Here is a 144,179-nt window from a genome sequence, read left to right on the forward strand (position 1 = left end):
GTACATCAGGATACGCAGTGCAGTGTGTTTGTATGAAGTCTGACAATTTGACTTCCTAATGACAAAGTCTTCATTAAACTAATATTAAAACACACCGCCTCTCATCACCGTATCATTGTGCTACAACTGTAGATTACGAGCTAACAAGTAGCACAAGGAACACTTTGGAGGCATCCATGTAAGACCATTATATCAATCAGCAATTAGCATCCAAGCTGTTAAAATCATAACAAGAAAAAAATCCCCTTAATATTTACTTTAATTATACAATTGATCATACACTTTATCTATCCTCATATCAAATGAAAGCTGAAAGAAACATTACCAGGCTTGTTTGCATTTTATTATGGAGTATTAGAGCTGTTGCACAACAGTGGTCCTAAATGAGCACAACATGGTGTGAAAATAGATTTGAATTTCAAACTAATGACTTGCTGATTCATAACTCGGCTCGTGCGTAATTTCCATGACTCTGTAACCAGCACAAATAGGTAATGAGCAAGCGCAGATATTATATACCAAACACTGTCGATGGGTGTAACAACGTATAGCACTCAAACAAAGACTGAAACTCTGCTTCCAACAAAACAATTGGAAACACAAAAACAGCATTGTTGCTGTTTAATTCGACCCCACAAGCCTCGGAAATGAAGACCAAAAAGCAGAATTTCATCCTGCATCTACTTGTACTTGTCAGACCGTATTACACATAGAGCCCATTTGTGAATGCATTGTGTTTGGCTTGGATTAATTAACACTTATAATGTAGTGGGGGGAATCAGGCGAGTCAGGCTTGTGTTATAATAGGGGAGCATTTTGGCTTGCAATACTGGACAAAGAGTTTACCTCCGAGGTGTGTGTGTGTGTGTGTGTGTGTGTGTGTGTGTGTGTGTGTGTGTGTGTGTGTGTGTGTGTGTGAAAGAGAGCGAGGGAGAACAAGAAACGCCATCCTACTGCACTACATTGTATGCTATCATGCTGAAACATATGGACAGACAGGTCCTTTGTCACTGTGAGGGCACATTTGACATGGTTTGATATAGAGAGGCAAACAAACACAAAAGCACTATCCTACTTCCTCAATGCCAACCTGCCACTCTGTCAAGGCAGTGTGTGTGTGTGTGTGTGTGTGTGTGTGTGTGTGTGTGTGTGTGTGTGTGTGTGTGTGTGTGTGTGTGTGAGTATAAATCTGTTTGTGAGAAAAGAAGTGCAGACTCTGGCTATGCAAAAGTACAACACAGTGGAAGTTTGCCAGTGTGTGTGATACCTTCGCTATATGGTTCAATGCTGGGAAATAGTACACAATTTGCTTCATGCTGAATATTTACACTAACATAAAATAAATCCAAAATTGAGAATGTGTGGTTGGTTATACAATGCATTCAGAACCCAATGGCAGTCATGCTGATCATGCTGCAGTGTGTTTGAATGTGTTCAAATCAAACATCCCATTTCACCGGTTAAATTATTATAATTTTTTTGAAATATTTGAACAGAACAGAAAAAAGGGATGACATTGTTGTAAAACTCATGTTGTTTGTCATATTTGTCTGACTCGGTCACCAACTGCATGTTCAACCAGGAGGAGAAGCGTTTGCAGTACCTCAACAGCACCCGTGGGTGTCCCTCTTTTTCTTCACAAGTCATCTTGCTCTACTGTCGTGGTGGCAAGAATGAGTGTGTGTGTGTCTTTGTGCGTGTGTGCGTGTTCAAGACAAAGGCACCTGTGAAGCATAACATAAATATAAATAATATATTACAACAACAAAATACAATTTTTGACATTTATATTTATTTTGTGAAACAATTTAACATTTTATAATTTTTCCTTTATTATTATTTTCATTATTATTATTATTTTCATTATTATTATTATTATTAGTAGCTATACAAAAAGACCTAGCAGAAACAATGTTTTTTTATGCTGATAAACACAAGCAAATCTAAGTGTCTAGTCAGATATATGCAATTTCTGGTATTCATACACTGGCTTAAGTGGGCCAATTATTACTTTAAATGCTGGACCTATATTCTTGTTCACTCTTTAAGTTGTTATTGCAATTAGTTTCTCCTAATTGTGGCCGAATAAATCAGGATTATGGGGTTCACCGCTCCATGGTAATTTAATCCAAGATCCCGGCAGCATCCTGTTGCATCCTGCTTTTCTTTCCCACCTCATCTATCATTTAGCACACTAAACATGGACCTATATGTGTATGTTTGGACTCTATTCACCTGATATTATCATTCTGTTTCTTTACATTTTTAAATGGACTCGTACAGTGCTTTTCTAGTCTTTCGACCACTCAAAGCTTTTCAACACTACATGACATCGTTCACCCACATCAGATTATCAACCATATACATTTAGGGTTAAGTGTCTTGCTCAAGGACACATGGACATGGGCTAGCGGAGCCGGGGATCGAACCACCGATCCTCTGATTGAAGGACGGCCCTGCTCACCACCAGGATGACGGTACTGAAACAAGTTAGATATGTCCACATGGGAACAACTCAACAGCACTTTATAAACTTTCAAATTAAAGTGAAATCTGGACACTTCTTCAACAGACAATTACAACAGTTTGATATATGTTTTGTATATGTTGCTTGTTTTTGTTAAAAGTGCTTCAGGTCTCTTTAAAGCAGTATTGCTACTGAGTGGATCGTTTTTACATATTAAATTAAGGACAGGAAGTAGTTTGGTTGGCTGGTATTGATTATTGCTGTACATTTTCTAAGAAAAACATACAGAACCATTTTGAATATTCAGTTTTTAAGTTTTGGGAAGGAATATTCAGGTGACAGTTGCTTCCTTATGATTATAATCTTTCCATTCCAAAATATATGATTCATTGCATCATATACCATACCATGTTGTGTATGTATGTATGTATGTATGTATGTATGTATGTATGTATGTATGTATGTATGTATGTATGTATGTATGAATTAGATAATTACAGACATTTATTGAAAGAGGTAACCAGCAAAAGAAACATGAGGTATTTAGTTGTAACAATAACATTTTGATAATTATTTTAATTCCTAGTATTTGTTAAAGCTATGCTTTCTGATTGTGCATCGGTTTGGTTAATAAAGATGGAATAGAGAGAAAGTAGAAAATAAATGATAGGAGGAGACGGAAGGGAACAATCTGGCACAGCTGTTTGCTTATAAAGTACAGGTATTAATCTACTCCTGAAAAACAAAGGTAATAGCTAACATTGTCAATATATATTATACAACACCAAAAGGGTTTCTCAAATACTCACCTTTTTCGATTTGTATCTAAAATTGAAAGATTTAAATCCATTCTTCAGCCCTGTGCTGCATGTCTCTCCCATATCACTCTATCCTATACAATAAAGGCAAAATAATGTGTGGAACTGGGATTCAAGATCAGACAGTGAATGGAAAGTCTAGTTTGTAATATGGACATAATTATCAGTTACCTTTATTTCAATAGGTGAGTCATCATTATTTCTCCTTTTGTCCTTCCTTTTAAAAAGATGGCAGCACTGAAATCCACCAGCTTCAACGTGGAACATGGAATATTGTGGAAGGGCACATCAGACCGAAGTTGATTGGGAACCTAACCCTAACCCTATGCCAGAACCTTGAGGTCAGAGCATAGAACCCTGAGGTCAGAGCATAGAACCCTGAGGTCAGAGCATAGAACCCTGAGGTCAGAGCATAGAACCCTGAGGTCAGAGCATAGAACCCTGAGGTCAGAGCATAGAACCCTGAGGTCAGAGCATAGAACCCTGAGGACTGGGACAGACTTCTGTCACTCTGAAATATTGTCACATCTAAGACCTGCATGATCTCTCTCCCACGCTCTTGGTCTGGTCATATTTACAAGAATGACGTGTGTATGGATGACTGTGACCCAGAGGGGAGGAATGCATGATGGAGCGTGGTGGTGTGTTATGACTGTCATCCACATCAAGACAGAGACGGGAGCTTGTAAGTAAGACAGAGCTTGGAGAGTGTGGGGTCCATCCCACCTCCTTTTAATGGATAGAAGCATTCACAGGAAATAAACTGTGTTCAGCGACACAGGGGAGGGTGAACCTTCTGATGTTAAATACTGTTTACAGCATGATGAGTATGATTAGTTAAAATCAGGTCTTTTAAAGGGCACACATACAATATGTATTGTGAGTTTTTTATTGTTTATGTATCTTAAGATGATGATAGAGCTCAGAGTGTAACAGCTGCACTGTTCACTGTACGTCATGTAAATACTCTTTGAAGGATAAAAGTGAAATCTTTGCGCATGTAGTGCATACCCTTTTGGTGGACAGGTATTGGAAGTTGGAAAACAAAAAAAAGGTTCAGTTATCTTTTTTTTATGTGGAGAATAAAAAGCTTCATGTGGGGCTTTAATGATCACTGCTGATGATAGTGTTAGTGAGAGCTGGTGCATTTGTTCCAAGGTAGACTCCTTCAGTGGAGATACTATTAAGGTTATAAAAACCCTTCATGCAAATTACAGTATACTTAAGATAATAGCTAAAACCACATAAGCTATTACCACATTTTAACTCTTTTTTTTTCCATTACCTGTTTTTTTTTATTTAGGAAAGACATCTCCAGGAGTTTTCATGTTGTGCCTATTATATAACAGCAGCCTTCTGGGTAAATGTCGGAGAGGTCAGTCTACGCACGAGTCCCCAATATTAGCCGACCTACTCAACATAATACATAGGAAAAAAAGAAAGGTATTTTTGCAAATTTGCACAAAAACAATACCTTTTAAATATAAACACAAAGACTTTTTCTGTGCGCACAAAAGGTAACAAACGTATTAATTCTTTGTCAGTGAGAAACAGTTTTGAGGGAGTTTGCCTTGGCCTTGAGTGCGAGACTGTTGACTGGTCCGAGACCAGCCACCTGGACAGCTGACACAACAGTGGGTTGGCACCAGCCAGCCCACTGTCCCTTTCTGCTCTGGTGGACGGTCCTGCAGGCAGCATGGCGGTGGCACACGCATGCATCGAACATGAACGTCCTGATTCCCAGAGACCTGTTATTCATTGTAATGTATTTACTTGTTTACTGTGTATAGAACTGCATTGGAATGCTGCCAGTTACTTAGAAAAGCTCTGTGTTGTGTCATCAATTAGAAGGGCGTCCCAAATCCTGAACCGCTCTGCTAAGGAGCCTCATGACTTAACCAGGCGTGAAAAAGGAAGCGCCTGAATATACTGTATCTGTTCCTCCGCCTGAAATGTGGAGTCCACCACTGTCTTATTGAAGCAGTTGTGCTCGCCGTGACTTATTGTACAGGCCAAGACTGACTGAGAGAGGGAATGGAGGGAGTTAAAAATAGAAGAAAGGAAAAGAGGGGTATGTAGGCAGAGAGAAAGAGAGAGAGAGAGAAATAGAAGGAGAGATATAGATGGACGAGCCCAGCACAAAGCACATAGCTGCAGGAGAGGCTTATGCTTTAGACGGCCATGTCAAAATGCAATGCACTCTTTGCTGCTGCCTTTATCTCTCATGCCTCTTCCTCTGCTCTCCTGCATTCCCGTCCTCCTCTCTATCTCCCGTCCCTTCCTCATCCACTGCCTCGACTCTCTTTGTTTTCTGCCTCTTTCTCCGACAATGCCTTATGTTCACACCAGTATGAAGACAGCAAGCATATTGGTACTGCTCTCTGTCCTCATATCTATGTCTCTCTACCTCACACACACACACACACACACACACACACACACACACACACACACACACACACACACACACACACACACACACACACACACAAAACACCTCAGCATGGAAATTGAAATAATGATAATGTATCCCTCAGTCTGCATCAAAGTATTGCCACTTCAAAAAAATGCCGGCAGGCATGAAATGCAAACATGAAGCAGATGGATTGAGAAGGAGGAAGGAGAAAGACTGTGTGTGTCTGTGCGTGCGCATGTGTGCGTGTGCTTGTGTGCGCGTGTGTGTTCCGTTTTACCATCCTGCCTTTACTTTGTGCATTGGCTGTAGCTTTAAGGCAGGAGACAGCGTGTGCCTGTGAGGAGCGCTGCTGTGTGGTGTGTATTGTCAGTCAGGGTTGATAGTGATGTGTTTGTAGGGGTACACCTCTAGGTGTGTTTGTCTGTGTGTGTGTGTGTGTGTGTGTGTGTGTGTGTGTGTGTGTGTGTGTTTGTGTAGTGAGAGTTGGCTATATCGTCTTTTGACAGCCTATTTTGTTCAGTTTGTGTGTGTTGTGGTCAAGGATGTGTTTGCGAGGCATTTTGTTGCAGTGGTTACCCTTTCTGTCACGCGCATGTGTATAATACATTATACTCATACGTATAATGAAATATTATCTTTTTATAGTCCTGTATAGTTACAGTTATAAGTATCAACAATCATAGCACTTTTAAAGTAAAGTATTATAATGCTTTTTATCATAGTTGTAATACATTGTAATATTTTTTTAATGCATTAGAATCACTGTTATTATGCATTATATTACCATTATAAGTTAATATCATTGTTTGCTTTCAGCAAAGTTCAAGTAAATATGACATTTTTTCACTTAACTTAAATCAAACAATGACCACTTACAGTAACTTATAATCACATTATAATGCATCACAAAAATAATATACCACATTACAACTTTCAAAATTATAATACAATATGATTCTTGCAATGTTTTGTAATTATGACGTATTAAGATTCTAAACTTTATAAGTCATCAGAAAATCCATATATTGTGCTGTGATTGTTCAGGTATTATGAATGTTCATTAATGCTTATATCTATAATTATACAGTGCTATAATCATATTACACATGCACATACACAGTATGTTCATAATGCATTATAGACGTGGGTGTCATAGAAAGTGTTGCGCTTCCTTTACTACACACTGAAGCACAATCTCATGACTTCCACAGCAGGTCAGTTGAAGCTGCTCACATTCTTTAACCGCTCCCTCAAACAGTGCAATGTGTTGCAATACATTGTTTTTATCCATGATGAATGCCTTGACCAAGCAAAAGTGACTGAAATAATTTCCTTGAGATAATGGTTGTGTGTGTAGACTTAGTACAATTATAGTTAGTTATGGTTGTGTAGTCTAGGCCATATATTAAAAGACCATTCAATAATTTTGAAACAAGTTCCAGTCCTGTGCTTTTATTTTGGTAACGTGGCTACATTTAGGTTGGATGACAGATGGTGTTTTTTTGTATTTACTTTCTCTCTGCATTTTGCAGCACCTACATGCAAATCCTGTGTTTATTTAACCATAAACAGACACATATGGAGGAATACTAGCTGTTGAAATAGATCATAACACAGATTAATTTGCGCTTCTGTTGTCAGAGTAAATTTATTTGATCTGGATTCGGAGTCGCCTAATTGATTGAAAGCCTAAAGTATCTTTGGCCTTTATGGTCATAATCCACCGGCCTTCTGCCCTATTAAGTGCTCATTTAAGGCCCTTTGTGTGTGGTGTGTGTGTGTGTGTGTGTGCGTGTCTGTGCACAATGTGTTTGTGGTTCAATATAATGGAATAATCAATTAATTTGTTGTGGTTTTGTTGTTGTTAAGAAGTGTCGAGGCAGCCCAGGTCTCTTTGTTTCACCAAAACATACGCAAACACATTTCTGTGGTTTTGGGTGTCGGCAGGTCAGTTAGCGCCATATGGCAGCAACGTAATTAGCGTCTAATCGGCTCGATGTTTTGACTGCAGTTGTTTCACAGTTCACTAGCTGTTTGGGTTAGCAGTGCTGCTAGCTAGTGACTCCCCGCAGGGCAGCAGGTGAGTCAGACGGCAGGGTGCCATCTGCACAGATGGAACACACACACACACACACACACACACACACACACACACACACACCAGAGCTACCAACTCTCACGGTTTCGCTGTGTGACACACGCTTTTGCATGTTTTCACACGCACTCACGCCACACAACCAATTTCTCACGGCAAAAAAAAATTTCTGATTTTAGGCCGAGGCGCGTTCGTTCCTTTTCAAACTCCCCGACGATAGATGGCGCTAAGGAGCGCATCTGTAAACCTATTCGCTGCATAGACATCCTATTTACCCCAAAGAGTCCCGAAGTTAGCGACAGAAGAAGATTTTCAAACGAACACAACCGCGGGAGAAACTCAGGAGGAGCAGAGACTAAGGCAGACCTGGGCATCTTACGGCCCGCGGCTCTCCCAGTCTGGCCCGCGTGAGGTCAATCAGAAATGAAAAATAAATAAATAAGGTGCACGCCATGAATGCAATACAAACTGCACTGCTTTTAATTTGAAGGCGATTTATTCATGTGTGCGCGCACGCGCGCTTATGCAGCCGCACTACGGGCAGTGTTGCCGACTTGGAGACTGAAGTGAAAGCGTATTGTTCTGCAGTTTCTGTCGCGAGACCCCGCCTCCCAAGGAGCCTCGCTCTGCAGTCTCCGCCTCCAGATTGAAAATTAATCGCGCAAAGCCACCGCTGATCTGACCTGCGGTCTGATCCACTATGGCAGAGCACTTTAAGTCAGGATCTTCACTCTTCTCTCAAAGAGGAGAACGTTCCTCACATGAGGAAAGATGCTCAGAAGATGTTGGTTCTCTTTGGATCTACCTACATGAGAACAAACATTCTAGTGATGAAGTTCAACAGATCAGATCCTCTCTCTGATACCTGTCAGCTGTCCTTCATCTCCACCTCATTCAACCAGACTTCATGCTCTTGTTCAAGCAACACAGACTGGACTAAGTAAGAACAACTGAACTGGAAAACATCAAAAGCACTTATTGCTTTTGTTTAAAGTTAATAAATTGCTGGTCTTTAACATACATATTTAAGGTACGGTTTACATTTTTGTTAACTTATTTTCATAGCCTTATTGTAACATGTATTCTTACCAGTAGCAGCTCAAAACAATATAATTTACAGTTTTTTAATAAAGTAATAACATTCATATTGAGTTAATTGAATGAAGTTCAGACTTGGTTCGGCCCTCCACAACGGTCCAAATTTCTCATGTGGCCCCTTGGGAAAATGAATTGCCCACCCCTGGACTACGGTATGTTAATGACATGTGGTTCCCAAGCGCTCTTTGGTGACGTGGTTGATTACGTTGCTGTCATCTGTCCGTCATCGTATAAAGCCCGCCCTGACAATTTGATTGGTCCGAACAATTTTTCATTTTGGATAATTTCTCCCCAACGGAGCAGTGCCAGACCGAACTTCCAGACCTCAAATGTGGTGGGCGGGGCTAAATTCGGCTGGTACCAAGCTACATCTTTAGCGTTCCACCCAAAAATCCACTAGAATGCATGAAATAACATCAACTTAAACCAAAATGTCCTGGGGGTGGACCATCAGCTATGTCTTTGCTTCACAGAAAGTAACCAATGTTGTCCATCTCCAGTAGGCCGCCCCTATCAACGACTTTAGGCCCCACAAACCACCAGAATGCAGGGAACAACATGGGTACAACATGGGTACAACATGGGGTCAACATGGGTACAACATGGGGACAACATGGGGACAACATGGGTACAACATGGGTACAACATGGGGACAACATGGGTACAACATGGGTACAACGCCAAAATAATTCAAATTTCCTGATATTTGAGCCACCAACGTGTGTGGCTGCGTGCGCGGCTAAATTTTGGTCACCCCCGACAAAATCTCACTCCAACACACACACACACACACACACACACACGTAACCTTTACCTTAACGTAACCACAGTTTAAACATGCTGAATACATGTCTGCAGTTTTTTTCTTCTTCAAATATGAGAGTAATGCATTGCTACTGCATACAGAATTAATTTCTTTCCAAAGATTCCTTTTAGTTTTATAATAGAAATTGTGAATTTTGTACAATATAATAGTTAACAGTTATACGATATCTACCTTCTCAATAAGAGAACACAACCTAAAGTGCTGTTTACATTTTAATGATGATTTATATTATACGTTTATGATGTACTGTATATGTATATTACTTCATTACAGTGTTGGTTTCATCCAGAATCATCCAATAATAAAGTTCTGGAAAAATATAAGAGATAAAATGAGAGGTTAGGAGGGGAGGAGGGTAAATGATGAATTGAGGACAGCTGAGGGAAATATTTTACTCTTCACGTCTGTGTGGGAATCTACAAATTCTGTAACGGAAAACCTGCAAGGACCCATGAATTAGTAGTGAGAGGCTGTAGCACAGGAAAGGCATTGCAGCTTATCTTCATAAATCCAATATAAATAGACATATTTATAGGTATATTGGAAATGTCCAATGTAAATGTGCCATATACGTTTTCGTAAAAAAAGGCCATAAAACAGCCAGACCTCTGGAGAAGAGACAGAGCAGCTGCATGCTTCAGAAATGCTGCCATTTATCAATATTCATTATTTGACATTGTCTGCTGATGGAAATATGGTAAATCCAGGTCTATTTGAATATGAGTGGAATTTGCACTCTAAATTTCACACTTCCATTTCAATGGGGAGCTACTTGTTTACACAGGACATATGCACTCCTTGCAAAATTAAATCTACATTATTTTCATTCATGAAGTGATAGTAAAATAAAATATAAAAAATAAAAAGGGGAAGAAAGAAAGAAAGAAAGAAAAAAAGGAGGGAATAAAAAAAATGTATTAAATATAATTTATATTATACATTAATTGGTCCCTCAAATACATTCATAACATAGAAAAGCACTCATCAGGTGGACACAAACACAATTTGAATGGGATGATAATGTTGTTTTAACTCCTGCTGGATGTGTAAGTAAGCAATTAGTTTGCCATCATGCTGCTATCAACTACTTCAGAAGGTGGTATGTCAAGACCGGGTTCTTTTCAGCCAGGAGACTTTGACATTTAATCATCAGTCATTGGTCACGTGAGTAGCCTGTCATAGTTTGACTCTTAGGACCACGAACCAGGCTTGCTCCAACTCACAGGGATTTCTTTCTCCTTCACCACTCGGAAGGAACATCTTTACGACCAATTAAATACACCAGACATCTCTGGTCAGTAGTTGTGACAGCAGGAGACGTCGGAGATCCTATCAGAAGGCAAGTTGTCTCAAGTTCTTACCAAAACAAGGCCAGCAGCCAGCAGCTCTGGTGATGTGCAGTGACGTTAGTCAGAAGGACAGACCGCACAGCCAACAGAGGGAATTGTAGGTGAGTGAACTTAAATCGCAGCTGACTTCAGGTAAAGCGATTTATTTACCGCTGTGTCTCCCCCGGGCCACACAAGAGACACCATCGGTGGCCAATGTCGGACGCAAATATCCAACATTTTATTTTGGCACAAACGGTCACCATGGCGTTCCATTTCACGGCATCAGGGCAAAGTGTGTAAAACAGTGGCACCAACAGTGTGAATACGGTTGTATATTCATGCATCCGCTTCTCATTGTGTTCCATTTGCAGCAGACTGCAGCAGTAGAGGGCCCCAGTACGTAAATCCTGGGGTGTGTGTGGAGAGATGGACTGGTCCTGATAGTGTTGTAAGTGCTATACAGTTAAACAATAGTGCGTGGTGAGGAAGCACCCATGCTGAGGGTGTCATATATTACAAGGAAGGCAGACTCCAAACAAATTATGGCTGTGTCTTTGTGTTGTTCTTAGCTCTCCATCTTTCCCTCTCTCGCCCTCTCTCTCTTTCCTAGTGTTATATATTTTCACACCTCGGTGAGTCCATTGCGCGCACACACACACACACACACACACACACACACACACACACACACACACACACACACTGCTTGTCTGACTGTCTCCTCCTCCTCCTCCTGTCGTTCCTTCTCTCCCTCTTCCTCCTCTACTGCATTTTCCATCTTATTTCTCGTTCTCACTTCGCATCACCCTTCCTCCCTCTCCCTCCCTCCTGCTCCTTCCCCGTCTCCCTCCTCCCTCCCCCACTCTCTTGGGTCATGTTGCAGCAGCTCCAGCAGAAATAATAGGAGCAAAGGCGTGAGGTTGTTATTTGCATAGAAATAGCATGACGCCCCAGGCAGCTTCAGGAGAAGGACACAGAGATCATTTGTCTCCAAATTTTAATGAAAACTTTTGCTGAGACAGAGATTTCTTTCCCTCCATAACCCCCTCCCCCACTCCTCCTCCTTTCCTTCTCCTTCCCCAATTTCCATTCTTCCTCTGTACCTTCCATTCCCGTCCGATCCTGGTGCTCCCGCCTCTCTTCTTCCCTTTCTGAAGTAGCACAGTGTGATTTGAAATGAGATGACACATAAGTATTGTGCCGCTGTGCACCACCAGCATGTCCGTCTTACTGGCGGCGAGTCAAACATTGTAGGAGATACGGAGGACTCGAGATGTCACTGTGGCGGGGAGGGTTTGTGGACATCTGAAGCTGGTTACATGTCCGGTATAGTGGCTGAAATAAACTGATCTAGATAAATGTGCTTTCGCAACATCACCTCTTCTTTCAGACGGACTCAACACACACACACACACACACACACACACACACACACACACACACACACACACACACACACACACACACACACACACACAAAATGTGCTATTGAACAGTTAAAATGCTGAATATTTTGGACAGAAAGTGTTCCTTGTACTGACTGCAAAAATATTTTTGGGTCTGTTTTTGTTCAACTTCAAACTGTATATATGACTGTTAGTATGGTAACAAAATATCTGAAATATTTCATTAAATATATAAATCCTGTTAACAAGATAAGTATATTTGTTATATGTAAGTTTTTTTAAAATAACAATTCAAATTCTATTTAAGTCAATGATATTTGACCATAAATAAAAATAATTTTGCCTCAGGTTCTGGTGATGTCCTGACGGAGAGGATAAAAAGTTGACATCGGCGCAGCGCTCCCCGGTCCCTCCTCTCTTGCCCTTGGTAAGGCTGGTGTGACTCTGCTGCTGGGTCGTGTGGCCCGGCCCAGGCAGGGAGGCTGGCTGTTGGCTCGGTGCAGGGTGTTTGACTGGCCACTCCGCTGATGTGCTCAGACAAGTCGTGGGGCTTAGTGGCAGGCTGGGTGCCAACTAGGGCTGCACCGACAGACCAGGCCGATGTTAGTGCATGGTGGATACTGGCCATGTAATCCACGTAGACGTAAAAAGTGTCTATAAAACCTCCTTGTTTTTGCATATTTGAGGCATTTTTTTTATTATTGAGTAATTAACTTGTTATGTGAGGTAACACTGGTTTGAATATTGTGATTGCCGAGTCTGGCCAAATGCAACAAGGATGCAACTAGGTCTACTAGTATCAAAGAAAACATATTACATGGTATGATTGTCCTCATTCCTGACATGAAACTGTCTTGTTGTGAAAAACATTTTGTTATAACATGAGAACAATCCAGTGTGCGGAAATCTCTCTGTTAATCAATGGCGATGCGGGAAATATAAATAAATCTGTGAATTAAAAAGGTTCTACGGCAATGTACATTTTAGGTGGTTGATGGTTCGATCCACAGTCTCCCCATAGTTTGCATGTCAAAGTGTCCTTGAGCAAGACACTGAGACCCCAGTGCTTCACATCAGCTCACTGCTCCTAAATTGCTACGGATGGGTTAAATGCAGGGACCAAATTTCATGTGTGTAAAAATATGTAATATGACAAACGTAGTAAAGTTTAGTTTAAAGTTCCACTCTGTCACATTACAATAGTTAGTGTCCTGCATTCGGAGCAGAAACGAAGCGCTTAGCTTTCACTTCAGCCGGCGTGCTCTCTCACTGTACTGTCGCGGTCTGGACTCCTCACATGTGCCATCTGTTGGTGGTGGTGGGCACTGCAGCTGCTGCTGGAGTCAGCTCGGTATTCTAGAAGCCCCCCCCCACCCCACCCTTCAACCACAGCGGGGCACCTTTACCGCCACGGCAATCACGTCAAATAAAACAAGTGTCATCTGTAATATCCATTAATTTTGTTATCTATCTGTTATCTCTGGCTCAGTGGGTAGAGTGGGTCGTTCTTTAATCACAATGTTGGCGGTTTGATCCTCAGCTCCTCCTGTCCACATGTTGAAGTGTCCTTGAGGGAGACAACGAACCGTGAGCTCTTTACAGCAGCCCACTTCTCCCAGTGCCGAGGATGACAATAAGTCAAGTTTTTCTTGTTTTTAAGCAGGTATGACGTCAGGTCTCTGACATCTGATAATCAAACCGATGCAGCAGGTGCTTCCTTCTACGCTGGATTCAACCTCTATCAGCAATGTGCAATTTGTTTATTATTCTGTATTGTCGCGATGCTGTTGGTACAAGTGGTATTTCTTTCCTGTTGGACGGAAACCGTGTCCAATTGGTTCAAACTGGCACTATGCCGGTCGGGTTTTGGACTGCAGCCTAGTTCTCACACACTCCCATCCTCAGTATGCGGGGTGCAGGTGGTTCACCTGAGATGGGTGCAGTTGGCCTATGGCAAGACAGGTTCAACTTGGAAGATCAACTATTCATTTTCATTTCTTCAGCACATCGAGCACTGAACTTAATACTCGTAGATAGCACCTGCACTGGTTCACTGGAGTCGCTCAGTCAAACTGACTCCATCCACTGAGGTTTATGCACCAGTGACAATCATTTCAGCCCCCAAAGCAGCTCTGCCTCTGGGAAATGTTTGTGTGACTAAAACTCCAATCATCTCCCCTTTACTGTTCAACACACACATTTGCACACACTATCACCCACATTCCCCCCTGCTGGGCCCATGAAGGACCCCCCAGGCCCACACAGCTGCCACCAAGCTGGGGAGTGGGTGGGTGGTACGGGATGACCCCAGACGATGAGGGCCACTGGGCCATCCCACTGACTCGCCGACACCTTCCCCCACCACCTCCATCAACCCGCAGAACTTGCCCAGCTCCGCCCTCTTGACCGACACCTCACCAGGACGCCGCGCCGCAGGGTGCCTCTGAGCGCAGCAGGGCGGTGATGGTGGTTTGGGGGGGTGGGGGGGGGGGGGGCTATCTCGACATTCTCTCTAGCAGCACCTGGGAAAAAAAAACGGGGGGGGGGGGAACGGGATTGAAAAAAAGTCTCCGCTTCATTAACAAACGCATCGCCGTCATCTTGATCTGGTTATCATGACCAGAGCTCCGCTCAGCTGAGAGCAGATTGGGAGGGAAAAGAGATCTCCCGGTGTGAGTGTGGGGCGCTGGCTGGGAGGAGGACGAGAGGAGGGGCAGAGCAAGTCTGCAGTAATCTGTGTAAACACACGGCGGCCTCCTCTCTTCTAGAATATTAATTGAGTTTCTGACAGGGAGAGGTGTGTACGTGAGTGACAACCCCTGTGTTTGTTCTCCTGCCAATGTGTATGCATGTGTGCGTCTGTTTGTGTGTGGAGGTGGGGATCGTACAGGCGAGGTCTTCTCTGTTTGCTATCTCGCCCGGCGTCTGCATGGACAAATCTGTGTGTGTGTCTCAGTCTCATGCGTCCGCCCATCCAAGGTGACCGTGCTGGCTGACGCCCGAGGGCCCCCGGGGCACCACTGACAGCTTTAGGTGCGAGTCTGAGATTTGTTGCCCCACCTCCTCCTCCCACCAGTACCCATAACCCATCAGGGCTATAAACCAACCCCCCCACCCAGGAGTGATGGCTAAAGAGGTTAAAACAAAAGAGGTGAGAGATGAGAGGTGGGTTGAATACAAAGACGCTCCCCTGTTTGGGACAGAGGGCCTGATGGATGGGAAGGGGAGAGGGGGGGGGGGGTATCTGACCTTGGAGGTCAAAGGTCAAGGGTTAAAGCAGGGGAAAGGAAAATGAGTTCAGTTGCCCCAACGCCATTCTTCATGAAGCCACCGTGGAGTCTGGACACACATATGAAAGCATGAAGTATGAAGATGCACAAGCACACTCAAACAGCATTTTTAAATGAAAATGTTATACAATTTGCTAAAGGCATCTCATGCAGTCTAACATCCCCATAAAGGTCTTTACACACTAAGGCTGTGGCGAATGAATGAATAAAATACGTAATACTCGGAACACATGCCTCGGCCATTTATTGTGAAAGGTAAGAACAGAAGGAGTGGATCTGGTCTGCGCTGCCTTTGCCAAGGTTCAAAGGAATAATACAGTTTGCTGTCCTTGTTGTTGGACACTATAGTGCACGTTTTGAATATGTCCGTTCTGCACAACCTGATTGGTTGATGCATTTATTTCAGGAGAATCAACATTGTTTTGCAAAAATGCTTATGCTCTTTTTTTCGCAGCGTAAGATTCACGTTCTGTGTGAAAGTACTCATCACAAAGACAACTGAAAAATGTGTGTAAAAAAACGTGTGGGAAGGCCTAACTCTTCCTCCACCTGATTCCTATCTTTGACAGATATCTAACAATTTCCATATCTATTGTCATCAGATGATGACTGACATTAAGTCCTCCTGTTATTCTTGTTTGTTCCTATCTGGATTCACCGTCACATTCAAGCCACTGCATTATGCATGGAGCGCTTGGTCGTAAACACACACACGTCATCACACAATCACACAACACAACATGTGCGTCTGTCTTGATATGTGTACGTTGCATACTGTTGGTCTCCTTGTTTCCCATTGGGACGCCATGCTAAGCCTGAGCCTGAGCCGTGTGCAGCACAGCTCCTAGCAGGCCAGGTTGTCTGTGTGCACTTGAATCTGTACGTCTGCGTAGTTTTTCTGTTTACTTCTTTTTCAGGAACATCTCATAATATTGATTTTTTTGCAAAAGTCTTTCTGAGTGTGTTGGTGAGCAAGAAAGAGGTCAAGGACAAGAGTGTTGTCGTGATATTTAACAAACAAAGGAGAATTCAGCCAGGATATGACAATACGATCGTTATTGTATTTTCTAGGCCACACAAGTTATTATTGATATTTTGAAGTGCTTAAAGAAATGTTACAACCTGGGTCTTATTTTTGGTAGTTTTGCCATCTATTTCATATAATCCACTTTTGATGACATTTCAATGATTAACTCGTCATTGCTGAGATCTGGAGATACAATGACATTGCTAAACACGACTTTCTTTACAACCAAAAACAGGGACAAAAAGCATGACCAACATAATATGAAGGTTATAAACAAGTTTTCCACTTCCAACTTCTGTGGAAACCTCATAGTGAATACATCCGTCTGGGTTGAATTGATCACTTATAGCAGGTGATCCTCTTTTTATTTCTTTATTCCTCATGTGGATACATCTTAATCATATTTGTATATTAATGACATGAATATAAAGTAAAGGAAACAGACAGTTCGCTCTTTGCACATTTTATTTACAATTTATTTATTCAAAATACAGAACAGCGCTTTCCGTTCATTTTGATGTGAACCCAGCACCAGCACCAGCACCAGCTGAGGCAAAGCACCGTGGGAGAAAAGAAATACAAAATAATTACTTTAGTTTGAAAAAATGACAGTTGTACTGTATGAAACAAGCCAAAAGGAACACCGTCAGCGGACTACTTGATAATCTAAACAGCATCTCAATGGGAATGATGCTGTCCCGAGCCTTTGAATCCATAGAAGTATCAGCCACTTCCGCTGTACCTAAACCACTTTGAAACGTGCCAGTTAATCATTCATTGCATTGACAAATTGCATGTGTTCACAATAAAGGCAAGTGTCCACTTGGGCCTACACTAGTTTGAGCAAGACCTTTAGTAACGCCTTCTTTTCAGCAAAACCAGTAGCGCTACATCTGTTGAAAAATACATTTTGTCCTTACATTTGTGACCTGATTGTGGTGCCACATGTGTGACCACACACAAACACACACACATCCTCCCCTTGTGTGTGTGGTGTGAGGGTGTCAGCACTCTGGGTCTGCCCTGCATGGGGGGCAGAGGGCTGTGCCAGGGAACAGATGGTGGTGCTGGGTGGGAAGGCGGCGGGGCGCAGAGAGAACGCTGTAGATCCTGTGGCCTCGGCCGGGTGAGAACAAGCAAAATCCTGATGCAGGCTTTTTCGTCTTCACTGGAACAAACACTCTTTGCATTAGTCGTCTGGTAGGAAAAGTTGCACCCACAGCACAATGCTGGTGGACCATGGAAGGCAGCCAAGTGGCTGGGTTGTTGTTCAAGTACTCGAGTCAATTGCGAAACATTTGGCCGCCTGCATCGATTTATTTTGGTCATGGTTCAATGACTACGAGTTGGTACTGTGGACTGGCAAAACTATCCCACAATGTTTGCTTCTCACTGTGTCTTGGCACTGCCATGGACGTATTAGCTTGAGAGTTGCACGTCAAGTCGACAGTACACTGATGATGAGCAAATCAACATCATTGCCACAGCTGGCTGGACAAACACACCATTCACCAGACTGATTTCCCTGAAAAATTGACATTATTGGTATTTTATTTCAACCTGGTATTAAGTTACTCTTAAGTTAGTTAAGTATTTGAACAGTATTCAACTGGGTGATGCGTTGCACCCATAAGCACACTGAACAGTGATGTCACAATGTTACACTGATAACACCAGGATTTTCAGTTGTTAAGTTGCTATTATAGGGCCTATATTTGTAGTTGTGTAAAGGGTAATTGTCTTTTCTCAGGAGCAAAGGTAGAAATAGGATGCTGCTATTACAGGAACTCATACAGGTAGTTAGCAGCACATCCAAACAATAGGTTCTCACCCACAACTCTTCAAATACCAACACTTCAAACAAAGACGCTCGACTCGAGCATCAGTTTTTGACTTCAGTGACAGTGAGTCAACGAAATTCCTAAGATCCGAGGGCTAGGAAAAGATTGTGTTTTGGGTTAACATAAGTACATTTGTAAGGCAAAATAAGCATGCTTGTTTCATAACTATTTAAGTACACAAGTTAATTAAAATAAGTAACGTTGACTTGGTTTACATAGGACACAGTGTTTGTTTGATCCATCATCCGCCCCAATCTCACCTCCAGAGGACTTTTTCAATTCTTTACGCTCTCTTTCGCTGAAAGGCCAGTGGGTCTCATACAGGCGCTACAGGGGGCCTCAGTCAGTCGGTATTAAAGGTTGAGGGCCGCTGAACAAGGGTCATGTGACGAGTTGGGTGTGAAAATAGGTCACTCCCAACATCAGCATTCGTCTCTCGTAATAACCGTTACCGTGATCTTTCCAAACGGACGAAGACAGCAGAAGTTTGCAGGGCTGCTCATGCTATGCTGGGTGTCTTCATACACACTGCAGCCGGTTGGTATAGTGTGCAGGGACCCGTGTCGACATGGGCAGAGGATGACATTGATTTCATGCAGGCCGTACAAGCTTTGTTAATGTAGAAAGTATATGGTGATTTTTTATCTCGTGAGTTAATTTAAGATGCTCACCTCGCATGTCAGCGGCAAAATAGGTTTACACAACTAAATTAGACAAATGTAGAATTAAATTAAGAAATCACTTTGTCCACATATCAGGAAAGCATTCAGATACTAGCTTCCAGCATCTGTGCTAAACTAAGATGTGCACCACACCTGCACCTGTGTATGGGACATGTCTGACTAAACACTAGAGTCAAGTACACACTTTTCTTCTCCAATGTACTATTCCCATTTATTTACTTATTTACACACAAACCCAATTACATTTTCTATAAGAACACACAGCCCCTATACATGTATAAATAACACATGTGTACAGCATCAAATTGGATTATTGTGTATAATAGCCCTTTTGATCTATCTATGCATTTTAAATATGTCAATCTAACTAATAATCAGCTGCTGCATATTTACATACATGTATGTAATGCAATGTAATCCTTCCCTTTGTGGAAGCAGACAGCTGTGTTATTAAGGCCACATAAAAGGGAGCAGGAGTGAAAAATACCTGCAGACCTGCCATCGTCCATCCTCACATCCTATTTAAGCAGAACACAAAACATTGCAGTGAAATGAGATGACAGTTTGTCATGGCGCCTGTCGATATTCAGGAGGGATGGCACATCACCTTGGGACCTCCCTGGGGTGCTTAATACACACAGGCCACCCTGGACATCCATAGACGCCCTCCATGACCCCCAACACACACTCCCTCTCTCTCTTTCTCTCGCTCTTGCTGTCACACACACTGATGAAATGTTCTTTAATACCCAATCGACAGTATTGACATCCCCTTGGGTAGCAGGGTCCCCCTGAGGGGGGAAATATTGATTTCGGGGGACCGTGGGTCCGCGGTCCCTCGGTGACATGTCCCCAGTGCCGCTGCCATTATTGTGAGATTAGCAGGGCTATTACACCTCCCAGGCCAGATGGACGTGACACTGGGAGGAGTGGCAGCCAGATGACAATCTACGTGAACTTCTTGAAAGAGAATTAGCTGCTCTCAAGGATTTCAACCAACTCTGGCAGTTGTTCACAAACTCGAATCAGTATTCCAGAATAAGACAAAGACGATGAGTAAGTGAGCAGTAGATGGAGGAGAAAAAATGGCTAATGCTGCATTGAAGCCATGTCAGCAGAATTGGAAGACCAGGAACTGATTCTATTGTCATTACTCCATAGATTAAAAATGTGGTCTTAATTAGCTAATTTGATCTCAAAACATGTCTGGTTGGTTTAAGCAAACATAAACACTAAATAGCTTTTTTTTGTGCTTCTTTCTGAATTTTTCTTGTTGCCTCAGAAGGGGATTTCTATGCAGTTAGTTAAAAAAGTCATCCATCCATCCATCCATCAGTCCGTCCAGCCATCCATCCATCATCTTCCGCTTAGCGGGGCCAGGTCAGGAAGCAGCAGGGTTAGCCTGTATTCCAGACGTCCCTCTCACGAACAACGTTGTCCAGCTCTTCCTGGGGAACCCCGAGGTGTTCCCAGGTCTGACGAGATATATAGTCTCTCTTGGCTGGACTACCCTGTTGGACGTGCCTGGAAAATCTCCAAAGGGAAGCTCCCAGGAAGATTCTGATCAGATGCCTGAACCACTACAGCTTGCCCTTTCTGATGCTAAGGAGCAGCGGCTCTACTTCAAGCTCCTGTAGCGCCCTAAAATATGTTATTTCATATGTCTTACTAATTTAATACAACTATTAAATTGTGTGTTTAAGTTAAGTCACATGTTGTTCCAATGTTTGAGAACATTAAATGACCTGTACACATACTGGCTGTGAAGAGCAGACAGTATTGCATTGGCCCCTTAGAAAAGAGCGCTGTCTCTTTAAGAGAGGAGTGAAGTAGACGCACAGTATACTGGCTGAACTTTAAAGTGCACCATGCTATTAAATACTAATATTGATACTCGGTACTTGCTATCGGCAAGTACTTAAATGTTAGTATTGGTGCATCCCAGGTTTTGTGTTTTGGAAAATAAAGACTTAGTCATTGTACATTTTTCTTTTGTCTTACACTTTACCTGCAGCTGCTCATACGTCATCATTAATGTGTTCTATTATCATACAATTTCTGAAAAGCAAACACAATGATGCAACTTTACCTAAACCTCACAAGTCATGCTAAACGTCGAACTTATTATACATAATGTCCTTCATAATAATAATAATATTAATACTTGAATAACCTTGTTGCAAGTTGTCATACATCATTTAAAAAATATTAATACATGTGTCTTATGAATGTGTTTATAATGCTTTATTGACACAATCTGATACTATTATACAGATTTGGGTTTGATAACGTATTTTGCTAAAAATAATTATTTGCAAATGCAACACAGCAAAATTCCTATTGTTACGTAACAATGTATACGTTCTCATTGGCTGTAACTCACTAACTCTGCTAGATATCTGGAATACATCTGCAAGCCTCTTGGTTAGCGCCTGTCAAAACTGTCAAAGGTTTTGTGGGTTAAAGCTGTGTATTGTGAACTAGGCATTAAGTAACTCAAACTATTTCAATGGAACACTCTTGTAAAACATCCTGGGTCCTCCAGATCCTCAACCTAAATCATCTAACCTTCTATATGTTTTAAAAAGGTCTGAAAAAGTTTTTCAATTTGTGTAGATTTGCTGTTGCTTCAAACTCAATCCCAGCGTTTGTCCCTCTTTCTTTTGACCTCCTATAAATTGAGATGGTGAGCTGGAATTCACTGTGGCTCAGCTGAAATGGCGATTATTGGCACACTACTCTGGGCTCTGCACCCTGCCCTGTGGAGCCGGGATGACCTCTGCAAGACGGGGGGCCCAGTGATTGATTAGCTGGCCTGGGATGACCACCACTCCCCCACTGGCTAGGGCATATGGAGCTGCATGTCCTATGGACAGCTGCGTCGGCAGCACTCATCCTCACTGTATGTGTGTATTGTCTGTGTATGTGAGAGCCCAGCCTTGTGACTCTGTGTTGGTCTTCTCAGTGGCATGTCCTCCCGTAGCCTCATCTGGTTGTGCTACTGCGATTATTATTGAGTGTGCAAACTAAAATCAAGAGTTTAAATGTGGCTACCTCTTTACTAGATGTGGTCTATGTACCACAGTTAGTTAAAATAGCTGAAATCTTCTAAAAAAAACACTCTCGATGGAGAGGTTTTAGCCAACTATAACTATTCCCAACCTCCCCTTTCTCTTGAAGATCCCTGAGAAAGCACTTGTGTGACTTTCTACATAACAATAGTTTATGAGGATTTTCTGTCAGGATTTTGAAAACATCACAGCTCAGAGACAGCACTGAAAAGAAACATTACTCATGACCTTCTAATTGCATCAGATAAAGGACTTGTCTCTGTTCTTAGTGCTGCATTCTACACCATTGACCATCCCATCCTATTACAGAGACTGGGATATTTAATTGACATTGAGAAACCACACTAAACTGGTTTAATTCCTATTCATCAAATTGATCTCAGTTTCTATATGTTAATGATGAATCCTCAGGGCACACCAAAGAGAGTCAAACACTCGTGCAAGGTTCTGTCTTTGGTTCAATTCTATTCACTTATTCATCTTATACATGCTTCCTTTGGCCATTATTATTTGGACACATTAACGTTCAATGATATGCAGATGATACCCAATTACATATATTGATCAAGCCAGATTAGAATCATTTAGCCAAGCTCCAAGCATGCCTTGAAGACATGCCAACCTAGGATGAAGCCAGGAATACTGGCAAGGGCCAGAAGCTACCAAAGCAACAAACTACAACAACACAAACTAAATACACAAGGAATTAAACCTATGAAATAGTCTGGGAAAAGACAGTTTTATTTTGTCTGTCGGATTTTTAACCAAACATGACACATGAAAGGGAATGACAATCAAGAGACACAAATACACACACACAATTAACACAACCCACAGGGCGTTACAGAAATGAGTGGCTATCAAAATAAGATAGGAAACAAACTACACACACATCTCAATTCAATTCAGTTTATTTTGTATAGCCCAAATCACAAAATTAACTTTTCAAAAATCAGGCACATCCCGTCTCAAGAAGATGCAGAAAATTCTCAGGTGGATTATTGCAATATATTATCAGGCTGCTCCAATAATTTTGTTAAGACTCTTCAGTTTAATTCAGAATGAATGAATGAATATATACTTTATTAATGCCCAAGGAGAAATTTTGTGTCGCGTAGCAGCAATTTACACAGAAAATAAGATAAGATATAAAAACAACAGGGATAAAAGATATATGCAATAATAATACTATATATATATATATATATATATATATATATATATATATATATATATATATGTATATATATATAGAGAGAGAGAGAGAGAGAATAAAGATAAAAATAACAACAACAATAAAATAGCTGGATGAAAGAAAGAACAACAGAGTATTAATTTAGGAATTAAATTAAATTAACTTAAACTTAAACAGTAGAAGTGCAAGAGTGCAAGTATGTATGTGCATATTAAGGTGTAAATAAAAATACAAATAACAACAACAACAAACAATAGGAGAGTGCAAAAATGCAAATAATGTATGTAATTAGTTAATGCTGCAGCCTATGTACTGACAAGAACTAAGAAAAGAGGTATTATTTCTCCCATACACATTTTTCTGCACTGGCTTCCTGTACAATTCAATATATAATTTACAATCATTCTCCTCACCTATAAAGCCCTTGATGATCAACATCTCATCTGGAAGACACCATAGTACCATATAACCCCACTAGAACACTGCTCTCCCAGAATGCAGAGGTACAGTACTTGTGCTTCCGAGTGTCTCCAAAAGTAAAAAGGGAGCCAGAGCGGTCCGCTGTCAAGCCCCTCTTCTGTGGCGCTAGCTCCCAGTGTAGGTTTGGGAGGCCGACACCCTCTCCATATTTAGTAGGCTGAGAACTTTCTTCTTTGATAAAGCTAGTGGTTTGGGCTTGGACCAGCCCCGAGTTACGCGGCTTTAAGCTTAGACTGCTGGGGAACTTACACTGAGCTCGTCTCTCTCTCACCACTGTGCCTTAATATTCCGTTAATACATGTTACTAACTTGTTGCTGTGTTTTCTCTTGACGCCTACTGCTACTATTATTACTTCTATTATTTTGTTTAAGTTATTATTGCCATTATCGTACTTGCTGTGCATCTCTTTCTCCCTCTCGCCCGCTCTCCTTCTCTCCCTTTCTTTCTCTCAACCCAACAGGTCAAGGATCTTCTTAAATAAGGCCTAAGGCAGTCTTCCCTGTTTCATTGAAACTATATCCATATACAGTATATACCCCGACACACACATAGGCCCTCAAAACCACCTTGACTATCTATCAATCATCCTTTCACACAAATGCTTGCACCTGCAACTTCTAAATGGACTGACTTCATATTTTAATCTAGTGTATGTGGTTTTAAAGTGGGATGGTTAGTCTGGGTGGGGGTGGGGATGCGAAGCAGAAGAAAAGAAGAAAAAAAACCAGATGATTTGCAGAGGTAAGTTCAAGTGGATAGCTGTCCGGGGTTAAAAGTGAAAGTAATTCATTACAGGGAGATAGTGCTTGGCGATATTCCTCATCTTGACGCTTTGCGGTGTGGCAGTTGAGAGGGGTGAGGTGAAGGGGGGGCGAAATGGCCGGCGGTGGCGGGAGGGGGCCGGGGGTGAGCTACATATACTGGCCCCATTGGAGGAGAAGGAACGGCGATGAAGGGATAAGGGCCAAATTGATGGTCATATTTTACAGTGGGTCAGTGGGGAGCGCGCTGTCCAACACTGTAATTACAAGCTTGGTTAGAGGAGAGAGGGAGAGAGAGGGGAAGAGGAGAGACAGTAGGCTTTGTCATGGCCGTAAATGAACAGCCAGGCTTAATTGAGTGGTAACCTCTGAAGCTGTTGTGCTAACACTGCAGAGAGATGGAGAGATGGAGGCAGAGAGGGGTAGAAAAGGAGGAGAGAAGTGCTGATAAGGTCTTTTGTGTTTGTCAGTTTGCTACCTTATCCTTCCCCACCCTACTACTGAAAGCAAGCATCTCACATAGACACAGTCTGAACAGGGCAACATTAAAAAGGAGAATATCATTCTTTCCCCTTTATTAAATTAAAAAAAATATCTTCAATTTCTTTTGCGTACGCTTCACTTATTCAGCCCAGTAGGCTCTAGTGCAAATATTTCTCAATAAATTAATTGTCATGGGGTTTGGTCACCACGGTGCCAAAAGGACGAAGCATAATGAAGTACAATTTTTCACTTTTTTCCACATTTGCTTCTAACATCAATGGTCACCAGACAATGCATTCGGGGGAAGAAGCGAAGTGGACACCATGTTTGTATCAATGATGCTTTGTGCTCAAACGTAGTCAAAGTTGATAGACAATATCTCCTGATGTCAAATCTATAACGTTAAGATACCGGCCATATTGTCCTCGTGATAAGTCACTGCTATTGTTCTCAGTTCGTTAGTCTGTGTGTGTCAGTGTGGTTTTATTGGACCAGTATGATGTGTGTAGTGGTGTGTGTGGTTATTTAGTAGCCTGGTGAGCCAAAAGCCTGTACATAAAGGGAGTGGAATCAAAGCAAAGAAACCTAGGATTTAAAGTGCTACATTTGAGTCTTTCACAATGGCATTGCAGCAGAAGCTGTCGGCTCTAAGCTGGGATGGACATGGTCATCTTGATACTGTCTGGGGCAGCTAATTGTCAAAGTAAAGCTAGCATTTATAATCCACTCGCACTTGCAGGAAGTATATTTGAGCTCATTCAAAAGGGAAAAAGAATGAGTTAATGCTTGGTGACAAAGTCCTTGATGGTTCATCAGTGAGCAGGAGATACATCCAGCCTCAGCATGACCAGCCTTCACAGGAGACTGCACAGTGCAACCCTGTCTCCTAAAAATGACGTTCCCCCAGAACTAATACGCATTCCCAATTACGTTTGATCAGAAACGTATCTCCTCCCTGATTATGTTTGTGTTTGACGTATTACACATACGTTGATTATACACGTATAGGTTGATTAAACATCCGGTTTTCAAAATACTAACTGATATGAATGTGTTCAGAACATTTCTGACCACATCCAAACATCTTTACTGTACTGGTCTTACATAAATGTTGTAATATGATGTTTGGATGTGGTCAGAAATGTTCTGAACACATTCATATCAGTTAGTATTTTGAAAACCGGATGTTGGGTCCCGTGACTCCTTCCGCCCGTTTGAATATTTTTCACGTCAGATTCTGCACTTGATGTGACCTCAGAGATCCGAGTGTCTGCTGATGATCGCAGTGGTTTACTGCACTAGACGGAGTTCATCACACACTTTGGGCTGCATTCACAAACAACCCGACTCAGAGAAGACCGGAGCCGGCGCGAAGGAGGCTGTTACCAAGCGGTCTGAAGACTGGCCTAACAACGGCGGACAAACGGTCTTCGCCTCCCGGTGCGGCCGACTCTCGGGCGCCCGGCCCGGCCGGCTGTCACTGGCCTCACCCCGCCCCTCTTTTCTTTTTTCTCCGCAGAGTCTAAAAATTAAAATATGCTTAAATAAAGCAAGAAAACAACAACACAAACACACAATTATAAACTATACTATATTTGTAATACGTCAAACACAAACATAAAAACAATAAAACAAAAATACGTGTATAATCACCATACGTGTTTAATCAACGTATGTGTAATACGTCAAACACAAACATAATCAGGGAGGAGATAGTTTCTGATCAAACGTAATTGGGAATGCGTATTAGTTCTGGGGGAACGTCATTTTTAGGAGACAGGGTTGCTCAGTGTGTGCTTTGGTAAGGCTTCAACATCGGTGGATTGATCACTAGAGAGCACCCTCCCATTGGTTGGAATACATGTTCTCAAAAGTTACAGAGAACCCCTTTCATTCCCTCCTCCTATCTTCTCCATTTCTTTCTCTGTTTCCACTCTCCCCTTCCTATCTGTGTCTCTTTTCAATTCTCCTCTGCTCTAATTTTCCCTTCTCATCCCAGTCTCTGCGATTGCAGCGTCTCATCACAATTTTGGCGGAGATTTCTTTTCATTTTCTTTCCTCATCTCCTGTTTTATTTTTGGCCACGAAGCCCCTAAACCCTGCAAGCACCCACCCACCATCTTATTCCTCTTTTCTCTTCTGTCTCGCTCTTTTCCTGCAATCTTTCGGTTTGTCATTTAGGACGGCTTGTTTCTTTCAATGTTCCAAGGTAATGGTTGAGTACAGCAGGCCTGCCGTCAGAGAGAAAGAGGGAACAATTTGTTCCTTTTGCAGACGGCTCTGATCAAGGGTGTGATCTGCAAACACACAGGCCTGCGTACACACACACACACACACACGCACGCACGCACGCACGCACGCACAAAGTGATGATGATGAGGCCATTTCCTCCCTCATCTCCAGATCCTCATCTAACCGCTAATGAAAAACACGACAATTACCCACAACTCTTTGCACCTCAGCCTTCAGCAGTAGTAATCTCGGCACCGATATGAAGCCAGCTTGTCGTTTTGCCTTCCCTGTCCCGTCCTCTTTCCCATCCGTCCGTCCCTTCTCCTGTCCATTTAGAGGGAAGCTGGCCACGGGAGTGTTCAGCGACATGATGACTGCTGCTTGTTGGTTGTAAGGATGTGATTGGAATTGGAGATATGATATAGCATTACTTATTTGTGCCAGTGGGGGACTGACAAAGGCCACGTTGAGGGTAATGAACGGTGGATTAAGGGTGAATAATGAAGCACAGAGCATTATCATTTGGTACCATGGGAGCATCGTGACCCCTTCACATTGTTAGTGGAATCTGTGCATGTGTGTGTGTGTGTGTGTGTGTTCTCTCTCTCTGTAATATTATCTGTAAACCTCAGCCCCAGCTAAGTATCAGATGCAAGTATAATCATTGCTCTCAGGTTATCACTATCTTCAATAAATGAAGAAATACCTGAATTTCAAATCGAAAGCGGTTTAAATGAAAATTAGGAAATTCCTCACCCCATTGTCTTTCAGTGTACACAGCGAGATAACTTTACAATTCAGAATTTTAATGAGCAATGTACAGTGTTTCTGTGCTGCGTGCATGATTACATGCGTGCATATTTGATGAGGCAATTCGCTGCCGTGCAGTCCACATGACAGGGCATCATCTTTTCTACCTCTCTGCACCAGGTGACAGCAAGGTGTCAGTTACGATGACACTTTAATTAATTTTGTTTGTCCTGTTCACTGATAGTCAAGGACCGCTGGGTATCCATGTTCTGGCTGTTGGGAATGAAGCAGAGCACTGAGATAGTGGATAGTGTGTGTGTGTGTGTGTGTGTGTGTGTGTGTGTAGGGTATTAGCGAGGTAGTCTTAGTCAGTTGTAATTATTAATTAATTAAATATTTGTAGGTATCTTTTTACAATACCCATTGCATATGCCACTGCCAGGTCATGACAGCAGCAGGGAGAGAAGGAGCAAACCTCCTGAATCATCCCGGTTTAGGAGATTCCATGCGTCACTTAAAGGTGGTTGTTCCCGTTGCTGGCCTTGGCCATTTTGACGAATGGAAATGAAAAGAAAACTACAATTCATATCATGTAGCTCCGGCCAGTCGGTTCTGTTTGTCATTATGAGATTGTACTCACCAAGAAATTGCTGAAATCTCACACAGTGGTGACAAAGATTAAAAAAGGTCCACTTGGACAAGAAACATCAGATGATCAGACAGGTTGTGATTAACAGTTGAGCTCCATAAAATGAAAAATACATTAATTCCACATCAGCCTTGTATTACGCTTGCAGAAACGCACATTGTCTTTAGATCATGCTGATTATGGAAGCTGTGATACTGATTATGAGCGAAGGTTTTGACAGCATTGTGGGTGCAAATCCAAGGTGCTTATTCACGTGGGCACGGAACAAGAGTCTTTGTAATATGTATATTATATTAGTATACTTTTTTTTTAATTAGTATAATAGTGTCAGTAAATTAGAGTAAAATACAGACTACCTGTGAAAATGTAATTTCTATATCACATAACCTCATGGTAGTATCGTCTAATAGGGCTATGAACTCACTCACAAGCTCAGCAAATCAATTCAATTCTTCATTTTAGATGCATTCAAAGAGGAAAGAGGTGTTGAAGAAACAAACCAGAAGCACATGTCCCAACAGGACGTTTAATAAACACAACTCCTCATGTGATGCTGTCGACCCTTTGCAGTAAACCACTTGGGAAGTGAAAGTGTGTGTAAGATTAGACGGTGCAGCCAGTACGCCTGCGCACACTGAAGTCATCAAAGCCAATTCAACACCTGCTGTTAGTTTCAAACTGACCATTTTTCCTGTGTGAATAGACCAATTTGGATTTCACTCTCTGAACATTTCCCCCCTCACAGTACCACACTGGAGGAGCAGCGAGTCTTTAACAGTCTGTGGCCAAACATTACAGCTTCATCGTTGAACCGGCCGCAAGTACAGGGCTTTTAGTAGTCAACACTATCTCATACCCAAACACCACCACTGAGAGATGCAAAGGTTTCATTTCAGTTGTGGTGACTAAACTGGTATTATTTCATACATGTTTGTTAGATTATTAATATATATCTGCTATCTGCATTTAATGTTGTTCAGAGCAATCTCTGTTAATTCCCTCCACGCATCCATCATCAGCCGCTTATCCGGAGTCGGGTTGCGGTGGCAGCCGGCCCGGCAGGCCGACCCAGGCTTCCCTCTCACCCGCAACATTTTCCAGCTCATTCTGGGGGATCCAAGGCGTTCCCAGGCAAACTGGTAGATATAATCCCTCCAGAGTCTCTGTGAATTGAAACGACTAAATGTTGACAACACCAAAACAATGTGCTTCTCAAGGTCAAAGAAGACATGTGATGGTGTGTATATATTATATTATACATTTTATATATACATACAACTATTATGTTGTGCAGATGTAATCAGAGCAGGCTGGAAGGACTCAATTGCAGAATCAGCGACTCCTCGATACAAAATAAATACTTAAAAAGCTAAAAAGAGTATAGGCAGCGAGTGGAGAAGGAACGGGTCTGTATATGTAGTGAATGAGGGCTTGGGGAAGTGAGAACAGGTGAACAGGAGGTCTGCTGGTTTGTCCTCCTTATCCCACTGTAGGCCATATAACACAAACTACCTCCTTATGCTGATGCTTAACAGAATGAAGAACTATTTGACCACTGAATACTTGTGTCCTATTCAACTTGATGCATTCAAGATCCCAGCTTGGCCAGTGCTCCTGAGCTTTAAGCCATGGCGCTCTGAGTACCCCTCTAGTGTCAGGTTTTGGATATTTCAGGGACGGCCTGTCAACAGAATCCTGTTACATGCATCATGTATTTTCAAACTTCTAGTAATCAAACCTCTTAGGTTTAGGAAGAGATCGTGGTTGATGTCACCTTCACTGACCAACAAGTCCCGTCACGACCTCGGACGATACAAAATACGTCTCCTGGATGAAAGCCCATAGTTTGTTTGACCCATCCAATCCTGTGTGGACTATCTGGACTTTACGCTAGTAGCTCAGAGGTATAGCATCAGGACGGGTGTGTGTGTGTTTACATGGGAGTTAGTAGAAAGGCGGGTGCAGCGTATGCACGCACTACAGAGGGCCTCTGTGGTCAGTATCAGACACAGAGCAGCACTGACCAAGCTGGAGTATTTAACACAAAGTGTTGGGCCTGTTACTGAACACTGCTAATTCATTGATTAATACAGTCCACTTTTCCAGTTTTAAGTCTGCTGCCTCTCATCTATGTATTTGGAATTTGGAATGTTGCTTTTATTATTTTTGCTAATTTGAGATTCCTCGTAAAAAGGTTAATAAATAATGAATAAATACATGTCTTTATTTCATGTTAATATTCATACTAAAAAAGTGACTCAACATTGTTCATTAATGAACCAATCACAGTGACTCCTAATATTTTTACATTACTAAGGCAAATCTTTGACTTTACACAAAATGCTGATTTACAAAGTGCAAAACACTAAATGACATGCTCATGTGTCATTTAAGCACACGTTTCTATGCTTGTTACTAAGCGACTACATCATAGAATCAATGCATCATGTTTGCAAGCGTTTCTCCTTTTCTAAACCTCTCCCTGCTGAGCATCAATGGAGCATAGCTGCTAATTACGTCACCGCCACTGTGGTTCTATGGCAGAGGTGGAGAGATTTAGGAAAAACAATTTATTTCCTTTTCATTACATCAGAATGCCGTAGACTTCTTTAAGTTTCTGAGTGTTGATGTCTTGAATAAAAGCTAATTTTGTTGTTGATACCAAACAGAAAGAGTAAGCAATGAAGAGTCACATTGTGTCTTGAACGTAGGATTTACTGTCAAGACTTTAGACCCAATTATCTACATATTGAAGTATTACAGTATATTCAATACAATTAATTATTTCACTCCATTAAAGTATTTCAAATACTTCTGATTTAATTGCATCTATATTATTTTTTTTTATTTTAAGGCAAGTACACGAAGAAACAGTGCAATTGTGATACATTTAGCATTTTTCTTCCCCCCCAAGCATTCAGGTCAACAGTATCGTTCTTATGAACAAACTCCCTCCCCGACCAACAAAAACAACAACCTCTTAATTGAGGATACACAAACAAACAAACAAACAAAACAAAACAAAATCTAATGAAAAATAAATAAAAATGAATTAAGAATTAATAAATGAACAGTTATATAAAATCAACGAAACACGATACACGATCTTATCTTATTTTTGATCAATTTGTTTAATCTTGAGGAAATGAGCATTTTGATGAGAATTATTCTGTGACACCATTACACGATAACAACCATTTTATTCTAAAAGGCAATGCTTAGAAGTCAATATTTTACATATAATGTTGTAACACTCAAATAAACTGCATATTATTGCATATGAGTGTACACCCGTGTCCAGCTCACGGCCTCCACTCTGCATTGTGCTCATGGAGTTACTCACAACGTCATTGTTGAAGTGTAGCGCCAAGTCAGGTAAACTCTGTTAGCTCTGTTCTAGTAGTGTTTTTGTTCTCTTCTTGCTATTAGCCCATTTATTAAAAAATAAATATATATATATATTTTTTTTGTAGATGCTTTGACTTCAGAGTTTAATTTACGAAAATGTGCTCAGTATTCAGAAAGAGTGGGCTAATATGTATGTATATATATATATATATATATATATATATATATATATATATATATATATATATATATATATATACACACACACACATATATATTTCACACACACACATATATATACACACACACATATATATACACATATGATATATATGACATTTCATGTGTAATAACACATTCATGTGCTATGCAAATCTGCACGTAGGTAGGTCGAAATTGTTTATAATATCTTCAAACTTTGTTGAAACTACTTAATATACTGTATATTATGATATGATTTTAAATATGTTAAACTATATTATTATATAATAATTATATTATAAAGCATTAATTAAATGTTTGTAAATTAATTTTTGATGCTTCCTAGAGCTGTACATTTATTAAAACCAGAAAATGTATATTTTGTATGTGTTATAAATCATGTATTAAGTGTTAAGACAATGCTTATAAATGCAAATAAAGGTTTGGAAATAAAATCTTTCCATGGAATTCTCCACACATCTTCGTGTGGGACTTGTCCTTCAGAAAGCGGTCAGACTTCTCTTGAAAAACATATTCAGGGAAGCGGATCCACATGCTTTAGCACCACTTTGATTATTCATAGAAAATGCAGACTAGGGACTATGGAAGTGAAATGTGGGTGGGTGAAGAAATAGGCAAAGAGGAAGGGAAGGCGGAGGGAAGGGGCATCGGTGTAAATAAATAAACAAATAAATAATAAACAATTACTGCACCCCTGGCTGCACACACTGCAAGGAACCAATCAGCACTCTGGCTGAACGCCCTGGAAATTGTGTGTAATGAGTAGGAAAAGATTAGAGGGAGCTCTTGCTAGGCCGTAAATTGACATTAGTAAAAGAAAACTCTTTTACTAGGCGGGCCCAGCAGTCTCATTTAGACAACAGAGAGGGGGGGCTGGGACAAACACTGAGACGGGAATGGAGTGCGTGAAGACTGCTCAGATTAGCTGGAGTGCAGCCACACTGTTGTGTGCTGGGAGAGTGCTGAATTTAAAGTCAAGAGTATTTTCGACATTCCATAGTTACTTTTTATTCCAGCCAGTTCTCATTACCAGGGCATCAAATACTGACTCTCTGATTACAACGCACAAGACAAGACACATTTAGCGTCTGTGTAAGACGCACCAGGCTTTCAAGTAAGTACAAAGTGAACCCATCCACATCATTGTGAGACACTCTCGCTTTGGGAGTGTGATGATGTAAAGACCAGAAAAACACACACACAGTGGTTGGGCGGGAACATGGACCGGTTAAAAAAGTTAAAACAGGACTTTCAACAAGGTGGTATATGAGACTAATTCTAAATATTTTATTATATAATATATTTTTTGAATATATACTTTTTCCGTACTCATGCTCCAAGTGTAATTGATGCCTTAACCGTAGGTAGGCTAACAGCGTGTGAAAGTCTCGCCCATGCGTCTGACCAAACGTCAGCGTGTGGCAAACTGGGATTAATGTTTTCAAAATATACTTCAATCAAACAATCTCATTTGATATGTGGACCTTGACTGTCAATTTGTGAATAACCTGTCAGAACTTTCTATTATGTCATGTTGCAATTTTAATGCATCAACCAATTGTTTTACAATACAGGTGCTATATACGAGCCCTTCTAAAGCCTCTCAGCCAGACAGCAACCTCCGGTTGTGCCAAGCGGACTCTACTTCCCTCTTGATTATATTTCCTCAGCAAACATTGTAAACATGAGTTTATGGTCTGTAGTTTCAAGTCTTCTTCAATACAGCATGATGTTCATTTAGGGTTAGCTATTTGTGCATCTAATCAGGATCCTCCTGGATGCTTCCTTAGAGGTTTTCCTGGCACGTCCAGTTGGCAAGAGGCCCCATGTAGACCCAGATCACGCTGGATTAAAGCTCTTCATGGCCATGTCTGGGGACGGGGACTGCCATCTTTGGTGGTATGAACATTACATTACAAACCATTCATTTAGCAGTGGTTTTGTACAGTGACTCACCAATAAGTTCATCTACCCTCTGTAAGAATAAGAACCAACATAAAATCACTTAAAATTACGAGCTACAGGAAAAGTCTAAAAACCTGGTTATTTGGACTGACGTGAGAAGGGAGGTGGCACTGGCAAGAAATGCAGAATTGTCTGCTATAACAAATTTAACCTCGCTCAACTTGTATGGGGACATAATACAAGGTCAGCTGGCAAGGTACTGCATTACCTAATCACACATGTGCACCATCCAGGTAGATTACTCTGCAACATTAACACAACTATAACTGCAGGGAGGAGATAAGTGCCTGTAGAAGATCCTGGGTTGCCTCCATGGTGAACATGACTGTCCTCATTGCAAGGGGGTCTTGCATAAAATCATCTATGTAAGTGCTTGATCTCCATCAACATAACTCTTAAATGTAGATTGTTGGTATTTCTCTCTTATTTAGTTGTTTTTGGTCAGGAATTTTAAAAGGCCATGGCATTGTGCGCCTTTCTTCTGGTTTGTATCGTGCTGTATTGCACTCGTTATGTGCAGTGTAACACCATACAGGTAGTACCCCAAATGCAATCTTTCTTAAATTTGCCCGACACATGTATATAATAAATAAACTGATGTGCTTTTACAACATCACCTCTTCTTTCAGACGGACTCAATACACACACACACACACGCACACGCACACACACACACACACACACACGCACACGCACAATCACGTCGGGTTGAGTACGTTTCACTCATCCGTTTGTGTATGTGTTTATGTTTGTGTTGCACTGCCCACCCCAACTGAGCAATTCTTCTAACTATGCAGCTTGAATAATAAGAGCCTCACAGGCTAATGACGATAATAGCGCTGGTGATTGCTATGGCACAAGAAAAGAACAATGGGGGTGGGGGGTATATGGATATCGCTGGACGACTATGGATTGCAAAATGTACTCTTCTTTGCTTCTTGTCAATCTCCTTTATCCATCTTCTCACCTTTTCTTTCATCCCATCCCTCCATTTCTTCTCTCCATTACATCTTCCCATCTTCCCACACTATGTACCTTCCCTCTCTCTCCCCCTCCCTCCCTTCACCCTATAACCTACCCCCACCGCCCTTCTCTCTTTCTGGCTAATTTAAAATTTGTCAGACGCTTGCGTCTTCTGGATGGCTGGCCTTTGATATTTTGCGAGCTCCATTTGGCACAAACAAGCCTGCGGCCCTGGTGCATCCTGCTGACTGCTGCACTAGTGGCAGGCCCCCGCCATTTATCTTAGCCCCGGCCACCCAATGCTTACTCATTACAGGAGCCCCGACACCAGCTTAACCCCCACCTCTCTGCCGACTGTGCGCATGCAAACACACTCAAAAACAGGCACATAGAGTGTGTGTGTGTGTGTGTGTGTGTGTGTGTGTGTGTGTGTGTGTGTGTGTGTGTGTGTGCATGTGCACATAAACATAAGCAAATGCATATCAGCAAACACATTCATGCTCAATGGACACATGGGTGGGAGCATGCGGACTCGTGCTTGCAAATTCAAACACACACCCAACTTGGGATCATTGCTCACACACAGAGGTAAATGGCGACATTTCACCATAGAGTATGAGCCCATCTCTGTGTGCTTTATAGTCGAGGTTAAACGCTCCGTCTTTCCACCTCCCTGCTGGCTCCCAGTGTTCTCCATGTGAAAGAGATTGTATCCCAGCATTTAGTCTTCCTGTGCCTTTTCTTTAAGTGTGCTTGCTAACTTGACCATTGCGTCTGTGTGTTAAAGGGATAGTTTGGGTGTTTTGAAGTGTGCTTGTGTGAGGTACATGTACCTATTGTAGATGGTGGTCAGCACGCCCCCAGTTTGGAAAGACAGACAGGAGTACCAGCTCTGGAGCAAAGCAATGCATTGCTGTGGACAGGGCCAGCTGCAAAACACATTTTAGCCAACACAAATAAAGACCTACCTAAAAAATCAATATCGCTTTAAGTGTATGCTATATTTAGAATATGTTCTGACTTTGAACTGTATTGAAAGTTAAACTTATCTTTGCTCTCTTTAAAACAACAGGACTCTTTGACAACAACAGTATAGCTAAACACGTTTAGTTCTCCGCCGGAAAGGACTGTCTGTCTGCAGGATAAAGCCGTGACAATATTCAAATTTACCTAATTTTATAGGTTTGCATTTATATTGGTGGGCTAAAATATGTTTTTGAGGTCTGACAGTCTGCTCAGTGCAGTCCTGGTTCTGGTCCTACCATGCCTCCCTCCCTCCAGCAGCGTGGTGCAACATGCTTCTCCTTTCTGTGTGTTAGGGAGGACCATCCCACTGTTTCATACGAGATGCAATGCTGAGGGAGACATGTATCACCTGGCTTCATGGTGGAGGGAGAAGCATGCATGTATACAATATCTCCATAATAAAGCATCGGCAGAATTAAAATTGTGCAGTCACCGTTTGACTAGTAGAAGAGAAACGTCATTTGTTTCTATTCAAAACTCCAATTTTGACCTTCAGTTTGCTTGATGGGTGTTCCAAATGGGTCTTGAAAGAGAGTCAGGTATCCAGCCAGGGTATGAAGTATGTATAACATTCAACAATTTCAATTTCAGGACCCTGGAGGGTTTGGATATGGGCAGTGTCAATGCCCATAAAATTGCTGCTCTTTTGGAACCTCAACGTCAAGGATAAGAAATACGGTGGCATATCCGGATGTGTCAATGCGAGTCATTGCTGCTGTTTGGGAACGCATAGATAACGATAGTTATCTGTTATGATTTTCTGGCAGTCTACTTTGAGGTTTTCGAGTTCCCAGAACAAATGGCGAATATAATAAAAAATACATATTGCTCTTTGTTTCTTGACTAGAGATGGTTGGTGTGGGATGCTACCTGGATGATCATCTCATGCTCTGTGTGTATATATGCACTGCAGGACCTAGAAAAGGCAACTTGTTAATAATGAATGCTAGTCATCCTAGTTCATGAGCAGCCATGCTAAATCCTTGTTTGTGTCTTTTGCCACACAACACCTCTGGAAGGGGAGAAATACATCAACAAAAAAAATCTTTAAAATTTGCAAGGATAGAAGCTCACTGTGGTTCATACTGGGTGACTGCCCAGCGTCTACTTTTGTTCTTGTATGGCGAGATAAATGTGTGTGTGTGTTTTTTTGAAACAGTCTACATCCATCTAACATCACAGCCCTCACATCAAATCAAATCCATTGTAGGCAAGTATTGATTTGCCTCAACTTGTATCTGGCACATGTAGATGTCTCACTCTCTCTCTCTCACACACACACACACACACACACACACACACACACACACACACACACACACACACACACACACACACACACACACACACACGTTCTCTCTCTATTTGTATTGTGCTTCCTCCCAGGAAGAGGGGGCATTTTCTTAACAGTAGAAAATAGACATTGACCAATCTGAGCCTCAGAATGTGTGCAGACAACCAGAAGAGTACACTCTTTGTACGGTTAAGTGTGTGTGCAGAACTACAGCGTTTTTGTTAATAAGACAAATGGGAGGACTCCAAATTTGACCATTTTTGGAGCAGTGACAATTTCATTTAAATGTGACGCTCTCCAGGCTGTTCTTTGTGTGCTTGCTCTGTGAGGCTTTTCTTTGCTTCTGCTGCAGTTGACATGCTTTATTTTTGGGTATTTTACAATGTGTGGATACATCAAAGGGCACACTTATAATACTGAGATATGAGATACATTTGCTATTTCTATTTCTAATAAAAATCATCACAATGAATCGACTCATGCCCCATGCTATAATTGTCAAATCTGGATTGGCCTACTACTTCAAAAGTGAATGCACAATACTCTTTGTTCTCCAGCGAGATGAGGAGATACATCCGTTAAATGTCCTGGAGCTGTTTGTGGTATATTTGTACAGCCCTAGACATGCAATATGGACTGAAAGGGTTTGACAAAACGCCTCAAGGTGAACAGAATAAATAGTCCACTGCTATGCTAGCAGCTCTGCAATGCTGTACTTAAAGCACAGTGGTGCTTTGAGCTTAATGCTAACATCAGCATTATAACTTGCTCACAATGACAATGCTGACGTTTAACAGGTATGAAACAGTTGTGCATGTTAGACTGCTAACATTGCTAATTAGCAATAAACACAAAGTACAGCTGAGGCTGACAGGGATGTAATTGGTTTTGCAGGTATTTGGTCATAGACCAAAATAGTTGAGAAATTAACTTTTTATTTGAGAGGAAAAGTCAGAGGATCATCCGTTTGCAGATCATGTAATACACAAATGTGACAATTTTCAAACTAATTTCACTCCATACTTTTCTTGTCTTAAAGTACAACACAATCATTGTCTTTCAGGAGAGACTGACAGTGTGAGCCATAGTTATCTTGCAGCAAAACCCGACCCTGTCAATCTGGAAGAGGGTGCCTGCTAAAAACAGTGTGGTGTTTGGTAATAACAGGATGGAAAGTTAAGTACACAGGATGAACACAGAAGAACTTCCCGACATAATTTCGTCCATCGTTGGGCCATTTCCTTCCTCATGAAGACTGAACCATGAAGACTGAATCATTAAGACGGATTGTGCTGTCAACAACAAGACGTGAAAGCAACAGCCTCCTTGTGTTTTTAAAACCAAAAATAACCTTAATGTCATTAAAGGCATTGTATATTTGTGTGGACATGGCATTACTATAATGGTGGAATCCACACAAATATGTTTATTACTGTTTGTTAATTTAGAGCAGGCCGTTTAACATATTTGGTTATTCAAAGATACATTGGTAAATGCATATACCTCAGCCAGAATTGTCAGGACAGAACTACCAATGCTGTCCTTGTTGTAGATTAGAACATATGTATTTATTCAGGAATTGTTTTTGCATTAATATCTAATTATTACATGTTATCCTAAAATAATTCTAAGATCAACAAATTAGTTAATACAGTTAATGTGTTTACTTGATCTTTGTGTTTTATCTTATAATTGTATACAACTATTTTTTCTCCGTCTATTATCACCCTAATTGATCATTAATCTGATAAAAAATAAAAGAGTACAATTTGAGTGTTTCTGATGTGAAGAAATATAATATATTCCTGGCATTCAGGGAGCACACACAGAACAGCCTCCCGAGTGGCCCGTTTCAGGAGGAAATGGAGCGATTTTCTTTTGTAACAGGATGGTACGGAGCAGGCCCGGGGTGGGTAATCGGGAGAGTTCCCGATGGGCCGCTTCACTTCTGGGCCGGTCGAGAATTGTATTTGTTGACATTTGTCACGTTAGTCCATCTTCTCTTAAAGTGGGCTACACACGTTCCGCATTCTGACACCGCAGCCTCTGCATGGGTTGTACCATGCGAGGAAGTTCACCCCTCCCAAATAGAGTTGGTTCGGTCCGTAGCACGTCTTTTCCAAAAAGTTTTCTCAGATAGGCTACTGATAGCTGGGCCGGCCCGACCGCAACGATACGCGTCAGGGAGGATGGACGGGAGGAAGAGGGCAGGAGGGGCTGAAAAAGCCAGATTGAAAAAAAGAAAGGCGTTGGAGGAGGATGCTGCCAAATGTGCCAAGCTTACCGATTTATTTTCAAGAGGACAAACACAAGTGGCAACTGGTAAAGAGAGACAAAGGCCTAATGATTAGTAGCGTAACTATTCGGCTAACGTTGTAGCCTTGATTCATATCGTTGTAGCGTTGTCAACCTATTCCCAAGCAAAATATTAAATTTAATTAAAATATTATCCTTTTTATATCACCCAAAATATGGTGATCCATAGACTTTGCAAATATTATGCAAATATTGATATATAATATTGATATTGAAGTATGCAGTAATATGACTCACTAATTTTTCTTTGTAGCTTCGGAGCAGCAGATAAGACAGTCTCCTGCTGAAAATGATGAACCCAACATTTGCAATGAGGAGGCCATGACTACAGGGACAGGTAGAGAGGATAACAGGGGAAACAATATGAATTAAAGTTATATATTGTAAGAAAGAGCAGTGTATGACAGTACTTGATGAACCAATATGAATTGTTTGCTCAGAAGTGCGTGTAGTAAAGGAGTAAATCACCACTATATAATACTCATGCAGAAAAATGATAATGACCATGACAATGACGGCCCCCATGAGGTCTCACTCCAACAAATATGGCCTACTGCCTAATTCATGTTAATGTGCACAGAGAAGGAAATCCTCATGTCTATAAGTATCTGCAACTTCCTGCTGCTGAACTCGGACAAGACTGAAGTTATTTTACTCGGACCAGAACACCTCAGAAATCAAGTATCTGATGATGTGGTTTCTCTGGATGGCATCGCTCTGGCATCTACCACCACCGTAAGTCTCAGAGTTATTTTTGACCAGGACCTGTCCTTTGGCTCCCACGTGAAACAGATCTCAAGGACTGCCTTTTTTCACCTACGGAACATCTCAAAGATCCGGCGCATCCTGTCTCAAAGCGATGCAGAAACGTTGATTCACGCATTTGTTGCCTCAAGACCGGATTACTGTAACTCCGTATTATCAGGCTGCTCCGGTAAATCCCTTGGATCTCTCCAACTGATCCAGAATGCTGCAGCTCGTGTACTAACGAGGACGCGGAAGAGAGATCACATTACTCCTGTACTAGCTGCTCTCCACTGGCTTCCTGTAAGATCGAGAATCATATTTAAAATCCTTCTCCTTACCTTCAAAGCCTTAATTGGTGATGCACCATCATATTTTAAGGACCTTATAGTGCCATATTATCCCACTAGAGCATTACGCTCACTGAATGCAGGGTTACTTGTGGTTCCCAGAGTGTTAAAAAGTAGGTTGGGGGCTAGAGCTTTCAGTTATCGGGCTCCTCTTCTGTAGAATCAGCTTCCACTTTCAGGTCACCTCATTTAAGAGTAGACTCAAGACTTTCCTCTTTGATGGTGCTTATAGTTAGGGCTGTTTCAGGCTTATAGTTAGGGCTGGCTCAGGTTTGCCCTGGTCCAGCCCCTAGATATGCTGCTATAGGCCTAGACTGCTGGGGGACATCTTAGGATACACTGAGCTCCTCCTTTCCTTCTCTTTCGCGCATCCTCTCCTCTTCACCTCTTCTTTCTCTCCTTCTGGATAAATAATTGTCTCTTCAATGCATATTACTAACTCTACTTTCTTTTTCCATGGATTCGTGACTGCCTGGACCCAGGTCCTCCCCCTGGCCCTGCTGATGCAACCATGGCCCTGCTGATGCAACTGGCCTGGAGCCGGTCCTGCCAGCTGCCATGGCCCTGCTTTCTCCTCCCACTGCCCCTGGGATGCACCTCCGCTCTACCTCCTTCTGCTTAATGGATCGTGGCTATCTGGATCATGGACCATGTATACTACTCATTATATGAATAATTTCTGTCACATTCATTGAATGTGCTGTAACTCCGTTACGTTATTAATTCTGGCCACATGCCATCTATTGCTTCTGTGCATCTGGGGAGAGGGATCCTTCTCTGTTGCTCCCCCTCAGGTTTCTTCCCCTTTTTTCCCTGTGAAAGGGTTTTACTATCTTTATTGGGGGAGTTTTTCCTGATCCGATGTGAGGTCCCGGGACAGGGATGTCATGTGTACAGATTGTAAAGCCCTCCGAGGCAAACTTGTATTTGTGATGTTGGGCTTTATAAAATAAACTGAACTGAATTGAATAAGCAACGACACAGTTATAGATCCAGTGACTGAAACCAGTGCACTGCTCAGGCGGTTACTGATGCTGTAGATGCTGTTGGTGCTATTCACAATGTAAGTGTATACTGTACTGTGAGTTGAACTGTAAACAATAGTTCAATATGCCTCTTTGTTGAAGAGTGGGATACGTTTCAAATGTTTTATTTATTTATTTCCGCTTTTGTTAATTTATCACCCTATCCTTGTGGAATATTTTGTTAACTTCTCATCTTAAGTGGATTATTATTGTTGTATATAACCTTTACATTATTTGTTGGATATTAATAAAACACTACTACATAGTAGATAGTAAGAGCTAAACTGTTGCTTCATTTATCCAATTTCCACTACCATGGAAAAAGTGGGCCGGTCTTGAGCCTGAAATTCCCGGGCTGAAAAGTGGCCCCACTCCGGCTCTGGTACAGAGGACACAGAAGTTAGGGCAGCGCAGCAATCACAGGCAGAGTGAGTTCTGCAGGTTTTAAAGGTTTTTAATTAAACACAAAAGAACTGAAAACGTAGCTCAGTCCAGTGCTCTATCAATTCACTACTAAAACTATCAACCGGCCCGCTAGCCGACTTACCGCCTTGTTCTCCGTCACGTCTCCTTGCTCCGTCCCCCCCTTGGCTTTTTGTTCATTCAGATAGAGCCTACTCATTCAACCCGCTCTCACTCCCAACTCATCAATACCAGCACCTTTAGCGGGACCCTTCAGCGGGACAGGGGTGTCAAACTCATTTTCACTCGGGGCCACATCAGCATCATGGTCGTCCTCAAAGGGCCGCTTGTAACTGTAACACTGTATACATTTAACTCCTCCCGAACATCATGTTAACTGTCTTTGTATTAGATTATTGTTTATTCAAGTGCAACAATATTGTACATGCATTTATATAAATGTAAAAATATATGGAAGCAAATTTCTCTGTTGCTATGACAGAAGTCCATTTAATTTAGGGTTAAGAAACCCACATTGCTAAATTATAATAAATATACAATTATATAAGATCAAACTTAAAACAGAAGAAAATAACAAAGACAAAGATCAAACGCACGTTGTTATATTAACTTTCTTCAAAGCTTTTTTGTCACAGTTGAGAAGGACATAACTGGTCCAACAAGTAATTGTGAGCAAATAAAGACATGCATGTGGTCTGGGGCAGTGGTTCAACTGGTCTGGGGCAGTGGTTCTGAACTGGTCTGGTCTGCATTAAAAATCTCCTTCAAAATAAAAGCACATACAAAATCCCCTTCAAAATAAAAGCCCATGCAAAGTTCTGCGATTCACTGAAAACGGGTCCGTGAAGCCGTCGCGGGCCACATAAAATGACCTTTATTGAACCTTGAGTCTGACATATCTGCTTCAGCAGGACCCTTCAGCATACATGACCGGCACTGGGTTTTCAGCCTAATCCAGCCACGTTGTTATTAGACAGTCAGAGCACTGACATGGTGTACCGTGTGCGATGGTCCCCTTAGGATGGGGGATGGTGGGTCAAGCTAACACAAGATTTTCCTCCAGGAGGCCGCTGTTTTCTTCCCATTTAAAGCTAAAAGTCAGTGTAGACTTATACCGCCGTGTCAATCGTTAACGTGACGTTAACATTACAAAGTGTTTTTTTGCCTGAACCTAAACTTCTTATGACTTGACTGAAGTTTATTTTGAAAGGACACAAAATGAGCATAATAACATCATATACATAGTTTGAAGCATACTGAGACCTTTTCCACATCCTGCGTCTATGGTTAGTGCCAACATCGCCATGACTAGTTTGATGTAAACACAGGATCCATCTCAAATGTGTCATCACATGGTTGCTAAACAGCATCAGAAAGTGAACATGGCGTTTCATGTACTGTGCAGCGAGGAGCAGATACACGCAGCCATGGACTGTTCCAGACTGTAGCACTCATCCATATCTGTTTACTGCACATACCCTGGCTCATTTGACCTGGACTTCGCCTTTCAATATCCATTCAGAGATACTTTTCCAGGACGGCTTGAGCGTCTATAAAAGTGATGCATGTCCTACCATAACACAAAACGACCACGAGCCTCCTGCCCTGATGACATTCAGAAATGGCTGCATAGACACAGGTACACATGCGAAAGTTCACATGTGTGTGCGCGCTCCCCACACACACTTGCCTCACTGCGACTCCCTCGGCCCCTCCCATCAGAGAAGTGAAGCCTTTTAATTATCTGCTGATTACCTGTTAGATCACCTTAGCTAATGGAGAGCAGCTCCCTGGGGAGCCATCCAATCTAACTCTCATCACACACAATGGGCTCCTCTTCACTGGAGAGAGTAGACTCTGTGTGTGCGAGGGAGAAGCGTGTAGTTGTGTGTGTGTGTGTGTGTGTGTGTGTGTGAGTGAGTGAGTGAGAGAGAGAGAGAGAGAGAGAGTCCCTTTGAGGCAGATGCTGAAATTAATACTGAAAATAGCCTTCTATTTATTCTTTCATAGACTGAATTACCATCACACTTTGCTCCGCACACACACACACACACACACACACACACACACACACACACACACACACACACACACACACACACACACACACACTGTAGGCATATTCAGATTTCTGTGGCTTGCTTCCATTTTCATCACAGTTCAGATCATCACAGATTATTCCACAACCGGCTTCCATGCAACACAGAACTACTGAATTCAACACTTTGCTCTTATTGCTTTCGCTTTTCATTTTGCTCTGTGTTCATTGTTTTGTACTTACTCTGTAACTGCATATTGAAATGTTGTACCTGAAGTAAATGAAATGCCAAAATGCTGTGAAATAGCAGCAGGACTCATAACAACTTCACGAATCTGAACTTTAAGAAGAAGAAGAAGAAGAAGAAAAAAGGGGTCTTTGCAGAGCCGAACAACAAACGCTGACAAATCGAGTGCAATCAATGGGATAAATAGTAGAAGAAAGTACTGCTCGTGTTTCTCCGCAGGCATCGGAGGAACAGGAAATGGTTTAGATCAGAGCTGCTCAACCTTTAAAAAAATCAAAAGACATGATAAAAAAAAATCTAAAGCACTAATATGTGTAAACCGTATTGATTAAAATTATGAATCGAGATTTCAAGGTGATTTCCTGATGATCCACACAGGAAGGTGGTAAGGAAGGTGGATGGGTCACACAAACACAGGACTTTGGTCCAGGGGACCTGGTTTTGTGTCCTCTGCCAAACTAAACGTAAATGTTGACTTTCAAGTGAGTCGTGATCCACACGCGTGGATCGAGTCTTTGTACTGGACATTATCAGAGACGCTGGTGCCAGCAGACAAAGGAAAGAGTCGATGCACACAGCGGTTTGCATAAAGGTCTGCGCTGGAGGTCGGGGCTCCATACACAGGGAGGCAGGCCAACAACAGGAAAAGGTTTCCAAACTCGAGGCAAAAGATACTGAAAAATGGTCCACTAAATAGATACACAAGGAACTAAATGCTGCTCCGCTCACTGAAACAGATAAGACGGACTGGCACACATAATAAATACACAATGAAAGCAGAGTGATAACAAGGAAGCGGTGACAGCATGGCGAATGAGGGACAGGCGAAAACAATCAATCACACAGCGGAATATGAAATGAAAGACAAAGTTGAGCATACAAAATAATACCGGGAACAAGAGAAACTTAACCTTAGAAGTGAGCCAGACATGACTCAATATTTCAAAGCAATATAGTTGTATAACCAGAAAATACTTTAGAATAGATTACAGACAGTACAATATAACAAACTATTTAAAGTAGCACTAAATAAATAAATAAAAAGTACAGATGCATCGACCGATTGGCTGCCAAAAGAAACAAAACTAAAGAAAGTAGTTTTAGTTTCATATTTGGTCTCTCTCTATCACAGCTAATACTAACGGAAGTTGCATTGACTTGCATTATGAGACTTTAAAGCACTATTCAGTACAAATGTGTATTAGGCTAAAGTAAATTATGTGTTCAAAAGTAATCTTGTAAAATGTAGTTTTTGGTTTGAAGGAGATGTTTTCGCAGTAAAGTAAAGTAGATATGAGATTATGACTACTTCCATCACCAGCAGTATTAAAACTGTACTATTGACAAGGTTTTTTTTATCAAAGCAAATATAGACTCAAATATAGACTAAAAATGTAATTATTTATTATTTGAATTGTGATTCTTCATGTAGATAGCCACTTACTTAGATTACATATAGAATTGTTGATTTACACTGCCTTTATTGACATTATTTTTCAGGACGGTGGTAAAAAAAACAATGCTTTGCTGTGAATTACAGTTCTTTGAAATAAAATAAAATATGAATAATCAGGTCTAGAATAATATTTACGGAAATTGCACATGTGATGAATGAAACCATTGGCCTTTTCAAAGTTGTGTAATCATTTGCACTTTGGTATCTCGAGTGTACACTAAGTAGATCTATAAAGTCCCAGGAGTCCTGAGGGCATGATATGCCACGGTATCTCATCATTCAGTCCTTTGGGGATAGAGTTTTTGAATTAAATATGCAGTATACTTCTCTTCTATTAAGTATTTCATCAATGTTCCCACCTCTCTGGCAGAGTCACCTTTGTAATGCCCTAAATGATGACGTGTCATGTTTGAAATCATTGGAATGTAGTGCTACTGGGTAATCTCCATCATTCCTCCTTATGGAGCTCTTGTGTTCGCTGAGTCTGCTTTAATGGACGTCTTACCAGCATAGGATAACACAAGGACATTCAATCATATTCATTTCATGAGAAGTGGAACATGTGATGACATCTTTGATAAAATACTTTTTCCCAGTGTGAGGACGAGTAAAGAAGTTACCTTTGACCATATGATTATATTGGGAACATCCTCTGCATTGATGCCATACTCTTAAAGAGGTTTACATTCCACTCTGCATGCTTTCAACGACTTTAAATTACATCTAAAGATATGCTGCGTGAAGCAGGGGAATCCCTGCCGTACAGTTTTTTCTGATTGCTGAGGCACTATCTTTGAAACTATCGGCTATTTTTGCAAAACTCTACACACTAACCACAAAACCTTACACCAAACCAGCAAAACATTATAAATCTCTTGCAAAAGCAAACAATTCTTGCAAAACTCTTCAAACTCTTTGAAAAACATTTGTTTTTGCGTCAATACAGTACACACAAACCATCATTTGAATAAGCACACGAAGCACCAACTACGCACTGATAGTATGAATGAAAAACACTTGTGGCTTTTGCTTTTTCTGTGTAGTAAACACACACACACACACACACACACACACACACACACACACACACACACACACACACACACACACACACACACACACACATATCCAAATGCATACAAATAAGAAAAGTTTAATTTTGTTCCTAACACCCCATCCTACTTCACCACCACCTCATCCTCCTCCTCCTCCTCCTCCTCCTCCTCCTCCTCCTCCTCCTCATCCTCCTCCTCCTCCTCCTCCTCCTCCTTCTTCACGTCCTCGTCCTCCTCTAATTCTCACCCCTCTTACTCTCTGTCCAATATTGGCCTCCATTGTTGTCCAAACCAAATGTTTACCTGTGGCCTATTTCTAATGCTCAAGCTCTGATTTGTAAGTGAGCTCATTATCTAAAAGTGTTTTCACATGTGTCAATGTGAAAAAGCAATTGGCAAAATAGTGTAGCAATGTAGAGACCAATGTTTACAGTTTTGCTAGAAGTGTGTTAATGAATTGCAAACTGAGTGTAAAGCAGTGGTTTGTGTTTACAGTTTTGCAAAAAGTGTGTTATAAAATTATAAACTGAGTGTAAAGCAGAGAACGTGAAGTCAGTTTGGCTCACTTGGTAAATGCATTGGCTAAAAGTGTTAATGGTTTCAGAAATTGTGCTTCAAGAATCACTGTTAGTGCTTTAGCATTCAGAAAAAACTGTAATATTACGCATGACGTCACTTGGGAAATCCCCTTGACACAAGTATGGGATTACTTTTTGCTGTTGTATAGTTTATTAGCCGTATAGCAAGTGTGAAGATGCCCGTCCTTGTACAGGCAAGTGGCCAACACAATGCCTAGAGATAACACAGATGCTCATTTTCTTCTTCCTGTCTTTTCTGGTTCCATGGTGGTGAAACAGCTGGTTTAAGGCCAGGAACCAACTTACTGAAGACCAACACATGAATATCAGCTCGAAAAAAGAAAAAGAAATCTTGTGAGTTTCTATTACTGTTTACATAAAAAGACATACATATTCTGGCTGAAGTTTTCAGCAAATTTAAATTTGCTTTAGCAGTTGCTCCACTCGGCCATTGGAACCCACATATTGGTCAAAGGGGGGTATGAAGTAAAATCCTGTGGTCATGATTTCAGCATTCTGCTGCCACTCTTTTTCCACGGGGGAATCTTTTGTAAGAATTTATTTCAAACCTTTGTTTGAGATTTATTTGTCAATAAAATCCTGTGAGGTGTGACCAATTCGTCTGAGTCTGGAAAACAGACTTGGGAGACCTTGTTTTAGGGGTGATGGATATTTGCAAGCAGTAAAATGTTTCGATCCGTTTCTTTTCTGTATTCCAGACTTCTCCTCCACCCAGGTACCAGGATGTGAACTATCAAAGGCATATTCCATAGTGAACTTTAAATATTTGTCAAACTTTAACAATGCATCTATATCATTTGAATATGTTTTAATCAAATGGAATCTCTATTATCTTTGGATTATATACATGATACAAAAATATCAAAATATAGATTGACATCACTTCAGAGCTACAGCACTGCCCATTGAACAACCATTCACCTCAAAGTAATGTTCCCCTCCAATTTGAAATAGTCTTAACCTTAATCTTAACCAAAAATTCGGCCACATTTCAAATCAATTAATTTGGTTAACTCTCAGTAGTTCGACAATTGAATCTAAATCAGTGTGATAAGAAAACAATGTAAAATGTGTGGGGGATCAACATGCACAGACAGTCAGCAGGTCAAATGTGTTAGGTGGGAAAAAAGTGTTAGGCACTTTAAGATGAATCTCCTCCTATCAGATAATCTCAGAAAGATCTTCCAGATCCACCGACTAAATTTGTGAACATGTGTGTGCTCCTAATGTCTGTGACATTAACCCCGTTATTCAGCAGCTGTAATAGAGTGATTAGCAGCATATGATGCTTACAGTGCATGTAAACCTCTCACCCAGCGTGGAATCAGAGCTGAGTACCCCCCGCTGCTCATTCACATTTGACTCTCTTCATGAATTTCTGCCAAGTACAGGAGAAACTGAGCAGTTCTTCAAGAACGTGCCATCGCTGACAACATCCCTTCTGGCATCACGGCGCTGCATCGCCACCTCTTCTAGGTGCCAGCGTTCCCTCTTGTTTGCAGTCTTAGTGTCATTCCAGTCATACTTGTGGTGAAGTACAGGAGGACAAAACAACAACCTAATGAGGATGTAACCATGCAGCCACAATTCCCTGACATCCTAATCCAGACCCGGGGCCAAGTGAGTCAAATTGAACCAGCCCGTAAAAAAAAAAAGAGTCTGGGCCTGGCACCCGCGGCTATAGGTTACAGTGTATCGGCCCTGGCCAGGGACAGAATGAAAGACTGCTTTCCCCCATGTTCCCTCATCAGGGATAGCCTGGCCTGCCATCAGAGTAATGGTGCTACAAACACAGCGGCATGCTGAGATGAGAGAGAAGGTTTCCCAAAGACGCCTGACTGCAGCATCAAACAGGAAAGACACACGGGACGAAAGATAGAGGAGGAAGAGAGAGAACGACTGAGGGAGGGAGGGAGGGAGGGAGGGAGAGGCCCTGGAGTGGTGCCAAGTTCCCAAGGTAGTGTACAAGTATCTTTAGAAGCCGGGCGTCTTGTTAGCTAATACATTACACCAATCACGGCCGGCTATCTTAAGCTACAATTAATCTGTGCGCTGGCACAGGCTGATAGGACAGCAACATGCTGTTTCTTAATTAAAAGCAAACGGATTAAAAATGATTAATAACGGTATTAAATATTCTCATGGACTACAAGCGAGGGGAAATCGGGGGGCTTTCTTATGCGGGCTTAAAACGAAGAAGTCATTAACGGCGGGCCCAATCTCCCTAAGCCAGGGCTTTACTTTGTTTGGGATCACAAGTTGCTTACTTCATGAATATGCATTTTGCCCCTATCAAGTCGAGACCAAAAGGCAATATCGTGGTGCGGCTGTGGTGTGGTATTTTCCCCTCAGTGACTGTGAAACTTTGAGTTTCTGATTTGTGACATTTCGTGGTCTCCCTTTGTAGCTGAGGCCTCTGTGTTCACTGGTTCCTGGCCACAGGCTGCCAGGCTCTGACAACCAATGTCAGCTTCTCTGTGTATATGAAATCATGTAGGTACGGCGCGTTCTGCATTAGATGAGTGTTTTTGCATGTGTGTTTCAAAGGCACCATAAACAACTACAGATACCAACATGATGTTTGATGTAAAGTCACATCAGTCCATTGTGTAGCAAGGTTTCTCTACATCTACATTGCTGTTGATATTAAACGATTCTGCTTCATCATGCTAAACCCTCCAACAAATGTAATTGTCATTAGAAGCAGTGGAGAACTTATACGTATTGTAAAGTCTTACGCTTGACTTTTCTACATTCACACCAGAACACAGAAACCCTGAACAGTTGCTGTTGTGGTGGAAATCAATATCCCTTTGCTGATTCATTCAGTTTTGTAGTAAATACTAAATTGTTATATAAGTCTGGAAGGGATCATGCGCTCGGTTGTGTGTATGTGATGTGTGTGTCGGTCTGTCCATAGATAACCTCTTATAGTACTGGATCTATGTAAGTGTATTTTTTGGGCACACTTGTGGCTGTGAGCTTAAGGACTTCTCACGGTTGAGGTGATTCACATATTGTCATATTACTGACTGCTGACTCCTCAGTTATCTTAACCGGCTGGTTGGAGCTGCAAGTGAAGCTAAAAACAAGCCTGACCCAGTCTGTTGTAGGTCACATGTTGACCTTAGTGGTTGTTCAAACACTGACATCCATAGAAAGGTCATTTTAATGAAAGGGAGCTTCTGCAGGCTAATTCTGTACCTGCTATGTTCTGATCCACTAATGATAGGCACAATACATGAGGCAATACATGCACATGCATTATCTTCAATGCCATCTTGACTGCAAGGGACCTCCAAGCAGTTTGTTTGAAATGATGGTGCTTTTCTTGCCACTGTCGCTCATGGGGGGATTTTGGGTCTCCGTAATTACAAAATACCATCATGATCATTTCTGTTATGATTTGACACCATGTACATCCAATTCTCTTGACTTAAGTGCTTTCTTCATTTTTGATAAAAGGCGGAACACATTTTTAACCTGCAAACAAGCCCATTTCCTCTGGTGGAGGAAGACATAGCACTCAGAATGTCTCCAGGTGGTGTTCCACCCAATCCCCATTTGGGTGAATGTTTGGTTTGTTTCGGCAAAAGCACAACACTGTTTAAGTTTTTGACAGGACAACATTTGTGATGTTGGGCTATACAAAATAAAATAGGTTGAATTGAACTGGTTTGACATTTAGGCTAGCAGTCACCAGTAATTCCATAACATACAAAAGTATTTAAGTAGAGACATATATGTGATATTTATATGATGATGCTTAAAATATTACATATTAAATTGAAATATTTATTATATCCAGTTACGTTATCATCAAAACAACAAAGGCTGTTTTTAAGCTTAATAAAGCCCAGCAGCAACTAGTTGCAACATAGTTATTGTCTTGAGATGACAAATATTATGTAGCATTTAGATATTGGGTATTTGGTACTCTCAGGTTTAATGCAAAACTAGTGTAATTGCCTCACGTGTACTTTTAACTCAAGTTAAGAAAAATAAATGTGACTTCATGTATCCACACCAATCATTTTTTAGCTTTAGAGTTGAAGGGTTTTGGTGAAGGGTTGTGGTAAACTATTTTAATTATGGCTAATTTGACTTTTCCATGATTCATTCACTTACTTTACTGTAAAAAAAAGTGCCATTATATTTTCACAACAACTGGCAACAACCTATAAAAATCCATGTCAGTAAAGTACATGCCATTGCACAGTATGGGAGTGATACATGTCCTGTGCTCCTCTAATCAAAATGACACCTGAACATCATTTCATAATTTAAATCCGAGCCCTCCTCACAACTCAGGAAAGCCCTCTCCCCTCCAACAAGAGGCTGTGAATAGCATCATTGTGAGCCTGCGACTACAATTACAGCTTCTAAATACAGCATTGCTGTAATCAGACCCTCTGGTTCTGTGTGATTTAAATACGTATGGCTTGTGTCCAATGTCTCCTGTGCCAAGCACAAGTGTTAGTTGTAATTGACCATACAAGCCTTTTCTCCCCTTTTCTCTGCTAATTTCATAAGTGCTATTTTTAAAACGTCAATTATAAAGCAGATTAATGTGACTTAATGTGAGATTAGATCCATTTTGGCACAAATCATAGGGCAATCACATTGGTTTGATTACATTTCTGCCCTTATTATTGTGTATAAAAGGCCTTTCTGCTCCAGTTTTGCAGCGCACGAGCTGAAAGGGCACGCTGGCGGATTCTGAATGTTATTCAACCAAACATGCTGCAATTGTGGACATGGCTCTTCATTGATTAAGGCATTTTAGAGGAGTTTTTATTTGCCCAACACACACTCCTACACACTCCTACACACACACCTTTGTAACAACTCTGAATGAGAAACAAGGTGTTGATGTTGTCATTCCAGAGAGGGTGGACTTATTCCGTAGCTGAGGCCGAATAGAAAGAGGTAGCCGGCATCCAGGACACTATTTAGAAACCAATTACTTCAACGCTTCTCAAATTGATTTCATTTGCCTCCGCTGCCAGGCTCTCTCTTTTTCTCCTCCTCTTTCAATGTTTTCTATTTCTATGTTTTGGTGGAGTGCTTTTTCCATTCTTTCTTCTTCTGTTGCCTCTTTCCCGAAACCGAAAAAAACAAGGCCTGATACCAATCAGCTTCATGTTTGTTTTAGGAAGGATGCGAGCAGCAGAATAATAATTTCAAATCATAAAGATAATGGCATTGGTTGGTTACGATAAGATGCTGCTGCTTGTGGTGTTTACTCGGGCAGTGCACGTTTGTATGTTTAACCCCTCGCGTATGTGGACACATTTATGAGCCTGTGCCTATTTGTTGGTTATGTTATTGTGTATGTATGGTTCAGTTTGCCTCTATGCTAAGCCTTTGCTGTTTTCATGTGATCACATGACTGCATAGAATACACATTTATAAATTAAATAGACACTGTTTTTAGCATCACCATTTACTCTCTCTCTATTTATCTACTTTGGTATAATTACAGAAAAAAAGGTTTGTATGTTCATGAATTACTGGTGACTGGTAGTCTAAATGCCAAACCAGTTGTCCTGTCAAAAAGCAAAACATCGCTTTGGGCTTTTATTGTGAAGGAGGATAGGACCGGTATTAATTAGGCTTTTGCAGAAACAAACCGAAGATTCCCCCTGAATGGTTAGTGTGGTGTGATCTTACTATGTCTTCCTCCACTTGAGGACTCTCGTCTACAGGATGAAACGTGTTTCATCCTGTAGACGATGCTTTCAGTTGCTACAAATCAGGCTTTTCTTAAATTGTATGCTTTTTTTAGACATCATATCCAAGAAACTAACGGTATGAGTTTTTTAACAACACACACACACACACACCCACACACACACAAGGTGACAATGTGCCGATTGAGCTGTTAGATGGTGATGTGGATTCATTGAGGAGGCTGAGCTCAACACCTTAGAGACTAAACAGCCTGAGAGAGAGATGGAGCTTAATTGATGATCAAACACCCACCAGGTGTAAATGGCTGTTTTCGCTTCATCTGTGTGTGTGTGTGTGTGTGTGTGTGTGTGTGTGTGTGAATGAGTTTCTCCACATGCACCTTTTGTTCTTTGCACACTCAGTACAAGTGAGGGTCTACATGCATGGCTTTCCGTGTGTGTGTGTGTGTGTGTGTGTACTTGCAGTACTTCCATAGAGGCCGGAACAGGAGATTTCAAAGACCTGTAGAGGTTCCATTCAGCCCTGCGTTTTTCATATTGACCTCAGGGTGACAGGAGGACACAACAACACATGCTGCAGTCCGTGCCATCAAGATGAAAGCAGGGGCACCGTACACATTGTGAGCAATCACCTTCAACAATGGGCTCTCTGAACTGTTGTGAAATTCAAATCCACCCTCAGCACGCACTTGTGCACACAAACACCTCTTTCATTCGTCAGTGAGCATCGCAGAATATTCTCTCCATAAAATAACTGTTAAAGCATGTGAAATGCAAGACGGAAAGAAAACATAATCGTAATGAAGCAGAAGATGCAGAAGATGACTCGCAATGTGTTTAACAGCAACAGTATGCAGACCACAAGCCTACTCTTTTTAATGTGAGCCACACCGCTGATTGCTTGTTGCGGGCAGGTGTGGGCTTGTCCATCAAAATGATTGGTGCATCAAAATGATTGCTGCCATGAAATTAGTGAGAGATATCACACTGTGAATCTTGCAGTTGCACTCACAAGTGAAGGTATAGAGGATTGAGAATGCGGCTCTTCAGAAAACGTCTTGTTTGTTTAATATGCAAATTTTATGAATTGTTGGCCGATCACCAGCGTTTGCAAAGTTCTCATGGTCACACAGAGTGATGTAAAGCAAACATGAGGCTAAAGTGGTTTAACTCAAAAGGACCTTCAACACTCTTCTAACCTTGGTTGAGGCCAAATGTTTGGACTTCTTCAACTACATCCTGGTTCTGTCAATTCTTTAAGCCACTGGCCATGGCCTTTTTAAACAATTAGAACACTTAAAAGCCTGAACAGTCATGACAGAGGCATCTTCTGACGTATTTTCGTAGAAATAAAAATATATATTGAAATATCTTCTGCTTGTGTTAACCACAGACCTTAACAGGCATCTAACTAAAAATCCATTGACTTTGAGACGAGGGAACAAGAAGTGCACAAATACTAACTCATATCTGGGTTTTTGGACTCCTTCCTGTCCATGGAAAAGCTTGAGGTTCTTAGGCTGTAGTTCCATTTGTCTTTTCAATGCGATTTTTGTGAACAGATGCACAAAATCGGAACTCAGTTGTTTACTTGAATGTGTCTCAACACTTTAATGCATCCGGTCAAATTAGTTCTTATGTCTCGTTATGTTTGCTGCTTACTCGTCCTCCCTGCACTATTAGTAGATTTGTGTTCATGAAAGAAATAATAACTAACAAAGCTCCGCTAAGTTATGTGAATAACACATTATCCTGCTAATTCTCCACAATAATCGTCCCTGCTATTTTGATATTTAAAAGCTTTTATTTTGAAGCAGGAAAAAAAAGGAAATGCTGTGTTTCTATCAGCAGAAACTTAACAGGATTCAGACAGCAGGTCTCAGTTGGGCTGCAGCCTCAGTTCTCCTCTCCTCCTCTCCTCCTCCCCTCCTCTCATCCTCTCCTCCTCTTCTCCCCTCCTCTTCTCCTCTTCTCCTCCTCTCCTCCCTTTGTTCTCCTCAGGAGAGGAACTCCCATGTGGGGTGAAGATGATGACCTGCGTTTGCTAAATTGTCTGGATTGTGCCCACATGTTGTCCACACCTCACTGAGATCTGAACTGAATTCGAGTCAGGCCACGCACCGACTGAAATGAAGGGATGACAATGCCTACCTTGTGTTTAGTGAATCTGCTAACACAGTGGGTCCTTAGAGTGTGTGAGTGCACGTTATCTTCCAATGCAGCCAGAATCAAACATGTGATGCCTTAACATCTGTCTTATGGGTCACTGCTATCCAATGTTTGATTAGAGGCAAAATTAGGTTGGCAACCGACTGTACTTGTTTCTGATTGGTTGACGTACAGTACAGTTTATCAGGACACCTTTAATACAGTTCCAGTCAACACATTCTAAATCTGTGTAAACTATGTTAGTTTATTGATTTTTTTTTTCTCACAACTATCTGGGTGGCCCCCAGAAATCATCTCCAGGTTGAGAACCACTGCTCTAACTATCCACTATTCTTTGTCTTGTATCTACAGCTTTTGGGGCCAAACACATACCAGCATGAAAAACCTGCCCAGTCATCTATCAGTCTGATGTGGTCTCATCCGCAGACTGTTTCTTCCGGGCTGTCGTAATCGGGACAGGAGCCTTACTACCTCCACCAACAGCAACTCTCTAATATTTCAGCAGAGAAAGGCGACGCCTCCCACGACACTCCTCATCAAACCAAAGCCCTCAGTGTTCTCCTTGTCTAATGCTCCGCGCTCGCACCCTGAAGATGATCAAAGTGCTATTTTTCTAAATTCAGGCTTTTTAACTTCAACAGTCTTAGAAGGGATGAGGCAGATCATACTAAGATGATGAGAGAGGGAGAGATTGAGAGAGAGAGAGAGAGAGTGTGTGTGTGTGTGTGTGTGTGTGTGTGTGTGTGTGTGTGTGTGTGTGTGATGAGGGACTATACAACATCTTTGTAGTCTCTTCTTGTTTTTTTCCTTCTTTTTTCCTTCTTCCTAGCTCTCACACTGGGCCTGCAGATAGGTCAGCTCCATTACCAATCCACCGGCCCACAAATATTTAAAACAAATTGAATCGCACACCCAATACCCATCACAATTACGGCAGGCACAATAACTAAATTAGCAATTCAACACAATAATTGGAAATGCGGCTTGCCTGGACCCGCAGGCCTCCCTGGAGGGCCGGCTGATCTGTGGAGGCACGTCAAGCCCGCTAATTCCACAGCTAATTACTGATGCACGGCGGAATGAAGTTGTTTGTCTCCCAAATACCATTTTCAGTTCACGGCGAGGAACACGGGACCGTGCTGAGATAAACAAAAACAACAAAGAAGTGAGACACAAGAGCGTGGTCATGCTTTTTTTTTTGCTTCCTTGTTGTCATCTCGTTCATTCGTCTGCGTGCACGAGTTTCCCTTTACTTCCTGATGAAGAACATCAGGGTGTGTTGGCATTAAAAAGGGCTGATGAAGGCAGAATGCAGACAATATTTAAGAATTGATGAAGTCAAAGCAGAATTTGTTTGTTTTGGAGGTCGTAGCCCGCTGGAGGCAAGAGCAGTGTGGGGCTCCAATTTGACGTTCCTTACCCCTTTAGCACCTTGAATGTTTTGATATTTTTACACTCACTTTATGTACTGACTTATAACGTAGTCAGTACGTGTCGTTCTTTTATTTATGGGATAGGTAACCTATCATCAGACAGAAAACAAAGCACTCTCCGGTGATCTGACCTGGATATGGTGAGAATAAGGGCCTGACGCTTCATTCTTTATTTTGGAAATACTACTTTCAACTAAAGATCCAGAGAGTATTGTGTATTCTTTCTACGAACAAAAATGTACGACATGCAAATAATTTGAAAGATGCGATAATCACACTGAAAAGAACAAAGAGGCCTTAAGATGGAAGATGAATCATCTCTGTGTCTCTCTAACCACTGAACCCCTGTAAAGAAACCGTCCACATCAGCAGGTAGACTCCCTTCAGGGCAGACTTGCACCGTACAGCATAAAACACATCCCTGATTGTGAGAGCAGCACGCAGGGACAACATCTCACAGGAACGCTTCCTATCTATAAACCAGGTTTGATTGGTGTGACTAGACAGACGGTTTTATTGATAGAGATACCTAAACCTCGGACAAAGTACTTTTGCTGCCATTGATAAACATTTCGACAACGTGGCGTCGTGATTGACAGCTTTGATTGACAGCTGCCCTGTAACTTTAACTTCCCCTACCCGACACAGGTCTGTGGAATATAACGTTTGTCAAATTGAGTCTTTCTCGGCAAACAGCTGCTGTGGTGCTAACCTAGCAGCTAGGTGGCTCATGGGAACAAAGCTGTGGTCGTGCTCGGCTCGTGATTGGCTCAGGCAGATGTATGGGCGGGACCTCGATACCGTGGCTTCAGCCCTCTGATCACAACTGCGCAGTCTGGTTCCACATGACATCAAATCTCCAGGCAGCTCCCGTATCCCAGATATTTTGCAAACACTGGTACATGCGACGTCATGTAAAATGCATGTCCTAATGTAAAATATAATTTTGTATGTTATTTTATTATTTTTCCGACACAATCCTCTTGCGCCCCCCAGGATCTTGCGTTCGTTTGAGAACCACTGCGTTAGACAATCATATCCGTCTCGTAAAGTGTGAACGACATGGCTGCCTTAGAGGAGACACAGTGCAGAAGCCTTTGTGGTGTCCCATACATGTGATTCATCACATTGAGACAACAAAGATGCCAAAGAAGCTTTTTCTTTTGAAGCAGGTAGAAACACTTATCACGTGTTTGAACACACATCACACAACCCAGTTTGTTCAACACATACAAGCCTTCAGGCATCAAGACTTATTTGTGACTGATGGAAAACATACAAAAACCCTGAATAGCATTCAATCAAAATGCTAAACAAAGTGTCACACTTACTGTGGACCACTCCCTCCGGTTCGGAGACTACTTATTAAGGTGATTTAGAGACCAACCAAAGGGCTACATTTGCTAGATATTCCTACAGATTGCTGAATGACATTTAAACTTTACATCACTTTTTTTTATCATAGCTATCAGACATAAGATATACTCTACAGCATCATTACATTATTCAACAGGGGAGCTGCACAAAAGCACAAATCTGCATGTTTACATTACTGTGAACTGCATGCCTGCTACGCTGAAACGACTCGCAGAGCTCTGAAGGCACAACTCGATAAAATTATTACTTTAGATGGAAATGAGGAGTTCAGATGAGGACTAGACTGTAATCTGACAGAAGCATACAGGAGTGGCGTTGTTGGGGGGGCTTGTCATTGGGGTTTCCAGGCGCAAATTAGTGGCCAAATTGACCATGTCGCCGCATCAGAATTCCGTTGCCAATCAGCCTTGAACATTAACGACAGTGCAAGAAAACGAATGCGGACGAGCGAGCCGCATGATCGGACAGGGGGGTGGTGGGCCGGGTGATTGAGGCTGCCGCTAATTTGGATCCTGTCCTCGTAGCCCTGCTAACTAATCCTCCCCATCTCTATTTATCCTCTCAGAATCTCATCGGGGGAAGCAGGCGTATATTAACAGCTGGAGCTATCTGAATGGCTCCCTTTTGAGACGTCGCTCGGCTCGCGCGCGGAGAGCTTAGCCACGGCTAAGACCGGCCGGTGACACTTCCAATTGAACGTATAGATTTGTTGCAGAGTTTGAGGGTCTAAGGATGGCATGATAGCCTAATCTGATTGCTTCAGGGCTGGGGGGGTGGGGGGGGGGGGGGGGTTCAGGCCAAGTTATGGATTCATGCGAGAGGAACATAGACAAACACTATGACCCTAAACTGTCATTGTCGGGCTGGATGTGCTGTCAGCAGAGTCAGTGAGTAACATGATCCAGGGCCTGAGCTGCAGCTCACTGAGCTCACTGCGCTGAGCCTGATGAGTGGAAAAGTTGAGGAAGACAGGACCCCAGACTTTGCACTGCCAAGTAGTATGCTGGAGTCTGTACAACCGACTCAACTTGAGAGCTTGATCAGATAAATCTATGTGGCCGATGATGTTAAATCAGTTTTGGTCCTTTGTGATGCAATTGGATACACATTTATGACTGAAAATACATATTTACTAGCACTTTCTTCTATGACCATGTCAATAGAAATTACAACTAAAATAATAATATGTCATAATATGCCTACAGAACTGCATATTCAGATTCAACTTTACAAGTACCAGAGCAACACAATGCAGTTTAGGCACCTTAGCAGAAGTGCAGAGAAGCAGGAAAAGTGCAGTGCAATGTGCTGGATAAATAACAGATCAATAATGTTTTATACAAGAAAAATAATAGTATGATTAGTATAAGTAGAGCTTTCAATCATACAACATATTACAGTTTAAACGTTCATAATTATTATGCATTTGAATGTTATTATGAAGTGTTTGCTTTCAGTAAAGTGAAAAACTATCATGTCACACACAAAAAGTAAAATGTAATTACTTGAAGCAAACATGACTTTTGGTTACTTAAAACCACATAATAACGCATCACAGACCCTTAGTTTCTAAACACAGGAAGACGCCTGATCGTCTAACTCTGGGCCCTCGCTGAAAAAGCTGCTTGAGTAGAATACATGGGATTGTTCATCTGTTTGAAAGGTTGTGTTTCTTTATCTTTGACATGTGTCAACTCTTCCTCCCAGGTGGACGGTCCTCACCAGCAGCTGTTCAAACGTTCTCTGGTTCTGCAGACCTCTGGTCCGCGTGGACTCAAAGGCTGAGCCTCACAGTTCATTCTATGGAAGCCCATTTCCGCAGTAAAATAAAATGAAGAGATAAAAAGTCATAATTATGAGATAAGAAAGTCAAAACTAGAAAATTTCGCACGAAATTTTTAAAGTGCGGCTACTACTGCTGTAAGACAGACCGGTAGTGAGATGTGTTATTGAGGTTATTGAGGTACATTATTTATATATGCCAACATTAGCTGTGAGGGCCTGATGGTGTAAATATGAATGGGACAGCAATTTGCTGCAACATATCACGTGATTATATAAACAAACATTGTGTACAATTATGTATTTATTTTCTATTTAATACAATAATCCTCATTTGCGCTTTATGTTAAGATACAGTTAATTCATGGACAGACTGGTAGACTTGTGCCTTGTGATTTATGCCTTTGACTGAATATCTGCATATATATATGCAGATTTTCTACCAAACCATCTGTTAAACCCCAGATTTTGAGGCAAAAACATGCTCAAATCTCTAAAATAGTACATTCACCAGAGAGGAAACAAGCAACCGAACGCATTGATATGCTTGAATATTGTTATGGACTTAATAATGTGAACGTGAGCGTCAGTGGAGCTGTTAGTCAGAGCTACCAACTCTCACGGTTTCGCCGTGTGACACACGCTTTTGAAAGTTTTCACACACACTCACGCCACACAACCAATTTCTCACAGCAAAAAAAAATCTGATTTTGGGCCGAGGCGTGTTCGTTCCTTTTCTAACTCCCTGACGATAGCATCTGTAAACCTATTCGCTGCATAAACATCCTATTTACCCCAAGGTGGGGGCGGACTGGCCATGGGGGACACCGGGGAGATCCCCGGTAGGCCGATGGCGTTGGGCCGGCCCACCTGTCATCAAGCGGCCTCTGAGATCGCTGGCCACGACTATATTCTATGGCTCAGAGAAAATGTTACATTTACTCTAATACATGATGTTCATGATCACTGACTAATATTTATAGTAGTCCTTGCGTCCATATCCACACTCATGGTTTCCACACCCAGCATGCAACACTACTGATCTGGATGTTGCTTGCAGGTTTTCAGGATATTCTGCCATTATTTTCATCCAGAACACCGGCACTCCAGCAGAGTTGAAACGTACATTTAAGTTTCATTTTGGGAGTAACGTTATCACGTAGCCTCTTCACATGTGTCAAGACTAAGAGGCTCAGACGCACAGACGGATGTATCCGGTCAGTCTTCAAAATAAAACATCTTTTTCGATTGTTATTTTTTGTTTCATTCTTTCTGTGCGGCCCGGTACTAAGGCTCGCAGAGTGTGATTCGACAGCATGGCACCAACGCGTAAACCTTCAAAGGAGTTTACTGATATTGTTTTTATTACCATGTGACTGCACCTGGGCCGGCAGAGTTACTTTAGGTTCAATCAGGAGAGACTTGTTGTCTGAATTGTGAATTCACAATAATTTTATTCTGTTGGAATCCCAATGAATAGTGCAAAGTCTTTGGCGATCGGACTCTATCCTGAACCAGGACAAACAAGGGGCAGGGACGCTGAGTTCTGACCCGGCCGAATTCCCCAAAAAGATTTCATATCAATAAAATAAAGCAATCCCTTACCTACAGCAACGGTCTGATTGGCTTAGGGACACTGTGATGCCTTTGGTTGGTTGCTTACAAGTGGACGCCCAGCTGCTACCGTAATGAAGAATTAGACTGCGATATATGAACGACCCGTAGTGTAGGGTCTTCCTTCCTGAACTACCGCTAAGCTCCATTTCTGTTACTTAACTTATTGTTTTGTTATGCACCTTCAACATCCCTACACACACACACACACACACACACACACACACACACACACACACACACACACACACACACACACACAATTTTTGATTTTGGATAATTTCTCCCCAACGGAGCAGTGCCAGACCGAACTTCCAGACCTCAAATGTGGTGGGCGGGGCTAAGTTTGGCTGGTACCAGGCTACATCTTTAGCATACCACCCAAAAATCCACTAGAATGCATAAAATAACATCTACTTAAACCAAAATGTCCTGGGGGTGGACCATCAGCTATGTCTTTGCTTCACAGAATATAACCAATGTTGTCCATCTCCAGTAGGCCGCCCCTATCAACGACTTTAGGCCCCACAAACCACCAGAATGCAGGGAACAACATGGGTACAACATGGGTACAACATGGGTACAACATGGGTACAACATGGGGACAACATGGGTACAACATGGGGACAACATGGGTACAACATGGGTACAACATGGGGACAACATGGGTACAACATGGGGACAACATGGGTACAACATGGGGACAACATGGGGACAACATGGGGACAACATGGGTACAACATGGGGACAACATGGGTACAACATGGGTACAACATGGGTACAACATGGGTACAACATGGGGACAACATGGGTACAACATGGGGACAACATGGGTACAACATGGGGACAACGCCAAATTAATTCCAATTTCCTGATATTTGAGCCACCAACGTGTGTGGCTGCGTGCGCGGCAAAATGTTGGTCACCCCCGACAAAATCTCACTCCAAGGTTTCTTGAAAAGTTGGCAGCTCTGTGTTAGTCCTGATTCAAAGTGACACACACACGCGAACGTGCAAGCGACCGTATTAACATGTGCACGCGCGCACGCACATAGACACACACAGTCAGTTAGCTTTGTCTAAGACAAAGCTAACTTTGTGTTAGCTAACTTCATGCTAGCAATCAAATGAACTTCTCTGTCTCTCCACTATGTTCACGAGATCGTAATTACACACACACGCTTAGACACACGGCCTGTCGAATCTCTTAGAAAGGTCATAGCACACGATTCCCCATCAGGCCGCTCGTTTTGATGTATTTTGACGCATGTGCTGGCAACCCTGCCGGAGGAGATACGCGCCAAAGTTTGGGACTATGATTATTATTAAGCCCGCAGGAGAACATGAAGTGCGCTTGCTGCAGCGCTTACTTAATTATGCGAGTAAAATTATGAGAGTAAGTACGCATGTGCTTCAGTCGCTTTTCTTCTTTTTCTTCCTGTTATCTGGTAAAAAAAGAAAGAAAGCAGTCAGTGAAGCGCATGTGTATTTACTATCTCATGATTTTGACTTTCTATCTCATAATTTCAACTTTCTTATATCATAATTCGACTTTCTATCTCATAATTTCAACTTCTACCTCATAATTATGACTTTCTATCTCATAATTTCGACTTTCTATCTCATAATTATGACTTTCTATCTCATAATTTCAACTTTCTATCTCATAATTATGACTTTCTATCGCATAATTTCAACTTTCTATCTGATAATTATGACTTTCTATCTCATTATGACTTTCTATCTCTTAATTTTGACTTTCTATCTCATAATTTCAACTTTCTATCTGATAATTATGACTTTCTATCGCATAATTTCAACTTTCTATCTCATAATTAGAACTTTCTATCGCATAATTTCAACTTTCTATCTCATAATTATGACTTTCTATCGCATAATTTCAACTTTCTATCTCATAATTAGGACTTTCTATCGCATAATTAGGACTTTCTATCGCATAATTATGACTTTCTATCGTATAATTTCAACTTTCTATCTGATAATTATGACTTTCTATCTCATAATTAGGACTTTCTATCTCTTAATTTTGACTTTCTATCTCTTAATTTCGACTTTCTATCTCATAATTATGACTTTCTATCTCATAATTATGACTTTTTATCTCATAATTTTCTTCTACTTATAGAAATGGGCTACCCACTTGGGACACTTGGTTTTTCTGGAGCTTTCATTCACTTCACATGGTCCTCTTCAGCAGAGAACTGGACTAGTGCGTAGTAAGCGGGACACAGAGATACTTGCAACACAAACTAAACAGACGTACGGTGCAGTGTATTGCTTTGTCACACGTTTAAGAGACAACCAGAGTGTAATGGGTGCAGTAACTGAGACTGCAGATGTTAGAAATAACATACACTTCAGTCATTGAAGAAGGCAGACATTGATGCAATATTTCATACCTGGTAAAACTGTCACATCTATATTTCATTGTCTTGAATGTAGTTTTTTAAATGCAGTCATTTCAATTATGTTTCAGAGGTTTTTCAACTTTACAATTCTGTGTGAAAACAATGACCCTCCTTCACAATCCCTGAACAACCGCTTTGACCTTCAGAGTCGTACTCTGTTCCTTCAGCTCTCCTTCCTGTGACCAAACACAGACACCAACAAGGTCACTCACACCGTCTCATTTATAACAACGTCCCGGATAGAAGAACAAGCTACTCGCTCCACCCAATTCAGAGGGTCCCCCTACACACACGCACACACACACACACACACACACACACGCACGCACGCACACACACACAGCACCCTATCTTCTTCTATTCCCTCTCCACTGATTAAAATAACCTCCACTCCCATCGGGGAGGAGTCAAGCTATTTTAGAAATAAATATTCCCTTGGCGGACGGACGGGACAGACTGAGATCTGTGTGTGTGTGTGTGTGTGTAGGTAACCTAGTGTGCTGATGTTCAGCCGTGTCCCCCTGATGCCTTATCTCTCCCCACCCTTCTTGCAACATACACACACGCGTGAGTCTTTATCACGACCTGACACTTGGGCTCGGGCTGGTAATCAGAGCCCCCTCCCCTCCCCCGTCTCTCCCCTTCCACTGAGGGAAGAGGCGCATTCTAATCTCAACTGTTGCATATCTAATACTAATTGGAATCCTGCAACTGGGTCACTCTCATTGTTTTTCAAGTATTGTCAAGACGGGGGTGGGGGTTGGGTGGGGGGCATATGAAACAGAAATTACACCCCTCACTCCCCCCCCACCCCTCCCCTCCACCACCATCCCATCCCCTCTTTAGGCTGGAGCGCCCTTGATTGGATCCTCTCACTCACTCGTGTGTGTGTCTGAGACAGCGAGAGAGGAAGATACTGAGATCAAAGAAAACACACACCTGCTTTTCTCTGGTGGCCGCTGTCTGACACCGACCCCGTCTGGTCCCAGAGGGGTGAAGGCCGTTGCTGCCCAGACACCCATGGGTGCTGAGCGGACATAAGTGGGTGAAAGGTGACACCCGTCCCTGGGGTTAAAGAAAGATGAGTCTTTTGAAGGGGAACAAATATAGTTTGTTTCATTTTCAAAAAGAGATAGGAGACATTTAAACTGAAGCTGCTGGACAGAAGGGAGAAAAAAACTGATTTTAGACACTAAAATATGGAATCAATCCCAGACACCGATTGTAACATTACTTTTATTGGAGAGTAAAAGTATATCTGACGCTGAGTATGGTTCGTATGTTATACGATAAGTCACTCCTCATTTTTATGCGTTTTCCTACGACAGCCAGCAGCACGGGCCAATTTCTGCTTATAACATGCAAATAGACTTTTAAAAAATAAACTTCCGTCTTTAAAGAAAACAACTTCATTAAAAACTGCATTTTTAAAACCGACGGATGCTGGAGGATTTTCTTCTCTCCAGGTCCTGACCCACTGACACTCATCCTCATCATTTATAATTCATCCACCTTCATATAATATATGTCTCGGTTATATTGTTTACATTCTCTGAAACTCATCCATGGTTTCATTGTTTCACTGTTTAATGTATCTAAAACATATTGTTAAATTGTTTTATTGTTTCTTTATTTTAATCTACATCATTCTATTTGTTAGTTGCTAGTTGCTTTCTGGAAGTGTAAATACACAGATCAGAAATACATAGCGTCAAATACCACCATTATTATTTATTAGAGTTTCCCATGTGACATGAAAAGTCAATGTTGACTTATTTTAAGTAACGTAAGCACATTCCATGAGTACTTAACTTTCTACGTAACTGAGGGTACTGAACAAACATACAGTAGGTATTTAACCAAAGCCATTGTTTTTCTAAACCTAACCAACTAACTGCGTATGATTGTACATGTGACTAATAAACATGACTTGACTTCACGTGCAGATCACGCGGTTATGAAGTAGGAGCCAGCAAACAGAGACGTGAGGTTCGGGTAGAGCTGCATCGTCCCGCTGTGCCCTCTGTGCCAGGCAGCCCGGCGCTCTCTGCCCTGTGGCCACTGCCCGCCTCCATAAATATGGAAACTCAAAGTGATTCAGGAGCTGCTGCCGGTTCTGCTGTGTATCCACTGACATGCTGCTTGTCAACTGAGGGGTCAGTACACCTGAGGGTAGTAAAAGCATTTAAGCAAAAGGAGAAAAATGCTGATTTCTCATATGCTAAGATATTCTCGTGCTTATGGTCTTTACTGTAAAGCTCTTTCCTTTAAAATTATTGATGCTTGCAGCCTGCAGGCTGTCTCCGATGATTAATCGGGTGAAAAAGTCACAGTTGGCTGTTCTGTACCTGGGTCCCCATGCCGGAGAGCTGGGAGTAGGAAACCCTTTTGTTTTAAGGGGGCGTGGGATGATATGCTTGCAGTAAAACAGATAATCCACATCCACTAGAAGTCTCCACTCTCCTTGACAGAGGGATAATGCTCTGTACCTGCTGTTATATCTACTGCCATCGTCTCTCTCAGATGTGATCGATGCTGCGGCTCACGCTTGCCATTTAACAGATATACACCATTAACTGTACCATGGCATCCAAATCTAACCGGAGGTGCTTTCCAAAGGCCAGTAAGTAAATTGAAATGTCTTTCTAAAGCTTGATCTTTAGTGGCCTTTAAATAGAAGAGAAATATCTCGGTACGAGAGAGAGAGAGAGAGAGAGAGAGAGAGAGAGAGAGAGAGATGAAGTGGAGGAGAAGGCAGGCGGAGATAGTACGAGCAGGAAGTGAGAGGGCTGTCATTTTCACTGAAGTCTGTGCAGGAAACAAGCGCAAAAAATAGTTGTGCGAGAGGTTGGATGCTGCTTTTGAGTGTCAACCTCCAATAAAGATGAATCAATATTCCTTAAGATGCAATGCAAATAGAACAAGAGCCAAGCCAAGCCACCAAGGCTTGAGATTACACCCCGCTAACTGATTTAATACACAGTCTGAAGCCTCGACACAACGGGGGTGTGACGAATATGCATCCCCAAAATGTGAATTACTCACTCGCAATTATTTCAGATCAAAACTTTTCAGACCGGCAGCAGTTGCAATATTTTCGTATAATAAAAGGTTTCAATAGATTCACGCAGGCAGAGGACCAATTATGCCGGGATTCTGCACCTATCAGTCTGCAGGGGCCCACTGTCGCCTCACAGCAAGAGGGGCCAGAGTGCCGGTCCCGGTCTGGGTAGTCCTTCTGTGAGGACTTTGCATTTCTCCCCGTGTCAGCGTGGGTTCCCTCTGGGTTCTCTGAGCTGCAGCTCAGGCTAATTGTGGGCTCTAAATTGCCCGTAGGTGTCAATGTGAACATGAATGGTCGCCTGTCTATACATGAGCCCTGAGATAGACCGGCAACCTGTCCAGTCTATCCCAGCTGGGTTCGGATAATGGAATGTAAATGTACTGCCACAGTTTTTGAATGGGAGCTTTTGTCTAATCTCACAGAACAAAATTGTGTAACTTTCTTAGAGAGTTTACAAAGCTAGACGACGGGTCTCTATTACATTTTGGTGTCAAACAGAAGATGGATTCTGGTTAGCGGAGATCATTTAAAATACACATACGGCATCAAATGGGAGCATTTTAACAGCAGATTCAAGGGTGTTACTTCATCAAGGTTGATTAGACCAGCTTTGGGTTTCTACACTGAAAGATACAGTACCTGCCTGTCTACCTACCTGCCTGTCTATCTGCCTGCCTACCTGATCCATTAAGCAGAAGGAGGTAGTGGTGCAATGGAGAAGAGTTGGCATCAACGGGCTGGGTGTTTCCATTGGATCGTTCTGTTAATCTAGAAAACTCTATCCATGATGACTACATGAGCCACTGCCGGTGTGGGCAAGCTGGGCACTTGCCCAAGTGGAATTGGGGCTAACTATTCATGAGCAAAGCCAAAGTAATGCGGAGTAACCTACAGCAGGAACTGCAGTCCCTCTGGGTTACACGTTCTGCCAGCGGCCGCCCTGTCCCGCCTCCCGGCCCAAGCTCTCCTCCACAGCCTTCAAGTTCGCACAAAGCGAACTACGAGGTGCGAAAAGGTTCACACTGTGTGTGTGTGTGTGTGTGTGTGTGTGTGTGTGTTTGGTGCACATGATGAATTGGTACAAAGGAGACATCTCACTAGTATTTAGTTTGAGGAGCTCAAATAAGATTATTTGTAAAGATGTGATGCATGAAACATAACTTTAAAGAAACATGAATCACACTTTAGTTGCTACGAACGGATATTGTATCATGATAAAACATATGGAAAGCATATCAAATGACTTGTTGGTGAATACATTTTGACACTAGCCAGATACGTTAAATATGAATTTGTCCACATAATGTTAAAAGGCAATGTAATTGGACAATGACGTGTCAGAGAAACATTGAAAACATCTTTTTTTTTTCATATTTCTATAGATTTTCTATACATATACATACACTGTTGGCAAAATTTAGATGAAGGTTGAGATGAGGGTTGAACATCAAAATGATATACAGTGCCAGGCTTTAGTTAGTCTCTCAAGGAGCCTCAGAAGTTGTGCAGTAAATTTGGAGCTGTGCATGAGTCCCCACATAACTCATATAATAATATATTAGGCTGCAGCTGATGGAGAAATATTGAGATTTCAGAACCATGAATCCCTCTGAGTTTTCACTTCCTCTTCCTCCTGTTCTAACTTGGTGTATTTCTCTGCCATTTTCTTAAATTATTATGTGTGCATTCCTTTCTTGTGATCCCTCCTTGATAATGTATAACTGTAGCATACTTACTATGAAATATGTATGTGTCATATGATACAATGTTGCTCTGGTTCACGTCTTCCTTTCCTATCATGCAAATACAACTGATTTGGATTCAAATTAAATTATCTTGCTGTTTCTCTGTCTCTCATTCTTTCTCTCTCTCTCTTTCTTTCTCTCTCTCTCTCTCTCTCCCCCTCTCTTTTTCGCTATGAGAGAGGAGAAGAAGCAATGGGCCCTATCGGCCCCTGAAGACCAGCGCCGTCCTCCAATCGCTCACCCAACCTCATTAACTCGAGCCCCTACACACTCCCTGTTAGTCACAATTCAGAAAGCATACAGTTCAGAAAGCATACACTGCACACACACACACACACACACACACACACACACACACACACACACACACACACACACACACACACACACACACACACACACAACAATTAAAAATGCAGCCTTGCATATTTGTGTGGCATTTATGTTCTCACAGCACAGTAATATTGGCGCTCTAACTGACTGCTGTTGCCGAAGAATTCGGAAATATTTGCAAACAGACACACTCGATCCCTGGACCTCCCATTTTGTCCTACAGACTCTACGGGAATCATTTTGATTTAGCACCGAATAATAAACTTCAGAAATGATCACAATTAGAGAATGTAAAAGCCTATTGTAATAAGGTTTTTGTAACACTACTATAATGATTAAATTATCATGAAATTACCTATTTTGTCATTTTGCAAGGGGCCCAGTAGACTCCTCCTCAAGGACCCCCAGCATGTCCCCAGACCCCACTTTGAGAACCATTGTCCTAACATTAGCCGGCTGCGTGGCTCCCAGGGACAAAATCTCCTGAAAAGGATGATTATACTGTCACCAGTGTGTGTGTGTGTGTGTGTGTGTGTGTGTGTGTGTGTGTGTGTGTGTGTACTTGGAGAAACCTTCTTCATCTGTACCAGCATGGCCACAGCAGGGGCTCCGCGGCTCCACTAGATGGCAGTGTTGTGTGTTACAGCACAGAGCTCTGGTTCATGAATATAATCTCAGTGGAGTGAATGAAGTGTGCTGAACGACTAAAGCTAAGTAAAAAACCTACAAATAAGTATTCATAGTTCATAGTGAAGACAGTCGCAATTAAAAAACATAGTCATCATTTTTTTACAAACATGATTAATTGATTGTAGCAGAACAAAGCTGGACTGAATCCCCTACAGCCCGTCTACAGTAATCAAGTCCAGTGCTGCTACTAAATAAATGCTGCTATTATCCTTTGATCGGATGATTATTTGTATTGATTAATCGTTTGGTATATAATGTTGGAACATTTAGATAACATGTCTCAAACTCAAGATGACAACCTCAAATTCTTTCGTCAGACAATAATATATATTAAAGAAATCAAACAGCTCAAATGACTATATGATATATTTATGATCAAAGATGACTCGTCGTCTGGTTGACAATCAGGTCAACTCTGTCAAGCCTCTTAAGATTTTTTACAATTGTACAATTTATGTTCTGAATGAAACATAACATGATCACTGCGATGTTTCCCAATATGTGTTACCTTCATGTATTTGCTAATATTAAACTTAATGACAGGGAGAAATCTCTAGTGGTGGAAGTTGAAGTTGCCATTTTTAAGAGGTCTCCGACACTCAATGGTTGTATTTTTTTATTACACTGTTGTTTGTGTGTGTTGTTTTGGATCTATATCTTGTTGAGTTGTGTGTTTCTTAATCTGTAGAGTTGGGCATTGCAAACTAGCTTCGGCCATTAATGTGATGGTATGTCAGTGCAATGTAATTGTCCCTAAAGAATAAAGATGAATCAAATGCATCCTGGTCAATGGTTTATATAGCAGCACTGTTATACCTCACAGACTAAAACAGACCCGACACAATAAAAGGTTAGAAATAATATTAAAAAGGAGCACACAAAAATAAGTATGATTGAAAGCATGACTCTGAGCCTTAAAAAAAAAAAAATCCCTCAAAATCAATACATGCATTTTTCCTGAAAGGTTTCTTTAAAATATCTGTGACTTTATGCAGAAATATTTTTGAATAACACAATTAATATCATGTTGTTGTTTTTTATTTACAAGCACGTATAGATATTTCTCATGCTCTGCTTAGGCAGAAGAAAGGAGTATAGAGTAAAGGTTCTCTGGGCTTTGACATCGGTGACGTGGGTAAATATGAAAAAAGAAATGGAGAATACAAACGAAACAGAGCACTGTAGCAGTGAATTTGTCTACGGAGTCCTTTAGTTCTCAGGCTGCGAGCCACACCAGTCGCTCTGCCAGTCTGAACATTCATCTCTGCTGGAACGAATAAAGAGCCTCACTCTGACACAGTAAAACTTGCCACTAAAACACAGAATACTACTGTAATATTTCTTCATGGCCGTATTACCACCGTATTAACCTCCCTGTGAAATGTGTCGTTGTTCTATGGGAGAATACCACCTGGTCCAACATTGTCTGTGTGGTAATTAAATACAGTAATATGGGATTATGCAACATGTAGCACAAAACAGAAATATCAAAGGTCTGGCAACTTGATCATTTTGACATATGCTGTCAGAGGTAAACTACATATACTCAAGTACTTTACTTAAGTGGAATGTGTAGGTACTTGATATATATGTATGCTTTATCGAGTATTTCCATTTGATGTTGTTTTATATTTCATCACAACATGTTAAGTATTCGTAAATGTACATTTCACTCCTCTGTGTATCTGTAAGGCTTATGAAATATATTACATTTTTTTACAACAAATTACAGAACAGGGGAATTGTACATTAAAATGCTGCTAATATCAATATCAAAGTATACTACTGTGCAATATCAATAATCTGTGCAATATCAACATTGCATTATTTTCTATTTCATGAGTGCAATAATACAATATCTTATCTTATCTTCCAAGTGAATGCATCAGTAACAATAACAATAACATCAATGCATATTGTTAATCTTATATTACTTTATGATGAATAGTACACTCTTGTATTTCAGTACAATTGTAAATTCTAGAACTTTTACTTGTAATTTAACGTTTTTACAGTAAGTCTTTGCTAAATGATAAATCAAAAACCTGGATCATCTTATAATATGCAGTGTTGCAGTACTTAAAAGAAATATACAAATGAACTCTAATGCACAATATTAACATACAATATCAGTGATAATAATAATAGCAAACACAATCAATAATAATAATACATATTATAATAATAACAATGATAAACATGAGAATACATATAAATAGAAACAGTCATAATAATCATGTGCTGTATTATAAGTGTTTTTTATTTTAATATTAAATAAGACAGATATTCAGAGTATTTTCAGCAAAATGTACTCAAGCCAGGTGATACAAAGTAGACTGGTGCAGCCTTCAGGGGCCCAGAACTCCAGGGGCCCTGGGGCAGTTGCAAATTGATAATTTAAGTAATAATTCAGAATAAAACACAAACATTATTGTTCCAAATGACACTGTTTAGAAGCAACAATGTCGGTCTGACGTGGATCAAACATACTGTCCGATATGGTGGAAGACAACAACAGCAGAAGTTGGTGTTGAAATGACGTCTAAATGTGAGTTCCCTTTATAAGCACCTGTGATTGGGAAAGAGAGAATGATGAGATAGAGAGGCCATGCAGCAGAGAGAAAAGAAGCGTTGCCTCCAGAGGATTCTGTTCTCATTAGGCTCTTACTCCATTTATTAATAGCCAGTCATTGGGGTTGCAGGGAAATTTCCGTTGCCTGCCACTATGCATGTAGGAGTGATTTTTCTTTCACTCAATTGGCTTACCGTTGCACTATTTGGTCTGAATGTGAGTGTGTGTTTTCTTAAAGCGACCGCCCTCTCTCTTTTGTTTCTCTCTCCTTCTCTCTGTCATGCACACTTCAATGGAAAGCTGTCAAAGTTATTGGGAAAGTAAGACTGGTGTACAAGCTGATAGAAATGTCCTGCTATTGGTTGTCAGACCTGTCAATACAGTGTGTGTGTGTGTGTGTGTGTGTGTGTGTGTGTGTGTGTGTGTGTGTGTGTGTGTGTGTGTGGAGTGAGTGGATCTGCTCCCTCCTAGCTTGTTTAGTGTGTTTTCTGGGGGCTGGAGGCGTCACATGGGGAGGATATATTTCCATTAGGTTTTACATTTTCACCCTTAAAGTGTATTTTTTACCCCAGTGTTTAATCTTCTAAATGAATGGACGAGGTTGGTGTTATTTCTTGTCTTATTTCTTGTTAAGTTCATCGACAGAAATCCTTTGAGTTGTCTTTTGATAAGCGGATATGTGCAATTACATATTAGCCCAACGTGTAGCTCCTGCTGACTTTTGAAAAAGCAGAGTGCCGCAGAGTTCAAAACAGTAGCGGCCTCCAAGCTAGCTAGCTAGTTAGCAAGCTAGTTTCTCAAGCGTTAGCATGTGCTAGAGTGTTAGCAGGTCGCTCGACAGCTACCGCAGTAGAATCTGCGGGTGTAAAACGTCCAGTCTCATTCCAGGGCGTCAGATGGGTCATTCTACGAGATGGATGCCTTTTCCACTTTGTAATTTTCAATTTTTTTCCAAGGAAAAACAGTTTTTTAAGACACTCACATTATGAAAGACATAATAGACCTCCAAAAAAACATGTTTTCCCACCTCAGGTATTAAATCCCTAAAAATTATATCTATTTTACAATATAAAGTATTACGGGGTGGAAAATTCCACCTTAAAATGGCTGCAGCTCACCATGTGGTCAACTAGCTGAGCTAGCAACTACACTAATCAGACTAAAATATCATTTTCTTTACATTACAAGTGGATTTTTTAAAATAAAAACAGTTTCCCGATCTATTATGCGTTACGGGGCAGTAAGGCTAAGCTTGACGGACCCTGTCTAACACATACAAACAGCAAATAAACAATGTGGGAACTTGCCTGCTCTTGAGCTTGACTCCTGCAAGGGTTCAAATGGGTCACTTCCTGTCTGTGATATCATTTAAAGCAACAGTGCATTCTTAATAGGCAGAAACTGTAAGCGTTACGGGGTTGTAAGACAAAATGTGGGACAAGCACAAATAATGACTTTTTTTGCAAAAAAGAATGATTTGTTTTGAATAAATATATTGTGTAGTGTCAGGGGTATAACTTTAATCCTTTGTATAATAAAGGTTTTGTTTAGAAAAAACATTTTTTAGTTAATAAGTTTAATGCAAATTCCATGTTGGTCATTGCGGACATGGCAAAACCAGCCATATCCTTACTAATAATGTCTAAAAAGTGTTTGTTTTACTTTTGCAATGCCATTAAAACATTAATCATGTAATTAACAACACTACCGTTAACAACCTTGAACTTTTGGAACACATTTTGATAATCGCCCTCGGACTCTGATACCGCCGCACATCTGTATGAGATACATACATCATATGTCTCATACATCTGTATGAGACACAGCAGGCTTTCAAGCAACTCCAATGTAAACCCACCCGTGTCATTATTACAGACTCAGAGCAACTGACATGTAAACATGTAACATATATGAAGAGTGACAAATTGTGCTTAGTCATACGTTTTATGAAGTAAATCAACTTACGTAACTAGCCTATGTAATAAATACTAATTTCAACCCGTCTACTCCTAAACCTAGCCAAGTAGTTTCATGATGCCAAGGGGTCCTGACCAAGCATCTGTATGTGATGAGTTGGGAATGGGAGCAGGTTGGTGCACACTGTGTGTAAAGTATCACTAATCGTGTGACAGTATGAACTTTGGTGTGCAGGGTGACCTGGTCTTTAGTCCGTCTCTTCTTCATTTCCAACTTCTCTACCCTGAAGGCCAGCGTGGACCTCAGCTTCATTCATTTCTGATGAAGACATACATTTTGTAAAAATAACTCACAAATGTTTAGTTTCATTAAAAACGTCTTTGTAATTTCTTGCAACAGCTTGTCAATGTATTTTTTAACAAACACTACTCAAACAGGAGGGTGTAGTTTACAGAAGTCTGCCGTGGATTAATGCATATATGCAATGCGCTGGTGATTATTCACGCCACGATTCACTGTCACTTATTAAAGTTTGAGTGACTATTAAACTAACTCATAATTCACAGCCCATATGCCTCTAACGCCTCACTTGTGTGATAAAATAGTACTTGTACAGTTGCATTATAAGCCTCACCTTACAAACTGGTTCATGCAATTTTAGCTTCAGAATATTTAACACACAATATAGATTATGACATAAAAAAACGCATTACATCTGAGAATACAGTAGGAAGTAGTAAGACCAAAAACTGAAGACGGTGTGTGTATAAATGTGTGTGTGTGTGCCTGCGTGTGTGTGTGTGTGTGTGTGTGTGCTTACCTATTCTCTCCTGCCATTACCAGTAGCGTCCATCACCATCATCAACACCAGGGTCAACCAGAGGACGGCCATCCCTTATCTACACACACACACCCACACCACACACACAGCTCCACTCACATTTCCTGCATCGTACATTTTGCTGTAGTGTGTGTGTGTGTGCGCGCGCGCACGCACGCACGCACGTGTGTTTGTGTATGTTAAATGAACAAGATTTACATTAATCTACCCCTTTACTCATTTACTATAACGGACAAGTTGTGTTCCCCAAAACACACGCACTGCAGTACAGTGGTGCCTTGCCATTATTGCCTCTATTGTTGAACACACACACACACACACACACACACACACGCCAGCACCCTAATCCACAATCTGTGTTTGAAATGCAGGGCCAGGGTCAAGGATTACAATAAACTCTGATGATCAAATAATGCAGGAATTCTTATTCCAGTGGAGCGCCTGATCGTCTCTACTCTAGAATACTCAACGAAGAGGAGGAGGGGGAAGAGGGGAGAGAGAGAGGGAGGAGGAAGGGAAGGACAGAGGAGATGACAGTGGATACAAGAGGGTGACAAGGAAATGTGAGGAGGAGGAGGAGGAGGAGAGGGAGGAGAACAATAAGGAAGAGTACGATGAGAGAGATGATGAGACATACGGGTAGGGAGAGGGAAGAAAATAATGAAATGGAGGAAGGAGAGGAGAAGGAGCAGGATGCATAGTCCGAGAGGGAGCGAGAGAAAGATGAGATGGGTAGGAGTAAAAAGAAGATGGAAGTAAAACGTGAGGAGGAGATGGCCGATGCTGAACATTGAGCAGGGGACAAAGTAAACAAGGGGGGGCAAAAAAGATGAAAATAACTTTAGCTACAGTGGGACAAGTCGATTCTAAAAGTAGAACAGATGCTGAGAAAAGTGAGCACAGATTGACGTGTTGGTGAGGTATTGACGTGTGGCTTCAGCAGGGCTTGCACACAGTCACTCAACCCTCACACATGGCAGCCTGGTCAGTGGCCCTGGGCTTCAAACCACGGCGCTCTGCATCCCCTCTAGCGTCAGTGTCAGTCTCAGTCTCCGCTTGTCTTTTCAAAATAAACCTCCAACATAGGGTTACTGAGCTTTTAGGTTGACTCACAAGACTAAGGTAAAATAATATATGTAAAATAAGTTTGACTTGGTTTCACACAGGACTCAAACATTGTATTCCTGGCTGAAAGTCCTGTGTTAGTCTGACCCATCCATCCTCCCCTCTCACCAGCCCTCTGTACTCTGTCACTGACTCTGACATTTAATAATGATGTGGATGGCATTAGAGTTAATTGAAAGCCTGGTGTGTCTCATACATATACTAAAGGATGCAAGCGTCAGCATTTGACGAGTAGTCGGTGAGAACAGCTCGCTTCATGACAGCAGACATGTTTTTACTGAATCAGTGGATATGCTCATTGCACAAGAAGCTTGATTTCCACTCTGGATTGTTTTAGTCAGAGATGATATGATCGTTATCATAGAGCATAGCTTTTAGGTGGCATGGAGCTACTCTACCTCTTAATTAGCTCAGGAGGCCGTGATCATCTGCCGGGAAGCTGGATCACCACAGGGAGGCCTCTATTGGCCGCAGTACTTATCTTCTTCTTCTTTCTGCTGTTCCTTCGGTCATCTATTTCCATATAGATGGTGAAATGGCCTTCACCGATTGGGTATGGAAACCTCATTTATCTGTGCCATACTTAAGTTAACTTAAGTTACGGACCAAAGCGCCATCTATTCCTCAACTTAACCAAGGGCTTTTGTCGTAAAACTTTAAACACGTATTTAAAACTGCCACTGTTTTACAGTGTGCGGTTTGACCTGTCTGAAGCTTTATAATTGTAGTGATAACAACTGGCCACGGCCATTTAATGGACTGACAGACTAGTTGTGGAAATATTGTACTTCCTTAAATAGTTGCTGAGATCTGGGAATCAGTGGCATCGCTACAACGAGGTCTGACAGGGCAAGACACATGAGGAGGTTGTAAACAAGCTCATTTTAAAGCATTAAATGATGGTACTAACACTTCAGGCCCGGATAGAATGGACATTGTTGAGTGTTGTCACGGCCCACATGTACCATCCACAAGGTCGTTTCATTTTGGATGTGTTGACATGTGGATTCAGAGACATTTGAGCTTCATTGCACACACCTGTGAACAAACTGTTGCATTATGACTTCAGTAGCCAAAGTCAAAAATCATAAATTAGGTGATTCTTTTTCCAGAACCAGTCCTACTGAAATGACGCCATTTTGCACCGAAGCATTGAAGGCAATTACAAAGCATTTTGACAATCATGTGACAATATCATGAGAGAAGAGAGGGGAGGTGGGGCATGCTGGGAAGGGGCAAGAGGAGCAGTGGTTTTGGCAGTTGGATCAGAGCCGGGGTGGAGGGGAGGAGCAAGAACGAGGACGGAAGGGGGTAGAGTGACACAAAGAGGAGCTGATGAGAAGGAGGGAGCCGGTAAAAGTAGGCATGGAGAGTCCTGAGGAGGGCAGAGGCAGGGAGGTGAAGAAGTCCTCCTGAATACATCATGTCTGTCTTCCTCCCTCCTCCGCATCTTGTTCCTCCCATCTCCCGGCCAACGTGGATCGTTGCTGAGCCCACGGCTGCCTGCATGACACGGACCGGCTATCTGCCATCTGTGTTATCTCTGATCAGATAGCAAGACTGTGCGTGAGTATCTGCCCACATGTGCATGACTGTGTGTGACTGCTGTGGCCCTCTGGAACTATCGTCTGTATGTCGTTCGCTCAGAATGTGAATGTACTCCATAAAAACCCAGAAGCGTGTGTATGTAATTGCATGAGTGTGTGTGTGTGTGTGTGTGTGTGTGTGTGTGTGTGTGTGTGTGTGTGTGTGTGTCTTTGAACCCCTAACTCCCTCCACTGGCTGGGCATTAACATTCATGGAGCCAGCGGGGCATGTCAGAGCCCATAATGACCCCAGAGAGAGGCCCTGGGCTGGGGGAGGGCCGAGGCGGGGCCTGGGGGTTTGGGTGTTGATGGAGGCCTGGAGGCGAGAGGCAAGGACCTGCTTCACCAAGCTGTCTGACAAGGTATGTGTGTGTGTGTGTGTGTGTGTGTGTGTGTGTGTGTGTGTGTGTGTGTGTGTGTGTGTGTGTGTGTTCATAAAACAAAGAATATTGCCCAAAGCTTTTTTTGTTAACTAAATAATCCACTTAATCAACAAATTTAGAATCCTTTTTACATATTACTGTCCTGGAAATGAATTCATCCATGCAAATTACTTCTTCTTTAGAATGTTAATCAATCATTTGCATTTGTGTATCGACTTGCCTATAGAGTTCATTATGATTTACAGTCTAAATATACTGATTTCCAATCAGACATTTATTGGTATTATGGTGGTATGAATGTTGTCTCTGAACCGTTTTTATGGCACAACAAATGTCAAACCAGTTGCCGAACACCTTATCTTCTGGTGGAGGATGAGGTGGAGTTGGCGAGGCTCATAGAATGAGGAAGAAGCTGCTCTGTGGCATCTTCTGGAGGCCTATTGCTGGCCAGACAGCAGCCGAGCCAACAGGCGGTTCCTGGGGACGGTCTTTTAGTATCTGGTTGTTCTAATAACCTGCTGTAGAGGCCTGCCATGCAGGTTTGTAATGTTTCCAGTCAGGATGCTTTCTATTGCTCCTCTTTAGAGGTGAACTCAAACTTGGCACAGGAATTTTCCTCCTTTCAGATGTTTCTGAGCTTTTTTTCCCCCAGCTTGGATATATTTAAAAGCTGTCAAGCTGTTTGTGATGTTGATTCCCGAGATCCTAAAACTGTTCACATCAGCTCCATTGATGTCGACAGTGGTGTCTGTCCTCGCCTCCTTTTTTCTAAAACCAACATTCAGCTCCTGGGTTTTACTGACGTTGAACGGTAGGTTGTTCTCTGAGCACCACCCTGCAAGATTGTTGATTTCCCCTCGATATGATTTTGTATTGTTATTAGTTATTTGGTGGATGATGGCAGTGCCATCCATTATCTCCACAACAGAGTTTCTTCATGTTGGTAATGTTACAATGTGAACAGGAGGGGGCTTAGCACATGGCCCTGGGGGGCTCCCATCTTCAACACTGGAGTGGAGGAGGTGTGACCGCCAATCAAGACTGTCTGTGGTCTTCATGTGACGAAGTGCTCCAATCAGTTTCATGGATGAGATTGTGTGAAATGCTGAGATCAAATCAACAAGCAATATTCTGATGTAGGTGTTGTTGTTTTCAACATGTGTGAGTGGATCTGTTGGTTCTGGACGCAAACTGGTGAAGGAATATAATAGTACTATAGAACATAATCTCAGTGGACTGAGGCATTTTAACTTTTTATTGAAGGTGCTTTACATTTTATGTTTTTCACACTCAGTCATCAAGAGCACCTTTTTTCTGTACATTATCTTATCAATGATCGTTCCCTGGAGAAGCTGAAGCTGAGGCACTCCAGCCTCCTTTCTCATTCAAACAAATAAGCTGCATTTGAAATGTGACTTTCCAAGAAGTGAAGCCAACATTAAATAAACCATTTAAAATCAAACAAAATTCCATATTTGATAAAACATAGCTGGAGGTGGCCATAAGGTGAGAAAAGCGTACACGTCCCTATTTTATGTGTAAGTGAGAGCCCAGCTGCACCGGCTTCACTATATATGCATGCTTCTTGCTTCATATTCATGTAGGCCACTGACTGTGTGTACATGCAAGTGTGTATCTTGTGCACATGGCTATAAGCTTTGTTCTCTGACAAAACATTCATTCTGCACACACACACACGCTCGTGGAGCTTGGTGGTCATCCCCCAACCGCCAACACGGAAAGGTCAGTGCCTTCTTTGATGTTGGCCCCATAGATCACCATTATTACTGTAGTCTATTGATTCCTATGGAGATGAGGCCTGCAGTCGTGGTTCTGGGTGACTGAGGCTGAGGTCAGGGTCTACCTCCCTTGGCTTCGCTTTGGAATATAAAATCCAGCTAACTGCTACCTATGGCTCAGCATGCTGAGTTTGGTCTGAAGGACACACACACACACACACACACACACACACACACACACACACACACACACACACACACACACACACACACACACACACATATACTAGGGGCATGATTGCACATACACATCAAACAGATTACACATGTATTGTAGCTACAAGGGCTCTGGCACTGTGGGGTTTTGTAGGCTGATGCTGATTTATTAGAATTGAAGCTGCTCAAAACCATTTTCGTGCAGTCTTTTTGTGTGTGTGCCTGTGTGTTGAAATTCAAAAAACTTTAAGTTTCGAAGATGACAATTCTTTACCCCAAGAATAACAAGAATTTCATTCTTGGTGCTTAACCTCAAGAATGACAATGATGCCATTCGAGGGGTAAAGCATCTAAGACAGGATTTATATCATGAGACACTAAATTCCCCATGACAACAATGAATAACAATAAGCATCATCATACCCAGCATCTGAAATAGAAGATTCTCTCCAAGGTTTCGCACAGACATGACCATCTTGCCAAAGCAGTTTGAAATCAATGCAATGTGGCAACACTTATGCATTCAGCCAGCGAATCCCAGTAATACACGGCAGCAGTAAGCCTCCTCTGTGTTCACGTCTATGACCCTGACCCAAACGCAGAGTGCTTTGCTACTGTTGTTAAGCATTTTGTCACAATGACCCTGAGGTCAACTCACTTCCTCTTGCTGCCTGTCGCTGCGGCGACGGTCGGCTAGGGCTCGGCGTGAGCGCTGCTGCATGCCGCTGTGTCCGCATCAATCATGATCACTCTAAGATGGCAACCTTTCCCACCTTTGCTAATGCTCCTTCCTCATTTGTAGCCAGAGCCAAGCTGCTCTGAATAACCCTCAACCTTGCCTCAACATCATAACCTTGTACAGGTGAGTATTGCAGAGGTACTCAGGTGGTCTGTGCTCTTCTTTGTCCTTTTATGGCGGCTTGAGAGAGAAGAACAGTAGAAAGACCACACACACACACACACGCACACGCACACACACACACGCACAAAGGGATCAAGGCATTACAGTATTCCTGCAAGTATTGGTAACGTTTTCCACCAATCAGCTTGGGGACAAAAATATATATATATATATATATATATATATTTTTTTTAATATCTAACACTTTAGCATTTACTAGATCTTTTCAGCCCTGCTGGTGATGTCCACCCCTTTGGTCTTTACTGAAAAATCTCTCACAAATGAATTTCCATACAGTTTTGTAAAGATGTCCATGTCCCCATGTGCAGGAAGTGTAATAACTTTGACCAATCATTATGGCTAACTGCTGTAAAACCATTCCCATCAGCCAAGTACAGATTCACAACTGTAAGCATGCTAAGATGCTAAGCTGCTAAGCTACGTTTGAGAGCATTAGCATTTACATCAAAGCACTACTCAGACACGAGCATGGCTCTAGACTCTCCGGGTGCTTTCACACCTTCCCAGGGGACTCTGGTGCGGTTCTGGGGCCTCCGCTCCGCCTGTCTATGCCTGTTAGGGCCAACACTTCAACATGGAGCACCGCCTTCCTGAACTGTGCTAGCCTTCGCAGCTCGGCTAGTTACCTTCCTTCCTTTGATCCCCCACTCTTGAACTTCTGAAAAAAAAATTAACAGGAAATAATGTATGTTAGCAATAATGACAAATTACATTTATTTCCAATTATTGTATGAAATAGAAGTATACAAACATTTATCTTTTCTTAAATTACATACACATGTATGCACATTGGCAATACTTATCTGTAACTAAATATTTAGCTCATTATATAACGGTTTTAATCCATTTAAACAAGTTAACATAATAGTGTAATCTTTATGTTTACTTTTACCTTCAAAACAATGAAATCCTGGATACAAATTAAGCAAATAAAAAAAGATAAATATATAAAACTTAGTGCATGTTTTTTTCTTTCGAGAGAGTACACAGCTGCACTACGTTGCAATAGACCAGACAGGAAGCATTCATCTCAGATCTAGCTAGCTTTAGCTTACCCTGTGTGTACATCCCTGTGTGCACATCCTTGTGTGTGCATCCCTGTGTGCCATTACATTCCCACCATTGTAAGTACACAAAGCCAATTACTGAAAAGAGGGGAATCCAAGCAGTCTAATGTTATTCAAAGTGATTCAATGGGTCTTAGAGAAATTAACTCAATCAACAGTGGGACTTAAATGGTTGTGAAAAGCAGCACTATGCTGGCTTAATTTATGACATGGAAATGTATGAGTGCACATACATACTAGTAAAACAGTGTCATTTTAGCGGCTGTCATAATGTCCTCCTATTAAACCTAATGAGAATCCTTAAGAAGTTGTAAAACCCTGGCTGTGAGCCTATAATGTTGTTTTTGAGTAATATGAATACATAAAATTTGACTGCCCTGTCTGCTATAATGCTGCACAGCATGTACTTTTCTTACACTGAGAGTACTTCCATTAAAAGAAGAAAAAGGAAGACTAAAGCTGTGCTTTTGTACTTCCATTGACATTTCACATTCCATGTGAACATTAGCGTGGTAGATCAATTTAATATTTGGCTTTAAGGTCTTCTGGTTGCACCAGGATATACACCATGCCAGTGTTTAGACTGAAGCTGCATCCAGGACGACATTCCCATTGTTAATGAACATCGCCAGACAGCAAACAGAAACACACCGATCAATAGTGCACATTGTATCTGGTTACTCAATTCCAGCACCTTTGTTTATTGTCTTTGATGTGATGGAGTGACAAAGACAGTCACTGCATGTTGAACAGAGCAGAACAAATGTAGATTTGTGCAGCAGCTCGTTTTGCATGAGTCCAGTGGGCTGGATATCCAGTTGAGATGCTGCTGTTGTGGCCACTTTAGATCCTTAGGGATTAATATGATGGTGTATTAGGGCCATTGTAGGTCAAAATAAATAATGGATGGTGGTAATATTCCAAAAAAAAAAACTTAGATTCAGATTAAAGTGGTAAATTCGGCAAAGAATAAACATAAACAAATCTCATATCATCTGAGATTATGAAGTAAAATGCAGAAATGATCTGATATTAAACTCAAAGGGAAAAAATAACTCAAAGAAGCAAACTGCTTCACTTTGTAGCGGTGGATCAACCTCATCACACTGCGGTCAAAGTCGTCACTCAGTGGAATAATCAACCGACGCCAAAGTTGTCGTGCACCCTGACTATAGCCCAACTGACATGTATGGTAAATGCATTGAAATTAGGTCAAAACTCACTTTTAGACCAGGGGTGTCCAAACTTTTTTCACCGAGGGCCACAAACAGAAAAATATACGAACGTCTGGGCGCTCAGGTGAGGTATATCGCAAAATGAATCAAATGAGGTCAATTATGCTTGTTCTCAACGAGCAGCGGGTGCAGCCGCGAGCCTCGCGCTGCCTGCAGTCTCCGCGTCCAGAGTGAACATTCATCGCGCATACGCAAATCCCCCGCTGAGATACCTGACAGCTGTCTTTCAACGAGACTTCCGTGCTCTTGTTCAAACCAACACAGACTGGACTTTTCTCACTGAGTAAGAAAAACTGAACTGAACAAGATCAAAAGAACTGATTGCTTTTGTATGAAGTTAACCAATTGCTGGTCTTTAACATACATATTTAAGGTAAGCAACAAACTGAACATGACAAAAGAAAGAGTGGCTTGTCCCTCACAGGGACCCTTACTACTCAACAGACTGTTTATGTTGTTGCCTGATAAAAACAAATGTTTCTTCTTCAGCATGATATTAAGCTGTTTTACAATAGAATAAAGTAGTCTATAACATCTGAAAATGAATACAATATTTAATTGAATGACCAGTCATATAGAAGCGTTAAAAAAATAAAATACATCTTTTTTTCTTCCCTAGCATATATTTTTGATTTATATACTGTTGTTAACTTGCTGTTGCTCCAGAGTGCCTGATCTATTGTTTTGATAACATTACTTTAAAATAAAAGCGCGCAGTGCACTAGTTTTTACTTCATTATTGAATTTGGCGCATAATCAGAATAGCAGAAAAATCATGCGATTAATCAGTTAATTTTTTTCAACTTTGCCCAGCCCTAATATATATATATATATATATATATATATATATATATATATATATATATATATATATATATATATATTTTTTTTTTTTTTTTTATATATTATATATATATATATATATATATATATATATATATATATATATATATATATTATATTTAATATTTTAAAAATCGCATCAGAGGAAATTTGGCCTTTTCCAAGCCTCGGTAGAAGTCCGGTAGAGAGAGAAGCTGATGCTGGTTCTTCATCACACTGCATCTCCATCAGTTCTAGTTCAGACTTTCTTCCACTTCTTCTGCATCATCAGGAAGGAAGTCGAGAACAGCTTGATTAAAAAAAGGAAGCACTGACTGAATTCTGTCATGAGACGTGACGACAGACACATATTTCCCCTTTTTAGCAGAAAGGTTGACCTCTGGAAAAGCTCATTTGATGTCAGACAGCGTGGGGAAGAGCGCAGTGTTGACGTTGTGTAGTAGTGACTCGTAGAGACTCGTAGTGACTCGTAGAGACGGTGCTTCACACAGAAGGCTTTCATGTGTGCGTGAGGATGTGGTACCTGCTCTTTGTCTTGCAGGCTCTTGCTCAGTGTGTTGAGGTGATGAATAAGATATAGACTAGAAATGCCAGGTCTGCCAACCATAGAGGGTGACTCTATCTAGCTCATGAAGAGGTCGGTCCTTCTCTTTCAAAAACTGGTAAATTCTGACCTCAGGGAATAAAAGCGCTGCAGCTGGAGCCGCAACTCAGCAGCGCAGGGTGAGAGAGCAGGTCCCGTGTTCAGCAACATCAGGCATCTTTTCTGGGCACATTATTCCTGTGGCTTCAGTGAGGCTCTGTGTTATGAAGTCTCGTCTCAGAGGTTTCCGTGTCGCGCTGTGAGCTGAGCGACCTCCTAGCTGCTCGTGTGCCATTTTATTGTGTTTTGTTTGGACGGCAAAAATACGATTGTTGAGTTAGCAGCCATTTGCTTGACTTTCACTTCAATATATTTCTAAGACTTGCTGCGGGCCAGTAAAACATAGGCTGCAGTTGGCCCGCGGGCCGTAGTTTGGACACCCCTGGTTTAGACCAACGTGTTTCAGCTTGCGGCCTTCATCAGGGTCATGAGCATTTCCCTACTATCACAAACTCCTCCCAATATCTAGAGACAGGGTTGTGAGCTGACACAGTGAGCCTTCAGTCCTTTATACTTTTGGTATTGATGTGAATTACAGGTTACTATTATTTTGATGTTTGATGAAGTTGCAAATATAGTTTTAGAATAAGATCAACAGTAATAAGAGTTTGATTTACACAATGTAGAATTTGAAATGATCCACTCTCTGTACCACCTTGTCGCTCATTACCAGCGGAAGCTCTTCCTGCCCACCGCTTTAGTTTAATTGATGCTCAGTTCCATAATCCTTAGTCCTCAGGCATCAAACGGTGGGGCAGAGGAGAAAAAGAGGTTCCATAAGTTCTTTGTCAGATTGCGTTTTATGCAAAGAAAAACACCCACCGAGTGCGACGTAGATCAAAAGGTTTTGAGATATGCAAAAGACACAGACAGAGATTCTTTGCTTCATAGTCACATACTTGATGTGTATGAAACATATAACCGGGATGAATCTCCTCAGAGGTGGACATACTTGATAGCTAAGGTCTGATGTTTTTACACTTGCATGCGCACATGTTGGCTACATGTAGGTGTATATGATTTAGCATATGTCTGCACTCCTCTGCTGTGTTCACACATGTAAATTAACAGATTGAACAGAAACATTCACATCCTTCCATACACCCCGCATGTGCTCCCATTGAAGGGTGCCAAATGTGATACTGTGCATTAGTAGTGCACACACACACACACACACACACACACACACACACACACACACACACACAGTGTATGGATATCAAGCTGAGCCCCTGATTTCCTTCCACTCTGACACATGATTTCCCTGGGAAGCCTGCGATACCACCCGAGAACAAAGGGGGACCTGAATGCAGCCGAGCGCCTATCTCCAGCAAACGCCACTGTTAATCAAAGACAATTAAAAAGGGCCATGCCAGCAAAGGCAGCCATGATGATTTATGAATAAATTACTGGGCTCATTTGTATGCCATAGATCATATTTGTTGGGCATGCTCCCACGTGGAGTGGGATCGGGGTTTCTCCGAATTGCTGCGTGGAGATAACAGACATAGTATCTCTATCAGGTAGTGTTGGGGGGGGGGGGAGGGGGGGTACAAGGGATCAACCTGTCCACGTTATCAAGGAGAAACAGTAATCGGTGGTACAAACTTCTAATATGTTCTCTACTGTGAATTTCAATTGCATTGAAAGACAATGAGAAGGTTCCAGTTCTTATTCAGTAAGGCTTTATGAAAAAAAAGTGACCATTGACACAGAATAAAAATGTAGCGCCAGTAGCTGAGCAGTGACACGCCAGTCCGATCAGCTACTGAGCTGCGTCACTGCAGTACGTAGTTGGAGGTTGTTATTGGCTGCTCCAAGGGATTAAACCTTTAAACTGTCCCACGACTGATCGGGTGAATGACCCGAGAGCGACAGTAGACACACAGGGTTTTAAACGGAAAGGTACATTTATTAGTGAACACGCGACAAATTAACGTATAAGCAAGACATGGTGCTGGAGGAACTCAGATCCAGGCCCCAGCACTGGAGCAGACAGGTGTTAAATGCTCCTGGGAGACTGGCCAGGTGCTCCCAGTTGCACTGATTAGCTCCGCCTACCAGGGACCTGCTGGACACACAGACAAGCCAGAGTACAGCAGGCCCTGCCTGAAGCCAGAGGAAACATTGAAGCACGGCACGGAGAGCTGTTACATGCAAGAATACACTTCAGAATAAAGAAGTTGCTAAAAAGAAAATGAATGATTCTCTTTCACATGAGCAAAAAGATAACTATTAAGGTTTCAGCATTTTAGGATCACACTGGATATGTTAACAGTGCTGGAAACAAATTGGCATGTACAATATTTCCTGCCACCAAAAAGAAATGACAGCATGTTGCTGAAAGCAATTAAAAGGATTCAAAACCCTAAAATCTCCCTTTACTCCTCCTGTCCCAAATATTGTAAAGCCTGTGGATTAGTGACATAACAAACTTCTAATGTCACAATGACTCTATGTTTAAATAATGACACAGCAGGAGGGAAGCTACAACAGTTAACTCTATGGTATAGTCTGAACAATGACAGGATTGGAAAAAGAAATTCTTCCTACGGTCATGATGTCACAAAAATAGATTGTGTTGGGAATGCTTTGAATCAGAGAGAACAGTCCAATCAGTCATTATAACTAGACAGGAAGTGCTTATTTGGATGGGATATGTGGAAGGAAATCGGCTCAGCAATGAATTATATATCAGAAAACTTTCAAGACAAATATGTTGCTCAATTGTCATGCTCTGTGAGACCTTGCATTGTGTGGGATGAGCAGCGTGCTTTCATTACTTATGACTCTGGTGGGATTATACTGGTTTAACAGGCAGGCAACTCACATACTTCCATGGCAGTACATTACATTCCTGCAAACATTCATCAGGTGTGTAGTGGAAAAGAGGAAATGTGTCTGTTGCTTGGATGAATTACTCGAACAAAAACAGAACCAATGGGACATTCTTTGAACTACTGGGGTTTCAGAATAATGGGCAGTCCCCAAATGTACGCCCCAATTCTTCCCAGAATGACACGTCAGAGTCTAAATAAACCCACAAAAGTCAAGCATCACTAAAGAAATGCCTCCTGTGTTGACGCGGCATTGCAGGAGCAGTTTGGTTTTAGCCGTTAGATTGGTCAAACTCAGTGCAGCTTCAAGAAAGCCCTGATGCATTATTGTATTCCACATGGGACTATGGTTTCACTGACAAGCCTTTATATTCTGCTATCACCTACTAAAAGAAATCTATGGACCTTCCAGAATTTAAATGTGACTATAAGAAATAGAATTAAAGAAACAACATTATGACCAGATTTGATTTGATAACAATTTGAATATTAGAAAATCCCATCCCACTGTTATATATCATGGGGACTATTAAAATATATACTATATCAAAATGGGTTTAACTGTCACGAATATTTCACAAACTTTTTCCAAGAAAAATCTATCCAGGGTCGATACTTTAGGAAAGACTAAAACATTCTTCAGGGCCATTGCACTTGCTTACAGTATTAGAAAAGCAGTGATTGTAGCGTGCGTGTGTGTGTGTGTGTGTGTGTGTGTGTGTGTGTGTGTGTGAGAGAGAGAGTCTGTGTGTGAGAGCGTGTGTGCCTGGGATGGAACTTGACCCAGCTCTGCTGCTGCAAAAGGACTGCAGCAGTTGGAGCAACACTATTACAAATGGTGATCTGATAAGCAGAGATGGAGGACATGGCAGCGGGAAGGTTTGCAGTGCTGGTGGGTGGAGTGGAGCTGATGAACATCATTAATCTGTTGGCTGGCATGAATCATCACTCATAGATTGGTCAATAGGTGCCTCACTCACCAGCAAGCCACTGGAATCTAAAGCGCATGGAGGGCATGAATGAGGAAAGCCAAGATCGACCACGTTGGTGAGAGTGGGGATTCTGACTGTTAACATCATGCCGACTGAGTGACCCACCTGACAATGTGTATTTGTATAAGACAGCTTTCTTTTTGTTCCCTGTGACAGAATGAACCCGTTTCTATCTGTTTATGTATCGATCATGTTCATCACAGCCAACATACCAAATAACTCTGGTCAAACATTATTCCAAATTTTAGTGTGCAGTATGCAGTATCATATAACTAATTCAGTTTTCATAATTCATTTATAAACTGGAACTTGTCTTATTTGTTAGTTTTGGCAGTCGTTCATTTTGTTCATGATAACACTGTACTCTCCGAAGTACATGAAACGGGTTAGAGTTGAAACAACAACTATGGGGCAATCGGACAGATCATAAACAAGCAGTTTATCAGATCATCTACATGATTTTATTTGGAGGCATAACAGAAAGCACCAAACATGCTGCTCATCTCATCACTGCACACTGTGCGTGAATAACTAGGGTAAGTAAGGTAAGTCAAAGTGTAAGCCAGGTCTTTAAACTGTAATGGATAGAACAGTTCAGAACATGTTACCATGTACCTTTGTCTTTACTTTAAAATGACATCTTGTGCTCAGTAGGACTTTTTTTTAGCAAGGTCGCCAGATAACCAGGTCTATTCTGGATAGAAATGATAGACAATAAGATCCAGGATGTAATAAACCTAAATGTTCCCCCAAATGTAAAAAATGTAATACCAAAGTGGATGTTTCCCCATTTCCTACTTTTTATATATTATTTCTGAGCTGTTCTGATTATGTTTGTCACAACATGTGTGTTTCTGTGTATGTATAATACAATGTATCTGCAGAATTCTGCATTTAAAATTTCTGTTCCATATTTTTTCAACTGAGTTGACCTGATACTACGAGGCGAGGATCAGCACATTGATCCAACTGCACAGCAACTGCATTTATATGAACATTAAATTAAGTCAGACTTCAATTGCCTGCCTGACGGACAGCTTTTCTCTGTTTAAAGTAGTCAGTTTGTTCCTCTCCAATTTTAGGAAGACACTTGTTATTTAAACGCATTGATTTAACCAGAACATACTGTTTGCCCTCATAGAGCCGTTCATGTCAATTCGAGTTGGAGGCTTTCTTGAACTCAATCAAACAGGTGAATGTCTTCGCAGTTTTGTTTGGGTTACCTGTTTGTTAATTAATGTGTAAAGGATATATACATGGTCGCCAATGGGAAGCCCTGTGTTCGTTAAGGAAATCTAGTATTCCTTTATTTAGAATACTATAGAATAATGTCCCTGGACACAGATGCCACGGTAGTAACTATGGTCTGAATTGTCCCTACTCTTGTGAATGGGTGAAATGAGCCATTTGCCCCAGATGCACTACAAGCGTTACGCATGCAGACACATCAGTGTGGGTAGGGTGATGGTGGCAGAGAGGAGGTTTAATAAGGTTTTCCGGTTACCTCGGAGTCCCGTTTTGCTGTTGGTGTGTAAGTACCCACCCCAAGTAGCAACCTGAAGATTGCAGAGGAGTAAAGCTATACTGGTTCGGCATATTTTGGTTTGTAGAAGTGCTTTGGTTGTCTGTGGGCACCTGGGCCAGTGTGTAATATAATAATACAATAAATAATTGTTTTGCCACGCATAAGACTGTGTTTTTTACTGAGTGTTTTAAGCCTCTTAAATTGGGTATAACTGGTTTCGAGGATTTTATGAACACGAGGAGGATTTAGACCTCCGCAGTCGAGAGCAGCAGCTGTTAAAAATTGCGTAGCATTTTGGAATGGATGTTGGTGACAAAGGAATTAAGGACAATATAAAAACAATGTTAAAGGCTAATTTGATTGAGGATGGAGTTTTTTAATGTCATGGAGTATCCTGTTGAGTATGTATCCAGTTTACTTGAGTGGTCTGCTCCTGGTGTTGCTGGTATAAATACGTGTTTCCCTGCTGAGCAAATACAGGACTTACAGTTGGAGCATTGTCGGCTTCAGCAGCAAGTTGAAAGGGAGAAATCGGCTGTGGAAAAAGTAAAGCATTAATCAGAACTTAAAATGCTTGAGTTAGAACAGTACAAAGGTATTATTCTGTTTGTTTAGCAATGGTAAGGTTGCAGCACAGTTCAAAGGTTGCTCCTGTGTCTTCAGAGTGGTCATCGCAGTTGCACTTGTCTCTGCTTACAAAGTTTTAATTCTCTACCCACAATGTTGCTACCAACAATATGATCGTAGGCAACTGTGGCTCATTGTAGAGCGGATCGGCGGTTCAATCCCCAGCTCTGCTTGTACATGTCGATGTATCTTTGGGCAAGACACGTAGCCCTTTAAGCCCTATCCCTAACCCCTAATCGTAGGTATTGTTTGAGTTGTGTTTAGAGGTTGTACATGGGGATTATATATTATTATAGCCCTGATTTAGGGGACCCTAGGGCTCAACAGGTTTTAACCCCAAATTGCTCCCACAGGCTGTGCCTACAGTGTATGAATGATCAGTGGATGGGTTGGCATTAAGTCCAGAATCTGCACTCAATGTCAAGTGCCTTTGGACAAGTGATCGGTGGGCCTTTATTTTTGTGCGCTCTGCGCTGCCGATTGAGGGTATAACTATCATTCTTGGAAACAGTCTCCGTGGTAGAACCTCGGTGTGACACTGGACAGTCAACTCTCCTTGACTCCCTACATTACTGCAACAACACGTCCCTGTAGGTCCATGCTGCACAACAGCAGCTCAAGTGGTCTTTAACATAAATTCACCCACACTACTATGCTCCCTTCACTGGATACGCATCCGCTTCAAAACATCAGTACTTGCGTACCATGCTGTGAACAGATCAGGTCCAATCCACATCAAGGGCATGGTCAAACCTCACACCCTAGCCCGTTCATTCCGCTCGGCATCGGCCAATCGGCTTGTAGCTCCATCACTGCATCTGCCAATCGGCTTGTAGCTCTGTCACTGTGAGCTAAACACTCAACAAAGTCACGACTGTTTGCTGTCTTGGCTCCTCAATGGTGGAATGAGGACATTGACATCAGGACAACAGAAAGTCTCTACACCTTCCGCTGCAAACTAAAAACACATCTTGAATAAAACCCAAACAAATATTTAGCACTTTACTAGCACGTAAATGGCACTTACTTATAGCACTTTGTAGTTTGGCTTTCTTGAAGAAATTGTTCTTTCTTGATTCTTGTTGTTCTGCGTTTGTACTCATGGTTGAATGCACTTATTGTAAGTCGCTTTGGATAAAAGTGTCAGCTAAATTTAATGTAATATAATGTAGTCATGTCAGGGCCTCCATATTTCTCCACCACCTGTACTGATATCCTCACCTTGCTTTCCAAAGCAGCCTGAATCTGGTTAGTCTGGTCCTCTGATGTCCTCAGCTCCTGTTATGCTGACCATGAACAGAACACCGACACCTTAGTTCAGTAAGTTCATTACCGACACCTTAGTTCAGTAAGTTAATTCTTGCCTTAAGCTGCAAGAGGGAGGGGGGGGGGGGGTTCATGCATATACACCTGAGCAGCAGAAGCTCCTTTTGTTGGCAGATCTTCTCTCACCTCCTATCTTTGTGTTGTGGCTTCTGGTTGTTTTTCCTTGTTTTTACAGCACAACTTCAATAGCAATTTCTTGTATTTCTTGGATTAAGGGGCAAAGCTGATGCAGTCTGTGCCACACTGGGACACCAAGGTCCACACGCAGACAACATACACCAATGGACAAACCGTAAATGCCACGTGTAATAAGGTGTATGGAGAAAAAAGCAGATGACCGATATTACACTCTCTTCACACTCTCTTCGCACTGCCGCTGCAGAAGAGTAGGATCTCAATTATGGACCATTATGGTCACCATGCAGCCCACCAACGCGTCATCTGCAGTCAAACATATTTACCCTGAATGAGTCTGCGAGGACTCAGATACATCTCGCACATAGAAACGAATGAAAGGGCACCGAGGAGCCCAGGTGCCACTGCGCAGATGACTTCCAGTGTCATCCCTTTGAGGAAGGCCATAGATGACAATACAGCTCTTGTGAAGAGTGCACAGACGCCTGAGGAGGTCCTCTCCTGCTGGATGGTAGGCTTGTGTGATGCCATCACACAGCCAGTGAGACTAACACTGTTCTGATAGAGCCACGCCTCTGTAATAAACAAACAGCAGCTGTGTGTGTCTTATGTCTGCAAACACTCTGAGACTAAGCGTGCAGGGCAGAGTTGGGGACACACTTCCTCTGAGGGAAGTACTCCTCAAGAGAAATGATTCTCCAATGTAAGGAGTTTGTTAAAGTCTAAATTTGGATTTGGATGAAAAGTTACTGCGTTCCCGTATTTCAAATTAAAGGCAAGAGGGCAAGACTGACCAGCATGCATAGGTCAGGAGCGGTGTCTGAAACAAGTATCTTGAAGGAGATTTGGGCTATCGGCTCAAAAGTGAGACCAAGAGTGTCCGAGAACGCATGATAGGTTGCTGACGTCAGAATAAAACAAGCTTCACCACAGGATGCACATAACCCAGTGGTTCTCAAACTGTGGGGCGCAGAGGTATTACAGGTGGGACACGGGGGGAGATACAGATATAAAAAAAAAAAAGAATCCTTCATTCCCCACAATGGGGATATTATTCTCTGCATTTTACCCACCTGTAAGTAAGGAGCAGTGTGCTGCTGTGAAGCACTGGGGCTTCAGTGTCTTGATCAAGGACTACTGTTGTGTTTCTCAAAACAGATTATAGATCCAAGTTCAACATTGAGCATGAATAGAGAGCGGCCATATCGAATCTACAACCCCGTTTTAAAAATATTTGTAGAGGAAAGCATCTCACTGCAGCCACTAATACTGATACAACCTGATGCTCACACATCTGCACTCATTTAGTTTTGCACAGGTTGAACGTTACTGTTATTATCTTAAAAAAGATATTTATTGCAAAACAGGTTATTTGCCAAATATTAGTTATTTTTTGCACAGATATAACTTTATTTACATTGTTCTGACAATGTGATTGCACATGTTATTAGTTTTTTTTTCTGATGGAGCAACCTGGTTTACTTGAAAGGGATTTCAATTTTCTTTATTCAATTATTTGAAAAAGCACAGATGGAGGAGTCACAAAAAGTTGGACCATTTTGTGACATTTTTCTTCCTCCAAAGTGGGCGTGACAGAAAAAGTTTGAGAAACACTGACATAACCCATCAATGGCCAGTTGTTTCATGACTAACTTGTCTGTGCAGCTGCACTGGATGACCGGGCAAGCTCTAAAAGATGAAGCTTTATGGTCAAATCCGAGTGCCTCATTGTCTTTACTGCATTTTATTGGTGTGACTAAATGCTCCAGATGCTCCTCTCACAAAAGAATTGAGGCAGTAAAAGCCAAATTAAAAGCCTTTATCATTCACAAACATGTGCGAGTCCACAAACAAGTAGAGGGGGCTGCTGCTAAACATTTTAAAGAAAAGCTCACTCTTCAACATTATCAATGGATAGGTGAGGTCATTTATTATGATTAAGATCGGGATTCAAAAAGAAACAATGGAAATGGCTGTGTTAGTACTGGAAGCTGTCAAGTTAGCAGTTTGTGGAAGACGGGCAATGTGTGCATGTGTATGGACTGATTGGACAGGCTTATTACATTCCTGCGACAGCCAAAGATAATGTTAAGACAATGTTTTTGAAGATTACCTACCCTATCTTTAATAATCAGCAATGTCAGGATGGGCTTCGATCTTGTTTGTCTTGTGACATGCATGATCTGACATTGTTTTAAAGTTATTGCTCATTATCTCTTTCATCATATATTTTGATTGAAGCGAGACAGTGTCACTTTGCTATTGCTACAGTGACAATTAAAGGATAGAACAATTGTTACACAAAAAGAGAAGTGCCATTAGCACTTGAGTCAACTGTGGTTTTGAAAAGTTGTATAAATACACTTGGATTGAATTAGATTTGGAAATAGATGAACACATTTGCTAAAGTCAATAACACAGCATTATAAACATCAATTTTGCTAAGAACTACCACCCACACTAGACCCCCTCCAAGTCGCTTACCACCGGAGCAGGCTCATGGAGGACACCATCTCCACGGAGCTACACTCTGCCCTCTCAGCAACAGTGACAGCCCTCTTGCTTTAGGCAGGGCCTGCTGTGTGTTGTTACTCTGGCTTGTCTGTGTGTCCTGCAGGTCCTTCCTCGTAGGCGGAGCTAATCAGCACAACTGGGAGCACCTGGCCAGTCTCCCAGTGCACGGCGGCTGGATCGCCGTTCTTCCAGCACCATGTCTTGTTTATACTTTAAGTTGCCGTGTGTTACTAATAAATGTACCTTTCCCGTTTAAAACCCTGTGTGTCTGCCGTCTTTGTCATGGCTTAAGAGCTGGGTCGTGGCAACACTTGTGTAAGAATGCTGTTCCATTTCTATTCAGCGTTCAACAGCATCATCCTCTCAGTGATGTTGTCATCTCTCTGCACCTGGACACTGGACTTCCTAACCAACAAACCCAAATGTGTTAGGTTAGACATCCACTCCTCAACCCAAGTCCTCTACTCTACTCCCTCTTAAGCTTATCAAGTTTGCAGACGACACACAGTGGTTTTAACCCCTATCAACAACAATGACTAGTTTGCCTCCAGCAACTGTCTGTGTGCTGCACAGAGAACTGCCTGGCGGACCTCAGGAAAACCAAAGGGAGCTCGATGGTGTTCTCCAAGAACACTGGTATTTCAGTATGCAATACAAAAAAACATCTCCAAGAACTTCCCGCAGCTCATCCATCTGATCTCAGTGTGCATCTGTGAATCCCCATAAACAGTGCTCACTTCTTATAAAATGGCACCAAACTTCCTCTGATTGAAAGACCTGTTTCCTCCTTGAATGGGATTGATAACCTTGCCCAGAATGGCCACTAAATTCAAGATATGGCTGAAGTTCATTTTCTTGGCACTGTTAGTTCAAAGTAAAATAGGATTTAGCCACCTGGCTCCTGGAAGCTGCTAATTTAGTTAGCTAGATAATATTATCACTAAGAATGCACATTCATAGCCATATTAATAGGTAGCTTATGATAACAGTACCAACCTTATGTATGATGATTTTTGGACAGTCAATGCTGGAGGAGCATCGTGGATCCAGTCCGCTATTGGTAACAGCTGATTACTTTTCAAAGCCCCCATGCTCACTCACAACACTTTATCGACGTTGAAAACACCAGTGCCCTTGCTAGTGTCATGCAAAGACACTAATTTCAATAACTCCTTGTACCTCCAAATGAACCGCCAATGGCTCTGGTGGAAATGAGAAGCTGATTAACATCCATCAGGTCTGTACTCTCACATCCAATGACTTTTAGAATATAGAAATTATTCATGTTCTACTGTGCACCGGGACAGAGAGACCATTTTAGGTTCTTAGCCATGTTATCATCCCCAAAAGCTTTAGCTATCTGTACGGCTTCACTGTCTAGCTTAAGCTCAAGGGAACCAGCACAAGACGCCTTGACAAAAGGCTGTGTATGTTTATTTTTAGGTCAGCGATGATAGCGGCTCCGGCAGCCCTTGTGTGCATGTCATGTTTATTTTGTGATGTTGTTGTGGCAACTCAAGTTGAAATCCTTCATGGCTGATTTTCTTTGCAGGCACACAGGTTTGCCTTTGAATTCCCAAAAGAGATTACCGGTGTGCTGCCCAGGTAGGTCACCTGGTAGAACCGGCGTCCCATGTTTCAAATTTGATTCCTTACTGCAGCAGCACCAGTTTGGATCCGACCTGAAGCCCTTTACTGCATGTTGTCCCCTCTCTCCCTCTTTCCAATCCGTTCTGTCAAAAAAATGCAAGAAGGCCAAAAAGAAAATCTAAAAAAAGATGAACTGTTTCCCGTCTCGCCTGGAAGACATTCTTGGCTTTCTTTTTGGCCACTCGTGTTTCTCGTTGTCGTATGTGCAGAAGAAGCCTGGCGGCGAGCTGAAATCAAGACCCTGTACAAGCAGTTGGCCTTGATGGGCTTGGAGTGCCCACTATCGGCGGATAGCTGAGAGACAATTGGAATACGTTTAAATGCCAGTGGGGCACGCTCACGTGCACTAAAAGGCACGAGATTTAATTAATTTTCTGCTCAGGTAGTCAAGGTTCAAGGTTTTTATTTGGCCATTTGTGCCTAAACCAACAGTCCAGACTCATTGAATTTTTTTTCGCAGCGCTCTCCCGAGTCAACAGTTTTGGAAGAAGAAAAAATAAAAATAAGAAAAAACACACTATACAGGAAAGAGACAAAATATAAACTATGGGAACACTATACCAAATATAAAATACCCTGAGACAAAATATGAAATTATGAAAACACTGAGACAAAATATAAAATATGAAAACCCTGAGTCAAAATATGAAAATATGAAAACACTGAGACAAAATATAAGACCACTATACAAAATATGAAATATGAAAACACTGTACGAAATATGAAGACACTGTACATGTGCAAATGTGGTCGTATATACAATGAGGTTATTAGATACAGTTTTTGTTGTTTTAATTAGTGATAAATAAATAAATAAATAGATTAGTCCGGAGTGCTGTTCCTATTTACAGTTTTGTTTTGCCATCAGTCTGACTGTGGCAGGGAAGAAGCTGTTATAGAAACGTGTTCTGTGAGTGATGACGCTGTCCGCTCTGCTGTGTCTCAGGTTGTACCTGCAGTGTTTGTGTCTGATCAGAGAGTGAGCTGGTGGAGTGAGTCTCTGATGATTCCCTCTGCTCTTTTCTCACAGCGCTACACATACATAGTGTCCATGGAGGGAAGTTTTGTCCCTGTGATCATTACTACTCTATATCTTTACATAGCTAATAATTGTTTGCTGCTGTATTAATTTTCTGAATGTTGTATAGAGCAGCGGTCCCCAACCCCCGGGTCCCTTGGTACCGGACCGCAGAGAAAGAATTTATGAAAAAAAAATGAAAAAAGTCGGATTTTTTTATTTATTTTGAAAAATGACCGGATACATCCGTCTGTGCGTAGCCTCAAACGTAACCTCTTGACACATGTCAAGAGGTTACGTGATACGTTACCCCAAAAATGAAACTTAAAAGTTAAAATCAAGGCCAGAGTATACTGAGATCGCCATAAAAGCTCTGAAACCCTGCCTCCATTTCAACATTCTGTCTTTGTGAAGCGGGTTTTAATGAAGTTAGGAGTACACATACAGGTTTAAGTTACGGAGTAGAGTCAGTAGACTGGACATAAACACACGTCGGGGGTCGGTCTTTTTCTCCCGTCTCCCCGAGATGGGACTGGCTCGTAGCAGAGAAACAAGCTCAGGGCTCCACTAATTCGGCATAGAGGTGAGTTGTATCTTTATGCACTTTATAATTGTCTTTATGCCGGTCATATCATTTACGTCATATTTTTCGCCCACACCGTGAAGGCCGGTCCGTGAAAATATTGACACAAAACCGGTGCATGGCTCAAAATAGGTTGGGGACCGCTGGTATAGAGTATATTTAAGTGCAATGTCAGCAATGGGTTCAATGAAAATGATACATTGGGAGGCTGAAGTTAATCCTAAAAAATGTCTTCTTCCTATCGGGTGTCCCTCGAGCTGGTGACACCTTTGCCTATCACCCATGCCTACCCAAATAAACCGATACATCTGACTACATATTCAGCAGAAGCAGTGAGTAGGGGCGACTGGCTCAGTGGTAGAGCAGGGTCGTCCTTCCAAGACCCAAATTGCTCCCGTAGCTGTGCCTACGGTGTGAGAATGTTAGAGTCCTGATGGGTGGGTGGCACTTTGCATGGTAGCCCCTGCCATCAGTGTATGAATGGGTGAATTATGTCTTGTAGTGTTAAAGTGCTTTGAGTGGTCTGAAAACTAGAAAAGCTTAAAAAAAGTACAGTCCATTTAACATTTAATAAAACTCATCTTTGTAAAGGTTCCCTTCTCCATGTGCTCGCACACCAACCAAACAAGACCTTGAGGTGCAGCTGCTGTATTTGACTGCAGAAACCACAGGATGTATCAGTTGTTTAGTAAATTGTGACGCCGCCAATGGGAAATATCAGGGAGTTATTCTAATAAATGTTGAAATTTAGTACAACCAAGGCTCAGTCCACTTCTTGTGTATTTATCAGAAAACAAGCTCACTTGGCCCATTTGAGCAAAAAGGCAATTTTCTTTCCATTTGGAAATTGTTATGTCCAGGTTTTATATGCCAGAGGAGTACACTTCACGCTCCAGGAACATACATTCACACACCGCCAATACAATTAGGAGGAGATGGGTAACCATTTTAGGGCCTCTAACCGTGACTAAAGGTAGGCAAACACCTCTAGTGTTCCTCCCCGACTCCCCCTGCACAAGGCGAGTTGCATTTAAAGAATCAATTAAGGTGGAGACGGAGAACATTGTGCCTGACCTTTCAGAGAGGGAAATTAAAAGAGCACCTCTCGCTCGTGGGAAAAATGAGCGGTGGATAAGAGGGTTCTTTCTGGCTGCTTTTGCCTTTTAAATACACTTACAGTCAGTCTTTTGTGGGAATTTGTTTTGTGGGTAATGAATGTGCGGGCCATATGGGTGACATTTACAGAGCTGGTCGTGCAAAGGCGGGTCATGGTTCAGTCACTCTACTGTACTGGATGGAAAATGAAGTGAAGCCCACAGTATTAATATGGGTCACTTCTGAAGTGTGCGTCACTGGGCATGGCAACACTAATGTCTTTTAGGCCAACGATCAATATTAGGCACAGTTTGGTTGACAGTTATCTTAGAGGGGTAAAGGGAGCATCATGCAGACAAAGGTTCTCAACATAACATCATCTGGATAAATATCTATATGTGTATGTGTGTAATGTATGACTTTCTTTCATAATTTAAGTGCATATCTTTCTATCATTCAGATGTGGTATTTATTTTTTGTTATCTTAGAACAAGATGAACAGCCTTAAAAAAGAGGATATGCAAACAATTCCTTCCAGGTACTGTACCCCCTTCACACCCTCACACCCATTCATCATGTATAGGCGATATACACTCACCTAAAGGATTATTAGGAAAACCTGTTCAATTTCTCATTAATGCAATTATCTAATCAACCAATCACATGGCAGTTGCTTCAATGCATTTGGGGGTCTGGTCCTGGTCAAGACAATCTCCTGAACTCCAAACTGAATGTCAGAATGGGAAAGAAAGGTGATATAAGCAATTTTGAGCGTGGCATGGTTGTTGGTGCCAGACGGGCCGGTCTGAGTATTTCACAATCTGCTCAGTTACTGGGATTTTCACGCACAACTATTTCTAGGGTTTACAAAGAATGGTGTGAAAAGGGAAAAACATCCAATATGCAGCAGTCCTGTGGGCGAAAATGCCTTGTTGATGCTAGTGGTCTGATAGAAGAGCAACTTTGACTGAAATAACCACTCGTTACAACCGAGGTATGCAGCAAAGCATTTGTGAAGCCACAACACACACAACCTTGAGGCAGATGGGCTACAACAGCAGAAGACCCACCGGGTACCACTCATCTCCACTACAAATAGGAAAAAGAGGCTACAATTTGCTCACCAAAATTGGACAGTTGAAAACTGGAAAAATGTTGCCTGTTCTGATGAGTCTCGATTTCTGTTGAGACATTCAGATGGTAGAGTCAGAATTTGGCGTAAACAGAATGAGAACATGGATCCATCATGCCTTGTTACCACTGTGCAGGCTGGTGGTGGAGGTGTAATGTTGTGGGGAATGTTTTCTTGGCACACTTTAGGCCCCTTAGTGCCAATTGGGCATCGTTTAAATGCCACGGCCTACCTGAGCATTGTTTCTGACCATGTCCATCCCTTTATGGCCACCATGTACCCATCCTCTGATGGCTACTTCCAGCAGGATAATGCACCATGTCACAAAGCTCCAATCATTTCTAATTGGTTTCTTGAACATGACAATGAGTTCACTGTACTAAAATGGCCCCCACAGTCACCAGATCTCAACCCAATAGAGCATCTTTGGGATGTGGTGGAACGGGAGCTTCGTGCCCTGGATGTGCATTCCACGAATCTCCATCAACTGCAAGATGCTATCCTATCAATATGGGCCAACATTTCTAAAGAATGCTTTCAGCACCTTGTTGAATCAATGCCATGTAGAATTAAGGCAGTTCTGAAGGCGAAAGGGGGTCAAACACAGTATTAGCATGGTGTTCCTATTAATCCTTTAGGTGAGTGTATATACCATGATATAACCTTTTGGAACACACAAGGAGTGAAAAGCAAAACTACCTCCAGCTACCTGAATATATTAAATTCATAAAATATCTGAAGTAATGGAAATTGCCTCAAATACTTAATGTTTCTATATTATGTTGTTTCAATGCCAATTGTATTATATTCCCACCTTTGGGTGTAATGGGAGGAGGGAAGATGAGAAAAATGGTCTCCCATAAAAAATGCATGACATTTTTCTTACAACACACATTTACATATTTATTTAAATATGTATAGGTACAATAGCTTGTGCCTGAAACAAGAGACAACAATTAGACTAATGACAAAATTGCAAAAGCATTTGACAAACATCTGAAATGTCCTTTTGCTACTTTTAAGACAATTTCCAAAATGCCAGTACGCCATATTTGATCACGAGGTTAATAAAAACAGTGTGTGAAAATCCCCCTGCGCCTATTATCAGACATATTTTTAACGTTTCCTTACTTATCTCCGGAACCACATCGTTGTTTAACTTCATTTAAATTGCTACAATACCGTAACCCTTGTGAGAAGATACATATGGTGTAAAACATAATTAAAGTAACCGTTAAGTTTAAGTACTTACGTAAACTCCGTCAACTTCTACAGCGGTTCTGCACACGTTCCTAAAACCACGTCATACAGCAAGGGCGAAGGAGACGGACATTTTAAATCCCAGCATCTTTTGGCATAAAATAAGTACTTTTTCCATTTTTGAACCGAACAACAGTTGTTTGATTGAAACTCGTTTGAACACCCCAACACTCTAAAAAAGTTGAGTCAACTTAAAAAAGTGAGGCAAGCAGCTGCAAAGCCTTTTTGAGTTCACTCAACTAAGGGCTAATGTGTTGTGTCAACTTATGATAAGAAGTTCACTCAAAATGATATCTTAAGTTTGTCAAACGTAACATTACTATTCAGACCTACGTGTGTATTTAAGTTAACACTACTTAAAATATTGCATTTGATAGTTACATCTACTCATGGACTTAAGTTCAGAACACTTCAAATATTAAATTGGAGAAACTTGAAATTGTGTGTTCTTGTAGATTGAAACTAACATCAACAGCACTTAACATTTTTTGTTGAGAGAACTTACTTTTAACTTGAAATGTTTTGTTACTAAATTTCACTGCCCATTAGTTGAGTACACTCAAAATTCTTTGCAACGTTGCCTTCCTTTAAATTAATTAAAAATGTACACCGTTTTCTTGAAAAAGTCAACAGTTAAAGAAAACAAACTTCTTCAAACACAAAATGTTTATTAACAATAACTAAACATTTGTTTTCATAACTATATGAACTCCAGGTGTCAACACTTGAACATAGACAGCAGAGGGTCAACATCCTTAAAAATCCAAATGGCTGCATAAAGAAAAAGAAAAAAACTTCAGTTTTGTGAATCCAAAATCAAGGCCTTGAAACAAGCTTTGGAACATGATATATGATGGAACATATATACAACACAGAAGGACAATGGCATTCCCTTGAAACTGGGCTGCTTGAGGATGGCTCTGGTGCAGGTTGCAGTTTTATTCAGGAACAATTTTTTTATTTTGTTGTAACATTTGACTGTCTAGTCAGGCCGGCTTGACCCCACCATAAAGATTGGTGGGAGGTATAAAATGGCTTAAAAACCTCTCTTATCCATGCATCTATCCATCCATCTACTGTTTAAAACTGCAATATCTTAACAAGAACTGTTAAGATGCAAAAGACAACAATTTAGTACAAGTTATGCTTTCTTGAGCATACACAGTAACAATGCTGATTCCAATATCAGTTTATCGTTATGGGCACTGTACACTATCAACAGTGGGACAATTTGTCATATATTGCTTTTACAATGAATGGACATCATCAAAAACGTATTGTCTGTAACAACACAACTGCAACCTGTACATTGGCCTTCAGAAACATTTTGGAACTCTTCCCCCCTCAAAATCCAGCCAAGACCATAGGTGGGGTTTAAAAATGGCAGGCTACTTGAGCAAACTGTTTTTTAAGGCCTGAACCCGGGCAGAGCACTGGGTACCAAGGTTCGTGAACAACTTTTTAATTACTTCGAAAGTGTACCTCAAGCCCTTCGGATACTCCAGGTTGAGAGCATAGATGAGTCCAAACAAAAGTGCAAATGCAGTTGGGATGTTGCATGTATCATCCAGGACAATCCGTTCCTCAATAATAAGGGCGATGCTTAGTGTTGTTGGACTTGAGCGGACCGTCCCAACGTCATCTTCAACAACTGTGAGTATTCCCAGTTCAACTCATTTCACATAAGATTCCTCCGGGTCTGTATTATACACAAAAACAAGCATAAAGAGACTATAATAAATATTCACCGCCTCTTTTAAGTTTTCATTTTTTTCTTCCCATTCTGTAACAATACAATTTAAAAGTCAAAATACATTTTTATGCAGATTTTAAAAACTAAAATATACCACTTTCATACAAGAATCACCTCCTACACATTAGTATTATAGTATTTAAATGTTCATAGTGTGTTAAATTAAATAAATTAATTGAGCAAAATACAGGGAAACATTTGCTCTCACCGTACAGGCTCCCTTTAATTCAATAAGTGACAAAAACCTGAACTGGAGCAAATCTGCCATTAAACAATGGACAATATCATTCCAAATCTGCCAGATTCTCACCCTAAAGACTTTTTGCGGCAAAGGGTGCTAATGGTGTGTAGGGTTTTTTTGTTGTTATTTTCTCAAAAAGATTAGCTCAACAAAAATGTATTTTGACTTTGAAAATGTACTGACAGAGAATAACTTTATAATTAAAATACTGACAAAATGTGTATATGCATCATTCTCAAAACCCATGACCAATTTGGGCTTGGAATTCTAAATGTTACCAGTAAATTTGAAGGAGAATTGCTGTTACAAAATGCATGTGATGCAGGCATTACACTCACTTGTAACCTTGATGCTACAGTAATATTGCCAGTATTGGCGATATCACATAAAATTAAAAACTATAAAGTTGCACTTATTACACACTTTGATGAAAGTTTGCATTAGTGTGTTCTTGCTGAATGTGCAACCTTAATGACAAATTAGTCTTACCAGACATGTCTTCAGCAAGCCGCCCGGCTTCTCCTTCACAACGAAAGGTAGACCTCGCAGAGCTCTACACTTTCTTTGAGCAAGGACATCAGTCGTCTGAAAAATACAAATTGAAGATAAAAAAATTTGACATAATAAAAAAATAATGAATTGTCTCACTTTCAAAAAATGCAACGCAAACTATTAAAGACAAAGGCATTATTCAAATAAATTTGGCAAAATGCTTCCAGCATGGTAGCATGCATTTCAGGTCGGCTGTATTCACTAACTAAATGAACCCAGATGTTCCTACTGTACATATGGGCACCATGTTTTTGGACATAGCTTAAGTGTGAAAACAATAACGCTCTCTTGCTTTTCATCTCTGAATTCCCCAATTTGAAATGTCAGTTAAGCCTGAAAATACAATACACCTGTTTACATTAACGTGTATTTATATATATATTTATATATATTGTAAGACAAACTCTGAAATATTAAAAAGGGTCATCTGATGGTAAATGCTCTGCTCCAATGCTATGGTTTGCATAGTTGAGACGAAGGCCATTCAGAGTGCAAAAATATAATTGATTTTAATATATTTCCCAGCTCCAAAAGCATAGTGTAGAACAGGGATCGTGAAACATTAGCACAACAACTGGGACTGATGTTTTCTTGCCCCAATACAATGTGATAAAAAACATATAGGCCTTTAATATTTAGTTATACGGTGCAACTCTGAAATTTCAATGGCCTTACTACTATTTAATTAATTAAACCTTTTTAAAAAGCAATACACACTATAGTTCACATGTTTTTCAAATTTAAAAGGGGGAATACAATCTCACAAGTGCTCCTAAGTAGATAAAAAAAATAGTGTTTCGGAGAGAAAACTTCTATGGTTTCTATGGTGCGTCTGCTGGCTTCATAAGCTGGTTGGAAAATGTACTTTTCTAGTCAATTGTTAAGTAATACGAATAATCGGAGAGCGGAGGGCTGAATGCATATCCAACAAGACTGAGACCACTGAGCATTGTCTGAGACTGTAAATCTGTAAAGCTGACATGTTGTGCCTCCTGCTCCTAGGTTGGCGTAAACATGGACCTGTTTACTCAAGTGCCAAACTGACTCCAGCATTTGTCCTGACCACAGTAGAAAAGGGGTGACAGACACATTTCATGTATTTTGGTAGTTCTTTAAAAAAGTAGAAAGTAGCAACCACATCATATTTGTCAGCAAATATCCAAACCTACACATAATGCTACGCTAATATTAGTGTCACCATAACAGTACAAGATGCCTCCATTCATTCAGTCCATTTTATAATTGATGTATTGTGTCAGACTACATAGTTGTGAAAATGCCCCTCGTCTGTCCCCCAGTTTTTGGTCCCAGTTCAAATCTAATTGAGAACCCTGTTATTCCACATTCACTTCCTACTTATTGATTACCTGTTCATCAAAGTTGTCTAGAAGGATCCTCATGTCCTTTCCAAGCGATGTGCTGTGTGATCTGTACACGTTGCGATGCGTGTGCATCCAATGATGACAGGAAGGTCTTCTTCAGGTCCACTCGTGTAAGTCTGAAGAATTCTGCAAAGTTCTAAGAAAGGTGACAGTTGTCATATACATGTTATGTACAATTGATTCAAACCTTTGTTGTTGGTTCTTTCAAAAGAAGGGAGAACATTTGGCAAAATATGTTGTTAACACTAAAAAAAATACCAACCTGTTCTTGCAAAAACAACCTAGGCCACCTCTCCATGAGATCGGCAACAAGTGGTTCTTCATCCACTACTTCCTTCCTCCGCAGAGAAAAAGACACTTACATTTTGGAGCGTTGTTGGGATGTCTTTTCTTAGTTTCTTCCTGCAATACATTTCTTTCACTTTCTAGAGAGTCATTAGTCTGCCCTACTAGATTGTCTGGAAGAAAGTTCACCTCACATCTTTTTGCTACGCCTGTTCCCCTCTGCCTCTCTTTTCTGGTTTATGCCGACTTCATTACAGCCTGCCATCCATAGTTTTTGACGATAGTTACCAAGCTTATATTGAATACTCATGGCCCACCCATGGCAGCCTGTTTCCACTCCTGCGTCCTTAAGACATGGGTGCTTCTCAATTAGAACAGCAGCCACTGATTCAATTTCTTGACTTTTTGCGTAAGCCTTGATGGAAAAAACAGCCTTAGCTATGTTGTCCAAGATGTCCATTCTCATTTCCCTTGGTGGAGTGAAAAGTGCTCCACTTTCCTTGAACAACTCATTCCCTTTTGATAGCCTCAGTTCAACATCATAAGAAAACACTGGAATTGGGAATGGAGATGGCCTCTGCTTCACCGTACGCCATGGTGAACATTTAAAATTAGCATTTCCTCTTGCGCCCCACCTATAATACCGCCCCAGTTTGATGAATACCGACTTAAAGGAAACATGTGTTCATTTATTTTAATGACAACCACAAAGTGTGCAGGCTTTGTCACTGCAGTGTCTCAAGAGAGAAAACGTCCATTTATGGAGCTCCAGGCTGCAGCCTGTTGCAATACATTAACTGCTTAAAAAGTGATAGCTGATAGCTTTAAATAGTGATGGCTTAAAGCAGCAAATTCCATTTTGAAAAGCACGCAACGTATTTTTCGCCGCTCTCCGTCTCTCTCTCTGTCCACTGTGTGTTCCCCTGTGTGTGCGCCTGTGTCTGTGTGCATCGCATCGGGGCGGAACTCCGCCGTACGCGATACAGAGAAGAGTTGTAACGCGACCATGTAGAGAGGTCGGCTGATGAAAACAAAAATCTTTTTGACGAAGCTCAAAATGTGTTCTATTTTTAGAACATGCCTCGCACTAGATACCGTCCAGGTCCTGGACGGTGTCTACATATCATGTTGGATGTTCATAGTTAAGATCAAAATATCTTTTAAAAGTGATTTTTTGCAGATATATATATTCTTCCCCAAGACTTTGCTGAACAAATACATAAAATACACACAAGTATTGGAATTAATTTGGGGTTCCTACGACGATTCAAACACAGGGAAAAAGAAAAAGGTCGAGAGCCAAAGTTGGTTCCATCGTTTTCAAGTGTTAAAAATGAATCAAAACACTTTATTGTGCCCTGAGCAACAAATCAGAGATAACGTATTTGTATTATGTGTGTTTTGATAAATTTGCACATTGGAAAATCAGGTTGAATTAGCTATCACCTATTCACCTGTGAAGCAAGCGTAAGTGGTGAATGATAATCAGAGGTGTCAAGTAACGAAGTACAAATATTTCGTTACTTTACTGAAGTAGACATTTTGGGTATCTATACTTTACTGGAGTATTTATTTTTCAGACAACTTTTTACTTCTACTCCTTACATTTTCACGCAAATATCTGTACTTTCTACTCCCTACATTTTAAAAATAGCCTCGTTACTATTTCATTTTGGTTTGTTTTCATTCCGGCTTGTCATCGTTCAAAAACACACACACAAAACCTCTCCGCCCCGTTGTGCACAGATACGTGCGCGCGCACACAGGTGAGCGCTGAGCACACACCAGCGGACAGAGAGCGTCGAAAAATATGTCGCGTGAAAAGTAGACCGCTATATCTGCGTTTTAAACGTTCCCAGGGTGAAGATGCAACAGCAGCTCTCCTGTGAGGAGCACCGGAGTTCTCCTCACACCGGAGCAGCTCTCTGAACCCGTAGCGGCTCTCTGAACCCGTAGCGGCTCTCTGAACCCGGAGCAGCTCTCTGAACCCGGAGCGGCTCTCTGAACCCGGAGCGGCTCTCTGAACCCGGAGCAGCTCTCTGAACCCGGAGCAGCTCTCTGAACCCGGAGCAGCTCTCTGAACCCAGAGCAGCTCTCTGAACCCGGAGCAGCTCTCTGAACCCGGAGCAGCTCTCCTGCTCCAGGTGAAATGAGCTGCTGGCTTCACATATTACACAAGTACAAAGTACACGGATATAAAACTAAGTCATTAATAAATACATGTACAAATGCCTGTACTTTCGGGAAAATGGCTACAGTACGCCGTTAACAGGTTACGCTTATGCATGCACGACTCTACGCGATTTTTTTGCCGTTTTGCCAGAAGTCTCCGTGAGCTCGTCTTTTCCTGCTGTTGCGTTTCTCAAAATAAAAAAAAACAGATTTAAGCTCAATATTGAGCATTCTGTTTTGTTTGGCAAAAAAAAATGAAAAGCTTATTGTTTTCCACAATGAGCTATTTAGTAGTAACTAAATATTAGTTATTTTTTGCACAGATAGAACTTACACAAAACATTGTCTGATGGGGCAATCTGATTTACTTGAAAGTGATTGCAATTGTCTTTATTCTGTTACTTATAAAAGCACAGCAGAGTCACACAATTATGTTATTTACAGAAAAAGTTTGAGAACCACAGCTTTAAGTGTTTGTGTCGGAGTCGCCGCCGCCGCCTATTTTGCACTATTACAATACTTATAGGCAACTAGTTATCATGTCTTCCGCTCCATGAAACGCATGTTAATGCTCAGTAGTACACATATGGTACTTTAATGTATTTGCATTGTAATAAAATGTGATCATTTTAAATGGGCATATATGCAGCTGAAACGGGTAGCCTAGTGCATCCCACATTTTTCAACATAACATTTTAAAACATTATAGTCATTATGGTCTTTATAAAAATGATTGTTTTGGGGGAGGTGGGGTAGTGCACTAAAGGCCCCTGAGACGTGGCTTAAGAGTTTGTCCTTAATGGAAGAAAAAAAATCCCCTTACATTACTTTTACTTTTATACTTTTAAGTAGTTTTGAAACCAGTACTTTTACACTTTTACTTAAGTAAAAAGCTTGAGTTGATACTTCAACTTTTACAGAAGTATTTTTAAACCCTAGTATCTATACTTCTACTTGAGTAATGAATGTGAATACTTTTGACACATCTGATGATAATATGGTGAATGATAACTTAGAAGAATTATAACGTCTTTATAAATTGCCATTTATTAAATATGTATAAGTCGTTAGTGAATGTTTTATGACCAACCCGTCCACACTTCCGACTTGTGAAATACGGCAGCTTGGTAAGCTTTACGTTCCCCTTTGGGGTCAGTTTCTGCTTTTTACATGCTTTTCATACATGCATTTTTCTAAATAAACTTCTGTGTTGTCACCATCCATCCGACCCAAACTTCTCCCTTTGTTGGCTTCATCACTCTTCATACTGTGTTATCTGACTTCCTCCTTCACTCCTGTCAGAACTAAAGGCATGTAAAGCTTCGCAGAGGGCAAGGCCACTGGCCAAAGTGACATCATTATCAACTTGGAAAGGAATGGGCTGTTTGTAACATAATGAAGGGATTTCGCTCTGTTTGTAATCATTTATCCTTAAATTTGATTACAGCTATATTATTTCATGCTGTTAATCACTGATTAACTGTTCTACCAGTTGAATCACAGGAGAAGTGTTGATAATTCTAAAATATTAAGATAGTTATATTAAAGTCTTACCGTATTGTGATCAAATCTACAACGTGCACCACAATAAGCTTCTATGCTTATTGATTAATAGCTGCCAAGTAGTGTCAAAATGAGTGTGAATCAAATACATAATGATAAGTTCCTTACAAAGTTGCTCTTCAGTCTAGTCCTCATTCAGCACAGTGAGACTCCCGGTCCTACGGTTTCCTGTGTACCACCCCACCACCAGTGGTCTGCAGGGGCCCCGCCGCCCAGCTTGCAGTCCTCCTGCCTGGGGCCCGTAGTGGCAGATGGCCAGGACAAGCTGAGCTGAGCAAGGCACTGTGGGTATGGAGAGAAGCCACAGGATGCTGAGCCACACACACACACACACACACACACACACACACACACACACACACACACACACACACACACACACACACCTGTTTTCATGAGGCTCAGCTGGTGACAGTAATACAGTTGGATACAATTGGCAAAATAGCCAACACTTACTTATTTCAAGTTGACTTGTATTCAGAGTCCCAGAAAAGGCCCCCTCCGACCTTTTCACAGCGGATTCTGGACATTAGCGGAATTTTGAAGGTCAATACTCGTGCCTTTGATCCGATAAGTTAACTCATATTCATATATGCATGGATCCTGGACTACCTCACCAATCGTCCACAGTATGTGCGGATACGGTAGTGTGAGTCAGATCGGGTGTCCTGCAGCACGGGAGCCCCACTAGGAACCGTTCTGGCTCCATTCCTCTTCTCCATATACACATCGGACTTCAAACACAACTCTGCTAACTGCCACCTGCAAAAGTTCTCTGACGACTCTGCAATAGTCGGCCTCATTTCCGCCGATGATGACAGGGAATACAGAGAACTTCCGCCGGGGTAAACGCTCTCCTCCGGTACCGATGACCATCCAGGGACTGGACATTGAGATCGTGCTGGGCGTCCCCTGGATACTGTGGAGGTGGTGGGGGACAGGAGGATGATGACTAAGCGCTCGTCCATGATGAACCACGCCTCCCACCCCATGCAGGACACTCTGGCAGCGCTGCACAGCTCCTTCAGTCACCGGCTGATTCCTCCCCGGTGTCTGAGGGAGAGTTACCACAAGTCCTTTCTTCCCGCTGCGGTCAGGCTGCACAACCAGCTGAGCTCCCAGTAGACCACTTTGAACACTTTGACACTTTGAACTGAACTTGGTCACTTTATCATTCACCTGGTGCAATATTACGTGCAATACGTTAAAGTACTTTTTTTATATATACTTTTCTATTCAGTCTGTACATTAATATTCTACTGTTTTACTGCTTATTTATATTTATTTATATTACTTGTTTCTATGTTATTATTCTTTTATTCACTTGTGAGCAATGCTGCTGTGATCCTGTAATTTCCCCACTGAGGGACTAATAAAGGATTATCTTATCTTATCTTATAAAAGTAGTTGTTTTCTAAGCAGCCCTAGTTTTGCGGAGACCATATTTATTCAATGTTTTGTATGGTATAAATTATAATTGTTGATTTAATTTGTTATATATTCACTTAAACGTTTGTCACATAGCTAAAATAGCGTGTCCACCTGGGTGTCCCGTTTCCATCACAGCCAATTGGAGCTCGAGCAAATAAATACCTGACTACTGCAGAGTCATTTATGTTGGAATAAATCTGTTGGAATAAATGCCAATTGTAACCTTTTCCACTAAAGACAAAAGCCAGATGTTCGTGGGTTTTATGTCCAGTGGGAAAGAAGCTTAACTAGCAGCAGATGGCACAACATTATACTGAGTGCTTGTATTACTTTGTGAATGCTAGCATTGCGCCTCATGTGAGAATGCACTCCTGTACAGCCATCACTATCTCAAGTCTGCAAATGATTGGACCTGATCTGAATGTAGAGCTGCTTGAATAGATGAATTTGTCCCCAAAGGGACTCGAGCAGCTACACAACACACACCTCTGACATAGAATTCATCAAATCATTTACCTACCCTGAAATCATGACCAGTTCTCAACATGACCTGCACAGATGTTTCATAGCAGCTCAAAGGGAAACATCAGTATTAACGGTAGGGTGTGCAATGTATTTTAAACACTTTTTTGTATATATTTTTTAAATTCTTTAAATACCAACAGCAATCAGTAAATCAAATGCCCTGCAAAAAAATGTAATCCTATGCCCGCATACCTGCACCCACTCTGCCTGTGCTCTCATTGCACGTCGACGGAGTCTTCCATCAGCTGCTAGCGTGACGTTTGTGAGTAATAACTGTAGCCATGTTCACTGTTTAGGTTCCTAATTATAATTTGGGGGGTGTGGCCGTGGAGGGAGAGACATTTTATTTTATTGTTTTAAAGGGATGGGCTTCCAGTGTTGCCAACTTTCTCCCTGGATTTAGCAATGTTTGGAGCCAGTGCTGCCAGATACGTTCATCGGAGAAGAGTTGGCAACATTGGGTTTTTCGGTTCTAATTGTGTCTCCACTGTTACCTATTGGTAATCGTAAATTGGCAAAGTAGATGCAACTGTGACTGAAGAGGAGTAGTTATGTTAAAAGGAGAACCAGAGTTGATCACTTTTTTTTTCATCTCTTCAAGAACTCTTTACTGAATGAGATATGTGCAGTCATGAGGAGCAAAATGACACGGGGGAGTTAATGGCCCAGTATGAATTAAAAAGACTGACTAGCTTTCAAGCATGCGTCCAGCAGACACAGAGAAAATTAGGCCCCACAAAGCAGTTCTTAGAGGTAGGTCTACACACAGGTATGAGCAGAGGAGACGCTGAGCGCAGACAGAGCCCCTTGTGCACCGGCCAGTGCGACCACTGAGGCGTCAGACCGTGTGGCTTCATCTTGAAGCAGTTCACTGGAATATGGGATCGGAGGAGCGCAGTGTGTGCTGAATAGGCAAACACGCGATTTACAAGTAACTTCAAGTGAAAATAAAAGAATGACAGAACAGATAACATTAAATATTACACTAACACGTTTGAACAGATTTTGATAGGGACAAAGGAGGGGCCAGATCCAACCAAATATGGCAAATGCACTGTACTTGTATAGCGCTTATCTAGTCTTCCGACCACTCAAAGCTCTTTAATGCTACATGACATCATTCAGCCATTCACACACTGATGGGAGGAGCTAAGGTTCCACCTGCCCATCAGAACTAATTAACATTCACACACATTCACACACCGTAGGTACATTTACGGGAGCACTTGGGGGTTAAGTGTCTTGCCCAAGGACACATTGACACTGACTAGCGAAGCCGGGGATTGAACCACCCTGAACCACCCTCACCCAAAAGGGTGCCGGTCCCAATCTAGGAGGTCCTGGCCGATGCGACGGCTGGATTAGGCACAGATGACGCCATCGTAAGCTGAGGGTGATAGTTATCTGTGGGTTCATTAATGCTAGCAACACCCTTTACTCTTTACAACATGTAGTCCCCAACCTTTATTGCGCCATGGACCGGTTTTGTGTAAGGCAATATTTTCACGGACCGGCCTTCACGGTATGGGCGATAAACATGACGTAACAAAATGATACAACCGGCATAAATACAATTACACTCACCTAAAGGATTATTAGGAAAACCTGTTCAATTTCTCATTAATGCAATTATCTAATCAACTAATCACATGGCAGTTGCTTCAATGCATTTAGGGGTGTGGTCCTGGTCAAGACAATCTCCTGAACTCCAAACTGAATGTCAGAATGGGAAAGAAAGGTGATTTAAGCAATTTTGAGCGTGGCATGGTTGTTGGTGCCAGACGGGCCGGTCTGAGTATTTCACAATCTGCTCAGTTACTGGGATTTTCACGCACAACTATTTCTACAACTATTGCGAAAATGCCTTGTTGATGCTTGAGGTCAGAGGAGAATGGGCCGACTGATTCAAGCTGATAGAAGAGCAACTTTGACTGAAATAACCACTCGTTACAACCGAGGTATGCAGCAAAGCATTTGTGAAGCCACAACACGCACAACCTTGAGGCGGATGGATTACAACAGCAGAAGACCCCACCGGGTACCACTCATCTCCACTACAAATAGGAACAAGAGGCTACAATTTGCTCACCAAAATTGGACAGTTGAAGACTGGAAAAATGTTGCCTGTTCTGATGAGTCTCGATTTCTGTTGAGACATTCAGATGGTAGAGTCAGAATTTGGTGTAAACAGAATGAGAACATGGATCCATCATGCCTTGTTACCACTGTGCAGGCTGGTGGTGGTGTAATGTTGTGGGGAATGTTTTCTTAGCACACTTAGTGCCAATTGGGCATCGTTTAAATGCCACGGCCTACCTGAGCATTGTTTCTGACCATGTCCATCCCTTTATGGCCACCATGTACCATCCTCTGATGGCTACTTCCAGCAGGATAATGCACCATGTCACAAAGCTCCAATCATTTCTAATTGGTTTCTTGAACATGACAATGAGTTCACTGTACTAAAATGGCCCCCACAGTCACCAGATCTCAACCCAATAGAGCATCTTTGGGATGTGGGGGAACGGGAGCTTCATGCCCTGGATGTGCATCCCACAAATCTCCATCAACTGCAAGATGCTATCCTATCAATATGGGCCAACATTTCTAAAGAATGCTTTCAGCACCTCGTAGAATCAATGCCACGTAGAATTGAGGCAGTACAGAAGGCGAAAGGGGATCAAACACAGTATTAGTATGGTGTTCCTAATAATCCTTTAGGTGAGTGTATAAAGCGCATACAAATACAACTCACCATTATGCCGAATAACTGAGAGCTGTGAGCTTGTTTCTACGAGCCGGTCCTATCTCAACAACACCCGACGTGTGTTCTTTATGTCCTGTCTACTGACTCTACTCCGTAAGTTAAAACCCGCTTCACAAAGACAGGATGTTGGAGATGGAAGCAGGTTTTCAGAGCTTTTTTAGCGATCTCAGGATTGTCTGCCTTCATTTGAATCCAGAACACCGGTAGAGTTGAAACAGATTTTTAAGTTTCATTTTTGGGCTAACGTATCACGGATCCTCTTGTAAGTCTGAGGTTAGACATAGATGGATATATCCGGTCTTTCTGTGTGGCCCGGTATTAAAGGACCGGTAGCGGGCCGCGGCCCAGTGGTTAGGGACCGCTGCTTTACGACATGTAGTTATTTGAGCAACTGTTACTATCACAGCATTGGTGACTGTAGCTTTAATATTGGGCTACTATCAGCATGATACATCATCAAACCAAACATGGGAGATTATCCTTCACAAAGTTTGAGGCAACACACACACAGCCACACACAGTCTGAGCTCGGACAAACAGGGAGGCTGGGGTGTGGACGCACACAGAGCGCCACCTGTGCCCGGGCACGGAGAGATCGAAGGGCAACGTCCTGTGTCTCTACAGGGAGGACAGACTGGCACTGGTGAGCAGGTAGGCATGCAGGGAACCAAGCCCACCCTGCCCTGCTGTATCAGCTGGCATCTCACAGATTAACACTTGGATGGGCAGATAGGCTTGTTAACACATGGTTCCATCCACCCCCGACACACACACACACACACACACACACACGTACGCACACGCACACACACACAAACCGCTAAATCCTCCACCCCAGGAAGCAGATTTCAGGCTCATCGTCTCCATTCTGTCAGGGTGGACACGTGAAGTGATGGCGGGTGTACCAGAGCGATCCCAGTCAGGATTAGCAACACCATCATGGGTGGAAATTGGAGGGGAATAGGAATCTGAGCAGTGTAGATGGGCAGGGGTTGATGGGGGAGCAGGTTGCGGACCGGAGAAGAGAAGCAGATATAGAAATGTGTTGGCTGACGAAAACTTTGACAGAAAATATGACGTGCTATTGAATGTTAATGAACGAGAGGTATTCTATAAACCAATGTTTTTCAATTTGATTATTTTAAATGTTAATGCATAACTATCAGTCGTGCATAATTCTTAAAAGAAGGGTAATATAATAAGTTAAATATTCCTATTTTCAATGCAGTCGTTAACTGTTGAAAACCGACAACTGTGTCACACAATCGGGAGTGTAAGCAAAAACAGAGCAAACAAAACGTTCAAACACACATATATATATATATTATACTGTATATGTACTGTATATATTTTGTTTTTATATATATATATATATATATATATATATATATATATATATATATATATTGTTTACTTGGAATGAAGTTGGTTCAATGTAGAAAAAAAAGAAATATCCTAGATGATGTTAAACTACCTTTGCCATGTTGCTGTAGTTTATCTTGTTACATTTCTCATTTAATGTAGAGTCACTGACAGTTTAACGTACTACACTTTCCAAGTAGCTCGTCCAACATTGACAGCCAGAATCCACTCGCAGCCATATAGTATTGCAACATATTCATACCAAGGTTCGTATGATATTTAAGAAAAGTTACTCCTCATTTATTGTGCGTTTTCCTATGAAAGCCAGCAACACGTGTCAATCTCTGCTCAATCCATGCAAACGCTCTTTTCAAAATGAACTTCACAGGAAACTACTCAGTTAGGCTGCAAAACTCCTTCGTTCGATTTAGGAAAAGGGTTCGTCACTTGGGTTAGAATCACTACAGAAGTGTCGTCACTACATAATGTAAATTATTAAAACTAAAGTTGATAAGAGATGTGTTAGTGTTGGAGCTTAGCAAAGCTGGGTACTTTGCTAAATGGGAACCAGATACAGTATAAATAATTGATTGGGGTTGTTGCATTCTATCTGTTTTTAGATGACTCACTAATGTTGATTCACCTATCCCGAATATAATCCTTTTGTATGACAACAGACTTCTTGAGATCATGATTGGCATGCCACTGGTACAAACCCTATTACACTGTGTCTAGCTGCCTCAGCCAACTGACAGAGAGCATTTACTGACTCAACATGAAAACACAAAGTATTTCTTTATCCGTGCAACAGCATCTGAGATGGAAAGATGATAAATAGCTCCCTAAATGCGTCTGCAGGGTCATAATCTTCCCACTGACCAACACACAGCCTTCAGCACTGCCTCGGCACAGTATATCATGCTGACATCAGAGGAGTGCCTTGTCTCTCCATCTCTTCGCCCCTGTATGTTTGTGCTAACGCTTTCCAGTTGTGACAAGGGATAATGATTGGTGAGCCACAGATCTGGGATCCCATCAGTTAAAACTACTCACAGTGACAGCTCCTCTCGCCCACAATCACATAGGAAAGAGCTGCTGTTCTCCTCTCTCTCTGCCTCTATATTCTACATGTCGGAGACATTGCACATCTGTGTTTCTATTGTATTTTTTCATTCTTTTATTGTAATTTTCTATTGTATATTTACGTTTCTTAGTTTTTGCAACACTCGCTTTTATTTTTTTATTTAATTTTCTCATGCATGTTTTGTTTATGTTATGCACCAATACACAAAAGGGAAATTGCTTATACGTCAAACCAACTTGGCAATACACTGGATTCTGATTCTTACAATCTGATATCCCCCTGTTTTTTCTCCTCACTCCCTTTCTCACCCTTTTCTCATTCAGTCACGTCACCTGTTCCCCTCCTGTTTTCTCCCAACTTGCCCCTGTCTCCCTGCATTTCCCGGCACTGGGATTTAATATAAGCAAGAGACAACTACAAGTTCATTATCAGCCGAACACCAGCCAACTCGCTACGAGGCTGTGTTTGTCTAACCCACCGTGTCACCCCCTCCTCCCCCAACACTCCAACATGCTGCTGCTAGACGATCCACCACTTTATCACTGCTATTACATCACCATCACTTCTGGTGGCTCAACACTGCTGTCCTCATGTGCAAATAATACCCGCAGTGCATGTATACCGGATACAAATATTCATAAAATGTATTGCATTGCAAATGTTTTCAATGACGCATTACTCCTTTCCAATTTGAAGGCCTATTTTGACATGACATACAGACACATTGGGGTTATGCGGTTATACCGATGCTTTATTATTAATTTTATTATTAATTTTATTATTTGCATGTCTGCCTTGTTAAGCAGTTTTTATAAGTGCAATATAAATAACCTTTATTATTATTATCAAGCAAAGAAGATATGTTCGCTAACTGATGAAATCTTTATAGCATGATATGAGACTGAAAGCATAAAATCTAGCATAAAATATGAAACATAAAATTCGGATTTTCTACAAAACGGAACGTTTTTTTCTCAAAACTGAGACAATCAGCTCTTTGTCCAAACAGCAAAGTGTAGAAAGGACGAGACGACGATAGCAGTTCAAACACAACATTTGAAGGACATTTTTTGAGCTGCTTGACCACGTCAAGAAACCACTGAGCACAATTAATAGATGAGTTAAATGATTCATTACAGTGGTCCTCGGAAAAGAAAAGAAAAAAGCATATCTTGAAAATTCACACCAAGAATATGACCGCCAAGAAGCTGATGATGAAAAGGAGTGAAAAGACTTGCACAACCCCAAACATGGAAGCCACATTGGAAGCAAACATGAAACAGATGAAGAGGAAAAAGCAGGAGGAAGACATGCGGAAGCAAGCAGAGAATAGATGATGAATGGAGACAGAAAAGAAACGGAGAGGAGAAAAAGCAGAGGGACAAAACAAGGTTAGAGAAGGGTAAGGACAACTTATTCTTTCATTTCAAACAAAGGAAAGATGGCTATGCAGCATAATGCTTCAGAGTTCCTCACATCCTCCATCTGTAATGACAATAAAGGTATGTATGTATGTATATATATATATATATATATATATATATATATATATATATATATATATATATATATATATATATATATATATATACTGTATATTAGTGCTGTCATATTAGCGCGTTATTAGTGCGTGATTATTTGCGTTAACGCAAACCAATTTTTAATTTTAATTTTTAAACGCCGGATGTAGCTCAACCGGAAGCAAAACAATAGGCACGCCGTTTGGGCTTGGAAGCTAGGCTAACGTTACGGTTTGAAAAGAATGAATGGTGAGGGCGATACGGCAAAATGAATGATAAGACGTTAATTAATGGAAAGTTTACTTTCAAGAAGTTGTCAGATGGTTCCCTTGACAAGACCAAAGTGGTATGTGCCATTTGTCCTCGTGAACTGAGCTATCATCGTAGCCTATCCAGTCTGAAATACCACTTGATGGCCAAGCACACAGCTGATGCTAACTCTGCGCCCCCTCGTCATAGCCAGACAAGAATGGATGACTTCGGACAGAAACACATGGACACCACAACGAAGAACAAACTTATTGCAGCCATAGCTAAATGGGTGGCTACTGCGTGTAGGCCTGTTAACGTTGTGGAGGACGAGGGTCTAGCTGATGAAATACGCATCGCATCCAACGACAGGACAGGAGCTTCACTGTTGTCTGAAAATGTCAACAGGCTTGTCTGTTTGAGTAGCTGGCTGAAAACAAAGAAGAATCACAAAGGTTATCACAAATTACATTTTTGACAACAATGAATACTTGTTAATTAGACACCAGTATTTAGTGACTGGATTTCACAACGTCATGGTGTTTGATAGTGAAATATCTGACATCAGTGTATAAATTGGTTGGATGTTGTCATGCAGTGTTAAGGTCGGAAGACTAGAAAAGCGCTATGGAAGTACAGCTCATTACCATGTGAGGAGAAAGGTGTTCCCCTTCAAATACATGCAAAGCAAATGACTTGTAAATGAAGAGATTTGATCTCCAATGTAAGAGTTGCCAATCACAGACACAGGGATGTTCCTTATTGAAAAACAAATGGGAGGAGAAGTTGATGTTACCCAACTTGTCATGGGATAGTAACGGGGACGAGCCGGTGAGGGTAAAAAGAGATGCTAGCGGCTGCACAGATGTCTAGCAGTGGTGATGTATGAGGGACCTGGGAAAGTGGTGGTGTGTGCTGCCAGACAGCAGCTAAGTGATTAGGGACGTGTGGCGTAACCCCGCGCCATATTTAGCCGCGGCGGGGCGCCCCGTCCCCCTGCCATCTCCCCGAGGCCCTGAGCCAGATGTCGAAAGCTGCTGCGGTACGCCTGGCAGAGCAGGTTGGCAGCAGGGTGGCACAGCGAGCCGGGATGCAGGAGAAACACCAGCCAAGTGACTTTCATTCACTCACAAGCAGGAGGACACACTACAGTTTGGATCAATCCGTAGAGGGATACTTCTGCCATTTTATTTGCATTTAGAGAAGTTCAGATTGTTGTCGTTTACATACACAGTGTGGTAATGGAAGTATCAGAATTGAGACACATTTCTTGAGTCTGTCCCACAAACAAACACACACATTTAAAAGAGTGGCAGTTTGTGGAAACTGCAAAAATACAGTGAGGCAAAAATGAGCTTCAACATATCTGATGATGTCCTGACCTTTCACCTGGCACCCCATCAGGCCAACATTTCCATTAGAACAGAGCAATATATCATATTGCCATGATATTTGCTGAAAACATTTAACAATACAAACATTATAATACATTGATTTCAATGACAATGGCAATGTTCCCATCTCCTGATTCATCTACTGACACACTTGTAAGTGGGTTGCATAGAATCGTCACTTAAATTCCATCCATAGATGTACCTTCAGTTTCAATTTAAAGTCATTTAAAGTGGTTAATAGTTGCTTTCTTTCTGTCATAGTTCCTTCCAGCATGATGGTGTAGAGCACGACATCTTGCCATGAAATTAGTCAGGATAGTTATCATCCCGGTAGGATGTTTTTGGTACCCTATTGGCCTTTATTGTGGAACCAACTCTACAAAAGACAGACTGATTGTCATGGAAGTTGCCTCATACGTTCATCCGCCACATTGGACCACATATGTTGATCTAAATGACCCCATGACCTTTCTTCAACTGCCACCTTTAGGCCAACTACTTGTTTTCCTGTTGGTGGTAGGAGTCTAACATTAGCATTTCCACACTGGGTTGTGACGAAGCACAGTAAGTAAGTTGTTAAAGCTGTTTAGTTTTACTGTTCTTGTTCTTGCTAAGAAAGTGTTTTATCAGCAAGGAAACATAACAACAGTATTATTGGCAAAGACAATCAAATGTGATATTGTTGCTTTAATTGTAGAAATAACATCATCTGATCAAAACTAAATTCCCAATCACTTGAACCCTAATAAACATGTTTAGTCACACACACACACACACACACACACACACACACACACCCACACACACACACACACACACACACACACACACACACACACACAGCCTTAACTCACTGATCTCCCTGCAGATGATACGCTAACAAGTGTCCCCCAATTAGTCATTCTCTCTCCCTTTGCCTGCTCCCCCTTTTTTGTTCTTTCTCACTGTAGGACACTCTGCCGGAGGCTGACCAAGATAAAGTTTTGACTGGCAGGACCATTTGTTTTAATCAGGTGTTTGCAGACGCTTCCCTGACCTCCATTAGTTGAAGTTTTAATTGAAATTAACCCCCACTACTACCCCAATTAACCCTCGTCCCCCCTGACTGGCGCCCGCCCTCGTCCCGAGCATCTGTTTCGGGCGAGGGGAATGGGAGTCAGAGCAGGGAACCGGAGGGGAGGCTGGGTTTGCACGACCGCCGAGGACGCAGTGTTGTCACCCGAGGAGAGGCAGCATCACGTCGAGTGCACACCAACTGCGCCTGGCTTGCCATGAAGCCCCGGGGGGCCTTATGTCTCTCTGTCTACAACGTTCCAGCAGCGAGGCTACACATGGCTTAGTCTTGGCCAGCGGGAGGTGGGGGAGGAAGGTAGAGGGATGAGCCCAGGCATGGGAGAGGAGGATGAATATATCCCACAGGGGGGGAGTCACAGGAAAGAGGGGAAAGTTGGTAATATGAGAGAGTGGTGAAGTAGTAGAGGATGAGGGAGGGGTAGAGTGAGGTGGGAGAAGGAGGGAGATGGTAATTACTGTACAGCGTGCTTTCTATCTTAAGCCCTCCTGCTGGAGATAAGAGTGTGTGGATACAGTGCGGAGTGTGTATGTAGCCTCCAGCACCTGTTTCCTGCCTGTGGAAGGTCTGAAGTAAGGAAGCTGTCAAAGTGGCCCCTCCAGCTCAGAGCTGAGACTATTGAGTGTGTACACATGCTGAAGTATCTTTGTTTAGCCCTTCTCCATGCCTGAGGAGTGTATGTACAATTAGAGCTTTGAAGTGACTACAGTATAAATCTACAAGCACAGTGTGACACTAAAACTACTGCACAGTATGGACCACTACTGAGGCAGCAGCTGTTTAATGTATACTTTGTTTCAAAGATGATGATGCCAGTAGCAATACCAGTACCCTTGAAGGGATGCTGAAGCTAGTAGGGTCCTTTCTTCTCCATCATATGAAGGAAGCTATGAGATCCACTGGCTGGCTGATCGCCGCCACCCTGCAAACAGCAGTCATGGTAACGTCCCCCCACCCACGGTGGAGGGGCCACACTTGTTATTATGGGATAGTCAAGGTTTCTGATCGGATCTGTGATGTCCTCTCAGTTGAAAAAGAAATGCAAAAACAGGACCACTGGAATTCAGATTTAAAAATAGCTTTTTAAGCCTTTCATTAGTGATGATGTAGCATTGTAAAATTAATGAATCCTACCCAGATTCACATTGCAGTGGTGGCATATAACTGCATTTATGAAATCACTGTACAATTTTGAGGTATTTGTTCTTATTCAAACTATCCTATTACCATGCTACTTTATACTTCTACTGCAGATTTGATTTTGCACATTTGTTTGACAGCTTTACTGGTTCATGTATAGAGAGATGGTACATAAACAACTATGATGAGTCTATGGAATATGTTAGCTTCCCTTCCACCATGATAACATATTACAATTAGGCTGTTTGGTTGCATCAATAATGATAATTTACTTAAATAGCATGTTATTATTTCACACTGCCTAGTGGAATGCACGTGTTTACATAGTGTGACAAAGTGACACAGCACCAATCACAAAGTGCCAACATGAGCCATTTCACATTCTCAAATGGGTTAAAAAATACAGAATGAATAAAATCAGAATTACATGTAAAAAGAAAAGAATGAATTGGGATGGATCAAGATATATATCAATTTCAAGAGAAGAAAGATCAAGATGACCACCCTTTCAGGTTCGTGTCTTAAAACAGCCGGTTGTCCATACTGTATAAAACAGTTTTTAAGTGATGCTACTAAGTTCTGTCCTAATGTGATTTCGGTGTAGGTGCTAGGGAACAAAATCCCAAATCAGATCAGTTTAAATTATAATGAGGCCTCGGCTGTCTGACTTACGCTGCGTTCACACCAAACACGGCGCGAATTTGACGCACCGCATTTGGTGTGAACGCAGCATTAGACTAATAAAGTATATATCTACAATTAAAGTATATTTTTAAGTGCAAAAGTCCCACTTTGTGTTTCTATCCTTCTGCTCCAACTCAGCCAGAAACACTTTCTGGGAAAACAAAAGGAGAGAACTTTGTACTAAGAGACTAACTTGAGAAGACCCGCTGCATTTGAACTCAAGCTGTGGAAGCCTCATACTCGCTTCAGATAAAATACATTGGAACTGTGGGTTTTTTTCCAACTTACATTTATGCACATTGGGAAGCACTCCCTTATTTTCACTCTCTTGTTTTTGCAGAACGACAATAAAATGCTGAGACAGTAAAGCTGCATGAATAAAGGTCCAACCCACAACATCGTCTTGCTGACTGAAACATCCATGCAAAAAAGCTGTGGTGATGAGGACCAGCAGTGCATCAGTGCTCTACCCTTCACCTGAGACAGGAATAATCAAGTGGAGGGGCTGCGGAGGGGGGAAAGGAGGAGGTGGGGGTGCTTAAGGAAAGGGGTTAGGTGGAGACGGTGAGGGACAAAGAGGCGAAGGACTTGGCCCTTTCCTACTGTCACCATCCAGAGCCATCCTTCATGTAGGACCCCCCAACGGTGGCATGTCCATTGCACACACACACACACACACACACACACACACACACACACACACACACACACACACACACACACACACACATATATATATATATATGAACCATGCCATATAGGTCTCTGGTCTCCAGCCAGACTCTGTGTATGAGATGGTCTGATAGTGTGTGTGTGTGTGTTTGTGTGTGTGTGTGTGTCAGGCTGGGGGATGTGGAGTGTTAATCCCAGGGTGGGGTATACCCTTGAGCAGGGTGGTATTACACTTTGGCTCTCTCCTTGGCTTGGCTAATTATCAGTCTTGCTATTAGCATCACGCATGAGTGTTGAAGAAAGTGCCTTTGTTATGTTTCACAATAAAAATACCACACGTGGGTTTATTTACAGTCGCAATGCCAGATTAATCCAAAGAAAAGGGAGTTTCTAAATTGGAAAGGTGGTCACTTTTTACTTGACCAAACACTTAAATTGAATGTTATTTTGAGCATCGACCTCATGACATGGTTGTTGTGACTGATAAAGAGATCAAGCTGACAATCAAATATTTGCAAATGCATCGTTAAACCTGCTCAACTATTGCCACAATGCAAAGCAAAGTCATCTGGAGTAGTATTGTTAAAAATTACTGAGTTTAACATTTCCAAAGTAGTATATATATATATATATATATATATATATATATATATATATATATATATATATATATATATATATATATATATATATACTCATATCAGCGATGCCTTTCCCTTTTTCTTTTGATGTCTGGAAAGCCTTCAAATGCAGGAACTTGAGTCCAGGCCAGCCAGCCTGGACTCCTAAAAACCACGTTCCCTTACAATAAAACTGTATTTTTATTATGTTTCGAGGAAAACAGACTTTCTTCCGTTTTTTTTGACTTATCACAAACATGTTTCTAATCAGAGCTTGCGGAAGTCTGCACAAGACTAACCCAGGAGGCCGCTGTTGGTCTCATAATAATCCAGGAGAAAACTTGAGAATGCAGTTTAAAAACAGCTGCATTCAAAGCCACAGGCCATTAGGTCACAGGGACAGCAACACTTTGCTTTATTTTAACCGGGAACACAATCTCTCCCAAACCTGGTTTGTTTTGGGCTGTGCTGACTTTGTTGTTGTTTAGATATGTTCAATTTGGAAAAATGTTGAAGGCAATGACAACGTCCATAAATTCTGCAAATTCTGCAAATGAAGATGTTACACATTGAAAGGAGCAGAGATACTTGAGTATTGTTGGCTGCTAGAGGCAGATCCATGCACAGTATGTGAAAGCCATGCACACACAGAAACACACACCTTCACGATTTAATAGATGAATTTACCTGCAGATGCCTTCCCTGTTTTTGGAATGAAGCCCAATCAGGGGTTCCCATCGCCGCGGCTACATCCATCGAGGAACAAATTACAGTTGGGGATTAGGATTGGGGAGGGGGGACAACCCAGTGTTTTATCAGTGGGGCCGTGTTCCGTCTGCCGAGCCGCTTATATTTCAGGTAAACATAATCCAGATTCGGCTCTGGCGGGGGTAGATTCAATTAAGATACAGAGACAACTTTGTTAATGCAGCCGTATCTTAATACCCTGGCCACAGCTTGTAATGAATCTGGGCTCAGTGGTGGGAGCTGGGAGTCAGGGACAAGGGAAGAGGACTGAGTGTGACAGTATCCTAGAGCAGTGGATGCTGGAGCTACAGTCATCAGGCCACGGTCGACTACGATATGGGTGAGGAAACTTGTACTTTCAGGTTTGTCTTGCAGGTCAGATATTGGTTTGATTACATGAGAGCACTTCTGAGAACATTTGTGTTTTCTGAGTCGATTTGTTATTTTGCAGTTTGCAATATTTATTTTAATTTAAATGTAGTAGAAAACATATTGAATACACACACAAACACACATATTCATCATTGCAGAAAAGCACAGGTTGAATTTTATGTATTCACATACATAGTACTTTTTTTAACTTAACTGCAGGAATATGCACACTGGGATGTCCAATTCCAATTTACTTGGCCCTTTTTCATAGGCAGCAGTGGAATTAGTATATGAATGGACAAGGCTATTTATTTTACGTCTACTATCACTATTGATGTAAGGAACCACTTCTCAAATCTATTCAATTCTGGATATTAAAAGTGAATGATGCGAGTCCTAATTCCTATTATCCCACCCATACAGAAACAGCAGTTTGACACCATCTCATTTAATGGCAGTTGATGAAGACATTTCCTGAATAGCATCTAAAAGAGCTTCCGGTCCCAAAGCTTTTTGGTCTTTCAGTCTGGGTCACTAGCTCACCAATCCTCCTTTAGTATCAGCTGAGAGACGGCCACCCTGAGACCCATGTGGTGAACACACTGCCTAACCAGAGCATATCTCATTCCTCTGGATGTTAATATTTATTGACGGCACTAGGCTGGTGTTAGAACATTAAAAGGGGGATCGGGAAGAAGGGCTCTGCGGACTTAAGCCCTGGGAGGCCACGGCGACTCAAAGTCTTATTCAGATGATGTGCAGTGAGATGCTTGTCCTTGAAGAAAAGGAATTAGTGTCTGTGGAAGTCAAAGGAAAAATTGAGAGAGAGAAAAAGAGTAAGGAGGGAGGGGGTGGGGGGCTGAGAAAGACAGGAAGAGAATGTAACAGAAAGAGCGTGTGTTTGACAGAAAAATGTGTGCATGTGGATTTGCGAACGTGTGTTTGCATGCATATTTGCGCACATGCCCATGTGAGAGAAAGGCAAAGCGAGACTTCTTCACAGGGAGAGATGATGCGAAGAGCACAGGCTGGTACAAAGTGTTACCACAGGACCGAGCAGACAATCCCCTCTCCAGGAAACGCAGATCAAGGCGGATTTAAGTAGTCAAGACTTGTTCTGTGCGGTTTCAGCCAGCAGTCTTGACCCCGTAGCCATACTTTTCCTCTCCGTGTCGAGATCAGTTAGGAAGGGGTGACAAAGCTCCGGAATAGAGTCAAAATGTGATAGAGTGGCTCCAGTGTTCCTGAGGAGCAGCAAGGCTTGTTTAGCTTGCTTGTCGTGACTGAGGCGCTGGGAATATATTTTGAAAGTGTGTACATCAAGCTGCCTTTAATGTTAAGGCCTTTAGTAGTTTGATAAAAGAATTCTATTTTCCTCAACCTTAACTTAATTGAGAAAGCAGTTTCGAAATGTCAAAAGCACCACCAGCGGTTCAAACACTATAACGCTATAATATACACACTATAATGTACTTGTATGTAGAAATTTTCATATGAAATGTATTTTTTGTCTCAGAAACGTACAATGACAAGATTTTATTTCATTCTGGCGACTGGGTTGGTATTCACGTTGACCAATTTCAGTTTGGGAGAGGGGGTTATACTGGTTTGCCCCAACCAATCAGTTGTTAGATAGAGTCCTGCCAAGATAATTTTAGTAAATGTAGAGATTAGGGGGGGGGAAACAGAAAACACCTTCCCTCTTTAATTTACAGACATCAGAAATCCAGACTTTAAACAGGATGACATGTACAACTACAGATCACACTGCATCCATGTCTATGGACCATGCTCTGTGAATGTGAGAAGTTAGACCATTTATTCTATATTATTCATATCAATACATTGTTGCTATGCTCAACATATTTACCTGATCTGATATATTTGTCGACTAAAGAAAGAAAGAGGAAAATACCAAATGCACCAAAGGTTTAATGGACCCAAACATGAACTTTTCAATGTTATAGATACAGTGCAAGTGCATGTAGTAGAGAGAACACATACATAATTAATTCATTTCACAATACCGGATACCTTGCTGGCTTTGAATAGACTGTACATCTGTAAGTATAAGCAAGATGTGTGGGAAGCCTGCATTAGAAGCAAGAGGTGGAAGAAGATTACACATCTGCACTGCCTCACTTTTAACAGAAGACTATGTTCTTTGCAGTGCAGGCTGGCAGCACAGCACAGAGATAGAGTCGAGTATGAGGGCTGAGGCTGCAACAGAAACACAGATAGTGAACTACAGAGACGTCTGAAAAGGCCGATAGAGACAGTATGATGTCGAGAGAGGGGGAGCCAACAGAATGCATATCCACAGAGGAGGTAGAGAGATGCAGACCGGGAGAAGTAAAGGATGGGGTAGAAGTAAGTGGGTGATTTATTGTTTGTCTTGATCTATGGCTTGATCACAGACTTTCAATTTATTCCCAAGAGAGGGTAGAGCAGTGACAATGGCGGCGTGCGGGTATGAGTGGCCATCAGCACTCCAGGGAGAAAGATGCCACTTTCACCTCTGCTGTACAAGCCCCTTCAGAGAGGTCCGAGTCCACATAAACCATCATCCCGTCCTAGTCTTCCACAGTATATGGCTTCAGGAATTGCAACTTGGTCAGTCAACCACTTTGGTCCAGACTGAAGTATCTCAATTATATGAACATATATTCATTCAAACTAAGGTAGTGAACATGGTTCATATCATTCTCACGAAATATCAGCTGGACGTTAACATTTTGCACTTTGTACTCCTAACCACCTAACCTGACCCCTGACCTCTTCCCTATCAGGTTTTTGTAGCACATTCACGCTACATTCATGTTTGCTTCTGAGAAGATATTCAATCTCAATGGCTACATGAGGTATTCTTTCAACAAAAACATAAAACACAGTTCATTTTGATCATTGTGATAAATGACTGATGCAATTCATACCTCCATGTTCAAATATGAAATTTTTTGCATTTTTTTTAGACTAGTATAGTTTGAACCAATATGTGTCTGATAGGACAGGAACAGAAACCAGTGATCAATCAGTCACAATAATTGTCCATTTCATGAAATCAAAAACAGACCAAACTTTTTTTCAATCAAGTCCAAGACCAGCAGCTCTCCTCTCATCCTCGTGCCCCCGTATGAAGGCCACCCCCCTGAGCAGTGGATCCTTCAAACCTTCTATGTGTCAACTTATTCCAAGAGCTCCGTCTATAAGATACATGCTTGGATCCTCCTGAAGCCCCACTGTGAGCTCCTCCGTGCCCAGGAGATTGAGGGCAGATTCTGCCTCAGCGTGACAAACTTGTTCTCCATTGCCCCCAGGTGTGTTATCCTCTGAAACCACCGGAACTTCACTCCACTGTCCCTTCATACAGGAGAAGATCCCATCCCAGTGGGCAGCGGGGACACAATGCACACCTTTCACTCTAGTTGCTGGCAGAGATGCTTCAGCCTGACACCAGTTGTAGGTTCATAGACGGAACAAAGATCACGCAGGGCCCCAACCACAGAGTTGTAAGGATACATCGTCATCCAACCACCTCTCCCACCCGCCACCCAACATAAAGCCAAGATCGAGAGAATTCATTACAAATCAACCCCTCACCCCATTTCCTATGCCCCCACCCAAACCCTGCTCAAACTGCTTGCATCCTGTAATCCGACAGATTAATGGCAGAGCATGAAATGTGGCGTTTACGTCGACAAAAGTTAAACGTTGTAGGGAGGGAGGAGCGTTCTGGCTTTGGTGGGTGGATTACGCCCTGCCAAACCCCCTTAATGCCAGTATAATTTGATGGAGCTGCCAATTTGCTGTATGCGCACTCTCTCTGCCCCACTTCTTATCCCCCCCCCCCCCCAGCCAAAGCCGACTTTGCTGCAATACTTCTGAGGAGGATCTGAAGTTTGGAGAGGCGGAGATACGCGTTGGGAGGAGGGACGAACAGCCACAGATGCTGCCAGGAATCCCTACCTCCCCCAAGCTTAAGATCACAGTGCTAATGTCATTGCAGAATTTATGTCACGTAAGGATTTGCATAATATACTCTCTGAATCAAAGGTACTACAGGTGCATGTACAGAAACTGAAACCTGGTGGAAACTTTGTTATTATTGGGTCACCTTCAAGGTGCTTCTAGTAGCATTTTTACATCTTCACTGCAATTTGTCATCACTATAATTACCATAAACAAAAAAATCGCCAGAACCTTTCAATTCCATTTATTCGTATCGCCCAATATCACAAATCACAGTTTGCCTTCCAGGGCTTTACAATACAACATCTTTTGCCCTTGGACTCTGTGATAGTGATTTCTCAGATGTCCGTTAATAATAAATTCCCTTTTTAATTTGTTTTCAAGAATGTAAAGAACTGTAAAAATGTACAGCCATACTTTGAACTAAGTCCACTAAATCCAGGTCATATGTTTTGTTCATTTGAAAAAAAGATTTGAACCTGGAAAATCTAGTTTTATTGTTGAACTTTGAAAAAATAATATATTTTTTCAGTTTTCAGTAACATATTTTATATTTTCATCTTTCATCTTTTTACAGTTTTTTTTTACAGTTTTTTTTTCAAATCATGGGGGGGGGTAATGGGAATGACATATTAGTGAACCTTGGACAGTTGTTGTCAGAGCCTTAACCACTAGGATTCCAGGGCGCTCCCTTCAAGTTTAACTTGATGCAAAACATGTGTTGTGCAGGTTAAAACTTTATAAGCACCAACAACCCCCTCCCCCCCCCCCCACATATGGGGGATCTGCCCTTTTTTCCCTTGTTCAAGTATTCGTAACAACCCTAAATGAGTTCTAATACTTGTGCTATTTTATATGATTTTTTTACAAAAAAAAGTTTATTTTCAAAAGAATCACTTTTATACCATATTTTGATCATAACTATGAACATCCAGCATGATATGATCCAGATTCCCCCAAAAAGCCTCCTCAAGCGGTACCCGAGTTTTTCAAACTGTATGGTTCAGGGCCTTACCAACAGCCCACATACTAATAAGGCACCTTTTTGGAAAGATTATGACCTAATGAATAGGAATATGCAACAAAAATCACAATAAACGTTGTCGTTCGGTTCAAAAAGGGGAAAAAATAGCATTATGAAACGTGTGTTTGTGACCATTAACCTGCGCTGTGATTGGTTACAAGGAACTCCTCGGGGACCGCCAAAATCTCATCAACACCACGAATGAATACGGACAGTTGAGCAATATCTCCAGTAATGTCAATCCTCCGGTGCTCCGGTTAGACAGCAGGCGTACGTCCAAAACCACGGCCCGCCACTCAAATATAGTCTCTTCCCATGTTCCGCATGGGTGATAAAGCATTCATAAGAACCTCCACAATCATTTTTCTGTAATATGTTGAAATTATACGGACACAATCCATGGTTTGTGTAAAACGGCTTTGATGCTGGTGTTGATCAACCTAACAAAGAAAGAATACTGTCAACATATATGGTGTATTTTCTTTCACAAAAGAAAGAAAGTTGAATTCAGCTATGAATTAGATCCAAAACAGAAATCCAAACCAATTATGTCTAAGTGATATCCAGCCCTAAAGATGAGGGTTTAGCTAAGATCTCAGTTGAACTCAATGTCAGTGTGTGCGTGTGCGTGTGCGTGTGCGTGTGTGTGTGTGTGTGTGTGTGTGTGTGTGTGAGAGAGTGTGTGTGAGTGTGTGTGTGAGTGAGAGAGAGAGAGGTGACTAAAGGTATGAGGTTCAGAGTTAGGTCAACAATACTACTTTTACCTCTTGAGTTGTGTCATGATTAGGACACGGTTGTCTAAACTAATCTCACGACACTCTCACTCTCTCACACACACACACACACACACACACACACAGACCAGCAATGCTATTAGTGTGCGTGCTTGTATCTGACACAAGTGGAGTCAGGTCAGATCCAATCAAAGTGGTGTAGTCCTGTTCTCTGGCTCACCACATCCCACCTCCCTGAAATAATACTCATAATTCACAGGGAGGAGGAGGAGGGAAGTGGGAGGGCGGACGAGTTTGCTCTTTAGCATCATTCAAAGGACATTTCTAAACTATCGCTCAAAATGACAGAGGGAAGCATGGGGGTGTGCGAGGAAGTGGGGGGAGGGGGTTGATGGTTGGGGGGGACTCGGAACAATCACACTCATTCACACCTCCGTCGCCAATCTCTTCATCCCCGCATCCCTCCCCCTCTGCGTCCGCCAATTAATCGCAGTGAAAACATGTCTGATTGAATCTTTTCAAGCAAATCCTCAGGCTTTTGCTTTTGTTGGTCCACTCCTTGTCAACATCCATTAAAACAAGCCTTTAATGCTCCCGCCCCGGCCATCTTCCCTGCAAAAAAAAGGACGAGAGGATGAGAGAAACAAAAAAGGGGGAGAAGGGAAACAGTTGTGGGGGAGAAGGAGGGGTGGAGGACAAAAACCTCCAGCGCAGACTGATCCCACTGTCTTCAACTTTAATCAACTGAATGCTAGACCTCTCTCTCTCTCTCTCTCTCTCTCTCTCTCTCTCTCTCTCTCTCTCTCTGCCCAATAATGGGCTGTTTGCAATGCGGGAGGCGAGCTCCACATCAATCATTTGCCCCAGTTTTCACCCCCCACCATTGCCGCCGCCGCCACCTCGTCCTCCGCTGCAATAAATATGGAAATGAGCAGCAGCCAGTCATTGGTAATTTCAAGCTCGGTTCACTAGTGTTAAAAAAGGACACAAATGTATTAATTGCCGGCGGCCGAAGGAATCCCATTTTCTGTGGACATTGATTACAAAATTGGTGTGAGCGGCTTCTTTTACGGCTGGTTGTATGGCGCGTGTGTGTGTGTGTGTATGTATGTGTGTGTGTTGAAGTGGAAAATGTGGAATGACAAAGATAGGGTTGGGGATGTCACATGCACACAACCCTTGTGTTTATCGTCAGTAGAGATCCATCAAATTGTGGTGTAGGTCAGCTTTCTCACTCACACACTGTGGCAGAAACATGGTATTAAGTATTTGCTGTTTTTATTATTTTTATATTGTATTCTAATGGACAGGCACACATACATGCACAAGACATGCAACCGCAAAACAGCAGCCGTACCCACAGTAAACAGGTAGGGTGCATGCCTGCTGCACAGCTGGCTGGACTAATGCAAGATTATGTCGCGTGGAGACCCAATTATCCACAATTGATCCCAAACACCTCCTACTACAGCTCTGACAGCGAATGTGTGCGTGTGTGTGTGTGTGTGTGTGGTTTGTTGTTGCACAGCACTGCCATAGGGGAGAACCAACATGGACCGTCATGCAAATGCAGCGGTGAGACTCTGGTGGAACAGTTCCCTCAAGGTTAAAGGATCATTGGAGTTATTTTCAAGCTGGGCCTTATTTCCTCAGATTGCACCAATACGACGACTGATTGGGTGGAAAATGTCCTCACTTCTTTGAAGGGCTTTGGTTGGTGCTGCTTTCTCACACATAAACACACACAGCTGGGCCCAACTCTAACTTTACAGCGCTCAAAGTGGTTGTCAGGCAACCAGGCCTCAGCTTTTGGTCGCCGAAACAGAAAATATTTATTTATGCAGTATATGCCAGTAGAACAATGAAAAAGTGATATTAAAGAATAAAAGCTGTATTACACATTATTAAATATGTTTTGATAACACAAACTACAGAATCATTTTCAGACCAGCTAAAAGACGCAGGGTTACTTTGCCTCCCAAGACTTGTTGTATTTCATTCAGGTTCATCTGCTTCTTTGTCTGTTGAGTCAATTTGCACAGTTGTTTGTGATGTTGACGGGTAACTTGACCTTTTCACCCCTCCGTCAAACAACTTAATTTGCCTCACCATTGTCTCGAAAAGAGATGCCATGTGCATAGGCGAGTAAACACACTAACAAATGTGCAGCGCTGTCATGTGCAGCGCAGACAATGGACTGTGAGCAGTGTTGAATTATTCTCTGACTGCCGTCTAAGTCCTGGTCATGGAAATGATGAAGCCACTGCAACACACATTGAATAAAAAGAAATCAGAACTTGCATTTCTATCAGGATTGAAAAATAACGTAATGAAGTTCAAATATAATTTCACTGACTCCCCCAGCAGAACGATACTGCAGTCGTTTCCTCCTCTGGAGACCATGAGTGTCAGTTCATTTCAAGGCGATTCCCCCCAGTCGCTGTATTTCCCTGAGGACCGGCGTGGTCTTGGACATCGTGTGTGGGTGGTCCCCTGGAGCGTACTCCAACTGCCCACTGACACGAGGTTGTTAACCCAAAACCAAAGGATGCTGCGTCCGGTTTTGAATGGTGTTCACACACAGCTGATGTCTGCTTCACTTGTTCATCAATCCTTTGCTTTCTCCTCAAGGCAAACATTTAGAGATTAAAGCATCAGGATTGTGGGTAAAACGGGGTTAAAGGGCACTGAGCGAGTGATGACTGGGATTGCTTTGGACAGCTCAAAGTGAAAAAGTCAGGATTACATTCTGTAAATAAAAGAGGTCGAAAAATAAATGTTAAAAATAGAAATACAAGTGAGTTACGTCCCCGGATACATACACACAAACACAATTGCAGCCTGTCAGCCCTCTAGCTCCTGTGTGTGTGGTTGGTAAATTGCAAAATGCATCGCTTATGTGTACATATTTATGCATACTGTACTTTTGAATGTATTGCTAGTCTGGAATTTGTGTTTCTGCCTGCCTGTTAGCCTGCTTCTCCTCCACAGTCCTGCCACAAACCCCAAGTCGTGCAAATGAATCTTGCTTTACTGCTATTAACGCAGGGCAACCTCATTCACAAGTCCAACACATACTGTACACATACCACAATAATCATAAAAATAATAAATCGACACGGGTCTGAGATGGTGTCCAAGGAATCTCATCTCCTCATAAATTATAGCCATAAACTTGTGCCGCTACGCAGCCTAATTAATTCTCGTGCTGCTACACAAAAGGAAATGTCGAGTGACAAATGAGCATCAGACTTGAAAGCTGCCAGGTCGGCAAAACATTTTCCACTCCAATTTATAAGCAATTTTACTGTAAATCATCAACCACAAGTGGCTACTTTAGGGAGCAGGACAATGTGGTAAGCGGAGTGACGAGAGAGAGAGAGAGAGAGAGAGAGAGAGAGAGAGAGAGAGGGAGAGGGGAGGCAATCAACGAAAGAGAAAATAAATAAATACAAATTAGAAATACAATATTTACCATGTTATTATGAATCCAATTGCAATATTTTAAATCCAAATTGTAAATATAACCCGGAGATATTAAGTGTTCAATATGTAAGGAATTTAAAATCAATGAACATATAAAAATGTAATAAATAATTATACTGTCAAATACATCTTACAAACTCACCTTATTTTGAATCCCAGACGTCTTTAAATGTGCTAGTATTTCATAGAATATTTGCCTATATGGTGATGCATAACCAAAACTATTTCATATTATTTACCAAACAAAACTGGTTTGGTGTGTGTGTGTGTGTGTGTGTGTGTGTGTTTTTGTCAAGTCTTGCCAACTTTGCAAAACAATTTATACATCTGGGAAAAAGCAGCAAGGTTCACCTAAAGCTTTCAAAGTAAACGGCAGTTTTACATAAATTCAAAGGTCCTTACCGATATGTTTATTAGAATGTGTGTTACAGTGTGTTGTGTCCTCAGTCAGTGCTGGAACACTGCTGGAGGTTTCAAATGAAAGTGCAGCTTCTTCATGGAAGTATGAACCCTGAAAGGCTAGTTTGAGCATGACATGAATTTCAATGCTGTTAGCTTTTTCTTAATTTTGTTCTTCTCCATGTTTGTTACTGGAGCACTATTGACATGTGACAGGATAAATTCATCAACATGGTATAAGGAAGCGTGCGGATTGGATGAAGTGCAGCAGATTTTGAAATGGTCACTGCCCACGCTCGACCAACCAGCCAATCACAGCCACAAGCTGCACCGGAGAGGAGAGGGAGGCGAAGCCAACAGCCAGGACCTGAGGCTCCTCCTCTACCCAGCCTGCTGCTGTCGGTCTGATGCCCAGGCCCAGAAAAATAAGATGGATGAAATAAGCGTCCACATCTTCACAGAGACCTGGCTCCATCCTTCATCCCGGATCAAGCTGCACTCGACGGGCCGACAGCAGGACAGATAGCAGGACTCTGGGGTAACGAGAGGAGGGGGACTCTGGGTTTACATCCTGATGCTTGCTGCTCACACACAGTCAAAGTTGATGGATAAAGTTTTCCTGATGTCCAATTTGTTATGTGAAGATTGCAGCTATATTATCTGCCCAGATCATAGTTTTTTTTCCTGCTGTATACATTCTTTATGATGCAAATTGTCTTTTTTTTGTGATGCAAATAGCTTCAACCTATTTTTGTTGTGCATACCTGTGTTGCATAGTGACAACAAATGATCCTTGAATCAAAGTAGTAACAGAAACCCTGCCGAGCAGTTTTAATACAATCAGGACGTGGTTTGCAACTCTTGAAAGTCATGGTGTCAGTGTCGTCTGTGTCAATGATCTGGAGATGTAAAGTCAAATATGCCGTTGACGTTCCACAGCATCGAGCAGGAAGGTGCGTTTGCCATTGCATTGTGTTGGCGGATGGCGTCACATTGTGTTGCAGCAAAAGCCACGTTTTTAAGTCTTGTCTTTTTATTATGTTCTCTGTGCTCTTTGTGGGCCTGATTTCAAAAAACATCACGGATGCAGCTGCAGCTGGGTCTACTTTCTTGTGGTTGTCCTCTGAACAGCACCAGCACATGGCGGAGCCGAACCTCCCAGTGTAAAGGAAGGCAGCTCCTAATGCTGAACGAGAGCTCACTTTGACTCTGCATTGATCAACACTCCGGACTGATTGGGGCCGATGCAAATAACAGGGAAGTGATGGACAGCGACTGGACTGCCTCCGCCCAGCCTGCTGAAATTAGCCCACATGCTTCCCACCTCTCACAGACCCTTTATCAATGTCTGCGGCCCCAGGGCCAATTTGAATGTGACTGAGGCACTCAGTGGACGCGACAGTGACGAAGGAGGCCCATTGGAAGCCATGGTTCAATGACTCATTATGGTCGAGGCTACAGGCTGTGTGTTGTGCATTTGATACAACACAAGCCTTTAAAAGCACTAATTGGAGTGTAAATGTGTCCTTTCTCTTGCGTCTGCTTTGTTTGTTCTTATCTTGTCACTGAAATGAGCTCGTGTCACATCAGCCATTCATCTCATTTTGAAGTTTACAGTACATTTTGATAAAGAGGCAACAAGTCAAGAAAACCAAAACTGGGATAATGACAATCAAAATGATACAATAACCTATTGCATTTTTAACAAGCTATGTAATTACATTATCCTACTTAAAACAACATGTGGCATGTCTTCGGCTCAGTCTTCCAGACTGTATTGCAGTAAACCTAAATCAAAACTGCTTCCCCTAATTCCTAAATCTAATTCCTGAAAGCCAAATTATGCTTCAAACTAAGTTTTTGGATCATCTAAAAGTGAACCCCATTACAAAACGCGTAATTGGGGGACACCAGTCAACTGTAACTTTCTGGAACAACCACTTTGACAGTTTGCATGTGGACCGTAGGGACATGTTCCTGCCAATATTTTGGTAAAAAATAATTGTCCCGACCAGTATTTCAGTGAACTCGTTCACATTGTTTTTAGAATAAACATATTGAGCAGAATATGATTGGAGTTGGATTATATATTTTACAACTGAAAAGGTGTTTCTGTAATAGTTCTGGCTCAGAAGCACAACAATCATAAATATCACTGCTGGTTTGCATGTCTGTGATGAAGGGGAGTAGCCTGCCCTTTATTGAAGGTGGTGAAGTTATCATTTGTTTGGACGATAATATTAATACCAGATCAGAAGTAATTCATGCTGGTTTCGGTTTTAGAGGCAGGTAAATGTTTTTCTTGAACTATAATGACTTTATTGCTTTTTAAATTGTGCCTTAATTCTCTTAATATTAGTATTCATTTGACGATATGAAATATGTCTACTTCATCCTCCACTTCTCAGTGAACACAGTTGTGTTGGATTGAATAAACAGAACATGAGCAGAAATCTCAATTGAACAAATTTGAGGTTTTATAATGACATTATTTAATTACGTATCAGCGACCTGAACAGGTGCCACATGCATCTTTAAAGAGGGTACTTTCAATAACAAAAGGCATAAAAGAGAGTACATCACAAGTAGTGGGTCCACACCTTACATCTGATTGTCTCCTCCACTGGGAACCACAGAATGAAGGGAGATGCTGCAGCAGCCACCGATTCACTCTGATCACACAAAAGTGGCTGTAATGAAATAAACAATGACCAACCACGAACTTGCAAAACGGATCGTCCTTCTATCAAACATAATATTTGTTCAAGTGAGGCGTTTGCATTTGATTATTCACGTCCTAGTCTGATTAAGAAGGTTATACGCTTCATCTACACTGTTTCACTATTGACTGTACTGGCTTTGATGAGGTCATTTACTGATAGAGGTGTGCTTCAAAATGTGAGTCTACTGATTGTTGGCTGTTTGTGGTATGCATGATCTCAACGGGAATCGACTCCACCCTCTCCGTCAAGCTAGCAGAGCTGCCATGGAGCCCACACTGTCACTAAGGGCACTCCCGGGAAAAATATGTAATAGTTTTTGGAAAATAAGTGATTTCAGAGAGAAGCAGACGTAAGATCCACAAAAGGTGTTTGAAGGATGTATCCATGATGTCAAAGTGATGAAGACAGTAGCCTTTATAATTTGAGTTTTCCTGGTCCAATGTGTGGTCCCGGACAGAGGATGTGTAGGGACATGTGTACGGATTGTAAAGCCCTTGACCAAAGGGCCAAAGCTACGCTATCAGTGGGGGTACTTAGCAAATGGTCAAATGAACTATACCATATCCATATATGATCGAACATCTAAACATCAAAACATTTCCAAGCAAGACAGCGGGACTGAAGTGGAACAGTGACTATTTGTCTTTGTGGCCTCCCCGCACTTTTCATTTTAATGAATTATTTTCTGGGAAATTCCTGCCGCCTATCTACTCCATTATAAACTTTGGCAAGGGTAAAAAAGGGAATTGCTGTCTAATTAATTATTTGCAGCTTTTGTTTCTAATTAAATGCATGGTTAGTCTACTCTGTTAAGGTGGGTGTGTCGCAACAATGCTGTTTTACCAGTGCAGACACACTCGCTGAGCCAGGTTCTGACTGTCACATCCACACACCTACAAGGAACATGGAGCTGAGCAGCAGAGCAGAGAGAAGTTTGGAAAGGAAAAGTCAAGGAAAGTTCTTCTGCAGTGGAATCAACACACACACTGTAGTTGTCTAATAAAGTGAAGGAATGGAGTGTTTGCCAGATTGCGTCAGTATACATTTTTGCAAAGCAGCATTTCTATACAGTTGAATGATATGAAATGTGTTTGTGCATGTCACCGTCCCTGCAGCTGCATAAGACGGGAGAACGCCGCTGTAAATTTATATAAGACTTACCACGAGCAAAAAGAGGGACCCTAAACCATGTCCTATCTTCTAACTATGATTAATGACTGCCAACTGTCATGCATGCATCAAGAACAGAGCCATACATCATGCAATAACTACAGCTGGCAAACACTGACAAGTACACTGACGCCATGCCACAGCATAGACCTCATAGCACGTTTCACTGTTCAAGCTGTTTTGATTTAATATTCAAGTACATGTGTTGGAAATTATTCAATATGTACAATTTTGGCAAAACAGAAAGCAAGAAAAAAAAAAAAGGTACATGTGCGCATGGATGCATACACACATACACACTAAGAGACACACACCTCTATTCTTGTGTAATCCGTCATCTTGCCTATGGTTTTAATTCCTGTTAACTGCATGGTTGCATGCCGCTGCATCGTTCATTCTAATGGAATTGAATAACAGAGCTGCTTGGCTGCACTTGCACAGGCCTGCTTTAATTGGAATGAATGTTTTTTTTTTTTTTTTTTACAAAAATATTCAGGCCAATTTTTCTCAGCTTGAAGACAATGTGTGGCTCAAGTTTTAGTCCGTTTATCCCATTTCTAGCTACGTGCACTTTATACAAATGACATTCATAAACACATGTTTTGTGTTTGCAACTTAAAGTTTTACATTTTGTTTAATTCATGCCACATGTGTATAATAGTTCTCTGACTTCTGGATTGGACAGTGCACATCACCTGGAGGCAATTTATGTTGTAAATGTAAGTCGCTTTGGATAAAAGCGTCAGCTAAATGTAATGTAAGGCCCAGTTGTCTCCATCACAGATGTCCTGAAAACACGGGGCTTTCTCACTTTTGAATTTTCTCCTCACGCTTGATGTTTGTCATCAACCTGGTTCAGCTTTAGAATGTACAAATTGTTAAATCTTTAGTCTTTTTGGCAACTGATTATTTAATCAATTAAATAATCAAGTATTCTCCTTATAGCATAACTATATTGTATTTACTAACTCAAAAGTGGGTTTATTTGATATTTGTACCATTTTAGAAAATACAATTGATTTGTTACTTTGGGGTTTTTATCATCTTTTGACATGCACCGATGTAAAGAAGTGCTCTCGCTGCTTCTCTGTCTTTTCTCCGACACTTTATTCCCCTCCATGATGTTTAGAGAACTTGCCTCGCGTCGGGAAATTACCGACGGTAATTATCTCTCACTGGAAATCATCACGATGTTGTGATCAAACCCTTTTCATTCATCCTCTTAGTTTCCGGTTTTACTCGCTCCCCGCTAATGAGTCTGCTCGCTCAGAGTGTTACCTGCTCTCCTCTCCCCCATTATTCACCGCTGCCATTCTCATCAAAATATCAAAGTTTACACGAAACATGTTTGTTTGAAATGACAACTAACGGTCGCGCAAAATCTACCTGTTATTTTGAGTGCGCGCTGATATGGAACGCTCTGGTAAATGTAAACAGGCGTACAGTACATTATGGCTCAATAACGTACACCCCGTGACTCACTCTCAACCAATCAGAATGCTTGATTTTATCTACTCGTATTATAACTGACATTACTGTCTTCAGTATTATTATTATTCACTCTTCGCAATTCAACTTTTTGTATTAATTTGTATTAGTATTGTTGATTTATCCTCTCAACACGCTACAGGATCAGGTGATGTCCGGATTATTTGCTTCTGATCACTGCTTAAAATGTTGAGGAAATCATATATAAGTGTTAGTTTTGTTTTTGGTTGAGCAAACATACACCATATTTAAAAAATGTTGAGCCAAATATTCCGACATAATCCAGAATTTTAGAGACCTTTGACTTATCTATAAGAGATTGAAAATATCATAATATTGCATGTAAATTCCATTTCCATTTAGTTTTGTTTTGCATAAATAATAAACTACCCAAAACACATCTTTGCTCTTCATTCCTGTTTTTTTTCAATCTCTTATATATCCCATCAAAGCATATTTTAAAGGTTATTGATATCTTTAAACAAAACCTTTTAGATTTTGTTCACATGCAGCCATTCACTATTTTGTGGTCCTGCTCATTTCATCATCATCATCATCATCATCATCGTCATGCTCAGATATTGCTTCTAAAGGATCTTAGTCATCACTTTGCCCAAACATAGTCATCCCTCTCCTTGCTTCCTGTCGGGTGGAGTTTGGGAATAATTCCAGTTGGCCGCTACATTCAATCACTGAGGGCTGATTTAGGGTCGGACTGAGCTGAGTGTTAGGAGTCTCACTCCTAATACAAACACACTCACTCGTTAGTGGCCAAGCCAAGCCCACAGTAGGGGATTTTATAGGAAATCTACAACAAACACTGGATTCATGGTCAGTGTGAGGGGTTTTGATTTGTTGTTCAGGGTGGAGACTTTAATCCATGAGAATGCTGTAAGTGTCCTGTCAATGTTGACCATGATCTTTTCCTAAACCTAACCTAGTAGGGCGTGCACAGGTGCACTGATCGCTCCTGTTGCTAGACATTGAAAGAAAATGGACAACAAATAAATACCTTTTTGTAACAAACCATAAGAACCGCTTGAAGGTACGTTGCTAGCTTTAAGGTCTCTGCTGGTCCACCCTAAACACAGGACCCTCCTGGGGAGGAAGACTGGAGTGGTCTATGACATCATCATGATATCACATGTGACTTGAGGAGCGTCTGAATGAACAGTGGAAACAGACATCAGCTGTCAAAAGAGGTCAAAGGTCATCGACTGGAGTCAAGGGAAGACTAGAGAAACATGTCTAAAATGTATTAATTAGTCAGTGGAAGGTAGCATAACTTCACATCACAGCAAATCAGGATGTGTTTCACAACTAACGTGATATACTGAAGCTATTGACCTCATGCGCACACAGGAAGCGTCATTGTTTATTCCTTCCTGTCCTCAGGTTGCTTACACACTCGCATCACTGTATACACAGAGCACTCAATACTCATCAGTACACACAGTGACAACTTAGGGGCCAGATTAGTGCTATGCAATATCCACCCTCCACCAAAGTGAATTAATTGTCTAATGGCTTTAAATTGATTAGGCATGTATTAGGTTTGAGTTGCTAATCTCCCTCTAATCCAGGTATTTCCCTCTCAGGATAAGCATGGGATTGCTTTAATTAGCAACATGGCCATGTGCGTTGGGTACAGTAACATGGCAGCAAACACCTGGAGCTGAAGTTACAATGTGCTTAGGTGATAAGGGCTTTCTACAGCGCTGCATTTAGCCACTTGCTCAAACACACTCAGATAATGCCACAGAAGAAAATGCTAAACTGGCAGAAAATAACAAAAATGAATTTACCCTAAAGGAGTTATAAACAGTGAACAATTCTTAAAATGAGAATGTTAAGATTTGGAGTTTTGACTTTTGGGGTTTTCCTGATTCTATTTGCTGTCACAACCTGCCTCAAAAGTATGTGTGTGACAAAATAGGCCACACATTGTCTATCAATAAAGGAAAATGTTTATTTCAGTAAAAGGGGTAAATGATAAAAAGTCTTTCTGTCAGAGAGTGAGAGGACATGTCTGATTTCTAACCTCCGGAGCCCACCGACCAATCGCCTGGAGTAAAGGGGAGAACACAGCCTATGACAAGTCCTTGTCCCAGGCCGTCACGGTCCAAAAGTAAGAAATGCATCTTTTTATTGTAGATTTCCCAAACGCAAAGCGTCATGAAATTATGGATTATTTTAATTCCTACGTGTAATGCTTTGTTTTTCGTCCATTTTTAGAGGGAATGGCTGGAACTAAATGTGTGTCCTGCTCAGTAGGTCATACTCAATGCATTTTATAGATGCCTGCACTTCGAAGCAGGATATGGAGTTAGCGAGGTCACTTTAGGTTTATCAGTCCTACAATGGGGCTAAACATATTCATCTGTGTTTACCATCTACTCAAACCATTTGCCACCATATGCTCCTCCACAAACGTCTTTGGTGGGAAGTCATCAGTTAACACGATCACTCTAACCAGAAACACCTGTTGCTCTGAAACGTCATGATCCTGCTAGAATTGTGGAGGACTTCAGTCTGCTGTGAATATCGACTCTGACAACTCAACGTGCAACAACCACACATTATGATGGTAAATGGACTGTGCACTACATGCTATCATTCACCCATTCATACACTGATGGGAGGAGCTACCATGCAAGGTGCCACCTGCCCATCAGGACTCACTAACCATTCTTACCCATTCATACATCGCAGGCCCAGCTTGTGGGAGCCATTTGGGGTTCAGTGTCTTGCCCAAGGACACATCGACATGGATTAGCGAACCGCCGATCCTCTGATTGAAGGACAACCTGCTCTACCACTGAGCCACAGTTGCCCACAACTGATGCTGGTAACAATTTTATTTCAGTGTTGAAAAGTTGCTTACCTGTATGGATGGAGCAAAATGACTGTTCAACTCTTCAACCAGAAAAACAAGCCAAAATAAATGCTCATTGCCTCGTCACGCTGTTGGTGTTTGAGACATATTATGTTGTCCTCCCATTGAAAATAATTGAAAAGATACTGGCCTTAGATGAAAAAAAAAACTCTTTGATAGACAAGGCCCCTCAATGTAAAGTTTCTGGTAGAGGATGTTGGACTCAATAGCAGAGGAAGTAAGATTAGAAAAGTTTGCTAGTCAAAATTCCCAACTACGAACAGATAGAACAGGCAGTCATAATGAACATTATTATACAAGTGAGCAAACAAGAACAGACAGCCATATGTCTAAGGTGGCACAACATACGATCTGGTAGGGGATTAGTGTTAAGGACTAGGTATATATACTGGGGAGCTAACGAAGGAATTGAGCAGTTTGGGATCAGCTGATTGGATAGAGGCAGGAACTGACTGAGAAGACACGCTCAAGTCAGTATGTCTATACATAGTAGGGAATCGATACAGCATAGTATCACGATATTTTGAGTGGTGATATTTTATCGATACACGAAGCCAAGTATCAATCTTTTCTTTTAAACAAGCCCGGTAAAGAAACAAA

Source organism: Taurulus bubalis (assembly GCF_910589615.1).
Source record: "Taurulus bubalis genome assembly, chromosome: 10".
Classification (NCBI taxonomy): domain Eukaryota; kingdom Metazoa; phylum Chordata; class Actinopteri; order Perciformes; family Cottidae; genus Taurulus; species Taurulus bubalis.